We start from the raw sequence: 144,179 nt of genomic DNA on the forward strand, positions 1-144,179 counted from the left end.
CCCCCTCCGTGCCTTTCTCATTTCTGCCCCTCTATGTCTCTCTCATTACCCCCTCCATGTTGCTCTCATTGCCCATCAATGTCTCTCTCATTACCCCATCCATGTCTCTCTCATTGCCCCTCCATGTCTCTCTTATTACACCCTCCATGATTCTCTCATTGCCCCCTCTATGTCTCTCTCATTGTAGCCCACTCTGTGTCTTTCTCAATGCAGCCCCCTCCATGTCTCTCATCAACCACTCCGTGTCTTTCTCAATGCAGCCCACTAAATACCTTTCTCATTACAGCCCCCTCCATGTCTCGCTCATCATCCCCTCCATGTCTCTCTCATTACCCCCTCCATGTCTCTCTCATTACGCCCTCCATGTCTCTCTCATCTCCCCTCCATGTCTTTCTCATAGCAGCCCCCTCCATTTTTTTCTCATTGCAGCCTCCTCAATGTTTCTCTCATCCCCCCTCCATGTTTTTCTCATTGCAGCCCCCTCCATGTCTCTCTCATCATCCCTCCATGACTTTCTTATTGCAGCCCCTTCCATGTCTCTCTTATCCCCACTTCCATGTCTTTCTCAATGCAGACCCCTCCATGTCTCTCTCATCACTCACTCCATGTCTTTCTCATTGCCCCCTGCATGTCTCTCTCATCACCTCCTCCATGTCTTTCTCATTGCATCCCCTCTATGATTTCTTATTGCAGCCTTCTCCATACCTCACTCATTACAGCCCCCTCCGTGTCTCTCTCATTACAGCCCCCTCCGTGTCTCTCTCATTGCAGCCCCCTCCATGTTTCTCTCATCACCCCCTCCATGTCTCTCTCATCTCCCCTCCATGTCTCTCTCATCATCCACTCCATGTCTCTCTCATTACCCCCTCCATGTCTCTCTCATCTCCCCTCCATGTCTCTCTCATCATCCACTCCATGTTTCTCTCATCACCACCTCCATTTCTTTCTAATTGCAGCCCCCTCTCTCTCATCACCCTCTCCACGTCTTTCTCATTGCAGCTCTCTCCATGTCTCTCTCTTTGCAGCCCCTTCCATGTCTCTTTCATAACAGCCCCCTCCGTGTCTCTCTCATTGCAGACCACTCCATGCCTTTCTTGTTGCAACCCTCTTCGTGGCTCTCTCATTGCAGTCCTGACCGTGCCTCTCTCATTGCAGCCCACTCCATGCTTCTCTCATTGCAGCCCCTTTTGTGTCCCTCTCATTGCAGCCCCTTCTGTGTCTCTCTCATTGCAGCCCTCTCCATGCCTTTCTCATTGCAGCCCACTCCATGCCTCTCTTATTGCAGTCCTGACCGTGCCTCTCCTATTGCAGCCCACTCCATGCTTCTCTCATTGCAGCCCACTCCATGCTTCTCTCATTGCAGCCCCCTCCGTGTCTCTCTCATTGCAGCCCACTCCATGCCTTTCTCATTGCAGCCCCCTCAGTGCCTCTCTGATTGCAACCCCTTCCGTGTCTCTCTCATTGCAGTCCTGACCGTGCCTCTCTCATTGCAGCCTACTCCATGTCTCTCTCATTGCAGCCCCCTCAGTGCCTCTCTGATTGCAACCCCTTCCGTGTCTCTCTCATTGCAGCCCCCTCCATGCCTCTCTCATTGCAGCCCCCTCAGTGCCTCTCTGATTGCAACCCCTCCGTGTCTCTCTCATTGCAGCCCCCTCAGTGCCTCTCTGATTGCAACCCCTCCGTGTCTCTCTCATTGCAGCCCCCTCCATGCCTCTCTCATTGCAGCCCCGGCCGTGCCTCTCTTATTGCAGCCTACTCCATGCCTCTCTTATTGCAGCCCCCTCCTTGTCTCTCTCATTGCAGCCTACTCCATGCCTCTCTTATTGCAGCCCCCTCCTTGTCTCTCTCATTGCAGCCTACTCCATGCCTCTCTTATTGCAGCCTACTCCATGCCTCTCTTATTGCAGCCCCCTCCTTGTCTCTCTCATTGCAGCCCCCTCCTTGTCTTTCTCATTGCAGCCCCCTCCGTGTCTCTCTCATTGCAGCCTACTTCATGCCTTTCTCATTGGAGCCTACTCCATTCCTCTCCAATTGCAGCCATGACCGTGCCTCTCTCATTACAGCCAACTCCATGCCTCTCTCATTGCAGCCTTGATCATGTATCTCTCATTGCAGCCTTCTCCGAGCCTTTCTCATTGCATCCCCCCTATATGTCTCATTGCAGCCCCTCTATAGGTCTCATTGCAGCCCCACTCCCTATAGGTCTCATTGCAGCCCCCCTATAGGTCGCACTGCAGCACCACAACCTATATGTCTCATTGCAGGACCCCTTATATGTCTCATTGAAGCCTCACCTTATAGATCTGATTATGCCCCCCATAGGTCTCATTGCAGCCCTCCATATAGGTCTCATTGCAGCCCCCCCACTAATAGGTCTTATTGCAGCCCCCTCTTATAGGTCTCATTGGTTCCTCCCTATAGGTCTCATTGTAGCCTCCCCTCCCCACCATAGGTCTTATTGTAGCCTCACCTCCCCACCATAGGTCTCATTGTAGCCTCACCTCCCCAACATAGGTCTCATTGTAGTCTCCCCCTAGCCAACGTAGGTCTCATTGTAGCCTCCCCTCCCCAACATAGGTCTCATTGTAGTCTCCCCCTAGCCAACGTAGATCTCATTGTAGCCTCACCTCCCCAACATAGGTCTCATTGTAGTCTCCCCCTAGCCAACGTAGGTCTCATTGTAGCCTCCCCTCTCCACCATAGATCTCATTGTAGCCTCCCCTTCCCCTCAGAGGTCTCATTGCAGCCTCCCTCATCCCCATATGTCTCATTGATGCTTCCCCTCCCCCACCATAGGTCTCATCATAGTTTCCCCTCCCCCACCCATAGGTTTCATTGTAGCCTCCCCCCACGGGTCTCACTGTGGGGGAAGGCCTCATTCACATAGCTTGCTTCACTGACCTTTTGTTGTGGGTGCCTATGCCATCCTCCCCTGTGCACTCCTTGCTGCTCACACAGTTATTAGTCTCATACATTTTTAAATGCATGAAGCTAATCTCTCTGTACAGACTCCTCTCAGTGCTGTCTGAGCGCTCCGAGGAGTCAGTACAAAAAAAATTAGCCCCATGCATTTAAAAATATATGAGACTACTAACTGTCTCCAGCAAAGAGAGGGGGCCCGGGTCACATACCCCCAATGCCCCCGCTCCCCCCATTAATCTCGCTCTGTGTACACGCGTGACCAAGCAAGGGCCCATATTTACAGTTCCATTTGGTAGAGAAAGTATTCTCTATTTATATAATAAACATGTATAAATGGTTTAATGACCTACAGAAATTGCTGAGAGACTTTGTTTATAGGGGAAAGAGGCCCCGTTTCAAACATGACATTTTATATCAATGTAAACACATATGGGGACTCCAACTTCCACACTTCCCCTCATACCATAATGCGGTGATGCTGGGAAGGATCCTGGAGTGGTCAAATGCTAATAGTGAGAAGCAGTGGATCGTTATTGAAGGATCATACCTTCCTTCCTCACCTCTATTTACTCCATGGTTAAGCAAACTACCTATCATCAGACACCCCATAATTGGTCCTACCATTTTAGTATGGTCCAGACTTCGGATCCTTCCACACCTCTCCTCTATTATTTCACCACTGACCCCCTTATTTGATAATCCTCTTTTCCCCCCAGGCGTACAAACTGGCCCCTTTAAGACATGGGTGCGTGCTGGGATTACACGTGTCGGCCAGCTGTTAAACTTCCGGGATTGGAGATTTGGAGATACCTCCAGATCAAGCACTTCCTGACCTCGGGATTACCTCGTAATGATATAACTAGAGCCCTCACAGCATTTGAAACATGGTATCTAGCAGATGACTGTCTTAGCCACCTGCTCTCCAAAATCTACAAACTACTTATAGAAAACCTTTTTAGCTCCTTACCCAAATTCACCACTGCTTGGCAGCAAGATCTGGGAGAGCAGGTCCGTGAAGCAGACTGGTTAGCCATTTTTGAGACCACACATGCTTGTTCTGCTAGTGTCTCTATAATAGAAACTAATTACAAGGTTCTAACAAGATGGTATAGGTGCCCAGCCCAACTAGCAAACTTTTGCCAGGGTGTTCCTGACTCCTGTTGGAGATGCCAGAATGCCCGGGGCACTACTATGCATATCTGGTGGGATTGTGAGATACTCAGACCTTTCTGGTCCAAGGTCATAGAGGTCTCTGCTGAAATATTAGGAGATGATGTTCCTGATAGTCCCGCCTTCTGGCTTCTCAACAAGATTGACGTTCCAATTTCCAGGTTTAAAAAAAACATTTTACGTTATCTGATTTCGGCTGCGAAAGCAGTGATTCCAACCCATTGGAGATCTCCTAACCCCCCAACCATCCGGGAGTGGTTCTAGAGATTGGAGTTTTAAAGAGTTATGGATGAGCTTTTACTTTCATCTGCTGATAAAGTTACTGAATATTACTCCATGTGGAGCCCATGGCTCGAATTCCAGGACTCCGATAAATTTAATCATTTAAACAAACCAGTTCTCTCACCTACTCTCCTTGCTAGGACTTGAATTGTTTATTTACATAATCTGTACTAGGAAACATTGCCCCCCCCCCTTACCTATCCCCGTCTCTGTCTTTTCCTTTTTCTCTCTTCCTTCTTCTTCTATTATAACATTTATTTGAATGTGTTATTACGACATTTTGTATTAATGAGGTGGTTTTGTTACCCATATATCTGTTCTTGTGAATCTCTGTTGAAACTGCCTTAAAAACTTCAATAAAGATAAATATTATAATAAACATGTTTTCCTTCACTTTCCTCTGTTATTGTCATCCTGGTGAAATAGCACCCCCCCCCCCCCCCCCGCTTCACCAGCAGGGGCTACGGCCAGCGATATTTATCCACCCTTTAATAAATATACCTCTTAGTATTGTCCTTATGTAATGCTGTGAAGGTAGAGCTACACTCCTGATATTACTTGATTTTTCATAAATATTTATTCAAGTTGAAACACCCCATGTATTAGCAATTAGCACTATGTCCTATAACTTGATAGTAAAATGTACAAGTGGATTTAAATAATGTTGTTTATTATTTATATTTTTTATAGTTCTTTTAGATACAAGTAAACATTCTCATTTGCCAACATAACACAACTTAAGTTAATTACTGGAAATACATAGATATTTTTTATATAAAGCCATTTTTCACTTCACTCGCCAAAACATAAAATATTCAGTACCTTCAGTGGCACAGTGTAAAGTATGTACAAGTGTAAAGCTGGCCACAAACGCTGCTGTATCGCAATGACTATTGGGCAGGTGGTCAGATTATATTCTCTGTACCTGACATAATTGCAAGAGTGTATCTAACAAAGAAAACAAGATAGGGAGGGGTACTGTTTACCGAAATAACTATATGGGTCTATTAGGTGCATTATGAGGAAAGAAAAAGTCCAGTGAGCACAACATTGACCCCAATGTGTTTACTTGTAGTGAATAGAACAGACAGCCTCCAAAACTGCAGCCATGCCACAAACGCTCTTTACAGCAGCTGCAAATACAGGTGAGTATAGGGTCATTGGAACCAATGTGTTCTATTCTCATACCCATTTACATGCTTTTACTGGCATTACAAAATTCTAATAAAAGCATTATCTTTGAGGCCAGTGGGTAAGGAGCCTAAAAATGGACATTAATATTTACATAGGGTTGTGGAAATATGCCTGCAGATTAGTGCTAGTAAGAGAAAATTGGAAACAAGGGACTTTAGGAGATTCTGCTACTGATAAACTGAAGTTGCTCAGGTCTAGTCACATGACAGTTGTTCGAAGTTGCTCTGCTCAGGTCATGTCACATTGACAATTTTAGAATGCTGTCGTTTTATACTTTGCCAGTAATAACTTCTAACATTATACAGGGCAAAATACGCTCCACCACTCATCAAAGTGCAAGCCACACACCCAATTCAAGCAGATCCTGCCCTATTCCACCCAATCGCACCCCGTCTACATCCTTTATCTGCCTGCCCCTTTCAAGGTCTGCAAAGCTTGCGTAACAATAATTAAAAAATATATATTTTTGGGGGATTTTTTAAGACTGTGATATATTTATAAACGTACCTGATTGGGTTAGGAATGAAATGGCAAAAGTTAAAATGTCGACAATCATAATGTCTACATGTTCAAAATCTATATCCCACCTCATTAATTGGAAACACATAGAAAAAATAGATGCAGCAGGACTGTGTAAGGCTATGAACACACCAGTGTTTTCATCATCATCATCATCATCATCATCATCATCATTTATTTATTTATAATAATGGTTATACCTATTTAGGTCTGAGAGCAATAAACTTAAAATTAGTTAAACATGTTTTCATTATTTACACCTATGCTACATTCAGTATTGGACTAGGTAGTGGAATATTTAATTCATTCCTTTGCATAAAAAGTCTTTCCAGGGTAGTACTTTTGAATGTATGCTGATTAAGAAGCCTGCAAGCCATTGATAAAGGTGAGCCGGGGGTCTGTTCTTCTCAGACTGCTGTCACTTTCTCTTATATATGGAAGATGTGCCAAATGCAGGTCCGACATTCCATGTTCTGTAACCTGCATTAAAAGAAGAATGTTTAAGTTTAGCTGCTCCACCCACTTATTAGCTCTTTTACATTTAAAAATAAAATAAAAACTTATTATACACATCAGCTGACTAACAATCTATCATGGAGTGAATAATAAAACATTGATAACTTTGAATAAATTGTGAGCCTCAGATATATTAAACACACTCTGGGCCTGAGTCACTGAGGAGAGCAAGGCAAGAAAGGAGTACATTTGATCCTGGACAATCCACGTTACAAAGCAAGGGGTGCAAATTAGTTTTCAATTTTGAACATAAGTTAAATACTGTCTGTTTTTTCATGTAGCACATAAATATGTGATAGCTTATTTGTACACTGAAATTTAAAGTTGATATTTGTGTGCTACATGAAAAAACGCAGTATTTGCATCCCTTGCATTGTAACATGGTTTTGTCCAAGAGACTACTTACTCAATGTTTTACTTAACTTTCCTTAATGAATCAGGCCCTTTATTTTTACACTGAAACTTAGGGCTAGATTTACTAAACTGCGGGTTTGAAAAAGTGGAGATGTTGCCTATAGCAACCAATCAGATTCCAGCTGTCATTTATTTAGTGCACTCCACAAAATGACAGCTAGAATCTGATTGGTTGCTATAGGCAACATCTACACTTTTTCAAACCCACAGTTTAGTAAATATACTCTTTAAAGGTTATCTAGGACATGCCCTACCCCAACTATAAAGCTGTCCCACGTTTTACATTTACCTCCCCCTCCAATGCAACATGGTTTTGCCAAGGTGCAAAGTTACTCCTTTTTTGCTTTGCTTTAATTAATGACTCAGGCCCTTTATGTGATTCATCATGAAAACTTTGATAGGCTTTAGTTAAGTTGTTTCTGTTTATCTCCCATAAACCTAATTAAACTGCAAACTGCTTGGTGAAGTGAACTATTCCTTACGCTTCATCTAAGTCTGCCAAAGCACGGATTTATTTCCCTGTAATATACATTACTCCTTCTACTAAATTTCTGCATATTTGTACAATGCTGCATTCCCACTGGTGCCATATAAGTAATCTTATACAAATATACGTATCAATTTATAATAGTGTGTCTAAATGTCATATGTGTTTTTATCACAATTAAGGGATTTGGCTCTGCAATACCTAATTTCATAACAGCTAATTGTTTAACACACACCTGGGTCTTGTTTTGTAAAGGTTCCAATATATTTTACAGTGATGAATTGTTCTCTATGTGATGCAGTAAATTCCACAAACGGTTATTTAAATTCCTAACACCATTGCTGCTGTATCAACGTTTTCCATCAGGTGTTTGTGCTACTAAATTAAGATTATAACATAGAGGGATTCTTTAACTTCACCAATGATATTTATATCCAGCTCATATAAATCGTCTACTCAATTCTAGTTTTTAAACATATAACAATATTTTTTTGCACTGTGTCCCAAAAGCATTATTTACATATGGCAAAATATGTTCAGTTTTACAGAATTAAAGTTCTTTACTTAAGCCGAAAATGGAAAATTAACTACGACGTCACAAATGTTTTATAAAGCATGACAAAATGTGTAATTTGTGACACATTGTTATTAAGGTACTGTTAGCTGTAAAAGACCTGCCATAGCACACAATGCTAATCTAATAATCCAGCGTGGAAAATATACAATGTATCTGTATTCAATATTCAATATATTCTATATAGAGTGGAAAGGAAGCACATTACCTGGTGAAAATGTGTAACCCTTGAGCTGTATGGAGATGCCAGGCTGCAGTCGGTGACTGGGGTATGTCTTTTGTGATATACTGCTGATGGATTTGGTTCTCCTTCCATTTGTGCAACTTTATGTTGTGTGGGAGAAATCCTCAGGTTCTCACACTGATGGGGTAATTCATGGACGAGGAGACTTTGCGACTGCTGCTGGTTGTGTTGATAGCGTCTACATGTTATTTCTTGGTATCCCTCAGGCATCTTTAGATATGCAGCATTCGCATCTTGTTGAGAATCTCTTCTCTGACTCAAGGTCCCTTCATTATTGGCAAGTAACTGTGACAAATAGGAAATGTAGCTTATGGTCAGTCTCAAAGTTTCGATTTTGGTTAGGTTACGTCCTGCTGGCACAAGTGAGGGTGGCAGGTATCTTCTCAGGTTATGAAGAGCTTTGGATAGGTTCCTCATTCTCATCTTCTCCCGCTCACTGGCGTTGTGTCTTTGAGGGCCAATCATTTTGCACCTTGTTCTGGTGGATGTCAGAGGTGACTTTTCGGTCTGATGACAAGCCATGGGATCTTGTAGGTAACTGGGAAAAATGCTGTTGTGCATGGATGGATGAGAGTAGGTGGGAGACAGACTGTAGGACTCAGCAGATGCTGGAGACTGTGAGCATGATGAAGGACAGACCCACTCAGGGAGAAAAGAGCAGTTTTGTGGCATCATGTATAGTAGTTTAGCCTAGGTATGTCTTTCTCCAGAGCCCTGTGCTTATCTGACAGCCAGTCCAAATAATGAAAGCACGGAGCTTCCCTTGGTTTATATACTGAGACCAGAGGTGTAAAGAGACTTCTTCCCAGGACTAGAGATGTGTCAAAATCATCAGCCTTTTGAATGGGTCAGATGCAGGGGGTCTCTGGGAAAGTGAGCCCCATTTGCAAATGTGTGAATTTTGTCTCCTTATGTCTCTAATTGATGCTACAGTGAACTCCTTATGTGTGGTGGGAACCATTATTATATATATGACAACTGCTAACTTTCTTACTTCATGTGTCTGTATCAGACCACTGTCAGATGCTCCCACTATATGAAGACTCTAAGATATATAGAGATAAATAGAGATACTAGTATACACTGCAGCTAGTCATTTATTACATTGTACTTTATGGATGCTTTTACTATACACTTTTAAGACTATGCAGTTTTTTGTTGGACAGTTTGCCATAATATCATTATAAATATGTTAATTACTAATGCAAGTTTAATTTTTTCTGCTCTACATACTGGTAAACATAGGAATATACAAATTATAATGTGAATATAAGTAGGGCAGGAATAAGTCTTGAAAAATAAGCAGGTTACAAATTATTATTATATTATGAAAGAGGCACCAACTTTATTAATGGTAGTTTAAAAATGTGTTTAGAGGAACATATACATTAAAAGTATAAACATCATATGTGTGAACAAGAATTTCTAAACTCTATGAGTGAAAAAATATATATTAGTTATTATATGATTACTTAATATTTTACTAGAGAGCAGAATCCAACAAGAAGTAAGTGAAATAAAAGACAGCACTTTTATGATCAGAATTAACGTATGTAATATGAAATGTTTGAAATAAAATACAGTATATCACCAAAACTAAAATAATAGTGGAGCTCATTTAGAGTTGGACAAATGTTTTATTTTGTATAAGATAAGATAGACACTGTTGTACTGCACATGCACACCAAAAATGTGTGTGCCCATATAGGCCTGAGTCATTTAGGAACGTATCTCGGTTTTTTTGTGCGTATCGTATGCAGTTCCCTTCTGCACATGCCCAGAACAAGGACACTCTGCCGTCAACGGAAGCAAGTCCGCTGCGTATACCAATGTAAATGACACTTACTACAGTCAACGATTTTGGGGAGTGAACGGGGTGGAGAAGGGGCGTGTGCCCGTAGTGAATGCACAAGGTCGGCGTGCCAAACTCAAGCGAATGCAGCTACGTTGAAATGAAGCTCTGCGTATCTGACAGTGCCTTGTTTCTCTGCCCTATCTCTTTCACCAGCTAAGGGTGTAGTTTAAGTCCTTAGTCAGTATTGAGTGCATGCTACAAATGTGTCCGCAATCAGGATTAACTGTATAAATTTATCTTATGTACAGTAGACATGAAGGAAGGCCTAATAAATGTTTTTCAAAGGATATTTTTTTATCCTACATCCATAGTGAACACCACAAGTATCTTGAGATCCGTTCCTTGCTGACTCAGGGAGTATGCAGAGCTGATTTACATGCTGTTGAGAACAAATACACGATGCGCTCAGTATTCGTGCCTTAATGACTCAGGCCCATAGTTTTCTGCGCACCAATGACTTGTGTCTACTTATGGCTAGAGAGGGGGAGTGGGGAAGGACGAGTACAATAGGGGCGTGTTCACGTAAATGCGATTCAATTAGGTATAGATGCAGAAGCAGACAACACCTGTCAGGAGGAGTATCTGCTGCAGGTACTGGAAGGCTGATGCAAATATATGTAATGATGATGACAATTGGCAGCATTATCTAGCTGTTTCTAATTCTGTATGTATTAATTCAGTATTAATTAGTGTTGCAGCTATATTATTATTATATGAAGTTGTGACATATCAGCAGAGAAGAATATTGCTATTAGATTTTTAAAGGGGAAAACATCAGATGTTTTTATTTAATTTAATTTCACTTATTGTCATTTATTTTCACTTAATTTCATTTATATTTGTATTTGTGTAGGTGTTTTTTTTAATTAAATTTTTTATGGAACTTTTACTAATATCTATTGAAACATCTTGTGTATGTGACAATTGTGTACAACGAGGGTAATGCAGCCACAGCTCTATGTTATCTCAGTGCTTCTACTATGCTATCCCCATGCTATTGTGGGATCTAAGCACATACACTTGCTGCATCTGACATACACATTCCATACGCAGGGCCACCCTAACTACTTTATGGGCCCCCGGGCAATGCAGTGCACCGGGCCCCTAAAAAAAATAAAATTATATATATATATATATATATATATATATATATATATATAGAAATGGTGTGTGTGTGTGTGTAAAAAAAATATATATGTATGTAAAAAAAAAGTGATTATATATATAATCACTTTTTTTAATATATATATATATATAGGTGCCCCCTTAACTTACCTTAAGTCCGATCCCCTTCTCTTCTTTTTTCCGCGCCGCTGAGTCTCTTCTGCGCTGTTCCGTGCTGTGCTCGCAGTGAATGCTGGGTGTGACATCATGCCCAGCATTCACTGCGAGCACAGCACGGAGGAGTTGTTCAGGGAGGGAGCCGGATCGCCACTGACGTGACTGCAAGGTAAGTATTTTCATTTTTGGGGTTTTTTCAGGATTTTTTTTACAGCGCTGCCTCGGACGGGCCCCCGGGCACCTGCCCATTGTGCCCAATTGAAGAGATGGCCCTGTCCATACACCTGATAGCCTGGCGCAAATGCTACAGGTTTTATCCTGGACGTATCTTGAGATGCAGTATCTCAAGACGCGTCAAGGGCTAAATATGCTTTATTTATTGTGTGTACCAGTATAGTAACTGCAACTAAAGTCAGTGGACCTCACACACTCAGTGCTGCAAGTATGATATAAAGAAGACATATAGAACACCATAATGAAGACTTGCTGCATTGTCCAACAAACTTGGTGAGATCTTATTGCTGTTTATTGCAAAATACGTACAGAGTCCATGGTAGTTTTAATCTGCAATTGACTAAGGTAGTGCATTCAATATGATTCTACCTACAGTGTTGTACCTTGGCAGACTAGAAACCTTGTGATATGACATCACCATGCAGGTTTCTGGTACTAAAAAGCAAAAAACCTTTCAGCAAAATAACAGTGCTACAACTGTGGAGGGTACCAATGCAATGGTAACGGCATCAATCAATGAAGCTCTACATCCCAGAAGTATTGAACTAGTATAAATGAGCCACTTAACCTGTTGTATGCCTTGCTGTCTTCAGTTAGTTCTCAGGAAGAAGACTGGTGTATAATATGTGTGTGCTGACAGGTATTCAATTCTCCGATTGTGCTTTGCCAGGGAGTCATTTTTCCTGTTCATTTACCAATTGAAATAAGATTATTCCCATATGTGAAATGTAATGATTTACAGTGACAAGCAAGAGTTCTATCCTTCTATAAATACATGATGACGTCATCTTACAAACACTCCCAGAAGTATTTTCAGTTTTAAATGATCTCAGCACTGTCAGTCAGGTCTTATTGTTACTCTGTTGTGGCACAGTGCCCGCAGTCTTGTGCAGTGACCATAGGTCAGTTCTTTGTTACTGTCTGTGGCCCAGTGCCCGCAGTCTTGTGCAGTGACCATAGGTCAGTTCTTTGTTACTGTCTGTGGCACAGTGCCAGCAGTCTTGTGCAGTGACCATAGGTCAGTTCTTTGTTACTGTATGTGGAACAATTCCCGCAGTCCTGTGCAGTGGCCATAGGTCAGTTCTTTGTTACTGTCTGTGGTACAGTGCCCGCAGTCTTGTGCAGTGACCATAGGTCAGTTCTTTGTTACTGTTTGTGGCACAGTGCCCGCAGTCTTGTGCAGTGACCATAGGTCAGTTCTTTGTTACTGTATGTGGCACAATTCCCGCAGTCCTGTGCAGTGGCCATAGATCAGTTCTTTGTTACTGTTTGTGGCACAGTGACCCCAGTCCTTTGCAGTGACCATAGGTCAGTTCTTTGTTACTGTATGTGGCACAGTGCCCATAGTCCTGTGCAGTGGCCATAGGTCAGTTCTTTGTTACTGTATCTGGCACAGTGCCCGTAGTCCTGTGCAGTGACCATAGGTCAGCTCTTTGTTACTGTATGTAGAAAACTCTAGGGACTTGAGCTGTCCAGCACATCAGGCCCAAATGCACCTTCTAGGACCAGCACTGAGTTTTACCCCTCTTCAACTATTTGGAGTTTTGTGGCAGATGGAAACAGTCAAAGAAGAGGGAGAGACTCAAGACACTATTGATTACAATGGGTAACAAGCATCACCTCCTGGACACTCCTTCCTGTGCAGGTATGAGTTTGGAATTGCACAATGTGTCAGGCAATGGGATGAGCATTGTGGTGGGCAATGAGGTGTGCATTGTGACCAACAATAAAGTTGTACAATGGAGCTGTCCAATGAGTCCCTTAACAGACAGTTGGACTGAGCTGGTTTAATCATGGGAGAACTACTGGTAAAATTGTGGCCTCCCATGCTAGTGCTTTCAACCTTCTGATGTCACAGAGGTGGTGGCCAGGCTCCATAAACCCATCAACCTCCAGAAGATGGAGATTTAATAATAGTAGGTGTCATTTAAATATACTTTGCTTTAGACAGTAACGAAACCAACAATTAATGATAGAAAGGGGGTTTTACTTCCACAATATACTTTTGGGGCAATTTTGCACATTTTACAAAAAAAAAAAAACCAAATAAAGACAACCACAAAGGTTTACTATTTAATGCTACATTATATATATATATATATATATATATATATATATATATATATATATATATATATATATGAATGTGTTGCAAACACTGAAGCCATTTTGCTTAAACTTACCCTTAAAATCAGCTTCTGTTTTGTGTAGGTAAAAAATCATACAGACATGGTCCAAATAAATACATTTACAAAGCTTCTATAGGAAAGCTCAAAGAGGTATATATGACAATAAAGGAGAAATAGTTATAAGAGGGTAGAAGAGAAGGAGATAATGGATGGGGTGAGGCAGACGTGTATGAATGAATGTGGAGATCAGGCCAGGAATGATTGGGGGAGTAGATTGGTGGAGGACTAAGAAATAAGTCCTAGAGGCATGTATGAGTCTAGCAGAAAAGGTTGTGAATTAAATGCTTTTATATAAAGCACACAACTCTTCATATTCTTAAAATAATTATTTTTCCATTGTTCGACCATGTTTTGGGCAACATAACGTAAACAAAGACCTGACAGCTGAGTGACTGGATCATTGTTCAATTTAGATGTGAACCAGCTATTCTTTACTGAAGCTGGGGATTGCAGCCTGTTAGTATAGCGGAGGATGACCGCGCACACAGGTGAATAGCAGCAATCCTTCAACTGCATTTTCCTCCATGTCTGATATTGAGTTTATCAATTTCATTAGTGTAATTTTTGGAAATTGTGGTTATCTCTGGGCCACACATGGTGAAATAAGGGGCCAACTGCTCGGTATCAGCTGCAATATATGGTCAGCTTTACATGTGATTCTAGTCTCCACTGCAATTAGTTCAGATGCATCATCATCATTTATTTATATAGCGCCACTAATTCCGAAGCGCTGTACAGAGAACTCACTCACATCAGTCCCTACCCCATTGGAGCTTACAGTCTAAATTTCCTGACAGACAGACAGAAACACAGACTAGGGTTAATTTTGATAACTGCCAATTAACCTACCAGTATGTTTTTTTGGATTGTGGGAGGAAACCAGAGCACCCAGAGGAAACTAATGCAAACACGGGGAGAACATACAAATTCTACACAGATAAGGCTGTGGTCGGGAATCGAACTCATGACCCCAGTGCTGTGAGGCAGATATGCTAACCACTTAGCCACCATGCTGAATAATTGCACTGCCTCTATTGTCAGTATACATCTTAACTATAGTTGTAATAGAACCAATCAGTAGATTTACTGACTGCTTCATTATGGCACATAAACAGCGATTTTGTGTGTATAATCCACCCAATTACATTGCGCATGCCCAGAACCGGATTATACGCTACAGAACGCAGCCACATTCAATTCGTCTTTGAGCGCAAAGGACAATTACTACGGGCTATGATTTCAGGGAGGGAACGGGGAGGGACTGGGTGTACGCCCATAGTCAACATACAGTAACGGCGTGCCAAGCTCAAACGCAAGCAGCAGCGTCCAATTCCAGCTCTGGGCATCTCTCAGGTACTTGTTTTTCAGTCTTATCACTTGTTCCAGGTACAGGTCTAGTCTAAGTGTTGATTACTAGTGATGATGGCTGTGTATGCTAGGACAGGTGTGTATTTTACGTACAGTAGACATTCATAACATCCTAAAAAATGTATTTCATGGAAAATAAAATTAAAAAGGACACTTTTCTGTAATGCTTTATCATTTTATCCTCTGTATTTTATGTAGAGATGAGCGGGCTCGGATTCCGCTAATCCAAGCCCACCCGAACAGTGCGGATCCGAACGGGATCCGAGCACTGTTCGGATATTTCCGGCGGGCAAAATAATGAAAACGAGGCTCTGTCGTCCAAGTCTCGCGTCGAATCTCGCGAGGGGTGGGAGGGAGGGCCCAGAACAATTCCATCTTGTACCTCTTTTTTCAGCATTATGTGCTCAAGCTACCTCGGTGCAACCTTTTGGCCTAAAAACAATATTGTGAGGTGTTCAGAATAGACTGGAAATTAGTGGAAATGATTGTTATTGAATGTTATTGAGGTTAATAATAGCGTAGGAGTGAAAAAAAAAAAACACAAAACTGGTTTTTAGCACTTTTCATGTTTTTTTCAAAATAAATCCGTCAGGTGTTTTGCGAAACAAATCCGAACCCAAAACCTCAAGCAAATCCGAATCCAAAACACAAAACACGAGACACCAAAAGTGGCCGGTGCACATCCCTAATTTTATGTACTACTTGCTTTGCACAGCAACAATGAGAAGTTTGGATTAACATAATTTTTAATGATTACATGCTCTGCTTTTCAAATTACCAATCTTTGCAAACAGCATGAATACGATCTCCTTTGATTTCAATTAAAATGAAGTAACAAATAACTACAAATACAGCTATGTTCAACACTTTGTGCCAATGCACTTGCTTTTGCACATTTAAATTAACATTCCACCTTGCAGAAGAATTGCCCATTCTCTCTGAGGGATCTTTGCCTTGTGCACAGTGCTTCCCCCCTGTATATCAGATGCAAAGAATTGCCTACTTTATCTGTTTATATACCACATTAAATTGAAGTTTTCCTGATTTTATCCAAAGAACTGCACCTTTATCTTCCCTTAAGGAATGAATTAACTCTGTAATAAAAGAGACTTATTTTATCTCAAATAATAAAAATTTAATTTTAAATACTGAACACATTAATATGTCAGCACTATACTAAATGTGGGGCACATCTCTTAGGATTAGGAGGTGCAAAGGATAGCCCATTAGACTTAGTAGTTAATACCACTTCCTAGCTAGCAGTTAAGGTTTGCAATAGTGTACAAAGTGGGGATAGGTGGTAATCTTTTTCACGATTACCACTAATCCAACATCGACAAGCCCTCCAAAATCCAAATTTCTGTGAAACTGATGTGAAAATAAACAGACTTACCTTGAAGCCGATGCTAGAGATCTCTGATTGGATCACCATGCTGACAGCAAGTTATTCCGATTGGAGAAGTGTTCAGCACTGCAGCTTGATGTCATCGCGACGTCTGTCAATACAAATTTAAAGCTGCAATGTGGGGACCCATAAGGTTAAGTGTTTAAACATTTAACCCGACATTGCATTGTACATTTGTATTGACAGACGTCGCGATGACATCAAGCTGCAGTGCCGAACACTTCTCCAATCGGGATAATTTGCTGTCAGCATGGCCATCCAATTGGAGATCTCCAGTGTCTGGTTTAAGGTAAGTCTGTTTATTTTCACAACGGTTTTGCAGAAATTCGGATTTTCCTTGGAGGGCTTGTCGATGTCGGATTTTTCCTCATCGATCAAGCGTACCCAACCCGTGGGGAACTTATGGTCTCGATCCTCCCAACATCAAGAGAAATCCCAAAAGCCACCAATCTCCCTCCAAAGCCATGTGCAGGTGCAAATCTGTAAGTACAGGCTAATGTGTAGGGACAAAAGTAGACATGTGATGTCATGACAGTCATGTCGTCATAAATGACCCCAAATATTTTTCCATTATCCGTGTAATTTATACAAGAAAGGCACACTGTCCCATATACAATGTCCCTCTTTATATTGCAAATATAAAACACAGACCTGGCATTATATCATGTGTGTCAGTATTAAGAAGGTAACAGTTAGTGAAATAAATACATTCTAATGCACTTTTGTGCAGGCTATGAGGCAGTAAGTATGGGGACATTATAAAGAGAGAGTATTATTAGTTTTGACATTTCACACTTACATTATTCCAAAACATTGAATTGTTAAATTTTGTCAGCAGTATAAATACAGAAATGATGACGTATATGCAGTTTGTGAGAACAAAAAAAAAATGTTGTCCAGCACTTTAAAGCAAACACTATGTTAAAGTGATATAAATCACTATGTGCCAGTATATACATAAATAGGAGAATTGTGTGCACAATATAGCTGGGATAAGCTCACCTGTCAACGTCAGGGCATCTCCTGTAGGTGAGTCCCTCCCTAGCCAGTGTAGCAACATGTGTACTCAGGGTGTCACAATTAAAACCTTCCCTGAGCCTCCAATTTTTAAAGCATGGAGCACTTGAAGGGAGTGGTCCAACTCCCAAAAAAACAAATTAGACTTTCTGAACAAGAAATATACAGTTTGGCACAACACCAATTACATTGACCACAATTTTCCTGTGAATCGTACAAAACAATATTGGCATTGGTGAGTCCAGTGGGGGATCCAGGGGGGGGGGGGGCGATCGGGGCAGCCTTAGATGTTAGAAAGGGGGATGGGCCTAAATTGCCCCCCTTAAATCGCCCCGGGTACAATAGTTTTCTAGATCCGCCCCTGGGTGAGTCTCATCAATGATGCCTTCGCAACCTAAAAGTGCCCTTAGGTGCAGAGAGGTGAAAGAATCTACAGAATTGCATTGTAACAAAAAGTGGAAACATCTCCTCAATGTCCAGCTTCCTGTCACGTTAGTACCTGACTTTTCAATAAAATAAAATAAATGTTTTTGTCTCTTAAAATACTGCTCAGCTTAGCCTCATTTATGGCTTAAATTAGTGATGAAACTTTGAAAATATCATTACTGTCTTTATTGAATGTCACATTTTTGTGTGTGTTAAGATATGTGCAACTTAAAACACAATGTAAATATGCAGCCGGATCAACATATGTCTGAGCGTATATTTTATGAGTAAAGATACGACGGTCATCATCCCTGTCTTGTTAACTAAAGAATAATAACATTAAAAATAAATTATTTCTCCCACCCAGAAATTAGGTAACTAGCACCAGTAGTACTCGGCTGGTTATAAAGCTAAGGAACAACGAGGTTTGGTTCCCCTTCCTAAAACAGTAACTATGAACGGGCTATGCCAAGCTGAGCTGGTGACACTATGGAAGGGAGACCCAGGGTGCCCCGTCATAATTTAAATCCAGCCGAGCCTGGTCAACACGGGGCGATTCCCCAGAAGAATTGAGCTTGCAAAATACAGTGTTGAATAACCCTGGGGCTCTTTCTGGCTTCCTTGAGCGATACTGGGGAATACTGTATTGTCCATAAATGATTAAATACTGTTGTGGAACTATAAGTTCCAGCAATCCATGGCAGCCTTAGTTATAAAAGCACCAGCATGCCCAAACAGTAAATGGCCGCATAGTTCCACAGCAGTACATAGTCATTTTTGGTCTATACACAATTAGCCTGACACCCACAATCCAAGGAATGCCAGGAAGATCCTGTGTGCGTGGTCTAACCATTTTCGTGGCCAATTTTCACTGTGGAAATATACATACCTCGGCGGGAATCTGGGAGACTTGCACCAATTGAAGCTGTTTTTGCGCTGTTCAGTGGACTTTTAGCTCTTTGTAAATGACTTTCACTAATTCTAAGCACACACAACCACATGTCCTAAGGCCATATATTTTTTATCATGTCCTTAATTCACTCAAGATGGTAATTATGTGGGAAGTGAAAACTGTGAAACTTCTTTGCATATGAGTGTAGGGAAGTACTAACACCAGGACACTTGTATATATTCACTAATGAGCACTTCAAAAGGTACAATATTTTGTATAGTAAGTAGCAGCATGATTTCTTTAATGTACAGACCACTGTGCGAAACACATACTGTATGTACTTATTTATTTATTATACTTGGAAATAATGGGAGGAACTTATATTGCTAGTCTGGCCACGTCTGGCAGCGTAAACGATGTAGGCAGGTTTATTACTGATTCAGTTAGAATGTTTTTTTTTTCTTCTGTGAATGCAGGAAATAAGAAATACACAAAGAACAATGATACAGACATAGATCACTAGTGCTAGGTGAGGAGGAGGTATACATTTCCTGTACTGGTAGGAGATGGAGTTTGATGACATCATTGGCAGCAATTAACTTGACCTAAACAATTTGTATTAAAGTTGCAAAAGGGTTTAACTTAACAGTGCTCTTAACTTTTTATAAAACAAAATAAGACTGGAATTGTTCTGGAACTTCAAAATGCACATTGTTCACTGAGAACTATGGCCACACTGTTCTCATTATACCTGCTTACAGTGTGATTACTACATGTTTTATAATTAGACTATTACTAATGCTGTATAGCATGTTCTACCTATACTAATAAAACAGTGCGGCCAAGTGGCCATGTTATCATAAAAATGGAGAGTTTATCAGTGGGATATCTTTCCATCAAATAATCTGTTAGATATGACAGTCCTTTCGATTTCCATAGCCATGAAAGCAACTCCTTATATATGCTTTATATATATAGATATCTATCTGGCATGCAGACGTTAGTTAGACATGGCTGCACCTTAGACCAGCTCTGTATCCCACCTCCCACATAATAATCATCTCATATATTGTTTGTGAAAGTAGTGGGACCGTGTACAAGAACCGTCACCACTACAAGGATGGTTTTTATATTACAGGTCTACTGGAATATCATATATTGGAGGCTGATAATGCATCTGACTTACAGTACAGTACACACCTCTTAAGCTGGGTACACACTACAGGATTTTCATCCAATAAATCAGCCGACATCCTACAGTTTGGTCAGATATCGTGTGAGTGTGTATAGTGACACGATGATGTAAAGTCGTCCCAAAGTGCTGATCATCAATTCATTTGGTTGGTCGTACTGGTTAATATTTCAATCACCTAACGATCATGTAGTGTGTATGCATTCATGCTGACGATCCCCATAGAGCTTACAGAGTCGGTCTCTTTTCAGCCGATGCTAGCAATGAATGTCAGAGTGAATAAATGTAGAGAGTGATGTAGAAGGAATAATTCATTTGTTCGTTCTGAGACAGAATATTTCGTTTCAGAGTCCCAGATGCTAACGAAATTCGTTAGGACATGTGGATAGCTATAACAAGGTGGTTTTAATCAGTGTGACAATGTGACAGTAGTGAATGAATGAATATTGTGCTGTCATTCTCCGGACTAGAGGACCAGATGAAGGACAAGATGAAGAGCACAGATCTGAAGGTAAATCGTGTCAGTGTGTATGCATGAATCGCCAGACTGATCGGACCTTCAGTCGTAGGGACAATCATTTGAGATAACACATTGGTTGGAAAAATTCTTCAGTGTGTACCCAGCTTTAGATTGTGAACTTATCTGGGCAAGGCCGTCTTTACTCTCATGTCATTGTATGTTATTTCTATATTGATCCCATCGATGTACAGCGCTATGTAATATGTTGGCGCTTTATAAAAAAAAAAGAGTAAGAATAAGAATATTAAATACACAGTGCCTGTTACTGGACTATCTAATTTAGTATAAATTATAATTATTTTAGTTCATCTGTATTCATTGGCTGACATTGTAGAATTTGATTGCTTCTAAGGATCAGGGGTGATTTCAGGGTATTCATTAAGAGCCCTTCCCCAGTTACAGGCACATTAGTTGTATTGTGCAATGACCTGGTTCCATTCATATCAGAAGTGCACCCCAGTGAATATACATACCTGTGTGCTTGTCACATCTAAATATATTAGAAAACCTGTCAAGTTCCCAGTCTAACACCTAAGAACTAATAGAGACCAGGGCACTGACAGGGAGACTCATAAAATGTCAGAATCCTGGCACTTGTCCAAATACAAGGTGGGAAATCTTCACACTAACAGAGGCATCTGAAAAGGTCAAGGGGCAGCGAAGAGCCATTAGACTTGGGAAAGCAATGTTAAAGGGTTCAACACTGGAGGAGAGGTCATGACATGCAGTTACGTGGCACCCATCATGTGCACACGGTAGAGGTGGCCATTTTATCGGTTGAGCCAATATACATGATATCATAATTAACTTTGTGCTAATAACTGAGGAAGTTGACTTCCAACCCATCAAAGGAAGGATTACAATCTTATAATTAAAACGGTTTGATATAAAATATATATTTATGTAAATAAAATAGTGAAAAGATGGCACAGTACACAATGTTACCAATAATTTACTAAATAACATATCTGAAAATGTAGGTTGAAGCGTCAATGGTCTAGCGTACATAGCAACACAAATAAAATACGTTTGAAACCTTACATTTTTGCAGGATGAGTTTACATTTGTTTGGTCAATCACAGTTTTTAATTTCCATGTTAATACTTTGGTTACAATGCACAAAGAGGGGGAACATCTTTTGGCAGAAGTCTACTATATTATGTCTCATCAGATTAGGAAGCAACAAAGAGGCTGAGATAAAGTACAAAACTGGTTTATGCGTTTAATACTTCACATAACAGCAGTGACTAACACACTCATATACAGCATCTAATGACAAACGAGGTTGGTGTACTTTACTAGAACATCATTACAATATATAATGCTTATTTGGGGTTCATCTAACTTTTACCTGGTGGCAGCTATATTTCAAATTCTTCACTTAAAACACCTTAATGTCGGTTAAATCTTGTGTTTTCAAGTGCTCACTCCATGTACATGACCTACAACAACACATAATGACAAATGTTCCAGGGTATAGGAGAAAACTTTTGTAAATGATTGGGATCAGACGCACGGAGGATTTGTCAGGGGGGGTTTCCTCCGCCCCCGGAAAAAAAATAATAATCTAGAGACCTCCCGCGCATGCGCGGCAGCGCCGTTTCGGCTGCACTGTAGTATACAGCAGCCGCGGCGCTGTCAAAGAAGCGTCCGCGGCGGTGCTGTATACAATACAGCACCGCCGCGGACGCTTCTTAGACAGCGCCGCGGCTGCTGTATACTACAGTAAGGCACTTGTAGGGCACTTTTTAGTGGAGGGGGGGGGGTTTCTGGAGACCCAGAAACCCCCCCTGCGTGCGCCACTGGGGGTGGCCCCCTATATGAATATGCCATGTATAGACATAGGGCAGCATGTTGGCAGCATGGTGGCTAAGTGGTTAACACTTCTGCCTTACAGCACTGGGGTCATGAGTTTGATTCCCAACCATGGCCTTATCTGTGAGAAGTTTGTATGTTCTCCCTGTGTTTGCGTGGGTTTCCTCCAGGTGCTCCGGTTTCCTCCCACACTCCAAACATACTGGTAGGTTAATTGGCTGCTAACAATTCCCGCGCTGTGGAATTAGTGGCGCTATATAAATAAATGGTGATGATGATGATAGACATTGCTAGTGGCTGAGCAGCACCCACACAACTGGCTTCTATGTTTTGAACAGGGGTCAGACAGAGCCCGGGGGACCGATGCCCCCGTTCCCCCGTCCCAGCCCGCCCCTGGCCAGACACCACCAATTCATGCTGAATATTACACTTTGTGAGAACATGATATAATTACTGGTCAAAAAAGTTAAGTTCACCTGTGCACGGTTAAGGTAATCCACAAACCATGACCTGTCAGTGGTACTTAGATTGCAGGATTTTTAAGCTAAAGTCACCCGCCATCTATGGTCTGTTTTCATTATATACTTTGTTGACTTCTCCTTTTAAAATACAATTATTAATTTATAAAGCCAACTTCTTCTGCAGTGCCGTACAAAGTTGTCAACACATACAGAGCATTATTATGTACATGACACACAAGTGATGTTAAGATATCTGTATAAATTCCTGTAAATAATATCTGTATAAACAGTGAGTTCTGATGTCATTGCTTATTACTGTTGCATCCTGATATCACCATGTTACTGCTCATTAGTAGAACCTCTGTATTATGAGAAATAATCTATCCCCTGCTGTAAATTATTAGAAGTCACTCGGCCTACATCCTTGTGCTTTTACAGAAGAATTCCTCTGTGACCTGTAATATCTATATAAATTACAGTAGATAGTAAATTATCCCAAATATACTTAAATCATGTAAAATAAAATATTAGTGCTATGAGATGCTGTGAGATAATGCAGATCATCATTTAACAAGGACATATGGCATTTTGAACTCTTGATCTAATCTATAATGTAATGCTTCTTTAAGAGAAGGGGCCTGATTCATTAAGGATCTTAACTTAAGAAACTTCTTATTTCAGTCTCCTGGACAAAACCATGTTACAATGCAAAGGGTGCAAATTAGTATTCTGTTTTGCACATAAGTTAAATACCGACTGTTTTTTCATGTAGCACACAAATACTTGATAGCTTATTTGTACACTGAAATTTAAAGTTGATATTTGTGTGCTACATGAAAAAACAGACAGTATTTAACTTATGTGCAAAACAGAATACTAATTTGATTTTGCACCCCTTGCATTGTAACATGGTTTTGTCCAGGAGACTGAAATAAGAAGTTTCTTAAGTTATTATCCTTAATGAATCAGGCCCAAGATCTTCAAATATTGATGTTACCATAATGAAGAGTCCCCACCCAGGCCACATTCTGGAAAAGTAGTTTAGAATGAACTGAGTTCTGTTTAATGTAGCGATTCCCAAGTTAACACCTCAGGCTGCCAGGAGGACAGGTTTTTAGGCACTTGTGTCAACATGAGTGCGAGGTGTGAAGTGGTCACACTTCTAAACAGTCAGAGGGCACCCAAGTAAATGCAGCAGTGGGACAGGTTTGGGAAAGCGAGTAGGCTTGGAGGGAAATAGTTTACAGAGCAGCCCAAGTGACCTGACCTTATACTGACACATCACTGGTACAATGTCCAGAATCTGTCCCATACTCATGGCATTGTGAAGAAAGCCAGTGATGCAAATATATCCAAAACAAAAGATATTTTATTTAACCACAAAATATTATGTTCAATTATATTGTATATGTTTTTAGAATATTTTAATGTCAATTATTGGCAAATAAATTTAATAACCGAGTCACCAAGTATGTCTGTGACAGAATAAAAAGCAAAAGGTCAAAGGCCGATTTATACAAGTCAGTGAACGCTGACATTACTTCTAATATCCTAATAATTAGTGTTACTAACAATAATACTAATACTGTGTTAGTATTGGCTATATTGCTTTGTTATAACACATTGCTTAACCCCACTGCTGCTGAGGCTCTTCTCACCCTTGTCCTGAGCACTCTTGAGCTTATCACACAATCATCATCCTCATCATCAACATTTATTTATATAGCGTGAGCAAATTCTGTAGCGCTTTTAAATCGGGTACAAACATTAATAAGACAATACTGAGTAATACAGACAGACAGAGGTAAGAGAACCATGCTCGCAAGCTTACAGTCTATGGGCATGAGCACATGAGACAGATGTGTTCCAGGTAATTATCTGTAAACTAGAAATGGATTACATCATATTACCATACCTCCCAACTATCCCGAATTAAGGCTGGACACTCATAAATGAAGGAAGGTACCTTCATTAAACTACCAAAACACCCTGAAATTTGAGAGCCTCCCGGGGCTACTGGGCATAGGCAAGTATGTCCTTTTCTGATCCATTTCCACATTTTGGGTGATAACCGACTTCGCTCTACAGTTACAATTCATGGACAAGAAAGCATTTTTAATGGCAAATCTTGGCCACAGTGCCGTAACTAGACATTTTAGTGTCCTGGGCGAGACAGGGCACCTGGCGCCCCCCATCTAAGTGGGAGTGGCATTTGACAAGTGGGTGTGGCCAACCTATTGTGTGGGTGTGGCTAGCACTTTACTGAAAGAATTATGTTACACATATTTGCAAATGAATGATTATATATATATATATATATATATATATATATATATATATACACACACATACATACAGTGGTGTGATTGAAATAAATTAGAAACCGGCTCTCTGCCCTAATGACCATTTAAAGTATGTAAAAAATATATAGCAAAAGGTATTCAAATATTTTATGCACTTAATACTCAAATAAGAACGTGTCTGTCTGTGTGTTAAGGAATTTAGACTGAAACTGATGTAAAATAAGAAAGTGACGTGTAGTATAGGCAAATATACATATATAGCTCCCATACCATGACAGTTTGTAATAGGGCTTTGGCTTGCACTTGGCAACTAGTAACTAATTAATATTTTTTCTGCCTTCTACCAATGCTATTCGATCGAGAGAGAGAGAGAGAGAGAGAGAGAGAGAATAATGTCTGAGGTAAAAGGTCATTGTAAAGTCCTTGAGCAGTAATGATGTTAACTACCAGGATATGTTGTTATGTAGACTTTGTTGTGGAAAATGACACAGTAATTCCCAATTATGTCCAACCAAAAAGTCTCTTTCTCTAGGTAATCTTAGTGTGTTGAAAATTACATTTATTAGCTCAGGAATAATAATAAAAAGGACCATTTCCTGTAAACAAGGAGAGAGAGATAGAGAGAGAGAGAGATTTTAACTTACATGAGCGTGCTTCTGCTCTTAAGTTCCGCAGTGGAACGCATTGCGTTTCACTGACAGGAAATTCGGCATTTGCGTTCCAAATGCTGAACTTCCTGTCAGTCGAGCGCACATGCATTCTACTGCGGAACTTAATGGCAGAAGAACCAAGCTCTTGTAAATTAATGTTAATCTCTCTCTCTGTCTTCAGCCCTTAAGCGGAACTTAACTTAACCACACTTAACTGCATGGATGCAGGTAGCGGGCGGCTGCTGCGCCCCCTTGGCCTTGCGCCCTGGGCGACGGCACCGCCCGCACCACCCTCATTACGGCCCTGCTTGGCTATTCTGGCCATATATCAAGCTTTAGCAATTTTTCCAGTGGATAATTAGCAGGTGGAAGCACTACAAGGCAATTCAGGCATGCTTACACTAATTTCAGTCCATAAATTGCAGAATTAGGTGACTCTTCATCCTCTTTTTCACGTTGTTAAAATAAAAGTTTGCATCATTCCAATGACAATAGATTGGATTGTAAATTGATTTTCTTTTTTCCTGGGAAAGAGTTCCGGTGACAGTTTCAATACTGCGCACATTACTACACACTGACGCAATTTTCTCTGACATCTTTATCTTGCGGTATGAATGACTGAAGAGGTTGTGTAAACATTCTTTTTACTTTAACACAATTTGCCCATGTTCTGCTTGTAGTGTTTTAAAAAATAAGTTAATATGACCACAAATTTTCCTGTATATTTCTACACATAAACAGTTAATGGTGTTAATGGCAAGTAGTGTTTATCTCAATTCAATGGATTTAAACAGAAACTTTGGTTGATGTCATAGTGTATTTCCTTGATAGTAGTGCCCTTATATAGCTATATAGCTAATTATGCTAATACGTATAGACACAAAAGTGTTTTGAGCCAGTAGGTGGGTTTAAAAAAAAAATACATCTGATGAGATTATAATAACTGACCACCCAAGATTCAGGTTTTTCCTGATGGGATAAAGTGGGGCGCAGCAACACCGTGTTGGGGCCTGCCTAGAAATTTAAAAGCCCTTGGCTGTCTCCAACCTCTCTGTCATCCTGCCACACCAGTGACAGCTGCACATGGCACCCAGTTTGGCAGTAACCAGGACATACCTCCCGACAGCCCCATGTAGTTGGGACAACGCCCTAAATGTGTGGGACAATCCCTTTAAATTGGGACTGTCCCACCAGAAGCTAGACAGTTGGGAGGTATGCAATAATTTGCCTATGTATTTTTACACAGCTATGTATCACATGGAGTGTATATCAGTCTGGGCTACTAATAGTCACAGAGAGCTTCCATAGGGGTTTTCCCAGAGTCCTCCCTTTAATTGGGCGAGTAAGCGCCTGGACAGTGCACTGCACTGCTGTCATTTATTATACTGCATACACCACTTTCAAGTAAAGATCACTCTTTGAAAGCGACTTACTCAACGGGATGCAGCACTAGTGAAGACCTGTAAATGTAGTGTAAAGAGTTTATGGGTGCTGGAGTGATCAGGGCTACCATCAGGGGGGTACAGGGAGTACAGCAGTATGAGGCCCAACAGCAGAGTGGAGCCCCACCAGCCTTGGGCCCAAACAAATTTATTAGGGGAGGGGCCTCCACAGTGAACTAACGGAGGTAGCGGGCGCCATTTCTAGGCAGCAGCTGCTCCTGAGAAGTGAGAGGTGGTGTGGGGAGAGACCTCTGCGTGTAATTAAGAATGCGGCAGCGGGCTCCCTTCTAGGCAGCATGTCTGCCTCCACTCCCAAGATGTAGGAGCCCCACAGCTGTTGCCATTTGCTCCAGTCCAACCCTGGGATGGGGTTGACTGGAGACAGTGGGGGGGAAGTGCCTGGTACATTTGCACTTGGCCCTGCACTTTCTGGTGGCAGCCCTGGGAGTGATCAACTAATGTATGAAAGTTCACACTACAACTATCAAAATGCAACAGAAAGCTTGCTTTGATTGGTTCAGAGTCACTAATAGGAGCATGTGGATTAATATTCTGCATTGTCAGGCCATGAAGGAGGTGGAGTTACCCCCTTAGTCAGTGCTGTAGCGGGTTCAACCGCCAGGCAAAGTGGCAAAATGATAAGGTCAGCCATTTAATCAATAGATTGTCAATTATTTTATACAACCTGTGGGATGGGTAGGTCTGCCATATAATTAATGGGAGAACAGGGCTGCAATATAACCAGTTGGGAGGAGCCTTGTTATATTTTCGGTGCAGGGGTATAGTCAGAGCTGCTAAATAATATTTGGGGGGGGGATTTACTGGTATATATTCTATAAGTTATAACGTAGCTATATAGTCAGAGGGGCACAGTGCTGCTATATAATCAATATGGGAGTCACGCACAGGCTGCTTTCCCTGGGCCCTGCTTTGCTTTAGGAACGCAGGGCCCCTAGTGCACACCCCTAGTGCAATCTATCAACAATTCATCGGCGCTACGGATACTTTGTGGCGCCCTATAAATAAAAATTAATAATAATAATAATAACAATAAATGTCCGAGGGGCTGTAAACTTTTAAAAGGTTACAGAAGTGACATTGGTTGATGCTTGCTAGTCGGCATCCCTAACTTCCATGCATTGTGATTGCCTGGATACTCCAGTGAGCATCATCCATTCAGCATTTTTTTGACCAATTCAAAAATTAATTAGCTAAGGGATAACCTTTGAAATTCAACCAAATTTCAGAATGGCCATAAATTGTTGGCTCATCTCATCACAGTAGGCTTCTAGACACAAATTAACATATGACACAGCTTACAATATACAACCACATACACTGCAAACAACACTTACAATAATCTTATAGATGTATCAGGTGTGTGAAATTTAGATGCTAGACAGACACTATTTGAAGCCAGAAAGGAAATATATCTATACACATCTATATGTGTATATGTATATGTACCATTGAAAACGAGGTGAGAAATAGATAACTAGGTACAAAAGAGTGACTTAAAGTAAGGTTTAAATGACATTTTGCAGCATGCATATTGATTTACATAGGCAACTGATGCGGATAAAAGCATATCTACTGCTCAGATAGTGTATCACACTACTGGAGATATAGAATGACTATTGATATATACTGTATATATTTAGGAAAGGGAACTGGCAGATTGTTCTGCTTTTGTCAGGGCAACTCTGGAAATAATTCATAAATTGTTCACTGTGCACTGCCATATTTCTGTGAGAGTCCACCCATGCCATATCAATGGGATCAATGACTGTAGCAAAGTGTGCCAGGGCAGACTTCTTTTTACCTCCTATACCTCTATACAGATCACTTTAAAACAAAGACAGTCGAGCGATTATAATTCAATATAATTCAATTTGCTCTTAGAAAATTAACTCTTATAGACATAACAATTTTTTATGGGACCTAGTCATTTCTGGTCAGGCCCTCGAATAGTGAAAGATTATTACTTGAAAAATCTATAAATTCTCTGAAATTCATTTTACACAGTGGCTTATATGAAATGTAATAGCCTGGTTTAATGGTAAGAAAATCAGTGATGTATCCACTACTTATTGAGAGATATTCTTGATGTTATCAGCTGCACCCAAGGCAAGAAGACTTGAACACTTTGCAAACTATAAAAAAAAACTGTAGCTTCCTTGAAATATGGTCCTCCTGAGTATGCATTTCAGCTAATATACTGTAGTCAATGTGTAGATTAGATACAAACGGCAAATCATCTTTGTAGTATAGTGGCATAGCAATCAACGGGATTGCGCAACGGCTGTGTTTAGTCTACTGATAAACTCACCATGCATAAATATCCCACTGATGTGGTTATCTGCCTGGGTATTAAGTCAGACTGTGTAGTGCAGACTATCCTGGTGACTGGGGATCTCTTACAGCCTTGGCATAATAGCCAAGGTGTCAGTGGGAATTTGCACCAGGATGCCAATACACAATTACATAGGCACTGTGTGATTCAGAAGTTAGGGAGGATCTGGAAATGAACTAAAGGACACTAATGAACAGCAGTTATCTGTGAAATGAGCTGCTAATAACTTTCATTCCTGTCAGTCTGTGACTTGCAATGTTTGAAATGCAAGCATCTCACTGTGATCTCTTGTAATCTTGTATGTTATGTCCCAACCTCTCTCTAATCTGCCTGGACTCCTCTCTCTTAGAAAGACAGAGATAAGTGGATCCTGTCTGGGAAGAATCCTGTTACTTGGAAGACTGCATGTGTTAACTGGTGTTGCTTAACCACGTTACCATAATAGAGATATGTAATGTAGACCGGCAGTGAAGAGGTTAATGTACATTACATGGTGAAGAAGAGAAAAATAAATGAAGACAAATACAACCTCTAGATGATAATTGAGCTGATGAGAATAATATTTTGAAGCCCTCATGTTTTACTCCTTGTTAAAGAATTTGTCACCAAAGGAGCCAATTTGGTCACCTTTTGGTCTGCATAGTGTGGGAATATCCCGGTTCACTGTGAACCCTTCATACAGCAGCTGTAAATGGAGTGTGTGCTTTCCCAGTACCCTGTGATGGACAATGACATAACCAATTAGAAATTATGTTTATAACATCACTGTCCTCTAAGCATTTTGTTCAATAATGGTACTTATGTTCCATAAATGATAAAATGCTAACTGGATTACTGTTTTCCTTTTTCATTAACTATAAAATATATTACATTGCTTATCATTTTTAGCGTTTAAATATATTTTGCACAATGCCCAGCTTTTCTTTTTACTTGTATTATTTACACTATCTCTATTTGTAAAATAAATGTAAAAATGCATCATGGATTTCTGTTCCTACAGGGATATAACACTTGATTAAATCTTTTGTCACTACTACCAGTTCTTAGGGATACTATTTTCATTTTATTGTGAAAAATATATATATATATATATTGTCCACCAGTATGTCCACCAGTATGTCCATAGATAACCTGCTAGACACCTTTCATGCATGTAATGAATGAACACAGTATCACCGTGCCCATAACAAAATTTGGGACAGGGCACGCCAATGTTGTACCATCATCCTGAGGTACCTGCGCTGCTTTCACTTCACTGTGCAGAAACTGAGGGACCAGAGAGGTTTCTCCCCAGTATTATTCTTCTTAGCAAAATGAAAGCGGAGCGGGGTCCTCAGATGGGTGACCCTGGCAATGCCATTAGCGCTGGTTCCAACGCTGTGTGTCACATATAAACATAGAGAAAGTCCACCCCATTCATAAATCTGTCGATCACTTTATGCAACCAACATTTTGAAGTGACCTGGGAGGTTATGATGACACCCAAGGAAGGTAACTGAGGCAGCTGTATCACATGTCTGGTGGTGGTGGGGGGGGGGGGGGGCAAAATATATGGAGATCATTTACAAGATCCTAATATTCATGCTGGAAAAACAATTTAGTAGTGTTTCTTTTGTTGGCACATTTAATAATTAGTCACAATTTTGTGCTTTTTTCCAGCGCACGTTACTCACATACAAATGTTTATAGTACTTTGTATAGGATGTAGGTACCATTTAATTTTTCACCTCCGGCAGTAGAGAGCACCCCAGTGAGGGATTGCTGAGTGACCGCATCCTTTAGAAGCTGCCATACTGTTAACAAGCAAATAAGTGGAGGAGAAACGAGGCAGGGTGGGGTCGGAAGAGCAAGACTGAGAGAACTGGCAGGAAAATATTTGGAGTAACCCATTATTGTACTACTTACTAGCTGGCGCCATGCCCCATTGCTCTAATGGTATCTTGAGTAACACTGTAAATAGATAATAACATCCCAGCTTTAGTTGCACATAGCATACACTAAATGATGTATTTGTGGAGTCAGCCTTCATTTACTACCTGTGGACTTTAAGACCATGAGTTATATTTACTAAACTGTGGGTTTGAAAAAGTGGAGATGTTGCCTATAGGAACCAATCAGATTTTAGCTGTCATTTTGTAGAATGTACTAAATAACTAGAACCTAATTGGTTGCTATAGGCAACATCTCCATCTCCATCTCCATCCCAAAACTGCAGTTTAGTAAATATACCCCCATGAGAGTTACATTTTCCTTAGGAACCACAACGCTTCACAGCTCCACGGGTAACAAGGACACTACATATAATTAATACTGGGTTTAGTGGTAAGCTCATTGCTATGTTTCATCCATCGCCTTCTCTGCTATGACCAGGTAAAAGAGGTGTGAATACCATTTAGTGCAATGTCTCACTAACATTCTGATCAATGTGGACAAATCCACTGCAGTGTAGAGATAAATAAAGGTTTTTAAAAAGTGTTAATAAAATTAACTCACCCTTCTTATTATCATTCAAATATAACTGGAGTCTAATGGCTAATTTATTATGAACCCGCTGTGGATTGAAGCATGCAGGACCCACCAGGAAATCTAGTTCCAGGAGTCTAGTACAGACATAAAATTAGCAAATATGTCATTACGTTTACATAATTAAAATGCACATTATCACGTCTACTGAAGGTCATGAGAAACAAAGAGAAAATCAAGTCACATCAACTTTCTGTTCTGCATGTTATAAAGGTCCCCTACGGTTTGTGACCAACCAGTGACTCTTCTGATAAAATAAATGGTCAGTCTGAGTCCATCCACGGACATCGCAGGTACTATATAGACAAGGTGATATAATGTGTGCAAATCTAGCAAAGACTCTGCTCAAGCTTAGTCGAATGAGATTTCAATGGTAATGCCACATATATTAATGTGCATTATGACCATCTACTGCAAAGAATCTGTGCATTGAGAAGTGGTCATCATTATTGCCATCATCTCGTTCCAGGTACAATTGAAGGCTTCATGGGTAATTACTACTTTGCCAGTTGTGAAAATGTGCTCTTCACTTAATTAAATAATCTATATATCTGTTATAGAGTGTCAATTTAAATGCCATTATTAGCACAATAATTTACCTGAATAGAAATATGTATAATATTTCCCATTTTCCAATGCATCCAAAACCATTTTTATGGTTTAACGTATCTGGTTTGCTCCGTACAGTCAATAGCTCTTGTTTAGTAAACTATTGAAAACATAAGGTTTGATACCTCAATTGTATAGCAGTGCATTCAATATAAAACACATACCATGTGAATTCAAAAAATATATGTACAACTTTACAAACAAATCTGTTTCTCAAATATTGTGCACCCATCAGTATAGTCTACACTACAGGGGCTAATTCTAACAGTTTTGAAATGAGGGATAACTACATACAAACACAAGAGTGTATATCCCACCATGTTACTCAATTATACTTGGGAGAGAACTTTCTAACATTTCTCAGAGAAATCCTTCAATCTATATAAGTATATTTCAAAATACTCAGACAGGCTGAATTACATTTCATTGCTGCAGGGGTGAAATCGCTCACTTTGCTTCTCCACTGAGTCTTCTTCCCAGAGACCCCCTGCCTTGTTTTTCTCTACCCCATGAAGCTTTGATGTGTTGATGATGGTGGTGAAGGTGACAATTCACACCTCTGCAAACTGGATAAAGACAGAGGCAGTCAGGCTCTGTTCATCATTACACAAGCACTGTGTGAGGAAAGCAAGGCATGGAAAGCTCATCTGTACTTCATCACAAGGACTGCAACATGCACCAGAGCTGTACCACTTTGTACCAATGCGGCTACCTCAGCTCTGAGGGATACAGCAGTCTTTCTCCTGCATCTTCCATTGACTCCTGCGGTCTTTCACCTCCATGTACCCATTACACAACATCTCAGGAGGCCTATGGTAATATTTCTTCAACTTGTCCTCAGAAGATAGACTTGAAAGCTCAGCCTAAGAACCCGTCAGAAAAAAAAAGCAAAAAGATGAAGGGGAAGCTGCCGTATGGTCAACGGCAAAGTGCAAGTGAGAGAGAGAAGATGAGGATGAGGAACCTTTCCAAAGCTCTGCAGAACCTCAGAAGATATCTCCCACCTTCAGTGGCTCCAGCAGACAAGACCTTAACCAAAATTGAAACTCTGCAGTTGACAATACGCTACATCTCACATCTGTCTGCCCAGCTGGGACTTAGTGAAGAAGTCTTGAAGGAAAGAAGAGTAGCTGCAATGCAAAGGACTGACAGATGCCCACAAGCCCTTCACTTTTCAGTGGACATGGATAACCCATTTTGCTCAGAGGTTCTAGAAGAAAATATTATACCTTCTGCAGCATCGACAGAGGTCATACCTGCAATAAGACCTATATCTGTTGAATGTGCGTTGCAAAATATGCATACAAGCTACCAGGAGCAATATGAGTTGCCTTATTTCTCAGAGGTACAAGTGACCCCTCTACAGCATCAGTATCCAACGACAAGCACAGTATTGTCCCACCTAACTAATGAGTATAATGTCACAGGTCACCAGCAAATGGTAAGTGTCTCTTTAGGTATACTTCAATATACTGATAATAACATGTTATTTTACCCTAATATTGAAATGTGAGCCATGTTCTGTAATGTTTGTTCTCAGTATATTAACGTAATATATTCTGTGCATGAACTTATTGTAAATAGCTGCAGGCTCGATAGAAGTGAAAGTTAACCAAGTATATATAATGTATTGTGTAACATGACTGTTGAGCTACAACTCCAAATGTAATTGTTCAACCATACCTGAAATTTACTGACAGTTTACAGCTGGTTTGGAGTCACAGTCTACTATGCTGTAAAAAGCAGATAGTAGCATGAAAGTATAGTGCAGGCATGGCCAACCTGTGGCTCTCCAGGTTTTGAAACTACAAGTCCCAGCATGCCCTGACAGCTATCAGTTGGTTATCTACTGGAAAGGCATGCTAGGGCCTGTAGTCTCACAACAATGGAGCGCCACAGGTTGACCAGGCCCTGTATAGTTAAAGTAAAATTTCCAGTCCAATGTTGGTATACTTTATAGAAGTGTAATAAAATTATTAATTTATTCTTAATATTAACTTGAATGTTAAAATGTTTTTTTTGTCAGATCACATGTGAAGAGTATACAACTCTGGTGGAGATGTGGAGGAAAGGACAATCTCATGCCTGAACGTGAAGGAACCATCCAACGCTCACCAAAGCCAACTCTATTAACTTATTGTGTTTATATTATGTATATAGATATAATTTTATATGGATCAATATTCTTATGTCTTTTGATTGTCAGTATGGCATATGCAAATCTTTAAAAGCATATATTTATTTATTAAATATCCGTATTCTCTAAATCATAATTTGTTTCATTGGAAAATATTTTAGGACAACTTGTTCCATAAAGAAGGGTTATTCATCCTGTTGCAGTCACACCTTTAAGAGGAGCATATTAGTATAAAACAGATAGAGGATATACTAGAGACATAAGAATAACATATTGCTACACAGTTATATACATAAAGGGGTACTTGGTAAATATTTATAGACATAAAGGGGCTCTTAGTAAATATTTATAGACATAAATAGGGTACTTGGTAAATATTTATATAGACATAATGGGGTACTTGGTAAATATAGACAAAAGGTAGTAAGAAGTAAATCTTACTTGATAAAAAAGGCATTTGATAAACGTTTACATGCATAAAGGGACACTTTGTAATGATTTACAGACATAAAGAGATACATAAAATGTCCAGTATTCAGTAAACATTTACAGAAATAAAAGGGTACTTGGTAAAAAAAAAAAACCTGAGTAAAACCATGCACAAGGTTGTACAGTATTAATGACATCACAAAGTATCCTATTACATGACGGCCTTGTCACACTAATGTACCTACAAGGGGGGAGGGGGGTTAAATGTATCAAGCTGCGAGCTTCCGGCGGATTTGAAAAGTGGAGATGTTGCCTATAGCAACCAATCAGATTCTAGCTGTCATATTGTAGAATGCACTACATAAATGATAACTTGAATCTGATTAGTTGCTATGGGCAAAACCTCCACCTTTCTCTTTTAAAAGGTTTAGCAAATCTACCCATAAATGTCTATTTAGCATTTCAGAGAAAAATAACTTTATTCCCATTGAAAAATACACTATAAGTATTTGGACGCTTGACCATTACACCAACAGGGACTGCAATGACATTGTTTTCAAATACATATACTTTAATACATCTCCACTTTTCCACTGCCGGAAACTCGCAGCTTCTTACCTTTAGTCCAAGGTCTGGTTTGCATACACACTTTAGAAATACTATAGAGGTTTTTATTCATGTAGTTATTCATTCAAACTGCACTCATTATGAACAATTATTATTCTCTGATGCATTTTGTTTGGGTAAATGGACGATGTAACAAAAGTACAGATAGTCACGGAATTAGTGAGCATTTTAAAGTGCTTTTAAATATTCATATAGGTGTATTAATGCCTAAATTAATAGAAACATTAACAAAATGGTCTTAAAGCGATCTTGTCAATCAAAAAAAGTGATTTCATTTACACATATTTTGCATAAAACTACTTACTGGAGACAGCCATGTGAGGTAGTGTGTAAACTTTCAAGAACAAGTTAGTCGCAACAGGTAAACTTTCATAAGCAAACCGTGTGGGGGGGGGGGGGGGGGTTCCTAGTTCCTGTAAACCCCCCTCCAAGCCTGGGGCACTGTATAATTGAGGTGGCTGGACCCTGCCCCCGCTTCACACGGCTCTGCTTGAAAAGGGAGAGCTGTGTGCACCTAATAGTAGTCCACGCAGCATTGCCCATGTATACTATGAGGATAGAAAGAGTTGGAGAGCAGCCAAGCACTGTCTAAAATTATAGCTACGCCCCCATGCATGCTGGTCACGCCCACTGGCGGCATGGTGTGGAAATCCCCCTCTACAAATCCTGCGTTTGCCCCTGACTTTACGGTAATTTCTACTGATTTTCCCTCTCATAAAAGGCAAAAGAGCTCTTAAGTGGCTTATGATGTCTCATCATTGTGATTCATTCTGAATCAGCACATTTTAACCGGCACAATTTTATGTTACTCTATCTGTACCCAAGAAGGGTTACAGTACTAGCATATTTAGCTTGGTGAATGAAATCAGGGGTTCAAAACCATACCTGAATGCCATTGTCTGAAGGTCACCAGCACTGATGGCTTATCCCTTTATTTCCACCAGGTATGCTGCTTTCATTTTGGAATTAAAAGTCTGTTTTTAAATTAAGTTGTTATAGTTAGGTTTTGAATAACTGCACAGGACTAAACCACACATCAACAAAAACCAATACTGTAAGACTAAAGCCTAACTTAAAACCAAACAAAAACATAGTAAAAGTAGCCTGAAAATGTTTATTTATAGTAATTTTAAGGATAGATGATAACTTAACTTATATAGTTACATTATCCCCTACCCAACGTACAAAAACTAAGCTATATTACTTATTCCTATTAAAAATAATATAACATACTATAAAATGCAATAATTTGTTGACAACCTTGCTACATACCACACACCATTTGCCCTCACTCACACATGATACAGACGATAAACATTAGCCTAACGATATATTCTAGGACAGCAATTTCAAACCAGTGTGTCACAGTGCTAGGCTGTAGGTGTCACAGCAATTTGCAACTGAAGTTTTAGAAAAGACATTTTAAATATAGAAATAGAATCTTATGTTCACCCAAATTAAATCGTTCATGTTAACCCTATGCTTTGGACACATTGAACTGTTGGCATCTATCAAGAGCACCCTAGACCATGAGAAGTCAAGTCCTGACTTATTAGAAGCTCTGGAATTTAAAATTCATCTGTCGGCCATGGCAGGAGACCAAGGGGCTCAGGCATGCACTTCATTTGGCAAACTGGCCCAGCTGTAAGTTAACTTATTGCTCAGGGCCAGTATCAACAGGGACTTTTGCCATTCTGCTACTTTAACTTGAAATATTTTATTTGAGCAAAAATCTCTATTGAAGCTATGTAAGTGGTTAATAAACAAAGCATAGTTTAAATAAAGATTGAAATAAATTGCTAAGAGTTGCATTTGAATATCATATCACTCAACTATTTCAGTTTTATTCCTAATGTTTTTAAACACTGATGGTTCATGAAAATAGTGCATTCACAACATGGACAAAATTGGAAACCAGTGATTTCAGATAACAGTATAGGTTGTCCCAAATCACCACTGATATTTTATAATAATCCAATTTGTATATACTCAGCCTGTCACCCTGGCAGGGTCAAATCATGTATGTCTGGCTTTACTATGAAACCCCATTTTTTTATTTAAGTACTCTGAAGCTCCCTCCTCCATCCCTCATATCCAATTTTGGAAACATTGTACTATTACCAAGAGGAGTAAAAATTATATAATCCAAAATAAAATCCTAACTTATGTAAAAAGCAAAAAGTTTACAGACAACTTTACAATTCATGCTATTGTTATCAAATGGCAATTAGGAAGCCAAGGCTTGTACCTGTAAGTGTAGCCGGATACAGAGTGAGGTAAAGTCGGTGCCTGGAGGTGTGTGACTATACTGGTGTGACAGCAACTATGTAGAGTAGAGAATTGAGAAAAACAGACTGACAATCACACAATGTAATATATATTATAAGTGATATGTACTGGTAAATAAAGATGGAAAATGTAAACAACCTGCCTCACCAATTTCATCCAATGATATAGCCTGTTGTCCATTAATTTAATCATTGGTAACTGTACACTGCATGTTTTTTTTTTTTTTGAAGCCCGAGGTGTGTGACTCTAAATCACCCAGAGCAGTGCAAACTGTGTTGGGGGCTTGGGACTATGGAGCCTTCCTAAAAGGCCCCAGAGGGGGTAAAAAGGAGATTGATGGGCCCCCCTTCGTGGAAGCTAGGTAGAGCCCCTTTACATACCCTACCTCCGGAGCCAAAGGGCCCCTTAGGAGGAAAGGGTCTTCAGGACAACCTACGGCACAAGGTTCTGGCCGTCTTCTTTATCCTGTGGTTGGCCAAAACTTCCCCCAGGGGACTAGTTCTTCAGCTCCCCCGAGAAGGAGGGAGCCTCAGAAGACTTGGGGAGAGAGACTCACCCATAAGGGTCTATAACCAAACCCCTACAAAAACGTGACCAAAATTAAGACAATAATCAAAGAAGTGAAAAAAAAGCTCATAGTGCTAAGTGTAATAAATACATTTTAACAAGTGCCATAAGGCCCCAGCCTTTCAGTCAGAAATATAAAAATTATGCTTGCACCCGGCCAAACTGTACACCATATATACCATACTTGCCGGCTTTTACATAGTGAAGTCCGGGAGATCCTGAACAGGGAACGTGGTTGGTGGGCCCACTCAATTGTCATTTTGGCCCCGCCCCCTGGACAGAACCGTCATTTTGTTGCAGGGGCGGGGTCAAAATTACAGGATTCACTGCGAATCGTGTCATTTTGGCTAGCAAATTGCAGTATGCGGGAGACTTGCCTGCTCTCCCAGGAGTCCGGGAGACCTACCCAAATTTTGGGAGTCTCCTGGACATTCCTGGAGAGTTGGCAACTATGCGCTACACCAGCAGCATTTGCTACTAAACTTACATTTTAATGGGAACCTGTTTGTTAATATCTGATGGACAGAAGCAAAGGGGCGGGCTGGGCCGGGGGGGATCGGCCCCCCAGGCCGCTCAGTCTCACCCATACTTACCAACTTTGAATAGTTGGTTTCCGGGAGCCTGTCATGGGAGTTGGGCGTGACGGGGGCGGGGCTCCAAAATGTGTGTCATTTTGTACCCACCCCTGTGACGTCATGACGCAAAACGCGTCATTTGTCAGTGGGGGGCGGGGCGTTTGGGAGCTAATTCTGCCCACTTCACTAGGAAGTGAGGCACTTCCTAGTGAAGTGGGCAGAATTCGGGAGATTGCCACACTCACCCGGGAGTCCGGGAGACTCTCGCAAAATGCGGGTGTCTCCCGGACATTCCGGGAGAGTTGGCAAGTATGGTCTCACCGCTGTCACATGAAACGCGGGCTGAAATCTGCCAGCCCACTTCTGCAGAAGCATGAGTTGAGAGAGACTGAGCTACAGCCGGCTGGTTAAGCTAGACTGTGGAAGGAAATAAGGATAACATACCACAGGCAAAAAGGGGTTAAATATGTTATCAATTAGGTGTGATGACGAAATAATGCATTTATCCTGTTTCTTGCATATTATCAACCAGGGCCGTAACTAGGGCTGTGCGACAGGGGCGACCGCCCAGGGCGCAACGCTGAAGGGGGGCGCGATTTAGGAATATTTTAGGTTAATTTGGTTAAAATTGAGGGCTAGGGGGGCGGCATTTGTCTTTCTCGCCCAGGGCACTAGAATTCTAAGTTACGGCTCTGTTATCAACCCATCTAATTTATCGACCTCATACTGTGTGAGTGGGTCTGGGCTTTGAGCTAATTCATACATAATTACAGTGCAGAATAATTAGTTAACATGTCTGCAGCATTCAGCAATTGGCTTGAAGGCAGCTAAGTAAGTGTAATGAATCATTGCTTTTCCAAGTACTGACTGCAAGTAAAGAAAAAATAAGGGCTCCAGTTGCCAACGATTTAAAATAGTTTCTTTCAGGAACACATTGCTGCTGAGCCAATGCATGGCAGCATGTCTGTCTAGATGGACGTTTGAGAACTACAAGCATCACCATGTCTGTCTACCAAGTGGCATTATAATATTATGTTTCCATTTTAAATATGCCTCTTCAGTAAATATAAACTAGGAAAATAAGGATAGGTAAGAAATACTTCTAAGAAGTAGAAAATGCTTTTATTGAGCAGTTAGCAGTGTAACACAAGCGTCCATGGACACATCTCTAAAACTGGGAATGTTAAGTAGTATTGAAAAACAAGTGTAATTATATTCGCATTATTTCAAAAGGTTTTGGCCACTACTGGCAATGCTGTGTGTTACCACCAGATGGCACCAGACCATTGTACATTCTAGTGCTATTGTAATGACACATTGTTGGCCTGATGGGAGAGTTATCATGTTGCACGTCTGTGCCAGTATGAAATAAACGCTACAGTGACTACACATGAATCTGTCCTTCACCCCTCCTCTATGGGGTTGCTATGGGGACGCTCCCTCCTTGGCCAGGGTTTAACTTGTTGCTGTGGTAACACCGCAGTCTCCCCCTCCTGATTTCCCCCTAAAGAGATTCACAGCTCTCGCGGTATCTCCCCTCAGCTCCGGACACCGGCCGCACAAAGGACCGGACACTGGGGAGGGGGAGGTAGCACCGTGAGTATGCAGCCCTGCACTCCTTCCCAATACCGAGCTACTATTTCCCTGTAGTAATGTGCAGCGCCCTCACGTCCCTTATCACCGAGGACCGCCCCTGTGTCAGCGAGCACCGTCCTGTATTCCAGCAAGCACCCTGCTTTATCCCAAAGAGTACGCTTCTGTATCACAGCGAGCACCCTCCTTTATCCAAAAGAGCATCCTCCTGTATTCCAGCGAGCACCATCCTTCATCCAAAAGAGCATCCTCCTGTATCCCAAAGAGTACCCTCCTGTATACCAGCGAGCACTCTCCTGTATCTAGTGAGCATCCTCTTTTATCCCAAAGAGCACCCTCCTGTATCCCAGCGAGCACTCTCCTGTATCTAGTGAGCATCCTCTTTTATCCCAGCGAGCACCCTCCTGTATACCAGCGAGCACTCTCCTGTATCTAGTGAGCATCCTCTTTTATCCCAAAGAGCGTCCTCCTGTATCCCAGCGAGCACCCTCCTGTATCCCAGCGAGCACCCTCCTTTATCCCAGCATGTACCCTCCTGTATCTCAGCAAGCACCCAGCATACACCATCCTGTATCCCAGCAAGCATCATGTATCCCAAAGAGTACCCTCCTGTATCACAGCGAGCATAATGTATCCCAGCAAGCACCCTGCTTTATCCCAAAGAGTACCCTCCTGTATCACAGCGAGCACCCTCCTGAATACCAGCGAGCACCCTCCTTTATCCCAGCGAGCCCTATATCCCAGTGAGCACCCTCCTGTATCTCAGCAAGCACCCAGCATACACCATCCTGTATCCCAGCGAGCACCCTCCTTTATCCCAGCGAGCACCCTCCTTTATCCCAGCGAGCACCTTCCTGTATCCCATCGAGCACCTTCCTGTATCCCAGCGAGCACCTTCCTGTATCCCAGCGAGCACCCTACTGTATACCAGTGAGCACCCTCCTTTATCCTAGCGAGCCCTGTATCCCAGCGAGCACCCTCCTGTATTCCAGAGAGCAACCTCCTTTATCCCAGCGAGCACCCTCCTTTATCCCATCATGCACCCTCCTTTATCCCAGCGAGCCCCCTTCTTTATCCCATCATGCACCCTCCTGTATCCCAGAGAGCAACCTCCTTTATCCCAGCGAGCACCCTCCTTTATCCCATCATGCACCCTCCTTTATCCCAGTGAGCACCCTCCTATATCCCAGCATGCACCCTCCTGTATCCCAGCGAGCGGCCTCTTTTATCCCAGCGACCACTCTCCTATATCCCAGCGAGCACCCTCCTATATCCCATCGAGCACCCTCCTGTATCCCAGAATGCACCCTCCTGTATCCCAGCGAGCACCCTCCTGTATCCCAGAGAGCACCCTCCTGCATCCCAGCGAGCACCCTTCTTTATATCAGCAAGCACCCGCCTTTATCCCATCATGCACCCTCCTTTATCCCAGCGAGCACCCTCCTTTATCCCAGCGAGCACCCAGCATACACCCTTCTGTAACCCAGTGAGCACCCTCCTGTATCTCAGCAAGCACCCAGCATACACCCTCCTGTATCCCAGCATGCACCCTCCTGTATCCCAGCATGCACCCTCCTGTATCCCAGCATGCACCCTCCTTTATCCCAGCGAACACCCTCCTTTTATCCCATCGAGCACCCTCCTGTATCCCAGCGAGCACCCTCCTGTATCCCAGCGAGCACCCTCCTGTATCCCAGAGAGCACCCTCCTGCATCCCAGCGAGCACCCTCCTTTATATCAGCGAGCACCCTCCTTTATCCCATCATGCACCCTCCTTTATCCCAGCGAGCACCCTCCTTTATCCCAGCGAGCACCCTCCTGTATCCCAGCATGCACCCTCCTGTATCCCAGCGAGCGCCCTCCTTTATCCCAGCGAGCACCCTCCTGTATTCCAGCGAGCACCCTCCTGTATCCCAGCATGCACCCTCCTGTATCCCAGCATGCACCCTCCTGTATCCCAGCGAGCACCCTCCTTTATCCCAGCGAGCACCCTCCTGTATCGCAGCGAGCACCCTCCTGTATCCCAGCGAGCACCCTCCTGTATCCCAGAGAGCACCCTCCTGCATCCCAGCGAGCATCCTCCTTTATATCAGCGAGCACCCTCCTTTATCCCAGCCCCCCTGCTTCATTATCCTGCAATTTGTCCCTGGTTCTGTCACCTCTCATGAACAAAGCTTTCTTCATGTCTGTGCCCCATTGTCTCCCCTTATCATTACTAACATAGCAGTGTTGAACCCTTTAAAAAGCAACAACACTTTGAAATTAGCCGTTAAAAATGCAGAAAAATATCTAGTTAAAACACAATTTCATATTTGTGACATCCGGTTATTTGTGACCACTTTATCATGCACCTGTGCACAATTATGAAGTATCCTCCATATCATCTGTACTCTGTAATGTGAAAGGTGCTTTATTTTATCCTCCTTTCAATGTACCCCATGCTGGGACTTTCTGTTTCATAACTGGAGAACCACAGATTGCCAACCTCTAAATGTATCCTCTGTACCTATCCCATTGTAAGGCATAATAACAACACAATTCCACTTTACTTCTGTGCTACATTTGTACAATGACTGGTTTCCAGTCACTCATCTGGAACGCCTCGCTCTACTGCTTTCTCTTTCCATGGTGTTTATGTTTGTTAATTATTTCTAGGGATAATCTGTGCAGTTCTCACATTAGAACAATGGCAACACCAGCAGCCGTAAACCCCAGCGGTAAGTTCATATCATTCATTTGTTGCAATACTACAATTTGCTGTAATGTTGCATTATAACAACCTACATATTTCCATGGACATATAACTATGTATTGTTTGTGGGTGGCGAATATTATTGCCGATTAATATGTTTACAGTGTTCTTTAGTAAACTAATACTGTAATAGTACAGCATTCCCAACATAGGATGAATATCAAGTTACTTGTTTATTATTTTAAGACCCTTTTGATAAAGCAATATATTTGATAACAAACAATCTCAAGTCAACATTTAAACACATTAAAAATCAACGCCATGGGTCAGATTTGCTAGCATGAAAACCACATACGTGTAAATAATATGGTTACATATGGTGAAATGTATGCATTCTACCTCAGTGCTCTCCAGGGTGTTTATTCAATGAGCTCCTCATATATTGCAAATTGTTATGAGAAGAATCTAAAAACATCACATAAATTGGTTTGTTAAGCACTAAATAGGATGGCTGCACTGGTAAGGTGTATTGCTTTAATAAATTAGAGGATTTGCTGCCTGTCTAAAATAAGTTAACAAAACCCCATACATACATACATACATACCAATATACATACATGCAATATTCTGTTTATATTAGATAAGTAAAAAAATAAAGGCTATATAAAGTCAGGAAACTGTGCTGTACTTGCTTTTGAAGTTATAATATATACCTTATAGACCTCAACAACATAGCTCTATTTCAAACCTGGAAAAAAGAATTTGATGTCAAGTGAAGAATGTTTCCACCATACATATTTTCTGGGTCGTCTGCACATGTAGTTGCAAATGTATTTGGAGGAGTGTTCCTGAATACCGTCACATGCATGTGCAAATTGACAATGTGTTTGAATTTCTGCACATAAAGAAACATAGCAGGACTGCACTGTGCATGGTAAATGACCCTTACCGGTGTATACTGGCTATAGCAGACTTTTTTTAATCTCCTTTACAAATTTGCATATCTTTTGTAAAAAACCCAAAACAAACTAGACACCAAAAAGAAAGTATCTCTTGTTTGCATATATTTGCTCTCAGTATGTAAAGTACACTATCCTCCACATAGATTTATGAATATGCAAAATTACTCTCCTGCAGTGTTTGTGTTATTTTGTGATGTCTGTAGCCTATGGTCCTGCAAATGTCCATGTGTGTCTGGGAAGCTCATGCATCTGTGAAGGTGAAACATTTAGGGGTAAATGTATCAAACTGAGAGTTTTCTGGCGGGTTTGAAAAACCAATCAGATTCTAGCTATCATTTATTTAGTCCATTCTACAAAATGACAGTTAGAATCTGATTGGTTGCTATAGGCAACATCTCCACTTTTCAAACTCGCCGAAAAACTCTCAGCTTGATACATTTACCCCCTAGTGTCTTCTGATAGATTAGCTCATTACTAGCTAAATGTGGCTAAATGTACTTCACAAAAATTAGATTTCTTTCTGTGGGAAATTTGATGTAAACAAGATTGAAAGGGGCATATTCAATTGTCAGACCTTTTTTTTGCACGTGGCACCATGCAGATTTCATGTGGATACACAATCTCGCAAATATAGACGCACCTCCACTTAATATGGGCTGTTCTCAAAACTGGAATGTGGGTGTGTCCCTAGGTATGCACTGTGTGGACAAACAGGCGCTTTAGCAGAATACCTGATGTGTGGCTTGTATGTGTATTTTGTGGTTAGTATAGTACCCTTATTGTCATGGCAGCTCCAAATCAGCTGGAGCTGTTGAAGTAATCTAATTCAATATAAAATATCCCTTTATCACAGATTTAAATAGATGCCTCAAACACAGCTTTAAAATGAGCATTTTTGGAATTTTAGTTCCACTTTAAAGCTGCACTATCACCTACACGTTATATTTTACTAACCCCCGCCAGCCGGATCCCCAGGGTTTGCTTCATTCAGCCATTTTTGCCAGGACGGTTCGCTTCTGTAACACATTGCGGCCTGTGATTGGTCCTCCTGCTCACACCCTTACCCCCTTGGTTTTGGACCGGGGCTGTGAAAAGAACCAGAGGAGCCCCGGGGATAACAGCTGTGCGGGGCAGCCTGCAAATATTTTGCCTAGCTGTGCGGGGCAGCCCGCAGCACTGAGGATGGGGATGGAGGGAGGAGGTCAGTAAAGTGTAACATGTAGATGGTAATGCAGCTTTAAGTAAAATATTTTGTCATGTAGCAGTACTAGAAGTTACCATAACAATTCAGGTGGACAATTTGAAACATTCTTATAGCAGTGATAGTAACAGGCCGAAAAACTAGGTTTCTTTGAGCAATTTAGCTACTTCGGTTTTTCACAGGCTAACTCACTTCCCATTCCTAACTTTAGCGGTAGCTACACATTCAGTATCATATAGTATCACACATAGGGCTCCATTATTGCAGATAGCCAATATGGGCAGCACGGTGGCTTAGTGGTTAGCACTTCTGCCTCACAGCACTGGGGTCATGAGTTCAATTCCCGACCATGGCCTTATCTGTGTGGAGTTTGTATGTTCTCCTCGTGTTTGCGTGGATTTCGTCCGGGTGCTCCGGTTTCCTCCCACACTCCAAAAACATACTGGTAGGTTAATTGGCTGCTAACAAAATTGACCCTAGTGTATGTTAGGGAGTTTAGTCTGTAAGTCCCAATGGGGCAGGGACTGATGTGAGTGAGTTCTTTGTACAGCGCTGCGGAATGATTTTAGAATGATAGTCACCATTTTAACAAACAGTTCTTTGAGTAGAATCCCCGACATCCTTCACTTCGGATGTACAGCACAAGGCCATGCACCCCTGGTCGAATTGTTAGTAAGGGTATGAGCTATACTTTACTAAAAGCTTTTAACAGTTGTGACTGCTATAGGCCAGATATCAGCTGTTTGGGGAATATTGTATGTTTGTGTAGTCTTTCCTTTTTATATTGGATAACCCTACACCCCTACACGGAATGTGGTACATTTTCCAACAATGGGAATGTCGGCAGTTATCCTGCAAACATGAAAATGTCACTGTATAAGCGCCGGACCCGCCGGCATTGCTCTTATAATGTCGGTGTTGGAATTGTCGACAATCACACTGGCGAGATTTTGAAGCTGTCCCCAGGATAGAAGTGGCATTTAGTCTGACGACATTTCCATTGTCGACACTGCGTAGCCAACCCGCGTACACTTATGCGTGTGGCTATGGATACTAGCATACATTTCAACAAAGTTATTTTGAGATGTTCAAGCTCCTACTCTGACTTATATCTTTAGTGCACTTCACTTCACATCGCCCCAGTCCTTATCTTCTTTGTGGCATTAGATGCATGGCCCTTGGCCTTGTCTGTTCATGCTCAGAACTCCGTACACCTGGCATGATGGAGACCCTAAAGGTTAGGGAAACATGGGAGGTAGATGAGGTGGAGACTTGTATATTATAAAAACCCGTACATTGAGTCCTAAGCGATGTAGTGCTGAACACGCATGTTGAATTCCTTTCTTTCAGCCTGACTTCCAAACGATCTGTGAGCACTTTGGTCACACATTTCTGGGTCAATATTTGCACAGATCTACGTACAACCACATGACAGTGAAAAGCTGGCTGCATATGGTCTACTAGGATTCATACACTGGTTTGGTTCTCCATCTAGTTAGACCAGGGGGTAAATGTATCAAGTTAAGAGTTTTCTGGCGGGTTTGAAAAACCAATCAGATTCTAGATATCATTTATTTAGTACATTATACAAAATGACAGCTAGAATCTGATTGGTTGCTATAGGCAACATCTCCACTTTTCAAACCCGCCGGAAAACTCTCAGCTTGATACATTTACCCCCAGATGCTTTTGGTCCAATTTTTGTCATTTAGAATTGGGCAGGACTCTGTACAATGGTTGCTTATTCTGTTAAAAACAGCCAAGCTAGCTAATCAAATCTGCACATTGGAGGCCAGCATAGTCAGGGCAGCAGCAATATCAAACATCTCAAACGTTTTTACAGACACTGTATTGAGATGTCCCTGAGTGTCAGGCTTTTAAGTGTGTCCTGAAGCAAGCGACTAGTGGTCTTGGTGTACTCGTTTCCACTACATCATACGTAAATCAGTGATTTGATGATTCTGAACAATTTAGTTTTAATGTGACTTTCATGTCATGCTGTACTGCTCACAGGGTCGGGTCAGTGTACTGGATGTAGTTGTATCTTTTGAATTCCTATGTATCAAGCATGAAGCAATCTGTTCCCATGTCCCACTTGTTTGATTGAAGAACTGCTAGAGGCGGATAGTGTGGGATTGCTGTAGAAACTGTGCTTCGTGCAGGCAGCTGAATCACGGTCACGCTGAACAGAGGTAGATTGGGATGTTTTCTTGTTCTGAGCTGAATACAAATTCTTGCCCCCTCCTCCATCTCAGCCATTACTGGCAGATTTCTTGCATACTGATGATGCTCCGTTCTCAGTGCAACATTCTCTACTAGAAGGAAACACCATCAGCCCTATTTTATTCATATTATTGGAGGTAAAAGTTTTAGAGTGATTGTTTGCCTACCGTCCGCCTCGCCTAGTTTTGCTTTTAATTGCAACCTTTTTTGCTGTTATTGTGAAATAGCTCCTCTCAGTCTTTGTCTGCCTGTGGTGCTCATCAATGGAAGCTGATCAATCTCTGCTTGACTCTAACAGAAGGATTGTGCCTTCCAACAGTATCGCTAATTCATTTCTGTAATAGAGGAGCGTCTTCTGTGATGGATAAATGTTTTAACATTTCAGCAGATTCTCGTTCTCTGCTTGGACTTGTTTGTGCCCCTCTGGCTTCACCAATAAGCCTGTCATGTACCTGTTCTTGTGGCAGCTCAGAGAGTTCATGACAGCTGTGATTCCTGCAAGACAGTCGTTAGGAGTGATCTGAGCATCTCGCTCAACGGCGAGATGGTGTTAGGTTAAGAGCCGGCTGGTTTATGGACAGGGTCATCGCGGAATAATTGTGCCATGTAGGAAATTAGAAATATAATAACATTTATCTGCTTACTGTATCTAAACATAAATTGTTAATGGAAATTAAATAGACTAATGGATGGGTTGGATAAAGGAGGAAGAACACTGATTTACATGTTAGATATTGTGATATTTGTAGGCAATGTGAAATATATGTGATGTTACAATTGATTCTTCTTTTGTTGGATGATTTGCTGTTGACGAGGGTGATGATAATGGTAAACTTGTTTTTAATTCGTAGAAATGACCACAGACATCCCAGGACCAGTGACCTTACCAGGGGCTGCTATGGCGGCAGGGCAGGTGAGGATGACAGGCCCTATGCCGTCACGAGGAGGAAAACGACGGTCAGGGTAAGTTGATTTCAGACTCAAGCCTGTGTAGACTGACGGCTAGTTCGGAGGAGCATTAAACACCGATAAACGGTACCATCCTGCGGATATGACCTTTAAGCCTGGTATGCATGGTACTTTCTGGGGCTCAGTAGAATAAAGGTCTAACATTCAGCCTACCTGTGGCAATTTAATAAAGGCATTACCAATGTGCATATTTCTACTTGAATATGAATAGGGTTCCCCTAATTATGAAACAGAAGCTGAGCTACCCATGTTGCCTGAAGTTTACTCATATACCACAGCTCTTGCACCCCTTTGAACACCAGCTTCAGTAAAGTAGTTAACAGATCCTGTTTCTACAAATTCTCGTACTCTATATGCATTAGGAGTCTCAATTATTACAGTTACAGAGTTATAGAGGCGAAAAGAAGGATTGTCCTGGAAAACCAGAACACGTGAGAGCCCTAATCATACTGTTAGTAGCCCCACATGTAAGCCTGGCTTACGTACAAACCAAGGCTAACGTAAAGATCACCCCTACTTTTTTTATCCATCAAAAAAGAAGTAAAAGGAACGGATGTTTTTAAGTTCCCAACCAAACACTTTACTTCAACATCCGTTATCTCTTCTAAAGCATTTCATGCATAAAAGTACTTAGATGTATATTGCACAATTAAACCCTTATTATGGCTTCTACTTTTTAAATTAAAAAAACTTCCTTTAGCATGAAGCTACCAAGTTTATAAAAGGCACTCGTGTTCATGCGGCTCTAGGGTAGTGTATGTTGTTCCTAACTGGATTGGCTCTGGCTCTTATCCAATCAGAAGCTGGATTCACTATGTACATGTTGGGGCAGTTTCATATTGGGACGGAACTGTGTGTCATGTGCATCTGTGTGCATTTTATGGGTATTACAGTACATAAAACACATGAAGTGCGAGCAAAAATAAGCAATTTTAGTGCCCTAACATCACGCTGAGTCCCATTTCAAAAGGCTCCAACGGGACTTCTGCTGAAGTGAATCTCACAATTTTCAGGCCCAGAACTAACTTTCCTGTTCTAGCTGTCAATATGGCAATGTGTGGACACAGTCTCTGCCCTGGTGGGAATTACCTCACCAAGCACAGGGGGCAGAGTGAGGAGTCTATTTACTAAACTGCAGGTTTGAAATAGTGGAGATGTTGCCTATAGCAACCAATCAGATTCTAGTTATCATTTATTTAGTGCATCCTACAAAATGACAGCTAGAATCTGATTGGTTATTTAGTAAATATACCCCCATGTCTTTTGTGGGCCCATGTATGCTGTGGTTTTCAGCCAAGTAGATCTAAGATGACCTGCTAGGCAGTCACAATTGCAGTGCGCATGGGCATTTGTATCTGCGACCTTGCTGCTCTGCTATGGCCAAACTGAAATCCTTAACGTCCTAGTGACCATACCAGAACCATTTGCTTTAGCTGCCTACTGTTTTCAGCAGGTTTTTTGGTGACAAGATACCTGACACAGCATTGGCTGCAATTGCTCTCCAAAATCGAAGCCGCAGATTACGTTTACTAAAGAAGCCGCAGGCATATGTAAAGCTGCAAGGTCGGCACCAGTATCGTATGTGCCCAGAATACGCCAGGAATATGTCTCATACACTTACGCCCATGTTTATAACCATTTGTTGGTTTTGCAAATATGTATTCTCTATTAGGCAGCAATAAAACTTCAAACACCTCTCTAACACTTGAGAAACAACTCCCATGTATGTTGCTTAAACACAAAAGCATAATATAGAGCATCATAATAATACAAATGCACATGCAACTAAGAAAGAACCTATCAGCGTCAGCAGAGCATTTGCATACAGCCAATCACAAGTCGTACTTTTGCTGGTAATTGTCATTATCGTCATCCGCTATTTGCATCTGTTTTTTGCACCTGCGCTCGATGGGAGCATTATGCACTGACTAACAGTTACTTTATAGGATTTGCTGGGTACAGTGGATTGAATCCCAGAGTCATGACTTTGTCATCTTGAACATGTTACTTTTTTTTCTTTGTCTTAGGTGCCAAAAGTAAATTGTAAGCTCTGTAGGTCAAAAGAAAATATTTGTATAGTGCTGCATAACATTTCAGTTATTAAGAACCTGTATTAAAGGGGCTGCATTTGCAGTGGAACTAGAAGTCACAGAGCAGAGTCTGAATTGCAGCTGTAGTCACAGGTTTTCTACTTACACTATAGCTAATAATATAAGCGAATGTGACTTGGAATAAATCATATTCTCATGTTGTTGGAGAAAAGTTTTCCCTGGCTTTGTACATGACACAAACATTGTTTTCACAATATTTTCCATTAGATATTGAAAAGTGCTATTGTCAATATAAGGCATATATAGTCCTCACTGACTGCAAATTCTTAACAATTAAATTGAGATTGCTGAAATTACAGTTCATTTATTGGTCTGTGTAATGTGGAGGTGTTACCGCTAGAGGTCACCATCCTACCACAAAGTCTCCATAAAATGTACTGGCGGTCTGTCGTGTCTTGGCTTCAGTATTCTTAGCTGTAAAACACCATAAGATTTCACTTAGCTCCTCCAGATGTTCTGTAATATCATAGGAATCAATTAATTTGCCATCAACATTATTTTATTTAGAACGAAAACACAAACTTACTTGCCATGGTGATGGGGTGAGAGGCAGAAGTTTGATTGTTCCCCAGACCTTTTTTTAAAAAAAACAAAACATGAGAATGATTGCTGAGAAGAGGGAGGGACTTACTTGTATATTGAAATTGGTGTTGTATATGGCACTGTTGTGGTTGTCCAACAGTTTCATTGGCTCATTCAAGCACCACACAGCGCACTTTCCCAGAAGGCTTCAAGCCTAAAGAAGCATCCATAATAGTATGATGAGGTGTAAATGGTTTCTGTTACATCAAACACAAAGGCACATTCCCAGCCAAAATATTTTATTCATGTCACTAGTGGCTGTTACTCTAGACCTGGATCATGACTGAAGCTAATCATAACATGCATTTTACTACAGAGAAAGATCAGACTTTATCCTTCTGTCCCCACAATTATTCTGCAGGAAGACATGGCCGACATTCCTGTTGCAGTATATTCCTGCTCACATTGACATGTGAGGGGATACTTCTGTACCATGGCCACTGACTTGTCCCAGTCCAAATGTGAACACTCCTCCCCAGGTTTTATGCACATGATGGACATTAACTATTTGTGGCATAACTTTTCTCCATATACTTAGCAGGACACATGCAAAACCTTTTATTCAGTTATGCAAAGTTGCATATTATGTATTATGGGCAGCAATGTGGCACAGCGGTTAGCATCGCTGCCTCACTATGTTGGGATCATAAGTTTGATTCCAACCAGGGTCCTCTCTGTGTGGAGTTTGTATGTTCTCCCTGTGTTTGCGTGGCTTTCCTCTTGGTTCTCCAGTTTCATCCCACGGCCTGAAAACATACTGGTAGGTTAGTGGGCCATTAAGTGTGTGTGATAGGGGAATGTAAGCTCTAATTGGGCAGAGACTGATGTGAATGATTACATGTTCTCTGTACAGCGCTCCGTAATATGATTGGTGCTAAATAAATAAAGTAATCAGAATATTAATCCATTCATTTATCATGGTAAAAACAGAACTAATAATTATATATCAACTATTCCATTTTGTTTGTGAGCATAACATGACCAGGGTCAGTAAGTCTTTATTAAATGATACATCACAAATTGACTTTAATATCAATATTATTATCCTATGCTTATTCATTTCATATTGTTAATTACATAATGTAGTCCTCAGATCTAGAAAGTCCCATGTCTAATCAGAAAGATGGGGAGAGGACCAGTGGTGGTTCTTGGCTTGGGCTGAACACACCTAAAAAAAACAGATGCCAATCCGGTAGGTAGTGTACAAGATTAACTTATCACATGTAAGAACAGACAGACCCGTCTTTGTATCTTACAATGAGGGAGGAACAAAGTAGGATCATCCGGTGTGTTACACAAAGAAACACATCGCCTCGCTGGTGGTTGCTGAGTAGGATGTGAGCTGTCAAACACTTTTCTACCTTTAAAAGATTCATTGGGGAATTAATATTTCTCCTCCCTTCCGTGTGAGTGAAGAATTGTCCGGTTATCAGTGAGAAGAGAGGCGTGTGTTTGTTTAAAACCAGCCCATGTCTCACATCTCCTCTTTGTTTCCTGTTTCCTGGACCAGGATGGTGGGAAAGTCATACCTCAGGCATACTAATCATCTTGTGTTTCTACAGATGTATTCCCTGTCCCTGTTCATCAGCCAAATGTCCACAGATCTAAGAGTCCTGCAGTGCTGTGTTCTACTACACCACTATTTCACTTTCTAATACAGTATAGCAAATTCAGTGTCAGCTGCTATACTTTATAGCTGATTTAAACATTTCATAGATCTTTATGATTTTAACTACACTGTTTACCTTTGTGATGACAGATGCATTCAATTGTAACTTTCATTACAAAATCAATCCAGCAAATCATCTATAATATATCAGAGTAAGTCGCACATAAATGCAGCAATGTGATTTCCTATCTGGGACTGTGCAAGTGACAAGGGGACATCCAGTGCAATTAGAGGAAAGATGGTTTATTTTGACTTCTTCTGGATCAACACCGTTCTAATTGTGAAGGTTGAACTGCATTGACTTGTGTCCTTTTTCCAGTGTCGCTAACTATATAACTATGTTACTGCGATTATCATGACAGTAATAGGAACTGAAGAGGATACTGGGAAATGAGTTCTTAACCGCAATCATTGTCTTAGCTGAGATCCATCTATATAGCCTTACTCTTGGGAGAATTTGTTTTTGAATTTCATTTTCCATCTGTTAAGCTGTCCAGCTCACACACCTCTTATTTGTAATAGAATGGAATTTGATGATGAAGACGGAGAGGGACCAAGCAAATTTTCAAGGTCAGTGATTACTGAAATCTCGCTGCCTTTATGTGACACTGCAGAAGTCGCAGGTTGTCTAACGTCCTCTTCTGCCCTCTATAGGTATGACTGAAAGTTGCAGGGTCTGAACGTTACAGTAGCTGATGCCCGGCACTCATCCATTCAGCGGGGTTGTGTTCCCTGCTGAGAGAGCTGGTTGTTTGTTTCCAGATTGGAAGATGACAAAGGTCTACTGGAAAGTTACCAGCTATGCAGGTAGGGCAAACAGATTGTGCTTAGATTGACAGGACGTGTTACCCCACAGGATACTAGCAAACAATCTCATTTTCAACTTCAACTTCCATGCGTTATATCAGCACATACCTATCATTTGCATCACTGTATAAATGTAATTGTGCCTGCTAGACATTGCGCAGATAGGAGAATGTATTGTTGGATAGCTGCACAGGATGCAGACTCATATGTACAATAATTAGTTAAAGGGGTTGTACAACTTTGTACATTTTTTTGATAAAAACATTTATGGAGAGACAAAGAAAGTCAGTACAAACAGGTAGAACACAGCTGACAACATGACCCATTCTACCTGTACAAAATACTCTGCTTCCCAAATGTTCCACTTATTTTCCTATTGCAGTTACCTGTACTGAATAATTAATAGGTAAGATGGGTGTTTCTAAACATCAATTTCTTCAGCCCAGGTAACTGCAATAAGAAAATAAGTGGGAAATCCGGGAACAGAGTATTTTGAAAAAAATGTCATATTCAGGAATTATAGTGATTGAAAGATTTGTTTTCTAAGTATTCTAATACTGTTTTTTGGTATTTTAGAAAGAGATATAGCAGACATAAATATATATATATATTACTTAAACACCAAAAACCAGCTAGTTATATACACATTGCACACATTTTAGAGTACCCAGCAGTGGTATAATCTGGGGTTTTACAAGTCCTGAAGGAGAGCCTGTTCCTACTTGTGTGTTACAGAAAGTGGGATTTGCCATGCCAAATAGTGGTTGAGGTTAAATTGAGGGTGAGGAAAGTATGATAATGAATATTATTCACAACAGTGACTTACAAACAGGAATTGTGGTTATATTGTTGTCACTACATAAAAAAGAACCAGGGCTGGCTTAACAGAATTAGCGATTGTCGTAATCTTACTCTGGTGTCCCTGGCAGCCAAAAATGTACCACAACTTTACCGTAGCCACATTTCACCACTCACATGTTCTAGTGCTTAATATATTATCTGATGTTATGCATTAGTATGCTAATCTTGCCAGTGCATATATTATACATGTAGATGTACACAATAGATATACTGTTCATTTGCTGACACATCTAAATATCCTGTTTGTACACCAGCTGCCCATATTTTACAGTGCTGCTCCTACTAGACTAAGCATGACGACAAGTAAATGGCTGCGCTCTCTGGAGGTCTTTAAAGGCACACAAATACAGCACGGCTGCTTGGTGGCGTTGTGCTGCTCAGTTGGCGCAAGTGTCCCTAGATTTCTGCCAAAGCAGAATGAATTTGTGGAGCAAGATGACAGCATTTACTGAAATGAGATAAAGGGGTGGAGAGGGCAGATTTGCAGGGAATATTCATGCTGTTTGGAGAACACAGCTATTTCCACTCTGAAAAAGGATTCCAATTGTGCAGCAGCTCAGAGCTGTCAGAGATCAGGGGGTATATTTACTAAACTGCGGGTTGGAAAAAGTAGAGATATTGCCTGTAGCAACCAATCAGATTATAGCTGTCATTTCAAGGCACTCTTTGCCAATATACAGAAAAGATTTAAACATACAAAGCTATTACATGTAATAAAGACAGCCCCGATGTCCCCTCACTCTAATGTAAAATGTAAGCCATCTATGAGGCTAAACTGAGCCATAGTTTAGCTGAAACTGAAACATATTATTTAATGGAAGGAGCTGGATGTGACATTTTGCACATTGATCCTCTTCAGATCTATCCGCCTCTCCATAAACCTAGATGCTCTCCTAATTTGTGGAGGCGAGTTCCTGAAACCAGAGAATACGCATGTATATTCACTAGGAGGGCCATCCAGACGGAGCTGTGCAAAACAAAATCCTCTGTGATGTGCATTCCCTGTGCTTTGTAAATGAGGTCCTTTACCTAAAAACAAGGTAGCATATGACAACAGAAGAATATATATGTGGACAGAGAAGAAGAGAGGCTGGAAAGGAGCTGTAGTATGTAGAAAAGTACAAAGTAGGAGTGGAGACATGACTTATGATGTCACAACTTACTTCACTCCGCCCCAATTCCAGGATCTTGTTCTGATTGGATGCAGAATGCATCAAGCAAAGCAATAGAAGCAGTCTGTAGCTCTGATGTATGTGCCAGAGGTAAAGGGATTCTCTTTCTGCTATTGTTGTTTGAAAAGCTTATGAAATTAAAAGGAAGCACATTTTCGTTGCTGCCCTAAACACACGAGTGCAAGTGCCGATAAGAAAAATACGGCACAGAGTACATCGTGCAGGTCTTACTAGCATGTGTTATACAAAGTTCTACAACCCCTTTACCTAGTTCTTAAGATTGATCAATTTAGGTCTGTGCAAAGGGAATTAGATGTTCTTGTATTAGCATTGCAATTTATAGTTTTATATATATATTTTTATACTGCACTTGAATCTCTGTCTCTCATGTAATATACATGATTGTGTGCGTGAAGCCTAGATAACAGGTTTTGGGGTGTACTGCTCTGGCTTGCCATGTAGGAGTTAGATTCCAAGCTTGTCATCATTCATTACTCTGCAGCTCTCCCAGCCGCTTACAGCGTTCATGTCCCTCCCTGAATTCCGCTGTCAGAAACTCATTTAACATACTGGTGATCTGCAGGTCTTTTCACCTCTACAGAACTGAGGAGGGATATTCTGCAGAACTGTGTCATCCTTAAAGAGGAAGATCACCTAAACTTTTACTTTTAATTTTAAAAATATTATTTTGGGGCCCATTTAAAGTTGCACACATTTGCGCCCTAAACTTATGCATGCAAAAAAAAATAAAAAAGTGCATTTATGTGCATAGGTGCAGACGGACGCATGTCAAGATGCGCCCAGTGGTAAAACATCAGTATTTGTGCCAAACTATGTCAGGCCAGGAAATAGGGAAACTTAAGCCCCACAATAGCATAGAGAGTAGTGAATGCTAAAGTCACATTACCCTATTTGTACTCAATATAATAATTTAATAATGCGTCATATACACAAGAGAGAATATTGTCTGAACACTTATTAATGAATGCAAAAGATGAATTTTCAATATAAAATGTTATTAAATACAAACAGAAATACAAAGTGCATTCCATTAAATACAAACATCTGTTGTTTTTCCATTTGGAAATCAAATAGGAATGTTCTTTCCTGCTGTAGTACAAATAGAGATGATATAATATAGCTGCAAGCTAATGAATTAAGTACTGTCAGATGGGTCAGTCTGCAATCAGCCAATCGTAAGTGACTAGGTAGTGATGCTGATAGTCATCATCATCATTAAAGTTGATGCCCTTTAAAAGGCTCATCCCCATGTCTAATTGTGTTGCAAGTATGTGAACATATCCTTAATGTAGTCTGCTTATGTGTGATCGCCCCTGCCAGCCCCCCTTCCATCCCCCCAGGCATAGGGTGAAACAAGTCAAAGATGAATATAAGATATATGTGCACACATTTTGGTGCGCATGCGCAGTACATAAATGCATAGCGTGCATAAAATAACAGACATGTCAACTTCTAAGTGAGTCCCTTTATTACAACCCTTAGCTCTTCGCTTAATTTGCATTTTGCAAACTTTGAATATCATATCAGCCCGACACTTCAGGTTCGTTCCATATTCTAGTGACAACCGCTTATCCGATTCATGTAAGCGAGCTCAGTTGTCAGTAATACACCTCCTTCCCTACACGTCACCAGTGATTGGCATGACATGCTTTGCTGGAGATGTGACCTCTCTTCAGCACGCTTAGTGCTGTGTGCTACCGCTTCCCAGAGCGATGACATCATGCCGATCCCGCTGGTTCAGGACGTGTGCGGGAACTCCTGTAAGGCCAAAGGCATCCTGGTAGATTTTTTTTTTACCCAGGGCTACCTAGAGCAGCACTGGGTAAAATAATTTTTATACACATGATATATATGCAGTAGTTGAAACACCTACCGGCTAGAAGATCTGGAGGATAGCGGTTCCTGGGGCAACAGATGTAAACCCTACACTACAGAAAAAGGTATTTATATGCTGCTAAGTTTAAACAAGGTAAGCACCAGCATTGGTTTACCTATTGGCATTTTATTTGTGGAATTTGGATTGATGCAATTTCTCCTTTAATGTGTAAAATAAGGTGGCTGCTTTTCTGCACTGATGGATTGTTAGTGTTGACATTCTCCAGCTGTGTATACACTGCACTCTCCTACACACTGCACCAAACCAGCCTTCACCCACAGCCATGAGCTCACTGCTGTCACAAAGACCACCTCTTGGCTTCAGTCATTGTCAGGGCACAGGTCTGACGGCAGTGTGGGAAGAGGACAATATGTACTAATAGACATTCACCTGCTGGCTTATATGACCAGTGTCAGCAAGAGAGTTTGTGTGCACCAATATAAATATTTCTCTAATCAAAATCTTTGCAAAACCAAACATTTGCTATGTCTCCCCTGCCGTGATAGAAGAAAATAAAAAGAAAACATGTTGCACAATAGGTAAACAAAGTAAAGTACAGTAAAGTAAACAACATGCAAGTCTTGGAGAATGAACAAGTTGAGCTTAATTGCTCTAGCATTGATGCTAGGACTATATAGATGTATCTTGGTAGCCAACGACAGGTTATGTGTTTTTTTATGAAATAAATGTTTGCTTGATCTAGCGTCATTATATGTGTCCTATTTCTTTGATGTCTCTATTTGTGCTATCGTTAACACTGCACGTTCCTGTTCATGAAGAGCTCAGTTAGTTGCTTGTCCCAGTGCTGCTTCTTTCCTGTCTCTCTCTCATTTGGTCAAGACAGCATCTCACCTAAATGGTACAAGGCAGGACTGAGCTAGCGGTAAAGGCCAGGTTTGTCTCTTTGCCCCATTTTTGCCCCAGTTTGGCTGAACTGATGTCATAAAGAAGATAATTGAAGCAGTAGAGGAGATACACCGCACCAGAAGAGTATTGGTCTGAGATGAACCCTTAGATGTGTATTATTGAATTATTTATTTTGTATACCTTATGAACTTGGTTGGTCTCTAAGTAGTATGTCGTTACCGTAAATCAAAGAAAGAAGAAAAGTACTGTTATTAGAGGCACTCCTTGGGTGCTAGTATGGGCATCTTGTTCAGGAGCTCATTGGTGAATCCATATGTAGACATAATAAAATGTAACTTTTATTGCATGTCAATGAAATTGTTTGAAAAAAGCGAAATATTAAAATATTTTAAAGTGAGTTGAGTGAGTAGGAGGTGATCAGGCTGCAGCATGTAATTGTGCCATTTAATTCCATTTTTAGAGTATCATATCCTTGAGTTAAATTAAATAATCAAATAATCAGGACAGTGTTTATTAGTAGGACTCTTCGTGAAATACCTTCATTGTTATATGCTTATATATTTATCCAATTAGTTAAATTATATATTATATTTGGATTTTAACCAAAATAATCAGTGGATGTATATATTTACTGTAGTGATTTCTGTTTAAAGACTATATATATAATCCAAATATAATATATAATTTAACTCAGAAGTTACAAGGTACTATAAGCCTGTGTGGTGTACTAATTGGAGGTATTTCACTAACAGCCCAACTAATAAACTCTGTCCTGGTTATTTGATTATTTAATTGTATTCAGAAATATGATACTCCAAAAACGGTACAGTTACATGCTACAGCCTGATTATCATCTACTCACTCAATTCATTTTAAAATATTTTAATATTTCGCCTTTTTTTTTTTTTTTTAATTATTTGATTGACATGTAATAAAAGTTACGTTTTATTCTATCTTTTGTGTTTGTGGATTCACAAATCAGCTCCTGAAAAAGATGCCCTTACTAATGCCCAAGAAGTGCCTCTTATAATACTAGTGCTTTTCTACTTTCTTTGGTTTTGTTATAAAGAAGACAACAGTTTAATATGAAGTTACATCAGCAAAGAAAATATTTTTTTTTACAATGCAAGTACTTTAGGAAACCATTTTCAATGTCTCTTGAATGATTGTTTCTCTTAAAGATTCCGTGAGTGCGGTACATCAGCACCGAGCAACTAGTGTGTTTGTGTGTCACACTAAGTTAGACGGGGCACACTGACATACAATGCATCATGCTGACATGTATGGCACTCAGGAATGTCTGTTACACATGATAAAAACAGTCACCAGTGTTTTTTCAGCTGACAAGCCAAAACGTGTTAATCCAGATATTTCACTAAAGATTGAATAGGAAATTAAAAATGAAATTTTATTTTTTTTAATTTGGTCTTGGTGGCTCCGCGATCTGGGAAACTTTGCCATTATTTCAATAAACAACTCAGAAATGTAATAATGATTGCACAGATGCTGTTTGCAACCAATGGGGCATATAGTTGCTTCCATTGCATTGGTTTCCAGGACTCCTGGAAGCAAAAGGATTTAAAAAAAAAAAATACAATTCTGCACAGCGACAGTGCATTGACCTTTTACCTTCCAGTGAAGTTATAAGTTAAGTTTGATTTACACACATCTGTATATTTACTGCTGGAGGGTCCTGCAGTTTAATACACTTGCAGCCCAGCAGCAAATTCCATAAAATAAACAAGCATTCCTACCATTTGAAACAAACCCTAAAAAAGAAAAAGCTAATCAGACGTTGGAGTGGTATATGACCAAGCAAAGGAGAACCAAATCTTTAACAAGACCCGATGCCATTGAAAAAGTATGGAAAGTAATTTGGAAGCTGAACAGACACTGACAAAGACTCTTGTGTGCACACACCATCTCCAGCCTCACACACGTGTGTTCGTTGGGTTGCGGGGACCGTGTCCCTGGACGGCTCTGCTTGGTGCTGATTCTTATACTCTTCCGTTTTTTTCTCCTGCTCTGATTCTGCTTTCAGAGAGAATCACAGTGAAATTGAAAGACGTCGGAGGAATAAGATGACACAATACATCACAGAGCTGTCCGACATGGTTCCCACCTGCAGTGCCCTCGCACGCAAACCTGACAAGCTCACCATCCTGCGCATGGCTGTGTCCCACATGAAATCCATGAGAGGGACAGGAAATAAATCCACGGACGGAGCTTATAAACCCTCCTTCTTAACAGAACAGGTGCTGCTGCTCTGAAAGCCATCAGAACTATGTGCACTCTCCAGTCAGCCTTAGTAATCTGCAGGGCCTATTGTCTAGAGTGAATAAGAACTCGGATTCTGGAGGAGATGAGTGTTCTAAAGTCAGAACTAGAGCAAGAAAGAGGTGTCTCACAAACACATGATTTAATTACCCTGAATGGTGGAGGTGAGGGAAAGTGGTACATGTGTAATAAAACCCCACTTTAATCTCAATAAAACATGCCTTATTGCAACGTGGCCAGTTATAAAGCACTGTAGCAGTATACCATACAGTTATATTTTACCAATGTTATAATTGGTTTAAAATGTCCCAATAGTGGATTGGCTATCACATAATTCATAAACATTTAGCAGCGTTTTCTGAATTAGAAAATGTTTTTCACCTGCTATATACACTTAGATTGGTGGATTACAGCCATTGTTTTCAGTTAAGTTATATCTCATACACATTTCTCTGTGTGTCTGATACAAGTAGCATATATTTTAGAACCCAATACATAGATAGGGAAGTGAATATTAACAGCGTGAAGCTTTTACACTATAGCTTTTCTACATTGTGAATACATTTTATAAGGACTTATATGTAGGCTAACGTCTTATTTAGGTTTTGGCCATTCAGTAATATAAAACTAAATTCTGGTTACAAATTGAAGAACACTACTATGGCCCTTACTTCTCTTGTTTTCTTCTGACCAGGAGTTGAAGCATCTTATACTGGAAGCTGCGGATGGATTTCTGTTTGTTGTGGCAGCAGAGACTGGCCGAGTGATCTACGTGTCAGACTCGGTCACTCCTGTACTGAACCAGTCCCAATCAGAATGGTTTGGGAGTACGCTATATGAGCAGACACACCCCGATGACATTGAGAAGCTCAGGGAGCAGCTCTGCACTTCAGAGAACTCTATGACAGGTATGTCCTATGTTCTATTAGAATGTAAGTATAATGGCTGATGTGACAGTAACAATCACTACAAATGAAATATTGGTTTTGTAGCCACAAGCATTTATACCCCCTGGTGATCAGTGATATATTTTGGTCAAAATAAGGGAGTGCCATCCAAGGTCAAAATCTACATTCCCAACATCCACGTTACAGACACATGTTCATGGATTGTATCCAATTGTATCAGTTATATTGATAGAACGAACACCAGTTCCCTGTGGAAATGAGGGCCACATAAAGGCTTGGACAGCCCCTTTAAATGCTGACAAACTTAGCACATTTATCCTAACTGTTTTGCAATTATATTTATGTTTTTAATTAATTGATGACACTAAAGAAGATGTTTAAGGGAGATATGATCACAGTGTAATAATGTATTCATTGGGGGGGGGGGGGGGGGTCAATTCCCCCCAGAATACCTCATGGTAAGTGTATTACTGTTAATATGGTAAATTTAACCCAGCTTTCTGAGCTGCGAGCAAAAAGCCAGTGTTGAAATTACCGTATTAACAGTAATTATGAGCACTAGTACCGTAATATCGGTAACAGTGTGAGGCCGCGTTTCTTTTTACAGTAACGCGGCCAGTTGAATTCCCCCCCATTGAATATTCCCCCCATGGAATGTACCAACCTGGCCTCTGTAGGGCACCCCTTGCGATTGAAAGAAATGAGATTTAACTTGAAAATGTAATCTCCATCTCTGTAAAAGATTTTTATTTATAGTAAAAGAAATGAAACTGGATGCATTCATACAGGGCCTGGTACTGACAGACATTGTTGTTTATTCATGTCACCTGAATGACATCTATGTGCATAGGTAAAATGTAAGTGCACTTGCCCATACTGAGGCATGACACTAGCACTGAACATGTTATGAGTTCCTATGTCTTTTTTAACCAACCTATGTAAGCATTTAACTATAATATGTATCAGTCATTACACAAGAGTGTCCACATTCTATAATTTACCTCCGTTATGCTTAAAGAATGTGAGGGAAGAAGGGAGTAAGTCAACACTAATCAAATTGCTATAGTAACTATATGTAATCTCTAAGGAGCCAACGCATCTACACTTCAAGCGATTTCTTCTATAAAATTTCCTTAGTATTACATGTCAAATACACCTCTAATGACACAACACGCTGACCACAGCACAGACAATCTTGTTCCTCAGTGGTTTACAGCCTTTTAAGTACACTTAAACCATGTATTTGTGGCTATGGATAGTCTTTTGTATTCTGATTTGGGTACATGCAAGGCCTTGAATACAAATATTTTGCTGTCGTAGTGTATCGATTATCTTTTACATCTAGCAGTTCTTTGAATTATATAGCAAACGTCCTGCCATGATATGGATCCTAAGTGCCGTGCCAACATATAAAAATAACTGACCCACCTTATTTCTTAATCCATTTTCCAGGTTTTATTACGGCTGCAATTCATTAAAAAGTGTTTTAGAAATTGTTTGGGAGTGCGCTGTCAGGGCCGGCTGAGGGGTAATGCCAATGAGGCAATAGACATAAATGGATATATAGGTAGTTTTTCAAGTACTATGCTTAAAATGTTTATTCTTAGTCACAGGGCCATTTAAAAGAAGTATAATCTTCATCTGGAGAACTTTCAGCTCGAGTTCTAGTGTGTGACCAAGCACCTGTAGGCTTTTTATCCTGCAAGTATATGGGCTAGACCATTAATCTATGGGCACGTATGAGTATGTTGCACAGCACAGTCTCCCCACAGCTTGCTCCAAAAAAGCCCCACAGTGCTCGGCGGGGCTCCGGCAACACACAGTTCCTGACAGTTCACAACAGTCTAGGTTTAAAGTTTCACGGTTTCTTCCTGCAGTTTGTTATGGCAGATGTTGTGCTGGATTTAGTTCTGCTGCTCTGAAGAGTACAATATTTATTCGCCCTGCCTTGTTTTGCTTCTCTATTTGATGGTACTTGAAAAATGTTTAAAGTTCAGCAACTTTTCCTTGGCTTTGTTTTATTTTAGTTGTAATATTTCCGAGTGCTCGAATAGAAAAAAAAAAAAGGGTCCATTAAAAGTTTATTTTTCTTTCTTAACATGTTGCAGGAACATTCCTCAATTCTCCTGGAAGGGCTGGGTGAAATTCCTTATCAGCTGGATGTTCTGTCAGTGCAGTAGTATTTCTCTTTATATGCCTGGCGTCTTTCTTCTGTAAATGGCGCTATCTCAATATCTCAGTCTCATATGTAGCCCTTAGCACCTCTCCCTTTCCATCTTATAGACACCCGTGATCATTACTCTTGTGCCTAGTGATTGTGGCTGATACTCTAATCTAGATCATCTCAATCCTACTTAATACACTCTGTCCCTTGCTCTTTATATTTTATTTGCTTTCTCCCTTAGTTACTATATCTCTTAGCTAATCCGTATGTCTATCTTGTGTTCTGGCTCATGGTCTCTCTGTCGCTCTATATTTGTGCTTTAAGTATTTATCTCTCCTGCAATGTGGGACTCTTTTGTGTTTTTGTTCTCTGTGTCGCTCTTGGGTCTTGTGATTGCAGAAGTTATCTCTGCTCTTCTCTCTGTGGTTTTCTGGTGTCCTAATGGTTTTCTTCTCTCCGTCACATTGGTGTCTATCGCGTGCTCTATGCAGTTATCTCTCCTCTCTTGCTCTCTCTTCTGCTCTTTGTGGGTCTTATGCTTTAGCTCTCTTGTTCTCTGTGTCACTCTTAATATCTGTCTTGTGTGCTTTTATCTCTTTCCTGCTGGCTGTATTCCTCTCTCCTGCTCTCTGTGACACTTATATTCTTTATTATGTTTTTGCTCAGTTGTTCTCAGTGTCAGTCTAGTTGCCCATCTTGTGTTTTCTATAGTTATCTCATTCCTGTTGTTTGAAGTTCTCTCAATGTTCTATGTCTCTGTGTTCTCTGTGTCCCTTTTGGTTTCTACATCACTCTTTCTGCAGCCTCTGTGACTCCCAACCTTGTGCTCTGGAGCTATCTGGGCTGTCCTGTCTGGGTTTTATGGGCCTTATTCTACTGCCCTTTGGGATTCTAAGATGTTATATTGTGTTCTCTTGCTTACCCAGCTCTCTGTCCTTCTTTTTCTTGACCTCTGCTGTCCTTTAGGTCTTTCTCTCTTTTTCCCTTAGATTAGCTCTCTCCTCTGCTCTCCTCTGTTTTCTCTTGCTATCTGCAATTCTACCGTATGATCTCTGATATTCTGTCTTCTTCTCTGTCTCACTTGTGTTTTTAAAGTCTTTTCTTATTTTAATCTATCTTTTGTGCTATGTATCTTTGTTGGGGTTTTTTTGTTTCTCTTTCCTTTTTTATCTGTCCCTTTGTCTCATCATCATCATGTAACTCTATATCATCCTTATTATCTCCTTCTTCTTGCCTTTCCCCTCATTTATTCACAGTAGCTTTCCTCTGAAGAATTAATTGTGGGCGCTGCATAACAGATGTGTCCTTTATGTATATAATTCTAGAATTCCGCTGCCTGTGGTATTTGTACAATTATTAACCCTTTTCCATGTTTTCCTTTTATTTTGTTTTAGTGAGTTGGTTTAGCAAATTTCCATGTCTTCTACCCCCCTCTCCTTCCCTGTTCCCTCATATTAATCCTTTCCCTTCCCTCTCATCTCCTGGAATAATGACATGCGTCTTGGCAGTGCCAGACTGTATGTGTTTAGCGGTGAGGCTCTTCCTCTGCTCATTTTCTGGCAGAGAATCAAACACCTGCACTGCCCCACTAGCCGCCCGTTTCCTTGTTGTTTTCCTGTGCTGTCGTCTGGCTTTTTCCTTTTAGGTTAAGTTAAGGTTTGTAGTTTTACTTGTGTAGTGGCACAGTTTCAGTTATTTAGAATGTTTTTTATCTTCAGCTTGGGGGACTCATAAAAATAGAAAGCTTTAGCTAATCACAGCTGCTGCCCCACATATTATTTCTGTCCCAATGCTGTTAGAGTAATCATCCTTGTTAACAAGAACCGCCGTGTGATTTACGGTACATTAAGTTGCAGAGCAGTGGTGAGCGTGATATTGAACTCTGGACGGCCACTTTTAGATCTCTACTCGGCTGCTTTTCTTTTGGAAAGTGGTCTTATTTTCCTGAGCGTTCAGTCCCTGATTGCAGTGCCAGGTTTATAAATAATACAAGTCACTCGTTGCTGAGAATACCTTTTTATGGATCAGTATAGCCCAATTCACTTATTGCATGCAGAAACAAAGTAATAACAGTACTGAAAAGGTATTTTGGGTTCAGGAGTTTATATTTAACCCGTAAACACCTGCCACCTGTACATTTACACAGCAATTGGACATTACCGCCTGCTAACATTGATAAATGTCTGCTGAAAGTGGTGGCTTTATAGGGATATAGCTATAAGTAACAGCCTCGAATTCCAGTGTTGTGCCCAAGAGACATTATTTGTCACAAGAATGTTTTATACAATGTTCTTCTACTTCGGTATTTCTGTATTGGTAAAAGAAAATCCTGTGATGTCACAATAGGGATTTCCCTTAGTGTAAGGAAGTTCAGAGAGCTATAGGGGAGTTCTGTCTTAGATAACCCCTGCTCGTCATTACTCATAGATTCAATGGGACCTGCCAAGTGAGCTGCTCTTAGATCCAGATCACCCTGAACCTACCAGTGCTGGCAATATGGGAGACCAGAGACAGATTCCCCTGGTTATCCACTTGCCAACCGCACACTAGCAATTCAGCTGAAGAGGGGAAGGCCTGGGGCGGGGGGCCATTATGTATATCAGGACCCGGGTGGATCCAACAACAGAGCATAGCAAGTATATAAGCGTTTGGGTTTTATTTTAACACTTTGTGCTCCACTTAAAAAAAGAGTTTTGAGTGGAGCTCTTCTTTAAGGGTATAAGTCCTTAGGGTCTACTTTGTAAATATAACCTATATCCTATTTCCGATCTCTTTAGTTGAGTGTATCTAGCAATTACTTTTCCTGCTGCGATTCCATGTTCGTTGGGCCAGGCATATGTCCATTGCCTGTCTATGCCTGGCCTCTACCTGCATGTCACAAACCCAACATAGTGGTGTTTGAACTGATAAGCGCAAATAGCTTTTAAACCACTCACATTGGACCAGTGTGTGGCAGGAGGGCCGGGCATAGACACAGGGCTGCCTAGCAAACAATTAGAAGTAGTAATAAGGTTTTATTTGCAAAATCAATTTTTGGGGGGGGGCTATTTTATACATATAGCCATCATAAAATCCACAGAAAACATTCTCAGCAGAGTGAGCAGATTCATTTTTGGGGTTACTTTAATGGGGATCATACAAACTTTGAGAAGCATCATGGAAAAATGTATTGATATTTAGTGTAAAAATATTTTATCCCAAAGAACCCAATGCAAAATTCACAAAGTACAGTAGTTAATCATGATTCACTGTATGATTGACACACAGCATAACTATAAAACATTGTCTGGTCCAGAAGGTATAAAGCACTAACAGTGTATTTTGAAGGTACGTCAGAAGAACAGCACTGCAGGAAAACATGTTTGTTAATGGAAAGGATTTTACTTCCATGAAAATCCGTTTCCCTTCCCTACAATTGACATCTTATTCTTCCCAGTACAGCTGTTTTCTGGGAGTTGTAGTTCATCTGGAGAGCCACGGGTTGTATAAGCCTGCCATATAAAATTAAGTGCTGTTCATGTGTTGCAGATCATCCAGGGCCCTAGGCGTTGCTCTTGTTGTGGCCCCCTTCATTATTGAGTATACTGACATGTGTCAGAGAGGAGAAAGCAGCAGCTGGGCCGGCGGTTTAGTCTGCTTGACCACATGCAGGGTAAAATGCTCATGTTCTGACAAACTGAGGAAATCTACCAGACTCCCTGAATTAGTCACACGCCGACTGCGCTTATTATAATCCACGTCTGAGTAGCATGTTACAGATGCGGTACACTGTTTAGTGGCTCACTTTTGCATATCACAGATTGTGACATGTGTCATCGTGTAGGACAATGGTTCCCAAACTGTGTGCATAGGCTCCCTGGGATGCCTTGGAGATCTCACAGGGGTGTCTTGGCCAGGGCCAATGGTAAGCAAGGCGGGGGACTACTTGGTAATTATTTTGGCTTAAGGGTGCCTTGAAAATTTTTTAGAGACCCTAAGGGTGCCTTGAACTGAAAAAGTTTGGAATCCACTGGAGTAGGACCATTGTTCTTCAAATTATGTGTCGTTTTGATCTCTGTGATGGGTGAGCCAAATGCTGAAATCAACGCTGCTCTATATGGATATGACTGAAACAGGAGTGCAGGATTTAAAGCTCTCAACACGAGTGACTAGCAGGCTGGGGACAGCATTCCAATGTTTTTTGTGCACCTACAAATTTTCTTTTGTCTGAAAAAGTTTTTTTTTTTAGCAAGATGAGGTCCACAATGCTACAGCTATAATATTGATGTGCCAGGCGTCTCTAAACTAATCGCTACAGCATTAGCTGCCAACATTTTACAATAATGTCCAGGGACACTTTGCTGCTCCAACGGTGCATGTAAGCAGGTCTTTACTACATTTCATTATAATTCATTGCATTTTAGTTGATTATTTTCAATAAAAGATAAGAAAATAAGAACATATGGTAAGAATTGCATTGAACATGCAGAAAACGAGGACTTGTATTTGGAACTAAGACATTATCAACTCATAAGGGACATCTCAGGAACATATCTTTCAAATCTGTCCCTAGAAATTAGGGGCTGCTCTGCTACTGCATGTTCATTTACAAGCTTCAAAAAAGACTTTTATCCATAGATAGTATAAATAGCTGTTAATAGGTATGAATTGCAATTATGTATATTCAAGTGCATATTTAGGACCTCATTTACAGTCGGACGGAAAGTCAGTGTAAGAAGTGTAGGAGTGGGAGTGTGCCGCAGCTTGGTAGGGTATTACGAGTGGCATGCAACCCTAGTCGCATCCCACTGGTAATACCCTATCGAGCTGTGAGCAGTTCCTGCAGCTAGCTAACACTTGCGCCACCTAACTCCTGCCGCACAGCTTTAGCCCTGTTTTGACATGTGTTGTGTCTGCGCCTCACTGCGACTAGGATGTATTTACATGGTCACGTCTTCACAATTCCGCGTTCCGCCCGTTCTCTCGTAGTGATCCGCAAGCTGTCGCAAGTGTTAATTGCGTCCAAGATGCAGGTGGATATGGTGCTTGCTGCACATGCACGATAGTGTTTTTTTGTTCGATGCGCCTAAAACAGACTTTGCGTCCGACTCTAAATGAGGTCTTTAGTGTGCAACTCTCTTTTAAGGTTTACCTGTACTGCAAAAGCCTAATTGCAATGTTCATTTATTAATACACATACCATTATTTAGAAACATTGGGCCTGAGTCATTAAGGAGAGCAAACCCAAAAAAAAGGAGTAAGTTTGCTCCAGGACAAACCAAGTTACAATGCAAGGGGTGCAAATTAGTTTATTATTTTGCACATAAGTTAAATAGTGGCTGTTTTTTCATGTTGCACACAAATACTTAAAAGCTTTATTTTTACACTGAAATTTGATATAGGACATACCCTACCCCAGCTATAAATCTGACCCAAAATTTAAATATACCTCCCCCTCCAATGCAACATGGTTTTACCCATGTGTAAAGTTCATCCTTTTTTATGATTTGCTCTCCTTAATGACTCAGGCCCATCAGCTATACCATTGTGCCTCCCAGTCTCTGTCATAAATGTTTTAGACATTATTCAAATTAGCTGTAGGTTTGGCCGAAGTTCCTATCACACTGAGCTCATGTGATCATTCAGAGCCAATGTGCTGCAGGCTGGCAGTTTGTTGCTGTCATTGGATGATTCTCAGGCACACTGTGAGCATGCTCCTGCAAGCACATGAACTGTTACTACTCCTTCATATTCATGAATATTCATAGCTGCCCCGGAGATAGCTAACTTCATGCTGGCCTGTGAAATGGTAAACATATGATAATCTATACAGCTGGAGGACTCAGTAAATGCAAACATATGTTTAGTTTAGTTCTATTAGTTCAGATATCTGCCTAATTTGCAGCTGTGTATAATTAACAGGTACTCTTTTTATTATTATTTTTATTATTATTATTATTATTATTAATAACCTTTATTATACAGCACCAACATATTACATAGTGCTTTACAGAGAATGTTTAATCATTCATATCAGTCTTTTTAAAAGAAAACACCCTGCACTAGATGTTTTGCACATTAATAGATAAGAGTGAATATGGGTGTTAATGAATATTAAAATGTACAGCTCTGAATCATATATAATGCATAATGCACTATCCACTCTGTCCTTTTCATGCGTGTGTGTGCATGGTGTAGACGTAAGCCATATAATTGTATCACAAGGAACAGAAATCAAGGCTAGTATAAAATGATTGAGGGAAAGATAGAGACATCCAGATATTGTATCCTGCAGCAATCAGGCTGATCCATGACTTGAGCTGCTGATTACAGGTTACAGTTTTCACATTCCAATAGCCTGTACAATATATCTTCTCTATGGTGCAGAATTGTGTTAGGAAACAGGTCCCTAGAAACATAAGCTATTATTGGCTGTCCACTGATATCCCATAATCTGACACAGGTGTCTGGACTGTGCTAGACACATGTGTTCCCCTAACCAGCACTGTACATAACAGGAAAAATGTGGAAAGGGCGCACTTGAGCCACATGTCACAAGTCATAGTTTTATAACTACTTCATAATTAATTCACAAAACATGTAGCTAATATCATATGTTTTTCAGCTACTGAAAGTCCAAAAGAATGCAGATGTGTCTGAACCCCGGCCAGATAGAATAGCCATAGGAATGCAGTAACAGCACAGTGACACTGCGCATGATATGATTTATACCAAAGTGTAAGCAGAGCAATACACAGAATTAATATGTGGTCTTCTGCTATAACAGATGCAGGTATGTGGATACTATTCCTAGCATTCCCATTCTTATAAGGCTGGAAATAAGTAGGGTCCCCAATGGCAGAATTGATGGAGAGGCAGATTGCTAAAGGTTGTCTGATTTCAATAGAATCAGAGACATCTGCAGGAGAGTATTGTAACAGACAACCACCCCCTAGTGACCTTGCTGAATCCGTCTGTCCATATTTATTAATTATTAATTTTTTATTTAGCGCTACCGCATTTTGAGAATATTTAATCATCCACATCAGTCCCTGTCCCATCGGAGCTTTGCTGACTAAATGAGGGGCTCAATAACCTGGACAGTCTGACTTACAGCATAACATGGTACATTTACCAGTCTGTGGAGGTAAAATACACCTTGCTATGAGATCATATACACAGGTTTGTAGATAAATGTCTGCAAATGTACAAAACAAGTTACTAAGGTATGCTCCCACTTTTTATTATTTGATTCATTTATTTTTCTAAATATTGCTCGGTTTATAAAATGTACCACTTTTAGTCCTACAAATGTGTTTTAGCAGGTGTGCGCAGAAAGTGCTAAACCATGGACAGTATTGTCTAGCGTCTGGATCCCACATCGCTGACAACATGAAAACAAACCTCTTGAGGAGAGGATAAATGCTCTGCAACCCCCCACTAAACAGCGATTTCCCCTGTAAATGTGTTTTTTTCTCCATTGAATATGATTGAAATAATCTTGTCCCGCCAAACGAAATCTTGTTTTTGTAATGTTAGTGCAAAACTCAGTGCATCCATGTGTCTGTCCCACACTCAGCAGGAGATGCATCGTTCTGTAAGCCTCTTCCATCACAAGATACAAACTGTTGCCCCATCTCAGATGCTGACACTATCACACACTAAATCTATACGCGTTGCATAAACTTGGGACATTTGTGCAAAGATCAGCACAAATAGCTTAACAGTGCGGGAGGAAATGAATGTGTCCTGCTGACTGCATGTAGCGACCTGTAACAGAACAATGTACCTCTCTGAATCTGGCATGTAACCTCAGTAACACTATCTCAGGCTCTTCACAGCAAATTACATAAAGGAAAGGTGGATCAGGACAATGATATTTTCCTTACCACCCTTTGCAGGACTGTAGGCAACGGATAATGGCGGGGTTTATGTAATATGACAGTTTTAACGACTTGGACTAAAGTTGATGACACCAATGTGCGTATTTTATGTCTGGAACAGAAGACAGACAAATAAAGGCATAGAGAATAACATGGACAGATTTATTGGATGTCAGATAATGTGAGGAACATCCAACAATTTATGTATACTACTAGGAAATTGCTTACAGAATGGCCAAATGTCTTTATGAAAAGTAAATGACCAAATCTAAAGACAGATATATACCCAAATTATAAGTAGCACGTAATTGTCTGTTTATTGTGCTGTAAATAAACCATTAAGACACAGATTTATATGCTTAGTGTTGTGTTCTGCTGGTATATAGAAGTTATTTGATAGTTACATGTAAACGCTAAAAATTTTTTTTATTGGAATCTGACTTCCAAACATGTATTTATAACATATGTGATTTCTCCCATGTCAAGCTTTGACACATACATGTTAATAAGCACTTGCTCTCAAAATCAGGAATAACTTTAAATATGCGCTTCAATCTTCTCATCGTAATTTTGTACATTGTATGTCCACAAGGTGAAATCTCATTTTATCAACTCCAACATTTCATTCAAGGCAACATCTTCCTACACTAATTCCTGCACTGCACCATAAAATAGACACGTAATGTCACATTGCTTTGTCCCTTTGTAAATTGCCCCCCTTTGATGTTTTTACGTTTAAGGGGAGATACACCAAATTTAAAGCAGGCTACATACATTAGGTGACAAGATGACAGATATTTGTCATTTTTTAAGATATCGTTCCCATGTAAAAACTTGCTATAGGAAATATGGGTATCATTTTGTTAAAATGTTAATTTAATAAGAACTGAAAAGGATTAAACAAATCAATTGTGTTTTTTTGATCTTAGGGCGGATTTTGGATTTGAAGACTGGTACAGTGAAGAAAGAGGGCCAGCAGTCGTCTATGCGAATGTGTATGGGATCCCGGCGTTCATTCATTTGCCGGATGAGGTAATGTCCGTGTTAATGTGCTAATAATTTAAAATGCTATGTTCTACCTTCATGTAAAGTATTAGTATCAGACATGTACATATATATATATATATACCCGTGTGTGTGTGTGTGTGTATATATATATATATATATATATATATATATACATATATATAAATACTGACATGCTGTCTCCTAGGTCGCATTTTTCTGTCTACTCTTTGTATACTAAATGAGCCAGTGTGTTTTACTGTAGGTGTGGTAATGCCCAATTGGATCACCTACCTCTTAACAGAATTAGCACAATGCGAAAGAGATACAGGTAAGAAGCTTTAATCAGTTGATCGCGTATCGCGTATGACTTTTTCCTGTTTTCTCTATGTTTCCGCTTGTTCTTATTTGTAGTTATTCTCTATAGTGCTCGCCAGCACAGTTTCCCTTTCTCGGTTCAGAGCACTCTGCTGTCTCTTTCAGGAATGGCCTTGGACCGGTGAAAGAAGGAGAGGCGCAGTATTCTGTAGTTCACTGTACAGGATACATTAAGGCATGGCCTCCAGCAGGTAAGAAAGGTGTGTGAAGTGAGAACAAAGAGTCATGTCAGTCCAGCTGGGACCTTCAGGCAGATCTGGAATTCAGAAACATGGAAGTTAGTGATCCTAGGCACAAGCCAAGTGTCTGCCAAATTAAATCTTTTTTTTTTGTTCTCTGCCTACTCAAAGTAATTAATCAATGTTCTCTAACAGAAGCTGAAATTCTCACTTACATGGCATTTGTTTTCTACTGTTATATTTTTATTATTTTATTAGTAGTAGTAATATTATTATGATAATATTTCTATTAGTAGTGTGTATATAGCACCAACATTATTCAATGAATTTCACTGTCAGTGATTTTTTCAGTTAGTACATTTCACAAGCGGTATTCCTGTGAGTATTACTGGACAGACTGCCTATCTTTTTGGGAGAGATTAATTTATTGAGTATCTGGTGGAATGAGGTAGTGAGGTAGGGAAATGTATTAGCTGGGTGCAGTAAAACAAAAGCTTTGTATAGACGGATGACAGGTGCATTGAGGATTGAGGAGCAACCTTAATAATATAGTGTATTAAAATAATATACACTGTATAGACAAAAGTATTTATACGCTGGACCATTACGCCAACAGGGACTGTAATGACATTGTATTCAAATACATATACTTTAATATAGAGTTGGACCCCCTTTTCCAGCAAGGACAGCTTCCACTCTTCTTAGAAGGCTTTTCACAAGATGTTGGAGTGTTTCTGTGGGAATTTGTGCCGATTCATTCTGTAGAGCATTTATGAAGTCAGGCACTGATGTTCGACGTGAACAGGTATATGAAATGGGCACAGCAGGAAATAGGCAAAACTGACTGAGGTGTCTGCTAGGATTCGGCAGCTAGAATATAGGAGAGTCCAGTTCCCAGTAAACAGATAAAAATAAAAATAAAATTCAGCGCTCAAATCATAGATCTATTGTATGATTGTGTTAGATGTAGTGTGACTATCAAAGATGTGGCTATTGTAGGTAAAATAAAATATATTTATTGTACATACTAAACAAATGCAGTCACAGGGTACCCTTGCTACACATGCAAAAGAACATAACCATATAATCCTAAATCAAGGCCCGTGAGTAAATAGATATGGTCCTTATATAGTCTAAGTGGGAAGAAATCTCTGATCCAGTTCCAATCAATGGAGTGTGGTCAATAAAGAGGAGTCAATAGAAAGGAGTCCTTAAGTGAACAAAGTCTCAAATACTTGCGCTTGCTGTTCCTCTGGTGGGTAGCAATGGTTTGCGGTCAAGGACAGCGTTCTAAGGAGTGTAGGGCAACTTGTTGCTGGTGCCGCTGGAGTATTATCGCGCTGGTGTACATTCCAGCTTGGAGCGAAAGTGGCTAGTTTCTGATGTGGATGTGATTGTACGATGCGTTTCATCACATGGTAGTGACTTTCTCAAGGCTTGTGCTGTACTGATGTTGGACGAGAAGGCCTTGCTCGCAATTTCCGTTTCAGTTCATCCCAAAGGTGTTCAATGAGGTTGAGGTCAGGGCTCTGTGCGGGCCAGTCAAGTTCTCCCACAACAAACTCATCAAGCCTCGGCTTGATACTCGGCCAGTATTCTCGTGCTTTGCCAGGGGAACCGCTCAGTAGCACAGTACGTCTTTGAATTTCGTACTCTCTGAGCTAGTTTGGAACAACGATGCTCTTGTTGCTGCCTTTTGGCAAGGTCTGTCTGACCGGGTGAAGGATGTACTGGCTTCTCACGAGCTTCCCTCTACTTTAGATGCAATTATTTCTCTATGCAAAAGGGTAGATCTACGCTTCCGGGAGAAGTCCGCTGAGAAAGATCAATCCCGTCGACCCTCCTTTAGGCTAGACCCTCGCTTCCAGTCACCCTCACCACCTGAAAAGCCTATGAAAATTGTGAGAGCTCGTTTGACTCTTGAGGAACGAGAGAGGAAACCCAGAAATAATCTCTGTATCTACTGTGCAGAACCCGGCCAGTTCTTAAACTCCTGTCCGAAAAGGTCGTGAAACGCCAAGTCCTAATCTGCTCTGGGGAGGTCAGGTTGGGATTATCTAAATGCTCCTTCACTTCAACTGTTTGTTCCATTCCAGTTTGTATACGGTATGTCTCTACAGAGTATCACTCTTATGCCTTATTGGATTCAGGTGCTGCCAGGAAATTTCATTTCTCAATCTTTAATTTCACAGTGGTCTCTGTCCTCGCTTCCTTTGGAGAACTCAGTCGTCATCTCCGCCATCGATGGTTCCCAGCTTCCTGGAAGTGTGATCCGTCTTCAAACTAAGTCTCTCACTCTCCAGGTTGGAGCCCTCCATTCGGAACAAATATCCCTTTTGGTGCTACCCCAAGCTACTACACCTGTCATCCTGGGGCTTCCTTGGCTTTGTTTACATTCTTCACAGGTGGAATGAACACTTCTGATATCATAGCCTGGGGTTCCCGCTGCCTAACCTTGGTAAGACCGCTGCAGATCCATTCTGCATCTACAGTTGTGGCCTCTTCAACTTTACCCTCTCACTATCTAGCATTCTCTGATGTATTTGACAAGGGCCGAGCTGAACTCTTACCTCCCCATGATTATCGTGGGCTAAATGCTGTTACAATTAAAAATCATTATCCCGATCATCACTGTGGTATTTGACCGCATCAAGGGAGCTAAGATCTTTTATAAACTGGACCTTCATGGGGCCTATAATCTCATAAGCATCCAGGCTGGAGATGAATGGAAGACCGCATTCAACACCCGCAACAGGCATTACGAATATCTCGTTATGCCTTTTGGTCTTTGTAATACTCCAGCTGTGTTCCAAAGCTTCGTCAGTGAGATCTTCAGGGACCTCCTCTATTCTTGTGTTGTGGTCTATCTTGATGATATCCTTATTTTCTCTCAAGATATTGGTTCATATCGGGTACATGTCTCTGAAGTACTGTCCAGGCTCCGGGAAAATCAACTTTATTGTAAACTGGAGAAATGTTCCTTCGAGACCACTTCTATGCCTTTCCTAGGTTACATCATCTCAGGATCTGGTCTTCTTATGGATCCAGAAAAGGTCCAAGGCATTCTAAATTGGCCATGTCCATCCCTCCTCAAAGCTATCCAATGCTTCCTGGGCTTCTCAAGTTATTACAGACAGTACATCATAAACTATTCTAGTATTATTGCCCCTATTATAGCACTCACCCAAAAAGGAGCTGATAGCAGGGTCTGGCAAGTAGAGGGGCAAGAGGACTTTTCATTCCTTAAGCAAGCCTTTTCTTCTGCTCCTATCCTTAGGCAACCAGAGCTATCCAAGCCTTTCTACCTTTAAGTGGATGCCTTCGCAGTGGGCGTAGGTGCTGTACTCTCCCAAAAATCATTATCCAACAAACTCCTACCCTGTGCCTTCTTCTCACCCAAGTTTTTACCAGCTGAAAGAAACTATACCATAGGTGATAAAGAACTATTGACGATGAAGCTGGCTCTCTCTGAATGGCACTATCTCCTGGAGGGAGCTCAACACCATCTTCACAGATCACAAGAACCTTTTATATCTCCAAATGGCCCATTGCCTCAATCCCCCACAGGCCCGCTGGTCACTCTTCTTCTCTCGCTTTAACCTCCATGTGACTTACAAGCCTGGTCATTTAAACAAAAAAGCGGATGCTCTTTCCCGGGCCTTCAACTCCAGCCAGGATTTCAATCCACCTTTATGCCGTTCTATCTTGGACCCCAAGTGCCTACTTGTGCTCTCTCTGTTCTCTACTCCTCCTCCTGGGAAGACATTCTTCCCTGCCTCTCTTCGGAAGAAACTTCTGCAATGATATCATATCTCCAGGTTTACTGGATACGCAGGATTCCTCAACCTATGAGGTCATTTCTCGAAATTATTGGTGGCCCTCCCTTCGGTCAGATGTCAAAGAATTTATGGCTGCCTGCAACACCTGCACTCAACACAAATCTTCCCGTCTGACTCCTATGGGTCCACTATTACCTATTTCAGTACCGTCCAAATCCTGGACACACATCAGCATGGACTTTGTCACTGATCTTCCTTCCAGTAGAGGATTTAACACCATTTGGGTCGTGATGGATCATATAAAAAATGGCTCATTTCATTCCCCTGGTGGGTCTCCCTTCCTCCTCAGTGTTAGCATAACACTTCTTTTAAGAAGTATTCCGACTCCATGGCTGTCCTCAAGAGATTGTTTCCGATAGAGGGGTTCAATTTACTTCCAAATTTTGGTGTGCGTTATGCAAAAGTTTCTGCATTCAACTTAATTGCTCCTCTGCATACCATCCACAGACTAAGGTTCAAACGGAGAGCGTAAATCAAGATCTTGAAACCTTTCTTAGGATATTTTCTTCTTCCAACCAAGACACCTGGGCCGAATTCACTCACAACAACTTATTCCATGAAGCTACCTCTTCTACACCATTCAGTATTGTTAATGGGTTACATCCTACGCTTCCCAAATTCTCTGAACTCCCACCCACCCATGTTCCTGCTGTTGAGGATCTTCTACGAGATTTTTCTGTATTTGGTCCCGAGTTGTTACCTGTCTCACGAAATCCTCTAACCGCTACAAAATCTTCGTGGACCGAAGACGACGGGCAGTTCCTGCACTCAAAGTAGTAGTAGTAGTAGTAGGCTCTCCACCCGGACCATCCGTCTCAAGGTTCCTTCAATGAAGTTTGCTCCCCGGTTCATCGGACCTTATAAAATTCTACAGGCTATCAACCCTGTCTCCTATAAGTTACAGCTTCTTGCCTCTCTCCATGTTTCCAAATATTTTCACATCTCTGTTCTCGAGCCGTTGATCATCAATAGATTTTGCACTCCTGCATCTTCTTGCTTGTTACCAAAATTTTCACAACAGGAGGAGTTTGAAATTACATAAATTTTGGATTCAAAGTCATCCAGAGGAGTGGTCAAGTATCTGGTGGATTGGAGGGGCTTCGGTCCTGAGGAACGCTTCTGATATTCATGCTCCTGCTCTTCTATGAAAATTCCATGCCAAGTTTACACGTAAAACCATCTCTAAGGGCTAGATTTACTAAGCTGCGGGTTTGAAAAAGTGGAAATTGTCTCCTAAAGCAACCAATCCGATTCTAGCTGTCATTTTGTAGAAAGTACTAAATAAATGAAAGCTAGAATCTGATTGGTTGCTATAGGCAACATCCCCACTTTTTCAAACCCGCAGCTTAGTTAATCTAGCCCTAAGTGTCCAGTGAGCACTTTTAAAAGTGGGGGTACTGTCACATGCCGGACCCACAAGCAGGTACCAGTGGTCTTACCTGTTCCCGGCAGGCAGAATCCACGGCGCTTGCATCTTCCTGATGGCAGGCGCCATCTTGCTATGCGCAGACCTGTTCTTCCATTTAAGACCTCCTACCCGTTCCATGTTGGTTCAAATCCACTGGAGGGATATTTAAAGCACCTTACCTAGCTGTCAGGTGCCTGTTCTTTTTGCTAATTTTTCTGCAAGTGTTAGAACCTGGCTCACTCTTTCTCTGCTACTGGAATTCGCAGACTACTTATTGGACTTCCACACTGTTCCAGTGACTCCGCTTTTTATTCTGAGTTACCTCCTAGTGTGCAGCTACAGTTCAGTATCTCCTGTCCGCAGACTACTTATTGGACTTCCACGCTGTTCCAGTGACTCCGCCACCTGCTATTCTCTCTGTTACTTCTCTCCTAAACAGGTCTGTCTGGTACTCTCCTAAGGGATTGCGACTTGCGAAACAGGGGCTGCAAAGACCATACCTCTTTGCGGGGCTCCTGGCGAAGACCACCTGTTCTGTTAGACTCCGCACCCTTAGGTTGAGTTGTGCCAAATCAGGCAGATCCAGGGGATCCTAAGATCACTTTCAAAATCAATGACAAATACATTGGCAGATATGCAGATACTCCCTTTAATGCTCTATTACACATTTACGAAGGGGTAGATTTATGAAACTTTCCAGAAAGGAAAAATGGAGATGTTACACATAGCAGCCAATCAGATTTTAGGAAGCATTTATCTAGTATTTTCTAGAAAATGGTAGATAGAATCTGATTGGTTGCTATGGGCAACATTTCCACTTTTCCTTTTTAGGTTTGATAAATCTACACTTGAGAATCATTTGTGCGAACTCGTTGACAAATATATCACGATGTCGCCCTATTGTGTATAAGAAGATGTGCCTTTATTGTCATGACTTTTGAATAAAATGAATGAGGCTCCAGTAAGCATTCATTTTAGGAGAATACTAGAAATATTGTAATTTATTAAGGGTGTGGCTCAAAAGGAAGTGGGACTTTCAAGTGACATTTTTTATTTTTGCTGGCATTTGCTTCCCCTTTTGGGCCTGCAATCATTCAAATGGTCCCGAAAAGTAATTGCGCAAAGCCACATCACAAAAGAGAAAAGGGGGCATGCACCTATGTATGTGCACAGTGGTGAATATGCACATTTGCTGAAAGTAGCTATAACATTATCACATGCTCCCGTGTCAGGAGTACATGTACCTTCTGTATTAAAGAATGCAGAGAAGATATTACTCTAGGTTTGTTAGCATTCACTAGAATCGAGAAAACAGTATAAGAGCATCATATTTAAATGCATTTGATTTTTTTTTACAAAAGGTTTAAGGGTTAGTATTGGAGGTGGTGGCGTATTTGGCAGATCAGAATGCTCTGTTTCAAATAAAAATGTGACTTTTTTTCTGAAAATCAGTCCAGTAGTTGGGATTCTCACAGGAAAATGCAAGTTGCTGGATGTGTCTGCCAAACTCTGTCAAACGGGCATCTCAGCTTTCCCTCCTAACTAGTGTCGTGTATTAGGAGCCCAGGACGTCTGTAAATGTAAACGGGCCTGACTTGAAAACAGCAATCCATTTTAAACCTTATACAACCATAGGGGCCTGTAACACATTCTGAGGAATGAATTTATATTCCTGGATTGTTTATATTCTATTATTCTTCTCTGATGTTTGAATTATTACAGTATACAAACGGATCAACACGCTCCTTCATTTTCTGCAGGTTTTTCCAATCCCTCTGTTTATTGACTTGTCACAGAACCACATGTTCCATTGTTCGCTGGCAAGGAAATCTAAGTGCTCCAGTATCACTCAGACAGAACCTTACGTTCAGTGCACATTAACATCTAGACATGTAGTGCATGCGATGAATATTGTGCAGAAACAGCCTGTGATATGTAGAATGTAGAGTTTTACAAAAGCTAGCTCTTTGTTTTAACAAATGAAAGTCTCCCCCCACTCCATGTAATATAGATACTAGTATATTGTCCCAGAGATTTGCTATTTTACAGCCAAGACAAATAAGCAAACAGATTTTCTGGTTGTGCCTTTCTATGAGCGACCAAGTTAGTGTTGCCCCTCAATAACCTGTGGAAATTCCTTAGTGGTGGCGTATGCTGTTTTGTCCTGTGGGAATGACGGTTTTGCTCTGAAATCCTATATATAGCATTGTTTAGCCTGCAGCCAGCAGCCCCTTCTTTAATATATGGCAGGTGGGAATTCAACGATCCAGCACACGCAAAGGATCACTTATTCAACATTGTTTTTGTGTTAAGATCGGAAAGAGCCCACTAATGTGAGCTCATATGGAGTGAGACCCCCTGACCGAGGAGGCTCAGCTTTATCATGAAGAAATGTCAAAATTGTAGAATGGAAACATTCCGGCTAAGTGTAAGCAAATTAAATTCCTGAATGTCAAGGGCAGAAGTCATTTGCTGATTTTCCTCTTACGCAATAAATCATCATTGTATTTTTATTATTTTCTCCATTCATATTCATTACTTGTACTGTGTATTAGAGAAATGGCTGCTATCCACCATAGGGACATGTCTGTATAGTGGTTAATAATTGTAGAGCAGACATGTAATGCTTGGGAATTTGCATATTAAACGTATCCTTTGGACAGAGTCCATTAGCATCATGGTTTTATAGCCACAATTCTTGACCTCTGTATAAAGTACTGTATTTTAACGTCGTCAAGACCGAAAGGGCTGTAGATCTCTACGACCAGACCCATTTTCATGGTTTTGTGCTGTTTTTTCTTGGGATTGTATAAGCTCCCTGATGTATCCAAGCCAATTTTAGACTTTGGGGTTTTTTTCAGGACATACAGGAGTTACTTTGTTAACACACTGAAATGGTTAACTTGTTATTTTATGCCGATTAGCTAGGGAACAACACACAAAATATACTTTTCCTTGCTATGGTTGCTTTTACATACTTAGAGCAATCCCATAAATTCAACTGAGGCATGCATGTTTCTAATCGTTTGTCTAATATTTTATGGGGAAACAAAATATTTGCAATTTTAATGAAAGATTTAGGAGTATATGATGCAGGGGAGGGCTGGTAAATTATCGCCTGGGGGGCAAGATTCGACTCAGCAGCCTATTGGGAACATTCTAAAGGAAAAAAAATTCAGATGGCCCAGTGCCCAGCCCAAGGTAGCCCCCTATGGGGCCGGCCCCTGATATGATAGCAGAAACACGATTATAGCGTTTGTAAAACTATACATTATATTAAATATTTTAAAATATTTATCACATTTTTAACTATTGCAGACCCTTAGGATTCATTAAAAATTGAAATCGGTCTTCCCCATTTTTATCACTATTAGACCCAATGCAAACTGCATCTATTGTTTTCTACAACAGCAGTTGCTTCATTTCAGTATCTTTAATTATGTTACCATAGCTCTGGTAGTAATTGTCAGGGAGACCCACCTCTGCCAGCTCCCTGATCTGATAACTTAATAAATAATCAAAACAGTCAAACAATATATCACCTCTGTTTTGTCAGCAAACCGTTCCTGACTACCTATACCTGTCACAAACTGTACTCTGCACACTCGTGACTTAGAAGTTTACTGTAAGGGAACACACAGGATTCCAGCAATTCAATCTTGCACTCACCTATCCCTAAGATTACAGATCTAACTGGTACCTTCCCTAACACAGGCACATACTTCCACACCTCCCATCTGCCACCATCTACGTATAAGGCCTGTGGAACGCTTATGACTTAATTACCCAATTGCACACACTGTGCGCTCTGATAGGTAAAAGAGATAACACTTCCCACACTGGTATTTAAAGGGTTAACAAAGTCAAACAATCAACCACTTCTAAACAGGCAGTGAATTAATTTAGAGCAATAAGGACAGCACTTATTAAATTTTAGATTTAATATACAAAAAAGTACAATGCTGCAGGTTATATCAAATAAATTAATAAAAGATGGCATAACATAAGCAAAACATGTAAAATAAAAGGGAGAACTTTCAGAGTATAAACGTACATACGACTTGTATAATCTGCACCAAGCGAAATTGGCTCGGAAAATAGGCAGTTTATTAATGTTGATTGATTTCCCAAAAGTCTGACAATAATCTTGTAAGTGGTCTTCTCTTTTAAAAACAAATTTTCCACCTTTCCCCTCCTACTTCGATGTGGTCTCTAGGGGAGACCTGTGACACAGTTTTACAACCACAATTTACACTTTCCCTGTTTAATCCCCAATGCTAAAATGTAACATATCTTTTTTGGGGAGTGCCACATAGACCCAATTTTAACATTATTAAATCCAGTACAAATTTACCAATCTAATGATACCAAACAGAGTTAGGTCAAGTGTATTAGTTGAACTGATACTCATTTCCTCTTATTCCATTTGTCGCAGACAGCATGATTCGACGTATGGTATGCCCTTCTTTATCCTATTTATTAATATGTGTTTGATCACTAATTATATTTATTGTAAATGGTATATTGGAAATTGAATTATAGTTGCCTAGATAAAATATAGCAAACCATCATGTGGTCAGTTCCTTAAAGTTTCTTCAGGTGCCAAAAACCACACCAGTACCAGGACATAGCTCACCACATGAGGTCTCAGAAGCTGTTCATTTCTCCCTAAGTGTGACAATGTTATCTTGTAGTCCTTGGTTCTGCAGAGCCACAGAATAAACACAGGCTAATATTTCTGGCCTCACATTTTACATATTGAGTTAGGTCATTACGCTGTGAGAGTAGGCTTTGCTTTGAAATCATTTGCATTACTCTTTACCCTTTAGCTTACTAAATGTATTAATTTGATATACAGGAGTTATAATGCAGTCCCTTATGACTATTCACCACAGTTATCTTATGAGTTAATCCTTATAACTGTAATTCCTCCCTTTTCACTGCAGTAATGATTAGTGATTACAGGCCTGCCTATCAGTAGAAAATCACTGGGTCGTTCCGCCACTCTGGTGGTTCAGCATTGTATGAATATCTTTTGCATTGAACGCTGTTTGTGCAGCTCATGTATCCTGGAATCTAACAATACTTCGGCAGTCATTTTAGCCACAGTCAGCAGGTGGTGGGTCATGCAGGAGCATGTACCTCCCATCCATACAATAACGCCGTTTAAATGTCAGTCTGTCATTTGGCACAGCCAAATATGTTGTTTAAAAACATTATTTTGCATTAAAGGTTTAAATGACCTGTAAATGGAAACAGAAGGGAATCCAATATGAAAAGGTAACTTGTAACATTCACAAGTGTATATGTTAAAGTTCCTATTCTGTTATAGAATATAAAAGTTTTCATAGTGGCACTAGCTGTTGTCTCTCGTTAGTGTCCATTTAACCTTTCAGTGGCTTCCTGTTATGTTCTTCAATGGGATTACAGATATGAAGTCTTGTATGCATACAAAAATATGACAATTCCATCTTATTGGAAATAGCTTCCTGTAGTAAATAATTAATTTAGAGTTGCATATAAGTACATTAGTGTGACATAAAAATGCTTCATGACGCACTGCACTTGGAGAGTGCGCCATGAAGCATTAACATGCAGGTGTCATACAATACAGGGGTGCAGACGGAAAGTAAGCACCCCCCTGAGCAGTGTCTTACTTAGGGTTGCAGTGGTCCTTAAATATATCAGAGACATAAAATTTGTTCAGACATTAACTGGGTGCAAGTTTGGGAGCTGATGATGATTGTTGCATCTTTGGCCCAGATGCATCAATATATATGCTAGATTTCAGGTTGCATAGATAGTGAGATGCATGCCACTCAATATATACATGTGGAAACATAAGTGTGTAGATACACCTTTCCTCAAACACAAATGGAACGTCTTTACATTCAACTCTAAGTCAGGCTGCTGTGCAGTGTCGGAACTACCATTGGTGCGGCAGATGCAGTGCATGGGGGCCCTTGGAGATAATGGGGCCTGCTGCATGACAGATGCAGAGGGTCGGGGGCCCGGTTCCATCCTCTCAGCCTCTGCGCACTGTGGCCCACAGCTCGGTAGTTCCACCTCTGCTGCCATTTGTGTTTCCCACTATCCCCTGTGATCTCCTTGTAAATATAGATAATTGCTGTGTTATGATAGTGACTCTTGAGTGATGAAAATGCAGACCCAGATTTGTGGAAAGACCACATAGGTCCTACCCGTGGGAATTTAAGGTGTAGTGTGCCCCTCCCATTCTGACCACATAGGGGCAGAATGGGAGGGGCACACTACACCTTAATTTCCTACGGGTAGTTTGTAATACAATGTAATTATTATTTTATATGAAACAGTGCCAAAAATGCTTAACTATTTTTAGGTACTGGTAGGGTATATACATATTTCTTGTCCATAGATAGGTACAGATAACTAGTAAAACCAGTGTGGCTCTCAGGGTGAGGTCAGCAGAAGCAGCCTGTGTAAACTTGTATTTACATACATTTATTTGTAGGAGTGGTTGAAGGTGCAGATGAACAAATATGTTGAAGAAACTGGTTTGAATCTGGATGTCAGCTTGTTTAGACCTTGGAGAAGTCACTGTGTCTCCCATTCATTAAAAACTAAACTTTAAACTTAATTGGGTAGAAAATGCGCCTGATTAATTTTGTATTCGGCGCTGTGTAAAATTGGAAGCCCTATATAAAAATGAGTATGTGATAAAAAAGTATGTGATAACTTAGAACCTATTACCTACGCATTACAGGGTTTTGTTACAGTAAGGTGGGCTCAGGCTAGTGCCCCAGCTATGACCAGGTATTTGGGCCAGATAGATGCAGCTAGGTGAAGTTGATGATGACTTTCAGCGCATATTATCAAACTTCCCAGCCAACCCTTTTCTGGAAAAGCCTTTATTAGAAACCAGATCTTTCTCTCGTGCAGCCGTTCCTCAATTTTTAAATATGTCCTTTCATATTGTGTTCATCTGAGTGCTACAATAACCATACATAGCTGGCACTCATGCCGAGCTGCGTGCGCCAGGCCGAAAGCTGCAGATTTTCCGTTGTGTTAAATCCCAGATTCCGAGCAGTGGCTGTTCCTGCCAAGACTTTCGCTTCGTGGCTGCTTTTTAAACGTCCTGGATTTATTCGGCAGTAGCTTGAAGAAAGTCCCATAAAAGGAAAGCGTAATTGAAATCACATCTGGCATACACAACAAAGCCATGACTGGCAAATTAAACTCATGTTAACCATTTGTTTGTCTTAGGGCCTGTCACTTTGTATCACACTGACATGAACACAAAGGCTGTTCCCAAGTGTGCCGCATACTATGCGTAGCATTATTTTCTCTGAACCCCATGCTGTGAAAGAGCTGAAATTCACCATAGGGTTTTGAAGTGGTATAGGTGAAATTTTTAAAAAGGTGAATTTTGGGGGCAAAACCCCCATTTGTGCAGTAGATGGAACAAAGAGTGCATGGACTATGAAAGAGGGATTTGTTCTGGTTTAGGTTATCTACAGCTTACCCGTCACATTGTTTCCTTGATATGGTCAAGAGCTTTAGCAGCACTAATTTCATCGCTAGGTATGCTTTATGTCTGGGTATTATGTCTGGGTAACTCTGTATGTGGTGCTGTTACTTGATGATGTAAAAGAATGTGTTAGCTGTAGAATAAGACTGGGTAACACTTTCTATTGCTGATTCAACTCCCGCTATAAAGATGATTACCGAGAGCATCAGTCATGTCTCACCCCAAACATTGCATTTCAGCTTTAGCTGTGTGTCTGTAGCTTTCTGTTTAATCCATCAGCATCAGACAACCTGAAGTGGATTATAAAATGTAGTTTATAGTTCACCGGGTGAAGCATTTTTTTATCACTAGACCCCTGTAGTTTCTACAGCTTGAACCATTTGGTTACAATAAGACAAAATTGAAAAAGGAGCACTAATTTGTTATAGATAGGGCTGACATTCTTCTGGCATATACAACAGCCCCAGCACTCATCTATTTAAATATCTCATTCAGGAAGAGCTGGGTTGTCTCTTAAAGATGCAAAAATAGTGCCCTAGTGGAATGGGATATTTATAGAATTATGTGTTTGGCTAACATCAGTTGTACATTAAATGTGTCTGCAGAGAATATCACATATTTTGTATAGCACTTAAAATTTCATATGTGCGTCTTTATGTTGCTCTCACATATGATGTGAGAGCTCTCTATGTAATGTACCAAACCTTACAAAGAAAAAATTACCTTTGTCTTCATATATACTGAGTGACATTGATAAAGTTTGTACAGTACGTGGAAGCTGACACCTAGAACCGCTAATTGAATACTGCGTATAGCACAGGAGACAAGGTGTATTATGAAGCCATATGTAGCGTTGCGGTCTACTACATGATGACACTGTGCTAGCTTTTGCAATCAATGAGGTCACTGTAAATTCCCCATACCTAGTAAGCCCACAGATGTGCGTAGTGAAACTGCCACATGGGATGTTCTTATTGTTTAGGACAGTCGAGCCTTAAGCCTTTTTCTTAAACAAGATGGGCTCTGGTTGACTCAGTCTTGTGCCATATCCACATAACTGGGAACCTTGTGAAATGAGCTTGGAAAATGCTGAAACCAACTCCGCAGAAGAAAAGCCGCATTTTTTCCAAATTCATAACAGGAAGTTTGGATGGCTTCAAGCAGTGCAGAATTGCCTGTGATAAAAATACCTCTAATGAGACACAAATGTGCTCCATCGCCTCTGATTTGCTACTAGTAAACAACATTCTTCAGCTGTGTGTCTGCAGAACAGGGGGAACCAGGGACAGCAAGTTTTTATATATCCACAAAAGAGCTTGTATTAACTCTTACAATCTTTTACACTGACGCATTAGAGGTTGTAGTCATTCCCTTTTACCATGACACACTGACTTACAATAAAATCTCATTTGCATATAAGTTAACAACTGTTTCCACAAGAAAGCAGCTTAGTATTCAGTTACTGTAACGTAAATGCTTCTCATAATGTCTAAGCTTGATGCTAAAAATACATCTGAGTAACCGTGGGCGGCTATGAGTATATACATATGCAGTACACACATACATTTTTTTGTAAGTTAATTTTAGAAAGTTAGCAATAATTACCCGCAACTACGTTATTTGCACACAAGCACGTCATCTACAGAGCAGTAGTGCACAATGCCATGTTTATGAGACATTCAGCAATGTTTTAGTACAAAGTAATGCTTTTGGTATAACTTTTGGAGTGAAGTTGTACCTATATATATATATTTTTTAAGTGGTAACTCACATGCTACTGAAATATATACTATAGTCATATATGCATCTTATTTGTTACAGGAATAACTATCCCTGAAGAAGAGGCTGATGTGAGCCAGGGGAGCAAATACTGCCTTGTTGCTATTGGTAGACTGCAGGTGAGAATGCAGTGATTGTTGTCACTTGTTACCCAGTCAAATGAAGGTTCAAAAACAAGACAAGCTTAGGTTTTGTATAAAGCCAAGGGGGAACATCCCACTGACCCTTAGTAGTCATCATCATCAACAACATTATTTATGTAGCGCCAGCAGATTCCATAGTGCTTGTAGTCGCCTTCTTTACTATGTGCACCTCTAAGGCTTCTCTCACCTGTGCTTCTGCATTGCAGGTGCACTTGTATTTGTTTTGTTTGTTTTTATATATCTTGTAGTAAACACATTTACCGAGAATTGAGAACATTTTAACATATCTGTGGCAGAATGGGAACTTAGGTGGGAGCTTCTCACCCGGAGATTTCGTCCACGTATTACACTGGCTAATCAGAGGCAGTAATCTGCAAAGTACATCTGCAAAGTAATTGATGGCATCAATGGAGCTAGTACTTGTCACAACACACTTCTCTTCTCCCCTTACAAGGTGTAAATTACTTTGATGTTAATCCCTGCCTCCGTAAGTTCCCACCTATGTGCATTGTGCCCCATAAAACCAAATATGCTCCATTTGTTTGGTACGTGCATGTTGAGAACAGGCACCGATACTTTCCTGAATTTGCAATAGAAGTTAATAATCCCACTCGCTTCCTCTGTTTCTGAAACATATTATTTTCCTTTTACAGCATTCAACCTCATAAAACATTATTATTATCCTTTATAAAGAGCTGACATATTACACATGGCTATGCATTAATAAAACATGTTCCCGTTCACAATTACAGAAGTGGTTGAAGTCTTAATAAACACTTCTCAGTACACCAATTCTCATTGTCTGGAGCCATACTGAGGATAGCCATTATTTTTCTTTGGTCTAAAAATAAGAGAAGTGATCATTTATTTTGAAATATAGTATAGGTCCTATACTATAGGATGCCCAACAGTAAATAGAGAACTTACTGGGAGATCATCTCTCAAAACTGAACACATACTTACAGGTGTGACTATGGATCAGTCACTAACATAGCACAGGTGGCAGTAAATGTTTGGTTGCTATGGGTTACTGCAACTGATCTATTTTTTTTTTTTATTTTGTGACTTAATAGGGTTCAGCCAATTGCTACACAAATATTATGTTATTCCCCATTTTCATTTTGATGCTGCCTGATAATCATTTGCATCTTTTATACAGCTGCTGAGACAACAAACGTTATAACTACGTTTAGGCTCATTATTTCTTTTCTTAAACACATTTATGCATAAACAAATCAGTTCCACTGAAATTATTAATTATTAATCATATATCGATTTCCATGGACACGTCATTGAAAATCATAAAAAATGATGTCCCTTTTTCTGGTATATTTCTGGTATAAGTCAAAGAACATGGACTTAGCGGTAGCCATCTTGAATCAGGTGTGCATCTGTGTCTCTATCCATGGTATCTAGTATTACTTGTTTCTTATATCCCAGCACTTTGGAGATTTATAGTCTAATAAGCTTACATTAATATATGTGCAATTGTAATAACATGATTGTGTTAATGACCCAGTATTATCCAGCTGACCAGGCTGTCAGTAGTTTCTTTTATGGCGTAACATTTTTCTCTGAATCTGTCTCTTCATGCATGCTGCACTACTGTCATGCATCCATCCATTCCATGCTCACATACATTATGCCACACTTTGCAGCGAACTTAGTTGCGTAAACTTGTCATCTCTTCACCAAGCACTTATGTCCAGGTCTCCATTGTTCTTATGCCATTTTTGCCCACCCTGACTAGTACAAACATAAAAGTTTTCCACTGCAGTCAGTCAGTCTCTCAATGCCCCTTCATTTCTCACACACATGCACTAATCCAAGAGCAAGTTTTCCATATTACTTCTGTAGCTCAATATAAATAACGGGATAAAGTATAATGCCGTCTTTTTCAGGTCACAAGTTCTCCGGGGAGCCTGGATATGAATGGAATGTCTCTTCCCACTGAGTTCTTATCACGACACAGCACAGATGGAGTCATCACATTTGTAGACCCTCGGTGCATCAGCGTGATTGGGTATCAACCACAGGTTAGTGGTGTGACCAGTCTGGTATATGTCTGAGATTGAAAAAGCAGATTTATTTTGTGGGTGAGGGTTCATTCTAGTGTTATGACTTGTTTTAGTTTGGCCTCGGTTTACTGCTTTTTACTTTGTCTATTTACCGTTTCATGGTCTGTGCCTTTGATCAGGCCTGGTGTGTTTTTATTGCCTTGACTTGGTTGTTCCAGCATTAAAGTGGCCTAGATCGTTGTTGACATTTCTCCTAAATGTTTAAGACTACAAATACAGATTAAAGATACAGAGTTGCTGTGTACTTGTAGAATACTAAACAGTTCCTTGTCTGTCTAGGACCTCCTCGGAAAGGACATTATTGAGTTCTGCCACCCTGAAGACCAGAGTCATCTTCGAGAAAGTTTTCAGCAGGTACGTATCAGTAATGTACCAGAAGAAAAATCTGATCACCTACACCTATTGTGGGATTTATGTTCTGAGCAATTACATGTCACAGATTCATTTACGTTGTATTAGTACTAACTAAGCATCTGAAGCAGATCACACCCACCCCCGATAACACATGACCAATGGATGTGCACATAATTGAGTACAATCATTTCCTGTTTACAGTATAGACTCACATGCATCAAAGCTCAGCATAAGCACAAATGAGGATGTACTGTAGACTCAGATATAATGCAGAGATGTATTGAGGGATGCAAATGAATTGTCAGATAATCATTGTCATGGTAACAACCATAATGGGATTTTCAGGAGAGTCAGATAGAGGAGCTACCACTGACCATGGTGCAGGAGTGATGCCGGGAAGCACTTGTTATGTTTCCTGGACATTACATAGGAACCAGCAGCATGCCACCAAGATTATACCAGGATGTAACTGGTGAACTGCGGTACAGTGCTCAGTGTGTACATTTACACACCGGTATGCCAAATGGTTAGTTAAGCAAGAGTAATTCTTTCTGTTACACTACATATAGCACTTTGCGTTCAACTTGGAAGAAAAATCTTATTGAATTGATACTCCCCCAAAAGCAGATTATTTGCTTATGAGCTGCTTCTATTATACACACTCTGATCACCTATGCCCACGTGTATTATGTACCCCCATGCCCAGTAATATTGGGTAGTGACCCCGCCAATGACCAGGCAAAGTGTATACATTATTCAGAATTCTTCCGGAACTCATACTGAATAGCCATACTATAGTCCTCGTGTCCAGCTATAATAACTAACCACTACAGTGTTCATTTTTATACATATACACATGTATGCTATATAATAAAGCCCCCAAACTCCATTCATATATCCCTGTTTGTCCACTCAAGTAATCTAGACCCCGTATTAACCTATTTATTATAGTCAAGCAATGTCATGATATATAACCCTGTGTATTTACCCAGATGAAATACCCCCATGTTCATCCATGCATTTATATAGTTTAAGCAATATCCAGACACATTTCCTCATCACCACACATAGGAGGGAATTCAATTCCCCCCAGATTAACGCAGCGTTAATCCTACTATCGTTATTAAGGTAAATTTAACCCGGCTTTCTGCTCGCAGCTCCCTGAGCTGCAAGCAAAAAGCCAGCATTGAAACTACCATAATAACGGTATTTAAGCAAATAATTACCGTAATAACGGTAATAGTGTGCAGAGCACATTACTTTTTACAGTAACGCGACCAATTGAATTTCCCCCATATTGTTTTGCCCGTCCTCATATCCACCTTACATTCAGCCTCCCAATGATCAAATACATATCTCTTACACATTCATTCAAGAAACAGAATGGATGGACAATACAAAGACAATGACACATATATTTATCCACCTGCCTTACACTGAAGATGTTCTCCTCGGCTTCTCCATTTCTCCTTCCTAAGCAGTTTCATCACTTCCTGATTTTAGCTCACAGTCTGGGCCCTCAAAGCTGCATGTTCTTGTAGGAATCACTTGCGGCCCACTATACACTATAGTATTGTTGTCTAAAGCATGACAGCCAGGTACTAATTGAGCATGATATATACAACCAAATCTCTTATTCATTCTATCACCATCTCTGATTTTGACTACTGCAAGCTCCTCCTATCTGGAATACCCCTCACTTGTCTTTCTCTAGTGCAATCCGTCCAACATCCGCCACACCCCTCTACAAATCCCAATACTGACTCCCCATATCATGACTTCTTCTCTGGTAACTTACTCTCACTCATGCCTACACGACTTCTCCTATAGAATTCCTGACCACACTACTCTACATGTTCAAATCTTTGAAAACTCAATACTATCTTATAATATCCACTCCCAGTCACAATCACTTCTCTTGTCTCAGCTTTGCCCTTTTTCCATTCCCATTTCCCATGAGCAGGGCCTTTTTTAACCTTTGTATCCATGTTTGTATTTACTTTGCTACCTTGTGTGGCCCTGTTTTATGTAAGCCTGTCTGGCACTGCTGAGCTCTGAGGAACCTGACAAGTCAACAACAATAAAGATAATAATAATGCATTTTGCACTAAATTGCTGTAATGGTCTGCTGACCACTTTGGCCTCATACAACTACAAATGGGCATTCTTAAGGGGCTTGACCAGCCCATCAGTATATTAGCTAGATGACCATTCTGGCCCTGTGGCTCACAGGCATTGGAACCTACTGGGGATACCCCCACTCTCCTGCTTGTATCTTTAAACCCACTAGGTAAAGTAATTTTCTTAGGACTTCTTCTTCTTGTAAATAAGGCCAGTTATTAAACAGCATGTGTACAGTTTGATTGGGCACGCTGGACACTGTGGTAGTCTTGGTAGATTCATCGGCTAATCAGTCACTAATAAATAATACATCTCACAATGAATCCAATTTAATCTATGTCTCTGTTAATTACACAAATTAACCAAGTTTTTCTCACACTAGGTGGTGAAGCTGAAAGGACAGGTGTTGTCAGTGATGTACCGGTTTCACACTAAGACTCGGGACTGGATGCTACTTCGTACAAGCAGCTTCACCTTCCAGAACCCATACTCTGATGAGATTGAATACATTATCTGTACAAATACCAATGTGAAGTAAGTAACTGGTACACGAGCCAGACAGACCCTAGCTCCTTTATTTAGGTGTATTGGAGAACCCAGAGTGGGCTACTTCCACAAACATAAAGGCAAGGTAAAGCATGATCTCTCCTTGTAATATACCTCTTATTGTAAAATATAAGGATATTAGAAGTCACCATGCAGTTCTGTCACCATTCAAAGACATAAGGCCACAAGCCAAATAGCTACACAGCTCATGGACATCTGAGGGAACTTCTAATAATGTAATAATTGACAGTAGGGGCTGCATTATTCAGTATAATCTACAAGTAGAATACATCAGAACTCACCTTTTGTACAAATGTTATTTACAGGAGTTTTTACCAAATAGAAACATCACTTGGGTTATATATTTCATATATCCATATATTTTATAAATTGAAAATAATCCACATTGCAACTATTATTTAAACATGCAGAATTAATGTGTTTTTAAATAAAATAAATAATACATAAGTTACAAAAAAAATTCACCTGGCTGAGTGCTCCTATTCATTTGTAGGCAAACCAGAAACTAAGCTAAGATTTCAGGCTACAGAAACATTGTCCATGCCCCAATAATGGCTCTGCTTCTTGGTTTGTCAACAAATAAGTGCAATATATACATATATTACGCCATATGACCTATACACAGATAGAATACTGTAAACATATGTAAAGATGGAGCAGAATGTCAGTGGATTGAATTAATTAGAGAATATGTGCTATTTTGTGATAGATCCTTGATGGCTTATAACTAATAGCATTGTAATACATATTACATATATAGTTATGCTGTTGACAACACTTCAGCAGGAAGATATTGTACAGAATGACAAATATTAGACAATGATTTATTTTGAAGGATTTCAGGTTTGTATAGCGACTCTGGTAAACCCAGTCGACTTTCTAGTACTTGCCAGTTAGATCTGATACATGTATTGTCACTTTAGAGTCTCCTGGTGCCCAGGTTATCACACCCATTAAGATCTATGCCTACAACTGCACTGTATGATATTTAATATTGCAAAGGGAACAACTAGGGGAGCAGCGCTGCTTATATCTGCATGTCAGATAAGCCATAGCCTACAGTATTTCTGCAGCTGTTTCTACGTTCCCAGGCAGGTCCAGCAGCAGCAGGCCGAGCTGGAGGTTCATCCAAGGGACAGCTTGTCCTCCTATGACCTGTCACAGGTGCGTATCTCACCCATCCCATGTTCTTGCTGTGTGCTCAGCCTGTGGTCACTGAGACGCTTGTGTGTCATTACAGGTGCCTGTCACAAACCTTGCAGGGAATGTGCACGAGGGGGGGAAGTCCGTGGTCGATAAGCCTGATCCCATATTTTCCCAGGACCGAGACCCACGTTTTGCCGAGATGTTTGCAGGAATCACAGCCTGTAAGTTGTAAATATTATCCCTCACGACCTGCCACAACATGTATCCCAGTTAGAGGCGATAGCTTGTAAAAACACCAGCATTGGGCAGCCAGCCGGTTTGTGTGCTGTGAAGACATTTTCCTGCAGCCTTGACACCTCATACCTAGAGAGCTATCAATGTTCATCTTTTGTATCTTAACCCTAATAGAGTCAGTCTGCTCACTTTCAACAGTCTATTGCATCGTACAGGGGATTAAATGATCTTAGATATCTAGCAGGTTCAGTTCAGGACAGGTCAGCGCACAGAGCTGAGTTCATGGGCCCCAGGGATCCTGGTTAAGTGTGTTTTTAATAAGCATTTAGGTATGTTTGTAAATGCAAGGAGAGGGTCAAATGCATAGTCTTCATGTAGAAGGAATGTAATGTTAACATATCCAAGGTGCCTTCTGCTAGTCTGCCTGTCGCCATCAGTACATAGTTACAGGGGTAAGAAGGGCTCGTGTCTCTATTGGAATTAGGGGGAACATCTGTAAGACATCCAAGGTCATGTCAATTGTGTATGTGTTGTTTGTGAGGCTAAATATATTGTTGAATGTGGATTTAATAGTTTAGGGTAAGGGAGTTGATTTATTTCAATGGAATTTCTGTGTGTTAGTGATTTCACTTAAATGTCTAGTGTGATTATGATATCTGTATAAATCTGCTGTGAAAGATTTGAGTCCTGCTTCTTCTTACCATGGGATAAGTGCATCTACATAACACATAGGAATTGTGTTATTCTTTTAGTATCTTTATGCTTTTCTATTTTTTTACTTCCTTCTTTCTCCCCTTTTAGCTGAGAAGAAAATGTTATCGGCATCCGGCAGCGGGACTCAGCAGTTGTACTCAACAGGCAGCCCCTTCCAGCCAGGACACAGTGGCAAGTCCTTCAGGTACTAAGTTACCCTATTACCCGTACTGTCTTGAATGAAGGGACTGCTAATAGTACTCTAATTTAAACTAGGGAGTATGTATTCCTTTCTCAATATACAAGTTCCTCCCAATGAGTACTGAAGTGATTACATCACTACTTGCGCATATATATATGTGTGTGTGTATATAAAATGCTGCAAAGTAAGAATGCTTTCAAAAATAGAAGTGTTGACAGTTTATTTTTATCAATTAACAAAATGCAAAGTGAAAGAACAGAAGAGAAATCTAAGTTAAATCACTATTTGGTGTGACCACCCTTTGCCTGTAAACCAGCATCAATGCATCAATTCTTCTAGGTACACTTGCACACAGTTTTTGAAGGAATTTGTCACGGAGGTTGTTCTAAACATCTTGGAGAACTGACCACAGATCTTCTATGGTTGTAGGCTTGTACAAATCCTTCTGTCTCTTCATGTGAACCCAGACAGACTCGATGATGTTGAGATCAGGGCTCTGTGGGGGCCATATCATCACTTCCAGGACTCCTTGTTCTTCTTTATGCTGAAGATAGTCCTTAGTGACATTGGCTGTATGTTTGGAGTTGTTGTCCTGCTGCAGAATAAAGTTGAAGGCAATTAAACGCCTCCCTAATGGTATTGCATAATGGATAAATACCTGCCTGAATTTCTCAGCATTGAGGACACCATTAATCCTGAACAAATCCCCAAATCCATTTGCTGAAATACTGCCTCAAACTTGCAAGGAACCTCCACCATGCTTCACTGTTGTCTGCAGACACTCATTATTGTACTGCTCTCCTGCCCTTCGTCGAACAAACTGTCTTCTGTTACAGCCAAATATTTAATATTTTGACTCAACGTCATCATCATCACTAATTCCGCAGCGCTGTACAAAGAACTCACATCAGTCCCTGCCCCATAGGAGCTTACAGTCTAAATTCCCTAACATACAGACCGCATGAAAGTAAGGTCAATTTAATAGCAGCCAATTAACCTACTAGTATAGTTGCCTTGTTTTCCACGTTAAAGGTATGGCTTTTTGGCTGCAATTCTTCCATGATGACCACATCTGGTCAGATTTCTCCGAACAGTAGAATGGTGTACCTGGGGACCACTGTTTTTTTCCAGTTCTGAGCTGATGTCACTGCAGGACATATGTGTCTTTCATCTGATGCACTAAGACTTCTTGCCTGACAACTGCATCTATGGTCCTCAATGTTGTCTGTTTCTTTGTGCTTCTTCAAAAGAGCTTGAAGAGCACATTTTGAAACCCCAGTCTGGTTTAAAAGACACCTTGCTGATGCAGTATAACTGCCCTGAGTCTTGTTGCTGTGCTCAGTCTTGTCATGGTGTATGACCTTTGACATGAAACCGTCTTCCACAACCTCACCTTTCCAGCAGACTTTGGCTGTTCCTCACCCAGTTTTAAGCCTCGTACACAGCTCTTTCTGTTTCAGTTAATAACTGTGTCTCAACCTACATATGAAAATGATGATCATTATCACCTGTTTGCAGAGGCGGGCTGGCCCGGGGGGCAGGGGGGCCGCTGGGTTAGACGCCTATTAGGGCCGGGGGGTAGGCCGGCCGGCCGCCCCCCCGGATGCAAAAAACAGTTTCTCCCCCCGCGGCCGCATCCGATGTCATCAGATGCGGCCGCATCAATGACGCGGCCGCATCCCCTGTAATATGATGCGGCCGCCGGTGTGCCCCCCGGCCATCCCTCTCCCAGCCTGCGCCTGCCTGTTTGGTATGATTGGTTAATCATACACCTGCCTATAATTCTGCAAAATCCCTGACTAGAAGAATTGATGCTGTTTTGAAGGCAAAGGGTGGTTACACCAAATATTGATTTGCTTTAGATCTCTCTTCTGTTCATTCACTTTGCATTTTTGTTAATTGATAAAAATAAACTATTACCACTTCTATTTTTGAAAGCATTCTTACTTTGCAGCATTTTTTCTACACCTGCCTAAAACTTTTGCACAGTGTTGTGTATATATAATATTAAATATAGCTTTACCTTTTATGCTTTTCTTGACTGTCCCTAGTACAGGAGAATATGTATATTTACAGACTTTGAGCAAGTTTAGTATTTTTCTTGCTTTCTATTATTTTTAGCTCTTCGATCCTGATCATGGAAACAATGACATGATAGCATATCACACACTCAGCTTGTATGGTCAGAGTTGTTAGAACCATCTGAACAGGCCCCAGACAAGGTCACCAGAATGTAGAACCCTTGAAAATGAATGCTTTACAATGACTGATTCTGTGCAATTTGGCTTTCTACATGCATGGCTGAATTGGCATCAGATCCATTCACCTGGTGGTCAGATTGAAAAAATGAATTGGCAGATGTGAGACCAGCTTTAGTAGCATCTAAACCCTGCACCAGTATTATAATGATGTAGTCATCTCTTAAAGGCACTTTGACAATATTTTAAAGCTGTATGATTTATCTAATGTAGATATAAATAAATGTGTTTACATAAAAACCCCCTGTATATATAAATGTGTATATATAAATGCTTCCTGTAACTTATGTGTCAGCGCCAGCTACAAACGTCAGTTAGACTGTCCATTGAAAGCATCACTAGTGTTCTTTCCAGCTAAGACCTTTCCTATATGTGTGTCCCCACCTAAATCTGCACCTCTCCCCTTTCATACCGCACGTAGAGTACTTAACTTACTTAACAAATGTTAGGAAATGGAAGAGGACACAAAACAACTATATCCAAAGATACAACATAAAAACATAAACAGTCAATATTTTTTAAATCTACTTTTCTGCACACGAGTAAATAGAGAATGAAAAACATTGAGGCTAGAGTCCCTTTAGTATTTCCATAACACAGATACAGTTTAAAAAACAAATATAGGGTTATTTAACATTTCACATATGTATTAGTCACTGCTAAAATATTTGTGGGTATTTCCAAAGGATTGGCACATTGCAAAATTACATATCTAATTCAGAACCGCAAGCCAGCATTTTTTGCATATAGAGCAGACTTAGATCCATACACCAATCTAAATGAATAAACCTTTGCCCTTTTTATATAGACCCCTAGCATATTTTGTACTGCAAAATACGGCCAAAGCAATTTCCTTTTATTGCATTGAACATTTGTAGGTGTCCTCAATTGAACTGCTTGTATAAACCCCATTAATGTACTAATCTGTGACTGTAATGGGACAGCAATCTCTTAACACCCTGATGTGGACATTCCTGGGACCATGACTTGACAAAAGAGGGGAACAATGTCCTCTGTTCTCCACTATATGATTCGCTATTTGTTATTCCAGCTCTTCAGTAGTTCATGTGACCGGAGTTAATGAGATCCAGTCTCCGACAGGCACAGGGCAGAACTTGACCCAGATATCACGTCAGATTAATGCTGGACAAGTTTGGACAGGAAGCCGACCTCCTTTTCAAGGACAGGTACATTCACCACCAGACATCAATGTATTCTTAGTCACAGTGTGTGCTGAAAGTTGGATGCACTATGCTGGATTGTCCCTAAGGCGCAATGTTTGTGTTAATTTCACAGCAAATTACTTCACAGTCTGGTAAATCTCAAACTTCTCCATTTGGTATTGGAACAAGTCACACGTATACATCCGATCCATCCACTTACAGTCCGTTATCTAGCCCGGCCACATCATCTCCCAGTGGAAATGCCTACTCTGGCTTAGGAGGACGGAACGCGGCATTCAGTAAGTCTACATTCCTATTGCTTATGGTCACAGTATTAACCTCTGTGATGCAGCGAGTGAAATACTCCTAGATTTGTCTTGTGTTGTTTAATACACGTGATGGGAAAATGACCTATATTTCTGCACACCACTGTTTTTTACATTGCCATTGTGAGTCATGGAGGACACTGTCTTTATCTACATACTATTCTCATAACAATCCCTACAAATGTGCAATAACCACATGTCTATTTACCAAAAGAGTCTCTCTCTGTTACGTCTCCTAAAGTTGACCATAGATACCTCAATTTTGACAGCTAATTTATACCGCTTTCATACTCCCGCCCCGGCAATATCCCGGGTTTTTCAAGCCGGGTTTTTGCCAGGGCTCGGAGCGTCCCAGCTCAGAAACACCATTCATACTGCACCTCGGACCTAGGAATTTCCCGGGTTGACCCCATTCATACTGCACAAGTCTGTGCCCTGGCAATTTATGGGAGTCATCACCAGAGCAGTTTTCATTGGCTGAAAAATGGTGATGTCATCCACCATTTCTCCTAAATTCCTTCTCGAATCTTCCATGGGCTCCCACCTATGACATCATCCTCCAGAGACAGGCAGACAGCCAATCAGCTTGTTTTCTGTGCAACCCGGGTTAAAAACCCGGGTTGCACCATTCATAGTGCAGGCAACCCGGGTCCGAACCGGGAATTACCCCTCGATAAATCCCGGGTTGAAGACCCGGGTTTTTAGACCCGGGATTTTTGACTTCATACTGCACCAAGACCCGGGTCGTTTGAGCTCGCCCCGGCAAAAACCCGGGATTTTGGTGCAGTATGAATGGGGCATTAATAAGCCACAAACTGCAGCGTGTATGCTCCCAATAAGACAATACTGATAAACTTTATGATCAGGAGCTATCAGTTGGGATGGATGGTAAATGCAGTTAGACGATGACTGCATCAGCCCAGATATGCAGCCATTTGTCTGACCTCAGTAATGGTGCAGTGTCACATCCAACTATGGCACTGGAGTGTCAGATGAGCAGATCTTTCAGATTCTATATGAATGCGTATAGCCGACCATGACAAAGATCCGACCAGCTGGTGTTCAGGCCTGACAGATAAGCCAGGCTATGTCTGACTCCCTACTGTTTTGCACTGTACTCTGCTTTTAACTTAATGTCTAATTTAATGTCATCAACACTTAACCATATAGCTTCACCTTTTGTCCATGTCAATGTTTTCTTTTTTTTTACTTAAATGGAAAGACCATGGAATACAACATAATTTAATGTGTGCCCTTGGTCTTCCATTATGACTATACTATCTCTTTCCTCAGAACGATGGCATCTTGTTTACTTGCACAGATTTATAGGATAATGCAGGGTTTCCCAAACCCAGTCCTCGGGGCTCCCCAACAGTGCCGGTTTTCTGGATCACATGTGACATAATTAGGACCACCTGTGGATCTGTTACAATGTGTCAGTCAGTAATGAATACACCTGTGCTCCAGCAAGGAGTTAGGGAAACCCTGCACTGTTAGGGAGCCCTGAGGACTGGGTTTGGGGAACCCTGGGATAATGGAATGTTACAAGACATATCTACCTAACTCGTCATCTTCTCCACCTGCCGTTGTCTCCTGACTTCAAAACGCTCCTCAGTCTTCTCTTATCTCTTCACTTTGATTGTACTTGTTTTCTCGTGTTAAAAGAGAAGACTCCCATTTTAAAATCATTTTCAGTCCTCCTCAAACTGCTTAGGGAACTCTGCTTTGGTTGGAAGAAATGTACTTCATATAAATGGATAATTAGTGCAACCAAACCAGATGCAGAGCTCTCTGTGCCACAACTGGGCTGCAGCCTTTTACTATGCTGCCAGTTTGGCAGATACCTTGGCCCTCTGTACAAGAATATATTACAGCTTTATTGGGAATGTAGATAAAAATCAGACCATAAGCTATGTGTGAGCCCTCATTATTATTAACTAACATTGTTCAAATTGTATGCACAGCCCTATACGTTGCTTGTGGTCACACAGACTTCAATAGGCTGCCAGATACATACACCGTCATTCTAATATACCCCCTCTGTATTCTCTCCTCTATGTTCAGCTGAAACAGGGCAGAGCAGTGGTCAGTTCCAGGGCCGGGCATCGGAAGTGTGGTCTCAGTGGCAGAGTCAGCATCATAACCAACAGAGCAACGAGCAGCATGGTCACCAGCAGCCAGGCCAAGCAGAAGTCTTCCAGGTACCTAGTGTCTGTGTGGTCAGGGGGTGGGGTTTTCTAATATTTTTATGGAGAGATAGGTACAACAAAGAGAAGCACATCATACACCACAGCCAGTTTGTGTGGACAATGCATAAAGCCTCAAAGCATATTTCATTTCTCAGTAGATAAAATAGAGTGCATGTTATATATCTATTTATTACAATCTAGGCATCGAGTGTCAGACGCATGTAAAACCTACAGAGGCGATGAGGGAACAATGAAGGAGCCTGTGGCCCTTCTCACACTCCCAAGTACCGGTGCCAGTTTAGCTGCATTAATACAGTTTTATATGTGAAGGCAGTGGTTGCGTGACAGGCTGAACCAAAGACTGAGATTGGATACGGTAATCATAGCTTTGCTAGCACAGAAGTTGAATATAGTTATACCCATATGTTCTCACATAATGTAAAATGTCAAAATAACTTCCAGGTGCACTGCGCGGTGACATTTGAGGCCAACTGCAAAACTGGCACATGTTGCTATGGGCTACATCGCTTGTGTGCAAAATTATATGTACACCAATTTACAGAAATGTCAAGTTACAAGACTGGCATATTTATTATATATGTCCCACCCTTGTATCTTCAGTAAAAAATAAGCATGTGATTGGCGTCCGTGGGGAAAGGTTCAGATACCGGACACAGGGGATAATTTCTTTAAAGCACAATTAATGTGCAGGTATATTTGTGTGTAGGGAGAATGTTGTGGTGTTAGGACTGGATAACATATAAAGAGATGCAAATGGTAAGTATCTGAATGAAAGTGATGTATATGGAGTCCTATATATAGCCTCTGTTTCCCCAGGACATGCTTCCTATGTCCGGAGACCCCACCCAAGGTACTGGCAACTACAACATTGAAGACTTTGCAGACCTTGGGATGTTCCCACCGTTTTCTGAATAATACCTTGGAAGAGCAATCATCCTCTATGCCACTTATGTCCAGCAGTGGAGGAGAGAGACAGCATCTCTGCACTTTTACCTGCTCCATCACAATGGTCAGCCTTTGCAGTGTCTATCTGCCCATTCAACCACCTCTCACATGCTGGAAGGGTTCATGTAAACTCATTGTAACTTAATTGCCTCAAGCAAGAATCGGTGGTATCTTTATTTTACAGACTGTCTTTCTGACAGCACAAAGTAAACATATCATGGAAAATAGATTGTGATCAACTGATATATTGTTATGTAAAATGGCACTGTGACCGCTTCAATGATTTACTATCTTATAACTGGAAGACATTCTTGAGAAGAATATGGAGAGTGGCTCTCACAGTATAACTGAATCCTCGTTCAATGTACATGAATCATTTTTCAAACTCGCCAGTATCTTGGACATGAGTCCTTCGCTTGGATTTGATATAATCTGATGTCTTATTCCCTCTCCAGTAATTTCCTGGGTATGTCCATAATCTGATAAAGTGAATTTGACAGTCTTCATGTGGCTTTGAACTGACCAATAACACGGTTACTTATCTGTCAAGCTGTTATGTTAATGTGAAACATATATATTGTGTATTTTGTACTACTGAATGTTCTGTACTATTACTCATTGCATAGTCTTACTATGCATTATTTTGCTAATGTCATTTCATTAAAGGTTGACACGGGCTGTGTGTGTTTTTGATATTACTATTTTTTATATGTGGCAGGTTTGTGTCCATTGATTCGGCAACTGACTGATTTGGGTAACAATGCAAGAGTCAACTAATAGATGTTGGTCATTTATTACAGTGATTGATGAAGTTTGGCGGAAACTTTATTAAAGTATCTATGTCTAGCAGAGATTGTTCATAGCAACCAATCAGAACATTGCTTTCATTATGCCTGAAAAACTGTTTCTCAGCTAAACAAATGCAGACTCTGTTCTATAATATTATAATCAATGTACATTCCTGATTCATGTCACACGCAATACATTTGGTTAACTGAAAAACTTGGCGGTCTTGCAGCCATAAGGGTAGTGTTACACTGGGGTTTTCAGCACCAGGCACATATCAGCCAGCAGATACAAAGCTTATCTGCGATAGCGTGACGGGAAGCTGGAGTTTCCACTGCCTGCTACGCAGTTCTTGCGATTGTTACAATAGATGCAGAAAACACCAGGGACCACTACGTTTATTGCAAAAATCTGTTTGGTTACTATATTTTTTTTTAATATGGAACAACTGCAGTGTTTTATTTTAGTTTTGCAGATATATTCAGTTATACGCCAATGCCCCATTTCTAAGCATTACCAAAACATTTTAAAAAAAAAGCGGACGAGTCCACACTACAAGGAAGGGGTTAACAGCCAGAGTTATGATTCACTCCTCTGAAGTATACAAGGAATGTGCATATTGCTTAATTCCACTGTTTATTTTTGGCCTGACTAAGCAGTTTTAAGATAGATACATATACAGCATGTCAACAGCTAATAATATGCAAGTGCCTTGTACTAACCATAGTATAAATAACATAGACATGTAAAAAAACAAAAACAAATACAATTAAGCGCAAGAAGAATTTATATATGTCACAGAATGGTCCAGTACAAGATAGATATACAGATATATATATAATCATCATCATTTATTTATATAGCGCCACTAATTCCACGGTGCTGTACAGAAAACTCACTCACATCAGTCCCTGCCCCATTGGGGCTTGCAGTCTAAATTCCCTAACACACACACACAGACAGACACACAGACTAGGGTCAATTTGTTAGCAGCCAATTAACCTACCAGTATGTTTTTTTGGGAGTGTGGGAGGAAACCGGAGCACCCAGAGGAAACCCACTTAACACGGGGAGAACATACAAACTCCACACAGATAAGGCCATTATCGGGAATTTAACTCATGACCCCAGTACTATAAGGCAGAGGTGCTATATATATATATAAAAGAACAAGAGAATATACATATACTACTTTTCCGGATAGACCCAATCGGTAGCTGCATATGTTCCATACCAGCTGTGTAAATATGTACAAAGAATTAGTCATTACATGAACACAAGAGCTTGCAGCCCATAAGATGAGTCCTTCTTCCTCTCAGCAAGGATTGTTTTTGGGTTCCTGAACCCTCCCAGAGAGAATTTGGAACATTCACTGGTATAACAACTGATTTTGTTTTCCTACCCATGTATGATAAATGGCACACTCAGCACTGAGGAAAACTTAAACAATGTGACTGTGTCAACTCTTATTCGGAGACCTCCGAGGAAATACTATACGATCTCGCAATGGACAGTCCACTAAACTGAGTCATTTGTGTGTTTTTCTGAAACGTCTATTAATGAAACCTATTGTTCCATTTTATATTACAGTACATACTTTCCAATTCCTGCTGCTATTATTCTAACCTACAGATAGACTGTTTTCAAATGAAACCCTATTCTCTTTAAGAGATATCCACTATAGACCCAATTGTACACTTGTTAGAGAGGTGGTTTCCTGTGTAATAAATGTGTCGCTCTGAGGTGAAAAGTGCAATTTTCCTGCAACTTAAAAGAAAAAAAGTGATAATTTTTCCCCAGCAATATTAAATTAATAAATCATTTATACATTAAAAAAAAAAAAAATACTGCAAAAAGTATACACCAGATTATAAATGATGTAAACCTGAATAGTGGGAACCGTATTGGATAAAGGATAACATTATATTTAAAGTTAAATAAGTTTAAATTTATTGAGTCTATAAAGATGGTGGAAAGCAAAAACATAAAATTAGATGTATATAGCAAGTTCATATTCCATTTTATTGTAAGTACCATGGTAGGTGCCTTTGGCATTAATGCTAATGAGACCATTAGGAAAGGCAGGATTACATTTAAGTGGCTCTCCTACTCTCCCAGTGCCCCTTGTATAGATTGCCTTGTCTCCAGAAGCATACATGTTAGTAATACTCATTGCTCAGTAAGAAAATCCATATTTTTCACCCCAGGTATTAGTTATGTACATGGGGTGATGTTAATTACATCTTAAACATTTTCCTGCTGAACAGATTCATAACAGTCTGGCCATTAAGTTTATTATGCTCCTTGTTGAACATTTAAAACAATATGTTGCAATGTGCTGGATAATAAAACAGAATGTTCCATTCACAAAATTGGTCTCTTCGTTAGTATGACATGCACAATAGTCTAACAGCAGTCAAACGTTACAAATGAATTCACTACTTCACAATTGTGGATATATGATGTTTAATGCATTGAATTACTTTTGCTGGAGTTTGGCCATAATGACTCCATTAGTGGGATCTGGGGAATTTACTTGTAAAGCAAATTGGAGAAGTCAGTCAGAAAAGTGCAACACCAAAAATGTAACTTGCTTTGTATTGATATTTGCTGCACAGACCTGACAATATCAGTAGTGCAGATTAAAGTACATCAGTCGTCCACAGTGCCGGCATTTATTTTGTCTGCTGAAGATACTGATATTCATGAGAGTGCAGCAAAACAATTCACCAGGAACTAGTGGCATCACTTATATGAGGTACTTTGTGATGCATTATCTGTAGGGCCTCAGTCACATGTCTAAAATACAGAGATTTAACCTAACTCCATGTTTTATAAATGCACAGGAAGTATGTGTGAATGGGTTGGCGTGCATATATAATGCTATAGGCACATTTATTAAATTCGGATTGGTAAGTGCCCAAATCTTGGCTTTACAAACGTGTCTTAAAAAAGGTTTACATTATATTGCATTATTTATTTTATAAGGCATACAACTTGGGAATGTTTGCCTGTCATAACTTATGCAAATGTTTGACAACACACACATTTACAAAATATGCATTTTTATGCACATGCGAAAGTGTCTACTGATTTGTGAATACTAAACATAATTACAACCAGAGCTTATTTAATGCTTATATTACCTGATTAACAAAATAAACAGAACATTTGCTATGATTTTCTTTCTATTCACTAAAATCCAAAGATATGGAACATTTGTAATCTCTTAATCCGTTTTCCAACACCATGAAATATTACACTAGTAATACTATTGTAAAGCGTTTCCTTTGAGATACCCACAAGCTGAGCACATTGGATTGTCTCATTACGCCTGTTAAATGCAACCAGCCAGATGTGCTTTCTTTCAGTGCCTGTTACTGAGTACAATACGGTCATTAAATTAAAGATCTTTTCCAGTGCCAGTGTTAAACTAAACCAAGATGGGCACTTAACATTTTCCACATCAATTTTAAAGGAAGACTCAATTACATTTTTTCACATTTAGATTAGATTTTATGAATAGTGCTGACTTTTCCATTGTTTAAAAGTTTTACATAAGTTAGTTTAAATCAATGATGAGCAACCTGACTTACTATAAGGACTACATGTGCACCCCGCCAACCTTCAAAGACCGTGACCATTAACGTCAAGAATTAAAAAACGGCAACAAAACTACCTAATCACTTATCCCCACATCACTCATCCCAAAATGCCCCCACAAGCCAACCACTTGCTCCAAAACTCCTCCACATTCCACTCAGACACGCCACATACACCTCAGCGCACAGGGGAAGAAGGTTGAGCACGTGGTACAGTTCACTCCCTCCGCCTCCTCCCATTGGATGTGCTGCGTGACCTCCCGGCTGTATACAGAGGAGGAAGCCAGCTACTCCCTTTAAGTCTTATGTTCTGCTTTATTTATCTGGTGCTCACTTTTGCCCTCACCAAAGTAACCAATGATTTCCTTTTTCGCTAAGTCAAAGGGCCATTTCTCCCTTCTCATACCGCCAGACCTCTCCGCTACTTTCAACACTGTTGCTTAACATGGAAATATGAATACTTAATGTATACAGATTGGATGGTAAACTGGCTATTTTACAGTTAGTGTAGGATGCTTAAAAGTTAATCATAGCTTACAGTATATTGACAAATGATGTTGTTGTACTTTTATTCCAATATTACTCAATGCTTATGCTTAAATATGCTCTATGGTATTGTTATCTTTAAATTAGCTAGAAAAGTACTCCACCTTAATTATGAAGAAACACAAAGTTGTGGTTTAGGCCTACATGATGGAAACAAGATGCAAGATGGAGGTTGGGTGGGCCCATAGTAACAGTGATATGATTGGTTTAAGCCTGTAATGACACCTTTATCTACAGGGTGTTCTTGTGGTTTTAATCTATAACATGTAAGTAAATGTAACTGATAACACCATTGTCCTTAATGTTTTAATGGTCTGTATCATACGTACAAAATAAAGTGAGAATATTCTTCATCCTTCAATTTTACCATAACATCACTCACTCCAGTTTCCTTGACACCCTTCACTCCTTTGGCCTTTGTGAAGCTGTCCTGCCTGGTTAGGCTCCTATGTCTCTGGTCGCTCCTTCAGTGTCTCTACTTCCGACTATCGCCCCCTCTACTTGCTCTCTCTATTGATTTTCCCCAAGGCTCTGATCTTGGTCCTCTACTCCTCTCTATCTACATCTCCCCTCCCAGAGAGTTATATGCTCCTTCGACCTCCACAACTGATTGTCCTGCAATATGGAATTATTATTATTATTATCGTTTATTTGTAAGGCGCCACATGGTTTCCGCAGCGCCGTACACAGTACAAACAGTAGACCATACAGGGCAAAACAGTACAGAACATTAAACATAAAATACCAATACTTCGTAAACTCCGGGCAGGCAAATACAGTAGAGACGGAGTGGAAGAACAGGTATGGAGACAGGAGGAAAGAGGGCCCTGCTCATACGAGCTTACATCTGTTGCACTCTTTAAATTATTATTTATTTATAGATAAATGATGATTATAGTCTATAGTTATCCAGGCAAACAGAAGGTATGGATGCAAGGTTTGATCAACCAATAGGCAGATCAGGCTGCAGCCTGGAGCGGCTGGATCCTGGGGGAGGGGGGAACGGGGGGGTGTTTTGCAGCGCTGAATGAATTACATTTCCCCGAACACACCATTTTTTATTTATTATTATATTGGTGGCGGAGGCTGGCTGGCATCATCGGGGTCCGCCCCTGGTCTAAAGTGGCAGCCTGACAGCAAATGTAACTGCTGTCAGCTGCTTGTCAGTGCAGCCGCGGTTCTGGTTTCGCGAGATTACTACAGCTCGTGGGACCAGAGTAAGAACCGTCCGCAGCCACACTGACAGGCAGCTGACAACAGTTGCATTTGCTGTCAGGCTGTCTGCCCTGTCCCCGGTCAACATGAAGAGGAAGAGACAGGAGCAGCGCTTGATCAAGGAGAAGAAGGTAAGTGACAGGTGCTGGGTCACATTAAATGACAGTGGGAGGAGGTGATAAAATATCTGAAGGGAATTAAAAATTGCAGAAGTAGGCTTTAAAAATGTCTAAAGGGGGCTATAATAATGTCTAAAGGGGCCTATAAAAATGACACAAGGGGGCTATAAAAATGTCATAAGGGGGCTGTACAAAAAGGCAGAAGGGGGCTGTATTAATGACAAAAGGGGACTATATAAATGACAGAAGGGGCCTGTAAAAAGTTCTGACAGGACTGCAAAAATGTCAGAAAGGTGATGTATGGGCTGTAGGGGGCAATTTAAAGAAGAGAGCAGCTTTGCGGGGGAGGGGGGCATGTTCTCTGTATTGTGTGGCGGATATAAAGGATGTTCTCTGTATTGTGTGGCGGTTACATGGATACTCTCTGTTTTCTCAGTGGCCACTAGAATGCTTAATAGTAGTCAGATGTGTCTGGTAGATGTTAGTATTTGATTATAGCTCTTTGACAACACAATTTCTGTCCATAATGGAGTGTTGTGTTTGAACTAAAGAGCCTTGTCATTCATGCTTTGTTAACATTTTGCATTATAATATCATATCTGCATAATAGAACCCCAACTTTCCAGAAGCCAGCTAGATAATAACAACGCTGCAAGTACAAGCAAGAGAGAACAACAGGTAATCACAGCTGCAAGAAAGGTAAAAGTAAGAGAATTTGAATCCTGGAGAATACTCCTGAATGTTCATACTCAGAAGTATTCCTATACACCTGAATATTCCTCAGTGAGTCACAGATTTATGCCTTATATCAGGGGTGTCCAACCTTTTAGCTTCCCTGGGCCACATTGGAAGACGACGAGTTGGTTTGGGCCGCACATAAAATACACTAACACTAACGATAGCTGATCATCGAAAAAACCATAGAAAAACATAGTTAACATATTAAACTTACTTGGAAATGAAGTTAGTAAGAGTTAGGAAACCTGTTGCAGAATCATGATTAAAGCAGTAGTCCCATTACCAGCTACAATTTAACTTACCTGCATCTGCCCCTTAGTGGGGTTCGGGGAATTAAATGCCAAAAACTTTTTTTTTCCTCTCTTTCTGCACCCATGAATCATTTTTTTTATTGACCAGTTTGAAATGGTCACCGATATAGGTAGCATGAGGAGGACTAATAGAAATCTACAGAGATTTAAAGATAGGGTGGCGGGAAAAATGGCTCATGGAGCAGCCTCCGATGAGGGTAACAGTGGGTGATATTTTCACCCTACTCAGCACTGCACATTTAAAATGGTTTAAAATATTAAAAATACAATTATCTCTTAATATTTACATTAGATACATACAGAGAACACAGCTAGTTCATAATTGCATGGTGCAGAAAGTCCAAATTCAGAGTAACAACAATAAGATACTGGATAATCTTTCACTGCTGCTGATAGTTCGCGCGGGTGACTCCTCTGTGCTGCGCTACGCAATGGATGTCGGGTGTGATGACGTCACCCCCGACATTCACTGCGAGTACCACACGGAGGAGGAGACCAGGGAGGGAGCCGGAGTGCCAGCTGACGTGACCGCAAGGTAAGTATTTTCTTTTTTTTTTTTGCAGGATTGTTTCAGCGCTGCCCCCTTGAAACAACCAAAACTCCTGCTGGGCCACATTTACAGGCATGCTGGGCCGCACACGGCCCGTGGGCCGTGGGTTGGACAACCATGCCTTATATGATAAGCTGAACCTTAACGTCAAGAATTAAAAAACGGCGACAAAACTACCTAATCACTTATCCCCACATCACTCATCCCAAAATGCCCCCACAAGCCAACCACTTGCTCCAAAACTCCTCCACATTCCACTCAGACACGCCACATACACCTCAGCACACAGGGGAAGAAGGTTGAGCACGTGGTACAGTTCACTCCCTCCGCCTCCTCCCATTGGATGTGCTGCGTGACCTCCCGGCTGTATACAGAGGAGGAAGCCAGCTACTCCCTTTAAGTCTTATGTTCTGCTTTATTTATCTGGTGCTCACTTTTGCCCTCACCAAAGTAACCAATGATTTCCTTTTTCGCTAAGTCAAAGGGCCATTTCTCCCTTCTCATACCGCCAGACCTCTCCGCTACTTTCAACACTGTTGCTTAACATGGAAATATGAATACTTAATGTATACAGATTGGATGGTAAACTGGCTATTTTACAGTTAGTGTAGGATGCTTAAAAGTTAATCATAGCTTACAGTATATTGACAAATGATGTTGTTGTACTTTTATTCCAATATTACTCAATGCTTATGCTTAAATATGCTCTATGGTATTGTTATCTTTAAATTAGCTAGAAAAGTACTCCACCTTAATTATGAAGAAACACAAAGTTGTGGTTTAGGCCTACATGATGGAAACAAGTTACAAGATGTAGTAACAGTGATATGATTGGTTTAAGGGTCTGTAATGACACCTTTATCTACAGGGTGTTCTTGTGGTTTTAATCTATAACATGTAAGTAGATGTAACTGATAACACCATTGTCCTTAATGTTTTAATGGTCTGTATCATACGTACAAAATAAAGTGAGAATATTCTTCATCCTTCAATTTTACCATAACATCACTCACTCCAGTTTCCTTGACACCCTTCACTCCTTTGGCCTTTGTGAAGCTGTCCTGCCTGGTTAGGCTCCTATGTCTCTGGTCGCTCCTTCAGTGTCTCTACTTCCGACTATCGCCCCCTCTACTTGCTCTCTCTATTGATTTTCCCCAAGGCTCTGATCTTGGTCCTCTACTCCTCTCTATCTACATCTCCCCTCCCAGAGAGTTATATGCTCCTTCGACCTCCACAACTGATTGTCCTGCAATATGGAATTATTATTATTATTATCGTTTATTTGTAAGGCGCCACATGGTTTCCGCAGCGCCGTACACAGTACAAACAGTAGACCATACAGGGCAAAACAGTACAGAACATTAAACATAAAATACCAATACTTCGTAAACTCCGGGCAGGCAAATACAGTAGAGACGGAGTGGAAGAACAGGTATGGAGACAGGAGGAAAGAGGGCCCTGCTCATACGAGCTTACATCTGTTGCACTCTTTAAATTATTATTTATTTATAGATAAATGATGATTATAGTCTATAGTTATCCAGGCAAACAGAAGGTATGGATGCAAGGTTTGATCAACCAATAGGCAGATCAGGCTGCAGCCTGGAGCGGCTGGATCCTGGGGGAGGGGGGAACGGGGGGGTGTTTTGCAGCGCTGAATGAATTACATTTCCCCGAACACACCATTTTTTATTTATTATTATATTGGTGGCGGAGGCTGGCTGGCATCATCGGGGTCCGCCCCTGGTCTAAAGTGGCAGCCTGACAGCAAATGTAACTGCTGTCAGCTGCTTGTCAGTGCAGCCGCGGTTCTGGTTTCGCGAGATTACTACAGCTCGTGGGACCAGAGTAAGAACCGTCCGCAGCCACACTGACAGGCAGCTGACAACAGTTGCATTTGCTGTCAGGCTGTCTGCCCTGTCCCCGGTCAACATGAAGAGGAAGAGACAGGAGCAGCGCTTGATCAAGGAGAAGAAGGTAAGTGACAGGTGCTGGGTCACATTAAATGACAGTGGGAGGAGGTGATAAAATATCTGAAGGGAATTAAAAATTGCAGAAGTAGGCTTTAAAAATGTCTAAAGGGGGCTATAATAATGTCTAAAGGGGCCTATAAAAATGACACAAGGGGGCTATAAAAATGTCATAAGGGGGCTGTACAAAAAGGCAGAAGGGGGCTGTATTAATGACAAAAGGGGACTATATAAATGACAGAAGGGGCCTGTAAAAAGTTCTGACAGGACTGCAAAAATGTCAGAAAGGTGATGTATGGGCTGTAGGGGGCAATTTAAAGAAGAGAGCAGCTTTGCGGGGGAGGGGGGGCATGTTCTCTGTATTGTGTGGCGGATATAAAGGATGTTCTCTGTATTGTGTGGTGGTTACATGGATACTCTCTGTTTTCTCAGTGGCCACTAGAATGCTTAATAGTAGTCAGATGTGTCTGGTAGATGTTAGTATTTGATTATAGCTCTTTGACAACACAATTTCTGTCCATAATGGAGTGTTGTGTTTGAACTAAAGAGCCTTGTCATTCATGCTTTGTTAACATTTTGCATTATAATATCATATCTGCATAATAGAACCCCAACTTTCCAGAAGCCAGCTAGATAATAACAACGCTGCAAGTACAAGCAAGAGAGAACAACAGGTAATCACAGCTGCAAGAAAGGTAAAAGTAAGAGAATTTGAATCCTGGAGAATACTCCTGAATGTTCATACTCAGAAGTATTCCTATACACCTGAATATTCCTCAGTGAGTCACAGATTTATGCCTTATATCAGGGGTGTCCAACCTTTTAGCTTCCCTGGGCCACATTGGAAGACGACGAGTTGGTTTGGGCCGCACATAAAATACACTAACACTAACGATAGCTGATCATCGAAAAAACCATAGAAAAACATAGTTAACATATTAAACTTACTTGGAAATGAAGTTAGTAAGAGTTAGGAAACCTGTTGCAGAATCATGATTAAAGCAGTAGTCCCATTACCAGCTACAATTTAACTTACCTGCATCTGCCCCTTAGTGGGGTTCGGGGAATTAAATGCCAAAAACTTTTTTTTTCCTCTCTTTCTGCACCCATGAATCATTTTTTTTATTGACCAGTTTGAAATGGTCACCGATATAGGTAGCATGAGGAGGACTAATAGAAATCTACAGAGATTTAAAGATAGGGTGGCGGGAAAAATGGCTCATGGAGCAGCCTCCGATGAGGGTAACAGTGGGTGATATTTTCACCCTACTCAGCACTGCACATTTAAAATGGTTTAAAATATTAAAAATACAATTATCTCTTAATATTTACATTAGATACATACAGAGAACACAGCTAGTTCATAATTGCATGGTGCAGAAAGTCCAAATTCAGAGTAACAACAATAAGATACTGGATAATCTTTCACTGCTGCTGATAGTTCGCACGGGTGACTCCTCTGTGCTGCGCTACGCAATGGATGTCGGGTGTGATGACGTCACCCCCGACATTCACTGCGAGTACCACACGGAGGAGGAGACCAGGGAGGGAGCCGGAGTGCCAGCTGACGTGACCGCAAGGTAAGTATTTTCTTTTTTTTTTTTTGCAGGATTGTTTCTTTCAGCGCTGCCCCCTTGAAACAACCAAAACTCCTGCTGGGCCACATTTACAGGCATGCTGGGCCGCACACGGCCCGTGGGCCGCGGGTTGGACAACCATGCCTTATATGATAAGCTGAACCTTAACGTCAAGAATTAAAAAACGGCGACAAAACTACCTAATCACTTATCCCCACATCACTCATCCCAAAATGCCCCCACAAGCCAACCACTTGCTCCAAAACTCCTCCACATTCCACTCAGACACGCCACATACAGCTCAGCGCACAGGGGAAGAAGGTTGAGCACGTGGTACAGTTCACTCCCTCCGCCTCCTCCCATTGGATGTGCTGCGTGACCTCCCGGCTGTATACAGAGGAGGAAGCCAGCTACTCCCTTTAAGTCTTATGTTCTGCTTTATTTATCTGGTGCTCACTTTTGCCCTCACCAAAGTAACCAATGATCTACTTTTCGCTAAGTCAAAGGGCCATTTCTCCCTTCTCATACCGCCAGACCTCTCCGCTACTTTCAACACTGTCGCTTAACATGGAAATATGAATACTTAATGTATACAGATTGGATGGTAAACTGGCTATTTTACAGTTAGTGTAGGATGCTTAAAAGTTAATCATAGCTTACAGTATATTGACAAATGATGTTGTTGTACTTTTATTCCAATATTACTCAATGCTTATGCTTTAATATGCTCTATGGTATTGTTATCTTTAAATTAGCTAGAAAAGTACTGCACCTTAATTATGAAGAAACACAAAGTTGTGGTTTAGGCCTACATGATGGAAACAAGTTACAAGATGTAGTAACAGTGATATGATTGGTTTAAGGGTCTGTAATGACACCTTTATCTACAGGGTGTTCTTGTGGTTTTAATCTATAACATGTAAGTAGATGTAACTGATAACACCATTGTCCTTAATGTTTTAATGGTCTGTATCATACATACAAAATAAAGTGAGAATATTCTTCATCCTTCAATTTTACCATAACATCACTCACTCCAGTTTCCTTGACACCCTTCACTCCTTTGGCCTTTGTGAAACTGTCCTGCCTGGTTAGGCTCCTATGTCTCTGGTCGCTCCTTCAGTGTCTCTACTTCCGACTATCGCCCCCTCTACTTGCTCTCTCTATTGATTTTCCCCAAGGCTCTGATCTTGGTCCTCTACTCCTCTCTATCTACATCTCCCCTCTCGGAGAGTTATATGCTCCTTCGACCTCCACAACTGATTGTCCTGCATTATGGAATCTGTTGCACTCTATAAATTATTATTATTTATTTATAAATAAATGATGATAATACTTTATAGTGATCAAGGCAAACAGAAGGTATGTGTTAGGAACCCCTCTAGCCGGTACAACACAACCCGGAGTCTGCTCTGCCAGTCAGGTGTTCACTGGAGCCCCTAGTGGTGGGGACAGACTTGGCTGCAGACTAGCAGAGGGTCGTGAAGTGCGTACCGACTAGGGGGAACCCAGGTAAGCGGAGTAGAGTCCGAGCAGAGGTCAAGGGCCGGCAGCAGATAGCAGATCCGATAAACAAGCCGGGGTCAGGGGTCACGAGCAGACAGGATGGTCGGTATACAAGCCAGAGATTAAGGTCACGAGAAACACAGGCAGGGTCCAAATCCAGGCAAGGGGTCATACACGGGTGGTCAATAGAGTTTTCCAAGAGACAGGAACAAGGCACAGAGCTGGTCAGCAGACTGGAACAGAAGCTATAACCGGCAATGAGGTAGCAGACCTCATTGCCTTAAGTAGTAAGCCCAGCCAATCAGAGCCTGGCTCTGATTATCCTCAGCCTTGCCCCTAGATTACTTAGGCAATAGGTGTTTGTCCTATAGTTGAGCGCATGCGCCCGGCTTCTCACCGCCGGAACGCAGCGCTGAAGCGTCTATGCGTTGCCCCGGCAACGGCCGGGACATGGGCAGAAGTGACGTCCTGGTCGCCATAGCAACGGCCGGGATGCAGGTAAGAGAGTCGCGGCGGCTGGGCACCGCCGCGGCTCGTAACTACCCCCCCTTGAGGAGGGGTCGAGGGACCCCGACATCCAGGCTTCTTTGGAAATTTTTTAAAGAAAACCTTCAACTGTTTAGGCACACATAGTCGTCTTCGCGGGACCCAGGATCGTTCCTCTAATCCACGATTTTTCCATTGTCCCAGGAAATGTACCTGCCCCTGCACTTTTTTGGAGTCAAGAACTTTCTGAACCAAAAATTTTTGTGGCGTGTTCCTATTTCCTACAGAAAGTCCTGTAGACTGGGATGGATTTGGGTATAATACTGGTTTGAGTAATGAACAATGAAACGTGTTGGGGATCTTTAGTGAGCCAGGAATCTTCAATCTAAAAGCAACTGGATTGATCTGTTTGGTGATCATGAACGGACCAATAAATTTAGGCCCCAATTTTTTACAAGGCTGTCTGAGCCTGAGGTTTCGAGTTGACAGCCACACTTTTTGGCCCACTTTGAATGAGCAGGTGGCACGGTGGCGATCGGAAAATTTTTTGGCCGACAATGAGGACTTTTTCAAAGAGGAGTGAACCTCCTTCCAAATTCTTTTCAGATCCGCAGCTGTGGAGCGAATCCCCGGAATACCAGCAGATTTGAGAGAATAGAGAGAATTAGATCTGGGTTGGAAACCGAAGTTACAGTAGAACGGGGAAGTTTGAGTGGATGAGTGAGATGAATTATTGTAGGCAAACTCTGCCCAGGGCAGCAACGAGGACCAATTATCATGGAATTCGGAGGTATAACATCGGAGGAACTGCTCAAGTGACTGATTAACCCTTTCAGTTTGCCCGTTAGACTGAGGGTGGTATGCAGATGATAGACTGATCCTAATTCCGAGAAGGGTACAGAAGGATCTCCAGAACTGCGCTATGAATTGTGACCCACGATCAGAGACAATATCGGAAGGAAGTCCATGGAGCCGGAAAATATGCTGTATGAAGAGAAGGGCCAGATCTCGAGCTGTAGGAAGCCTGGTTAATGGAATGAAATGTGCCATCTTACTGAAACGGTCTACCACAACCCAAATAGTATTGTGTCCTGTAGAAGGTGGCAAATCAACAATAAAGTCAATGGACAAATGTGTCCACGGTTTTGCAGGAATGGTCAATGGAAGCAATTGACCTACCGGGCGAGTCCTGGGGACTTTGTTTCTGGCACAAACCTCACATGAGAGGACATGACTTTTGACTTCAGCGGACAAGGATGGCCACCAGACCATACGGGAAAGAATTTCCAGCGTCTGATAAATTCCAGGGTGTCCAGCCGACCTACTATTATGCGCCTCTGCAAGAACCGCCCTCCTTAGATGGACTGGAACGAAGAGACGTTGCTCCAGAGTAGTATAAGGGGCTAACTTCTGGAACCTCTGAAGTGTGATACTTAAATCCTGGGTTAATCCAGCATGGATTATGGAAGGAGGAATAATAGGCTCTGGTTTTGAAACTGAAACGTGGTGTGCCAAGAAACTTCTGGACAGAGCATCTGCCCGGACATTTTTGGAACCTGGTCGATAGGTGATCAGGAAATTGAACCGGGTAAAGAATAACGACCAACGGGCCTGTCTGGGATTTAGACGTTTGGCCGATTGAATATATTGCAAGTTCTTGTGGTCGGTAATGACAGAGATCTGATGTGAAGCACATTCCAGCCAATGTCGCCACTCCTCGAAGGCCCATTTGATTGCCAATAATTCTCTATTCCCGACATCATAGTTGGCTTCTGCTGAGGAGAACTGACGGGAGAAATAGGCACATGGGTGTAGACGATTAGTATGAGGATCCTTCTGTGATAATATGGCACCAGCACCGACGTCAGAGGCGTCGACCTCATGAACAAATGTTTTAGCTGGATCCGGATGTCTAAGGACCTGAGCGGAGACAAAGGCTTTTTTCAGGTTTTCGAATGAGGCTACTGCTTGGGGGGACCAATTAGTTGGATCCATTCCTTTACGGGTTAGGGCGACAATGGGAGCCACGATGTCCGCAAAGCCATGAATGAACCTTCTATAATAGTTGGAGAAGCCCAGAAACCTCTGCACCGCCTTAAGGTTGTTTGGTTGCACCCAATCTAAAATAGCCTGAACCTTAGTTGGATCCATGGAGAATCCCTCAGAAGAGATTATGTAACCTAAAAAGGATACTTTCTGCACCTCGGACTCACACTTTTCCAGCTTGGCATAAAGGTGGTTCTCTCGCAATCTTCGTAGAACTTGTTTGACGTGATTCTGATGTATGGACAAAGATCTGGAATAGATGAGGATATCATCTAAATAGACGACCACGAAACAACCAAGGAAGTCCCGAAGAACCTCATTGATTAGGTCCTGAAATGCAGGTGCATTGCTAAGACCAAATGGCATGACCAAATACTCGTAATGGCCAGAGTGCGTATTGAATGCCGTCTTCCACTCATCTCCTTCTCTGATCCGGATGAGGTTATATGCACCTCGAAGATTGACTTTGGTGAAACAGTGGCACCTCTTAATTGGTCGAACAATACGGAGATGAGAGGAAGTGGATAGGTGTTTTTGACTGTGATGAGGTTCAATCCTCTGTAGTCAATACAGGGTCTTAGTCCTCCGTCTTTTTTAGACACAAATTTGGATGGCCTGATGAAGCCCTTTTCCAAATTCTCCTCAATATAATCTTGCATGGACTTGGTCTCGGGTCCCGAGAGAGAATACAGGCGTCCCTTGGGTAACTTGGAACCGGGTATGAGCTCGATGGCGCAGTCGAAGTCACGGTGAGGTGGTAACGTATCCGCAGCTTTCTTGGAAAACACATCCCAGAAGTCGTGGTATTGTGAGGGAAGTTGCTCCGGAATAGCCTGTACCATACGCAGTGGCAGCGTCAAGCAAGACTGTGAACAATACGAGCTCCACTGGACAATTTCTTCTTTCTCCCAATTCACAACAGGGTTGTGACGAGAAAGCCAAGGATGGCCCAGAACCAATGGAACCGATGGGCAGTCAATAAGGAGGAGCGTTATAGACTCTGAATGAAGCGCTCCGATGTTCAAATGTAATAGCGGAGTCTCCCATTCAATCTTGCCTCCAGGCAATGGATTCCCATCTAAGCCACAGACTGTAATAGCAGATTTGAGCCTTACAGGTGGAATCCCAGCGGAGCGGGCGAACCCGATATCAAGGAAATTGCCTGCAGCTCCACTATCAATGAAGGCCGACAGGGCCACGGAACTGGTACCAACAGTGACTTGTGCGGGGATCAGAACAGCATTCTTTTGGGAAACAACTTGCAGGCCTAAGTGGATCTTTCCCCAACATGCTTCTTTCTCAGGTTTATAAGGGCAAGAGCAGGAGAAATGGCCTTTCTTACCACAATAAAGGCATAGGCCTTGTGACCGTCTTCTGTCTCTTTCATCAGGAGAGAGGCGAAGCGCCCCTGACCGGGTAGGCTTCTCAACAGAAGAATCTGGAATAAATGCAGACAAACAAGAAGACGCCTCTTTCTCTGTCCTCCTCTCCTTGATCCTCCTGTCAATTTTAATGGTGAGTTGCATAAGGCTCTCCAGCAAAGTGGGTGAAGGATACTGCACAAGTGAATCCTTAATCTCCTCTGACAGTCCTAAGCGAAACTGGCTGCGTAACGCTGGATCATTCCATTCGCTGTCAGGCGTCCATCTGCGGAATTCAGCGCAGTATTCTTCTGCCAAACGCCGACCTTGCTTTAAGGCCCGTAGATGAGCCTCAGCCGAGGCAACTCGATCTGGATCATCGTAAAGGAGGCCCAGTGCATTAAAGAAAGCTTCCAACGATTGCACAATAGGACTCGAGTGTGGTAGGGTGAAAGCCCAGGACTGGGGGTCACCCTGCAGGAGGGAGATGACAATTCCAACTCTCTGCTGTTCTGAACCTGAAGACCGAGGCTTTAGCCGAAAGTAGAGTTTGCAGCTTTCTTTAAAATTCCGGAACAGGGCTCTATTTCCGGAGAATCGGTCCGGCAAATTTAACTTGGGTTCATCAACTGAACCAGAAATGGGCAGTGTAATCCTGGGGACCTCGACTGAGGAGGACAAACGCTGGGACAGTTCCCGGATCATCTGGTAGAGGGTCTCAACATGACCCGCCAGGGCTTGAAGAGGAGACGATTTGGTTCCGCTTTCTTCCATACCACTTCGTCTCCGGAACGTGAGGGCCGGTTATAATGTTAGGAACCCCTCTAGCCGGTACAACACAACCCAGAGTCTGCTCTGCCAGTCAGGTGTTCACTGGAGCCCCTAGTGGTGGGGACAGACTTGGCTGCAGACTAGCAGAGGGTCGTGAAGTGCGTATCGACTAGGGGGAACCCAGGTAAGCGGAGTGGAGTCCGAGCAGAGGTCAAGGGCCGGCAGCAGATAGCATATCCGATAAACAAGCCGGGGTCAGGGGTCACGAGCAGACAGGATGGTCGGTATACAAGCCAGAGATCAAGGTCACGAGAAACACAGGCAGGGTCCAAATGCAGGCAAGGGGTCATACACGGGTGGTCAATAGAGTTTTCCAAGAGACAGGAACAAGGCACAGAGCTGGTCAGCAGACTGGAACAGAAGCTATAACCGGCAATGAGGTAGCAGACCTCATTGCCTTAAGTAGTATGCCCAGCCAATCAGAGCCTGGCTCTGATTATCCTCAGCCTTGCCCCTAGATTACTTAGGCAATAGGTGTTTGTCCTATAGTTGAGCGCATGCGCCCGGCTTCTCACCGCCGGAACGCAGCGCTGAAGCGTCTATGCGTTGCCCCGGCAACGGCCGGGACATGGGCGGAAGTGACGTCCCGGTCGCCATAGCGACGGCCAGGATGCAGGTAAGAGAGTCGCGGCGGCTGGGCAATTTAAAGAAAAGAGCAGCTTTGTGGGGGGGGGCATGTTCTCTGTATTGTGTGGCTGATATAAGTGATGTTTAAAGTTCTCTGTATTGTGTGGCGGATATAAAGGATGTTCTCTGTATTGTGTGCGGTTACAGGGATGTTCTCTGTATTGTGTGGCGGTTACAGGTATGTTCTCTGCATTGTGTGGCGATTACAGGGATGTTCTCTGTATTGTGTGGCGGTTACAGGGATGTTCTCTGTATTGTGTGGCGGTTACAGGGATGTTCTCTGTATTGTGTGGCGGTTACAGGGATGTTCTTTGTATTGTGTGGCGGTTACAGGGATGTTCTCTGTATTGTGTGGCGGTTACAGGGATGTTCTCTGTATTGTGTGGCGGTTACAGGGATGTTCTCTGTATTGTGTGGCGGTTACAGGTATGTTCTCTGTATTGTGTGGCGGTTACAGGGATGTTCTCTGTATTGTGTGGCGGTTACAGGGATGTTCTCTGTGTTGTGTGGCGGTTACAGGGATGTTCTCTGTATTGTGTGGCGGTTACAGGGATGTTCTCTGTATTGTGAGGCGGTTACAGGAATGTTCTATGTATTGTGTGGCGGTTACAGGGATGTTCTCTGTATTGTGTGGCGGTTACAGGGATGTTCTCTGTATTGTGTGGCGGTTACAGGGATGTTCTTTGTATTGTGTGGCGGTTACAGGGATGTTCTCTGTATTGTGTGGCGGTTACAGGTATGTTCTCTGTATTGTGTGGCGGTTACAGGGATGTTCTCTGTATTGTGTGGCGGTTACAGGGATGTTCTCTGTGTTGTGTGGCGGTTACAGGGATGTTCTCTGTATTGTGTGGCGGTTACAGGGATGTTCTCTGTATTGTGTGGCGGTTACAGGAATGTTCTCTGTATTGTGTGGCGGTTACAGGGATGTTCTCTGTATTGTGTGGCGGTTACAGGGATGTTCTCTGTATTGTGTGGCGGTTACATGGATACTCTCAGTGGTCACTAGAATGCTTAATAGTAGTCAGATGGGTCTGGTAGATGTTAGTATTTGATTATAGCTCTTTGACAACACAATTTCTGGCCATAATGGAGTGTTGTGTTTGAACTAAAGAGCCTTGTCATTCAGGCTTTGTTAACATTTTGCATTATAATATCATTTCTGCATAATAGAACCCTAACTTTCCAGAAGCCAGCTAGATAACAACAACCCTGCAAGTACAAGCAAGAGAGAACAACAGGTAATCACAGCTGCAAGAAAGGTAAAAGTAAGAGAATTTGTATCCTGGAGAATACTCCTGAATGTCCTATACACCTGAATATTCCTCAGTGAGTCACAGATTTATGAATTTAAATATATTGCTCCCTATGTGCATTCATTGGTTGTTGTCAGGGCCAGATTAACCATAGGGCTAATGGCATCCAGGGGGCCCTTGAAAGTGCTCAGCAGCAGTATTGATCGGTCGGGGGCGGGGGCGCCCCCAGCCCGATCAGTGCTGCTGAGCACTTTCACTGCAGTACTTCCCCGGCGCGCTGTATTCTCCTTACTGAGGAGAATTTGTGAGTCTCACTTTCACGAGATCTCTTCAGTAAAGAGCGTCGGAGAAGGAGGTAAGTGCCGCCGGGGGGTGCGGTGCGGGCAGCTCTGATCACAAGGGGGGGGGCCTCACAGGGGAATGGAGGCCCCCTTAGCCCAGGGGCCTCCATTCCCTTAATCCGGCACTGGTTGTTGTACATGTGCAGAATGATATTTTGTTCGTTGCTGAATACGAGTGTAAACATTGGGGGTGGAGAGCGCTACTGGTGTATTAGCCTAGGGTGGCCAGAACCCTTTATCAGGCCCTGTATGCATGTTACAAAACATTAAGGTCAGTGGACGCAGCCTTTTTAAATGCATCATTTATTCAATAAACCCTGAGAATGAGCTGGGAAGTTTACATCTATATAGATGTTTATGTGCTGCTCCTTAGGAAAATGATAAGATCCTGTTCTTAATCAACTCATCCACTGGCTCACATCTATCAAATTACCTGGCTGAACTCACCAAAGATATGTTAAATCAATTTAGTAGATATCTTCGGTGAATATATATTGTGCGTTCCCCTACCTAAAATAAGACACTCACCAACAGGTAGTGTGTGGCACTTACAGGTGGGCAAGTGATATCATGTAATGTATCTCAGATAAAGTCCCTGATCTAATTTGTTGTATTCTTTTATTATCACTTATTTATATAGTACCACCATATTACTCAGCACTGTACATAGTATATGTACCTGGTGTATGACAAGTCATCAGCGAGAATTTACAACTGCCCTATAGCAGGTTTAAACAGGTACAGATGTGTGTTTGGTGCAGGTCTGCATGAGCTGCATTTGTGTGAACATGCCTTTTAACCGTCCCTCCCATCTCACCAGGCACAGTTGGGCATAAGTGCCAGTATCACGCAATCGCTGTCTGCATTTGTGCATATACATGCACCCATTTTCTGTGCATTGCACAGAGCAATTTCGTGCAAGTTATGCTACACAAACTGGGGTACGTCTCACTCCAGTCCCTGACCCACTGGAGCTGAGGTCTAAATTTTCTACCACATACAGACACACACACACATACACACACGCACACAGGTCCATTTTTGTCAGCTGCCAGTTATCCTATCTGTATGTTTTTGTACTGTGTGGGAGGAAGCCGAACACCCAGGGGTAACCCACACAAACACGGGGAAAACATACAAGTTCTCCACAGATTGAGCCCTGGTCCCCAGCGCTGTGTGGCAGCAATGCTAACCACTGTGTCTCCATTGTTCCATAATGTAGACCTAGTTGGTTTTTTCATTACAATTTAAAGGACATGCAAAACACAGTAGAAGCTGTACGCTATTAAGTTCCTAAGTTACAGAAGTCCCTAACAGACATTTGAGACAGTTAAGAAAATAAAAATAAAAGCAATCTAATAGACATAGCAAAATACGGCTTGCCAGTAAATCTGAATCATCATTCAGCATAATGAGCTGTTAAATCCAGTTAACCAAATGACCAATTTAGGTAAAATGAATCCAACAATTGACGTAATAACAGATGTATGAAAGAGAAGTGTATAGACAGGTGATGCACTTACATCAAAGTACTAAAACTGAGAGTGTGGGCCAGGGCACGATGAGCAGCTTCCCAGGGGCCCCATGGGCAAGGGGGCCCCATAGGCAGGGCTCGTAATAAGAATAAATAATCCTGCAAAAGAAAAAAACCTGCAAAAAAACCTTCAAGGGTCACTGAGCAAGTACATCTATCTATCTCTATCTATCTATATCTATCTGCACATATCTATATATCTATATCTATATCTAGGGGCCCCGGTGCACTGCTTTGCCCGGGGGCCCATAATGTTGTTAAGATGGCACTGGTGTGGGCATATATACTGGCACAAACATATGTATTCTCAGCGAGGACTCCTTCCAAAGCCTCCTGTCAGCTTTCTGAGATTTCCCCTTTATGGTTTCATAATATATGGTCAATTTTATGGGTGAGCTGAAAATGATAGTGTTGCCCATAACAACCAATCATATATTTGCTTTCATTTTCTAAACTGCACCGGAAGAATCAGTTAAAATCTGATTGGTTGCTATGGGCAATACCATCTCTTTACTCCTTTACACAAGTTTTCATAATTGCCCCCTATTAGCTTTTGTTTTCCTCATGTCATGTATTAAACGAGGCACATAACTTAATGTCTAATCATTTGTCTCTTTTAAATAGTTCTTAACTTTAAAAATAGGATTTGTTTTGTTCTATTTGTCATGTGTTTGTTTTGTGTATCACAAGATTGGATCAGATACAAGAAGAAGCTTTGTTCCTGGAATTCCATCCCAGCATTAGTCTGCAGTCAGTTACGGCACATGAATCGTGTTTAGATGAGCTTCTACTCTATCAAGTCAGCTAATAGCAATGGTCAGAATATGTGTCTGTGCAGTGTTAGTACACATTGTGCTCAGCAAGTTGTTTACCAGTATGAGGAGGTATTCTTGCTTGCATAAGACTGGGTATTTAAAGAACATTTAGCAATTCTTGTTTTCTGTTTTTAGAGCAAAATGTCTATGTGAGAATGCACACAACAATCATCAATCATCTCTGCAATACGACCTTTTGTTCTGTGTACACATCTACTGGAGGTAGCTGCACTATATTCCAGAGTTTATTGTACCCCAGCCATGGTTCTTTATGGGACTAAACTCTTTGGTGAGTCAATGTAGATTATAGGTTAGACAAAACTACTATGTTTAAGTTATGTATAGTGAGCATACCTCACACCAACATGAAGATTTACGATCGGTGCACCGCTAGACACTAATTGCTTGCTACAAATTTCAGAACTTTTATATTGTTTATGGTTATGATTAAGTATGCTGTTTAGCATGCGGCCCAGCACACCTGTAAATGTGGCCCAGAAGGAGTTTTGGTTGTGGCAAGGGGGCAGCACTGTTAATGGAAAAAAAAAATCCTGAAAAAAAAAGAAAAGAAAATCCTTACCTTGCGGTCACGCGGTCACGTCAGCTGGTACTCCGGCTCCCTCCCTTGTCTCCTCCTCCGTGCGGTGCTCGCAGTGAATGTCGGGCGTGATATCATCACGCCCAACATCCATTCTGGAGCGCAGCACAGAGGAGTCACCCGCGCTAGAAGAACAATCAGCAGTACAGAATTGGAGAAAAGAAGAGAAGAGGACAGGAGAACAAGCCGATTAAAAGGTAAGTTAAGGGCAATTTTTTTTTATTATTTCAAGGGACGCTGACCAGTGAATAAAATTCACCTGGTCCTGGAGCATCATGGACCTTATCTCCCTGCTACATACTTCTACTTGTAATACTAATGGGGCATTATATATTATTCTCTTTGGCCCATTATAAGTTGTTATCCCTTAACTAACATAGTGGTGTAATTAGCAAAACAGGTCACAATTTGGGGTCACAATGATGTATATGTCAGGTACCGCAGGCCTGGTCAGGGCACCCTGATATACAATGCCTGGCTTAAATGCACTTTATTGATATTGCATCGAAACAATACAAAAAGTGATTATAGTATAATAACTAGAGAGAATTTTTTGAACAGGGCGATTGAAAGGTAAGTATAGGGGGATTTGAAAAGAAAGTGATATATATATATATATATATATATATATATATATATATATATATATATATCACTTTCTTTTCAAATATATAGATATATATATATAGATATATATATATATATCACTTTTTTTCTCATATATATATGTTAACTATGTTTTCTATGGTTTTTTGGATGATCGGCTATTGTTATTGTCAGTGTATCTTATGTGCGGCCCAAACCAACTCGTCGTCTTCCAATGTGGCCCAGGGAAGCTAAAAGGTTGGACACCCCTGGCCTAAAGCATTTATCTTGACATGCTGCTTTAATCTGGAAACTCTTTGGTAAGTTAGCTCTCAATTTAAAAACACATATGTATGGCCCAAATATATGGGACTCTCATTGTTTAGAGTAGGACCACCCTATTAGCAAAAGCACCGTGGAGAGGCGGGTGGCTTCAACATACATTTGCAAATGTGTGCAACTAAGACTTTTTGCATTTTTTATCTACAGTAGAAATAGCAGATCTGTTGCTGCCTATAGCAGTGAGCTGGGGGATCTCTGTGTGTTTGTTCCTTTTAGGATAACCCCACCCTTTCACGCACCTGCTATAGCCTATAAATTGATTTGAGCAACTTCCATTTCTTTATTAATCTGAAAGACATCATGTAATCTTGGAAGACATCATGTCCCCGAAATATTCACACCCTACTATGGGACATGACACAGACATTATAGGTGACACCAAATGTCTCTAAATATTCACATTCAATGTCTTTTACGTAGCTTTATCCAAGCAACCCTGTGGGGATTAGTGTCATACAACAAGTTTACCTGTTAAGATCATATATGTCTACAAGTTAACCCGTGCATGATACTCATGCATTCTAGTCAAATCAAGCTACTTAAGGTGTTAAAAGGGTTCTTGTCATGCATTTGGGCCATAGCCCAGGCCTCAACCACCAACCACTCCCCTCTGTCACCCCCGGCAACCACCAACCACTCCCAACTGTCACTTCTCCTTCAAGAAATATATATATATTTTTTTTAAATCTTTATAAACACTTTTAACAATTAACAAATTAAATTAACAAATTAAAAACATCTTAGTATACCAAATTTCAGCCCTTTCTGAATTTTTTTTTTCCACACAGACTAAGAATTTAGTAGGTCAGTGTATAACTCCGCCCAGCAGGTGGCGCTGCAGCTTGGTTTTATTTTTTCCACACACACACACACACACACACACACACAGACAGACAGACTAACACACGCCACTAGACATTTATATTATAGATATACCTATAATTCAGATTTTAGTTTATTAACTCATGATTAGGCCCGAACAAAGACAACACTAATTTGAGTTGTACGTATATTCAGTTACATACAATTCAAAATAACCAGTATAAGTGCCTTAAATTGTGCCCAACTCTAAATGAAACCCATAAGGTACTTAGTGTGCCACACATATCACAGCTTGGTATTGAAAGAAACTACTAGACCATGGGAGCAGAGAGGCACATTATATCTCCTTTTATACCCATGTGTAGAAATCCTAAATTACTGGAGCTACTCCTGCTTCCTATTGGTGAGATCTGGTCCAAAGGGGGCATTAAATTCCTGGAGAAGTTATACTGACAGGGTAAGTTTCTGTCTTGATGTGCTCTTTCTATCTCACACATGTTTTTTGGTTTAGATATCTGCAAATGTAGAGGCAGATTTTATTGTGTTTCCGAAGGCCAGGTCCGCATTTTTTGCAATTTGTAAAAAAGTCTTATTGAGGAGCTGTATGAGGACTTGTGGGAGGAAGTGTCTTCGAATTTGTTATCCACAGTGATCAGTTTGAGTGGCCATTTGAAACAGATTAAATAGATCCATAGAATATATTATAAGCCTTGTAGGCTGAAGGCAATAGTTGTCATTCCCAGTGACATCTAGACATTAATAGGAAACTTCATTCACTTTGTTTGGAATTCTCCCCAGTAAGGGTCTTTTTGAATATGGGATATTATATGTATTAATATGGGATTCCTAAGGATTATCTCACTGGCGTTCTGCCTTTAAGAAACAGTGGAGGAAGTGGTACAAGATATGATAAAAACATATTAAGGTTACAATTTTTCTAGGCTACGAAGACTTTCTAATTTGGCTATGAGTGAACTTATGGTGAAATTTTGCTCATGTCGAGTTCCGCTGAGAGAAAGGACATTTTGCAGAGGTATGAAGTTCCAGCTACACAATATTTGAGTTTCAGCTTTGGTTTGACATTCCATGTTGCATTTGTAAATTTGCATGCCAAGGAATTTATGAAATGAATAGAGCTAGGACAGCGAATTCTTTCTGCTATGTGGTGGGATTGGGATATGATTTTAGATGGGGGTTTCCACGCCACCAGAATGGGCATGACCATCATGCAAGTGGCTATAATTTTAAACAGTGCTAGGCTGCTCTTCAACCCCCTCCAATCTTCTTCAAATAGATGGATTATGCACCTAACAGCAGTGCACGCACCTCCTCCTTCTCAAGTAGAGCAGTGTAAAGTGGGACATAACACTGTCTTTGCAGTCAGGACAAAGTCCTGACTGAGCAGGTCAGACACCCAAAATCAGGACTGCCCCACCAGAACCAGGACAGTTCCCAGACTGTCCTGCTCTCTCCTACCTGTTCTTGCAGGTGTTTGTGTCTTAAGCTCAGTTGCTGCTTGTCTGACTTATGGATTGTTGGGGCCCTGTTTGTAAAAAGTATAGGTGCATGAAATATGGAAAGCGAAGAAATGAGTGAACACTCTAAGCCTCCCTCACCCTAACCAGCACCGGCATTAAATAAAAGACACCCATGTTTAATATTTAGCCCTTCTTCTCTGCAACCTGCCGACATAACATTGATAGCATTCAATAGCATTTAATAATTAGGCCTATACTATTGGCAGAACCTTTGTGGGTGTCTGTAAAAGGTATCAGCAGTGTTGGGTACACATGCTTTACACTTAACCAAGCTAATGGTTTTATTATAGAACGTATAACAGATAATAATGGCTGTACTCACAGATGTTAATTTCAGTAATCAGGCAGTAATACAGATGGTATAAAGAGTATATGCAGGTTATAAACATTTGACACACTGCTCGTTTGTGTGGAATACTGTTGTGGACAAGCTCTGGTTTTCATACACATATATATAAGGAGGGCCTCAGGTCACTTTTATATTTGTTAGTACACAGAAAAGACACAGCTATTACCAAAGATACATCTCGGAAGGAACGGCGCGAAAGCTGAACTTCCGGTCCAAACTGTGCCCCACTTCCTGTCACCACTAGACCACCGGGGATAATACAATAAAAGGTAGGAGACGGAGCGTAGCATTCCCCATAAACCACCCTCCTCATCTACTGATGTCTCCGGTCATGGGGTTAGTCACACAACAGCATGTTATCAGTGATATATATTAACATTAATCAACTATATATTCCAGTATACATATCAACATGAACATACTTAAGTGTGATGTCAGTCCCTTTGTTAGCATCTCAGCGGCTTTATTCTCGCTTGCTATGTAACTTACACTGATGGACTTTCTCTCCACTAACTCACGTATAAAGTGATGTCTTCTGACAATGTGTTTTCATCGTCCATGGTGCTTTGTACTGGAGGACAAATCAAACACACTTGATGTTGATAGTCTCACTGTGACAAAGAAGACCAAGCTCGCACAAAGTCTCCTTTAGCCATTTCTATGAGTGCCATATACTCCACCTCGTTGGTGGATAGGGGGTTGCTTTCTGCTTGCTCAGCTGACGGCTGTGTAGGACCTTGTAGGATATTGATCTTTTCTCAAGATTCTATTAGCTGCGATCCAGTGTTGTTTCCCAGGACTGATCGCAAATTGACTCACACGGCTCACAGCATGTCTGATGTCAGGGCGAGTCCCAATACTTGCATGAATCAAGCTTCCAAGAGCGCTTTTGTAAGGGATTTGTTTCATCTCCTCTCTCTTCGCTGTTTGTTGGTGACATTTCTTTTGTCATTTTTGAGCTTTTATCTTTGAGAGTATCCGCTGGTTTTGCATCAGACATTCCATACTTTGTAAGTATTGCTTCATTCTATGTCTGTTGATCAACTGTAACAGTCCCTGTTTTCAGATTTTGCACAATCCTCATTCCTAACAATATATTTGCAGGGCCTAGATCTGAATTTTTGTTTTAACAGATGCTTTACACTGGTGATGTGTGTTTCTTGGTCCAGCTAGCAACAGATCATCTGCGTATACCACTATGATGAACGTTTCCTCTATAGAGTGATCAGTCTCTGACCTAATAAAGTCCATCTCTAGCATCACAGCATAGAGGTTTACATACCAGCAACGTATAGAGATTTCTTTAGGAAGCAGACTATTCCCTCTTGGAATACACCATCAATATAGCATTCAGGTGGCTCCATGTAAATCTCCTCAACTAACTTCCCATTTAGGAATGCTAAATCAAAATCAAAATCAAGCTGGTACAGTAATAGATCATGGAGTGTAGAAATGGCAATGACGAACCTTACGTTGCTGTAGCCAAGAAAATCTCTCCGTAGTCGATCCAGATTTTTGGGTGTATCCCTTGGCAACAAAGCGAACTTTATAGCGGCCAATGGTTCCATCCGTATTGACCTTTTTGTAAAAAACTCAACTTATTTTTGATCATTTACGGTTACTAGACCTGTCAACTACAGTCCATGTATGGTTGTCATCCAGAGCTGCCAGCTCTGCATCTATCGCGGACTTCCACTCTTCCCAGTCGCCACTTGATTTTGCTTCCTGAATGTTTTGTGGTTTACAGACGGCTATGTTAGCAAATTCCTCAGAATATTTCCTAGTGGGAATATCTCTGTTGCTCCTCACAGAACTCCTGCTTTCTGATTGGATATCCGCATTAACACTTTCAAGTTCAGACATGCTTTCTGTTGCCTGTATATCCAGTGCTGCAAACTTTTGCTGTGGTTGTTGTTCCACCATTCCGCTAAGAGGCGTGTTTCCACGAAACACCACATCTCTGGATTTTATGAGTCATTTGTTTGTAATGTCCCAAAGACTGTGCCCTTTACTCTCTTGGCAGTACCCAAGCATGATACACTCCACTGACTTTGGATTTAAATTTTGTCTCTTTTCTTTCGGTATATGTGCATACGCCTTACAGCCGAAGACACGGACATGACTGACACTTGGCTTTTCCTGGACCTCGCCTCCAGTGGTGTTTTGCCTTTTACAGCTACTGTGGGTGCACGGTTTTTAAGGTACACTGCAGTGGACACTGCTTACATCCAAAAACTTTTCTCCAAGCCTGCGCCATTTAGCATAGTCCGTGCTCTTTCAATAATTGTGCGGTTTGGTTGTTCACTCACACTACTTTGCTTTTGTGTGTAGGCGATTGTTAGTTGGTTGCAAAACAGATTGATACATACATATGGCGCTGCCTATACGCCCACTGTGTCCTGGAACGGACATGTACAAAGGTGCTCTCCAAGCAGATCTCTGAAACGTATAATCATATAACACAGAGACAATAATGGTGAAGTATGTTCAACACATCAGTTGTTAAAATACACACATTCCCTTAATGGTATACCCTCAGACCCGATCTTGATCCAAAATGGCACAAGGCAAGGTTGCCCCCTATCACCCCTTATATTCGCTCTGGTGATCGAACCCCTGGCTTCCCAGATTAGATCCAATCCCAACATTCAGGGGGTGCAGGTGGGTAACATCAACTCCAAAATTTCTCTTTTTGCGGATGACGTCCTCCTCTCTCTATCCCAACCAGCGATCTCCCTCCCCAATCTCTATGAAATTCTTCAAGCCTATGGGACCACCTCTGGTTATAAAATAAACTATGCAAAATCAGAAGCCAAGTTGCTGCATGTCTCCCCTCGGGAAACGGATCTCCTCCAGACGACCTTCAATTTTAAATGGCAAAAAAGAAAGATCAAATATTTGGGAGTTTTCCTCACCTCACGCTATGACCTCCTCTTTCCTGAAAACTTCCCTCCCCTTTTCGCTAAGATGCTCTCTGACCTGACCTCCTGGAAATGCCTCATTATCTCCAGGCTGGGCAGGATCATAGCAGTCAAAATGTCTATTATACCAAAATGGTTATATCTCTTTCAAACACTCCCGGTCGCAGTTCCTGCCTCCTTCCTTTCTAACATACAAAAATCCCTCATCCGTTTTGTTTGGAATCATAGACCCCCACGGATCTCAGCCAGCATTCTCAAAAGGCCAATCTCTTCTGGCGGCAGAGGTCTTCCCGATATTAAACTATATTACCTGGCCTCCCACTTTTCACAAATTGTTACCTCATATGCCCCCCCAGGCTCCACTTCCTGGCTCGATATAGAATCGGCTTATACTACCTTGCCCTATCTTACACCCTTATGGGGTCTCTCCCCTGCACATCGTCCTCCTGCATCTAAAATGCTCCCTACTATCAAGTTTGACATCAAGCTATGGGATTTTTACTCCTTTAAACTGAAGCTTACTACACAACTATCCCCCTTAACCCCCATTTGGCACAATCCTGTATTCCCTCCTGGACTCTCCGCCGCGAGAGCTCGTCTTTGGAATAAAGCTGGCCTTAAATTCCCGATAGACTTCTCCAAAGCAAACCACTGGCTCCCACTGGCGGAACTCCAGCGTCACTCCCCATCCCGCATACTTAGTCCGTTTGAGTTTTTCCAAATTAGTCATTTTTTGCGGCCCCTGCCACCTACTTATGTTTTGCGAGATCTAACCCCCTTTGAAGATCTTTGTAAAAATCACCCTAGCGACAGAGGCTTGATATCCCAACTTTATGGTATATTTATTGCTGCTGTCCTTCCTACTCCGAGGGCACATGAGGCTGATTGGGAAAAGGATCTAGGCCCCCCTCCGGACGATGAAGCATGGGATGACATGAGACTGGGGATAGCTAAAAGCTCCATATCCACCAAACTTAAAGAAACCTCTTATAAAATCTATTACCGTTGCTATTATACTCCTACTCGACTCCACAGCATGTTTCCCTCTTCTTCACCTTATTGTTGGAGGGGTTGTGGCCACAGGGGAACTATGCTCCATATATGGTGGACCTGCCCAATTATCTCCTCCTTCTGGGATGTGGTTTGTGGCATTCTAAACTCTCTATTTGAGGCTCCCGTTGCAAAGGACCCCTGGGTGTTTCTACTATGCTATCCTCCTCCAGAGCTTGACAAATTTTCCAAAAAACTAGCTTTACACATACTGACAGCGGCTAAATCCCTTATCGCCCTAAACTGGAAAAAAAGTCCCCTCCCTCTCTAACAGCCCTTAAAAAACAGATCTGGCATGTCGCAGCCATGGAACAGATTACCTATTACCTCCATGATAGAGGCCATGTTTTTAACCAGGTTTGGGCTCCTTGGCAGTTTGTGGAAAGCTCGCGTCCCCCTAACAATTAGCCCCGTGATAAGGACCCATGTGGGGTAAGTCCGGCTCCCTTATACGCTTTGCCCCCTTATCTTCTTGAGTCGTCTACACACTCTCCACCCCCTGAGCTCTTTCATATACCTGCTTTGTGGTCTCCCCCCCCCTCCTCTCTGACTCCCTTCCCCCCACTCCCACATTTCACACTTTCACTACAGTTATATACAATTTGATACCGCATATAAAATTGTAAAAAAGGTTGTCTCATTATAAGCTTCTATGTACATGTTGATTCAATTGTTCTGACTGTTTTTGTATGTCTGTTCAATAATAACAGTCTTATTCCCTGTATTTGCTTATATGACCAACCAAAATAAAGAATTAAAAAAAATAAAATACACACATTCCCATATAATTCCCGTGCTTGGATAACTCTAATATGCACCCGTGTCTTCACTCTTTGCGTGAACCCCAAAGGGTATGTGCTTACTAGAATGTGGATGATATCACGCCCAAATCGGATCAAGTAGTGTGGATTCAAATTCAGCAATCACATGGGTTCCTCGAGCTCAAAGAAATATAAAAACATTCTAGCGCATTATCATTTATTAAAACAGAGCCAAAAGACATGAGGACTCGTACCATAGAACAAAGTATATCAGCGTATGGTAAGTGAAACCTCAGTATCCTCACCGCGACCTCTCCGTCTGTTCACGTGTAGCGTCCTCAGTCCTGGTTCCAAGTAAATATAAAACCAGTAAGTATAAAACCAACGCGTTTCGACTCGTAGAAAAAGTCTTTATCAAGGTTATATTTCCCAGTCTGGTGTTCATCTTTTTATAGCCGTTTCCTGATCGTGATTCAGATCAAAGCGAGGCTTGAATCTTTCTCCGTGTGCAAGTTGTTCCGATGTTGATGTTACTCCCTGATCTAACCGTGGATACAATTTCCTATTCCTCTTAACCCTTACGGCTCAAGTGTCTAATCTAATACAAATTTCATCTACGCTACATAACCCATGTTCGTATAATTGTCTCCTCAATATGGGTCCACGGAGATAGATCTTGAACTCAGATGAAACATGAAATGGGAGAAAAAGATGATCCATAATCACAAAACTTATACAAAGAATGTTTTCTATACATATAGAGCACACAAATCCAACTCCCTGAGTTGCACCAAGTTTCAAAAAATAGCAATCAGACTTCTAAAATGGGAGAAATTTACATCTCCTCCTCCCATCCCCCTCCATCCTCCCTTTTCCCCTCACCTCCCCCCAACAACCAACTCTGGTGCTCCTTCTGTCCTACTTCAGGTGAAGAAGTTCGCTCACTTATTCTATCCTCTCCACCCTCTACCTGTCCTCTCGATCCTATCCCCTCTCGCCTCCTCCGCTCGCTCTCTCCTACTGCCTGCTCTTACCTAGCCCACCTCTTCAACCTATCACTCTCCTCTGGCGTAGTCCCCTCCTCATTTAAACACGCTCTCATCTCTCCCATCCTCAAAAAACCCAATCTTGACCCCAACTCTCCTGCTAACTATCGCCCTATCTCACTTCTCCCCTTTGCCTCTAAACTACTTGAGAGGATTGTCTGCAGCCGCCTCACCAGACACCTCTCGGACTATTCCCTCCTCGACCATCTCCAATCTGGTTTCCGCCCCCTGCACTCCACCGAAACTGCCCTGGCCAAAGTTACCAATGATCTTTTAGCCAAATCCAAGGGTCACTTCTCCCTACTCATGCTCCTCGACCTTTCTGCGGCCTTTGACACCGTAGACCACCCCCTCCTGCTACAAACCCTCCTCTCTCTTGGCTTATCTGGGTCTGTCCTCGCCTGGTTCACCTCATACCTCGCTAACCGCTCCTTCTCTGTATCCACGTCTGGCTCCTCCTCCACCCCCTCCCCTCTTCCTGTCGGAGTCCCTCAGGGCTCTGTTCTCGGCCCTCTACTCTTTTCACGCTATACCTCCTCCCTTGGTGCTCTCATCTCCTCCTTCGGTCTTCAGTATCACTTTTATGCCGATGACATCCAACTCTACACCTCCTCGCCTGATCTCTCCCCCACCCTCCTCTCTCGTGTATCCGACTGCCTCTCTGCCATCTCCTCCTGGATGTCCTCCCGCTTTCTCAAAATTAACATCTCTAAAACTGAACTCATTGTTTTTCCTCCCCCCAGGCTCCCCTCCCACCACGACCTCTCTATCACCGTCAACAGCACCACCATCTCTTCTGTCACCCAACTTCACTGCCTGGGCGTTACCTTCGACTCCTCTCTCTCTTTTGCACCCCACATTCAATCCCTCGCCCAAGCCTGTCGCTTCCAGCTTCGCAATGTTGCCCGCATCCGGCCCTTCCTCTCTCAGGATGCCACCAAAATCATCATCCACGCACTCATTATCTCCCGCCTCGATTATTGCAACCTCCTCCTCTCTGGCCTCCCCCTCTGCCACCTTGCCCCCCTCCGCTCTATTCTCAATGCGGCTGCAAGACTCATCTTCCTCTCTCGCCGCTCCTCCTCCGCATCCCCCCTCTGCCTTGCCCTTCACTGGCTCCTCATCCCCTACAGAATCCTTTTCAAACTCCTGACCACCACGTTCAAGGCTCTTTTCCAGTCCACTCCCCCCTATATCTCTAACCTCCTCTCCATTCACACTCCTGCCCGCTCCCTGCGCTCGGCCAATGACCGTCGCCTCTCCTCCACCCTGGTCACCTCTTCCCACTCCAGAAACCAGGACTTTTCCCGTGCAGCCCCCCTTCACTGGAACAACCTCCCTCGCTCCATCCGTCTCTCTCCCAATCTAAGCTCCTTCAAACGAGCACTTAAAACTCACCTCTTCCTTAAAGCCTACCATCCTTCCACCTAACCCATATTCCCCTCTCTCCTCCCGGCCCCTTCTCCCTCCCATATGCATCAACTGACTCCCTTTGTGCCTGAGTCTTGTTTACCCTCCCTTAGGATGTAAGCTCACTTGAGCAGGGCCCTCTTCCCTCCTGTATCCATACCTGTTCTTCTGCTCCGTCCTTACTGCATTAGCCTGCCTCGAGCCTCTGAAGTTTGGTATTTATTGTTTATTGTTCAGTAATGTCTTACCCTGTATAGTCTACTGTTTTGTACAGTGTACGGCGCTGCGGAACCCTTGTGGCGCCAAACAAATAAAGGATAATAATAATAATAATAATCTATAAGAAACATTTCAACTCAAATTCAGCGTTGTGTCCCTTGGGGGTAAGGGTGTCTAGGTCATATATCCATCTCATCTCTGATTTTGATAATCTAGAGAGGATGTCCTTGTTCTTCCAACATGCTTCGATTTTTTTGTAACCCCCAAAAACCTGTCACATGCTTTTCTGAACATGCATGATAAAGCTTGAAGTGTTGGGACAATGCATGTGTTTCTAGTCCCCTTCTTATATTGTAAAAATGTTCGTATAGACGTATTTTCAGGGGGCGAGTTGTCCTCCCTATAGAAACTTTGTTGCAACTGCATTTGATGGCATAGATTACATTGTTGGAATGGCAAGTAATAAATTGATCTATATGGATCTCTTTATTGTTCAGGACCAGAACTGTTGTTTTATTCTGTTCCATTTTGCAGGTTCTACATGCTACACATTCTGCACACCTATGAAACCCTTTGGTTCTAATAGATGTTCTCTTATCTTCCGGAAAATGGCTTCTAATCAATTTATCTTTCAGGCTGGGAGCCTTCCTGTATATGAAAATGGGTTTATCGGGGATCTTACTGCCTATTATTGCATCTTGTTTCAATAGATACCAGTATCTCTGAAATATCTTTTCTACCTGTTTATGCTTAGAGTTATACCCCGAAATGAAAGCCCATTCATATTTATTATCGGTCCTTTCTGTGATTTTAGTCTGGGGAACTAGAAGTTCCCCCCTTTTTTAAATCCTTTGCCACTTTTTCCGCATCTATTAAAGTTTCTTCCCTATATCCTTTTTGACTGAATTCCTGTCTCATCTCTTTTATTTGCTCATGAAAAACGTGGTCTTTGGAGCAATTATGTCTGACTCTTTTCATTTGGCTTAAAGGTATGTTTTCAAGCCAAAAACGATGATGATTGCTATTCCTATCAATGTAGCTATTGATATCTGTCGGTTTATGGTAGGTCTTTGTCTGTATGGTTGTACCCTCAACATAAACCGTAATATCAAGAAAATTTACACTCATTTTGCTCCATTGAAACATGAGTTCGATATTACGGTCATTATCATTCAAATGACTACAAAAAGCTTGTAAATCTGATTCTGACCCTCTCCACACGAAAAACACATCATCTATGTATCGGCGCCATGTCACCAGGTCCACCCCAAAGCCATGTCCTGACCACACGTATTCCTCTTCCCACTTGGTCATGAAGATGTTGGCATAGCTTGGGGCGAACCTAGTGCCCAATTCTTCTGTGAGTGATGTTAAAGACATAATCCATTTGACTGATTCTAGCCATATGCTGTGAACAATAATGGTGTATAAGGATTGTTAGTTGGTGCTGTATGCCAGATTTTCTCAGAAACTCAGCTAAAGTCTTGTTGTCATACTCTCTGCCATTGTCGGATGTCATGACTTTTCATTTTAGACCCGTTTGTGTCTCCACCAGGCTCTTGTGCTCTGCAATTTTGTTGACAACTTCACTCTTAGATTTAATGAAGTACATGTGTGTCATCCGTTTAGTGTCATCAATGAGTGTCATAAAAAATATCTGTAGCCACTGACCGATTTCACATTGGACCTCATATGTCTGTATTACTAGAGCTAGTGGTACTTCAGCTCTAGTTGTTGGAAAGGGACAAAGGGTTTGCTTACCCTTTACGCAGCTCTCACATGCCGGCTTCTCAGAACTGCTCATAGTGATCCCTGTCACCATCCCATCAACGAGTTTCTGGATATTGTAGTCTTCCAGACGACCCAGTCTCTTAATCCACAGCTCCATGGAATTGTTTGTTTCAAAAGCCGCCATTGCTCAACACTCCTCGGTGTCTAGGACATATAGTTGGTTACACCGGGTTGCTTTCGCAATTACAGTCCTTCTTTTGTTTTGCCCTCTGCAAATTTGACTTTGTAACTTTTTCTCTCCAGAATGCTTATAGCGATAAGGTTGGCTCCCAAATCTGGTACATACAGGACGTCTTGAATGTGTGTGATGACAGTCTCACATTTTATTCTTATTGTCCCCACGTTTGTGACAGTAACCCCTTTATAGATATGGGTTCAAATAATTTCAGAGAAGTGAACCATTCCTGACTGCAGCCGAAGTGTCTAGTGGTCCCCGATACCATATACCAGCAGTCTTTGTTATGACTGTCTGCAACATTTAATGCTGACTTGTTTGGGTTTAAATTAAAATATTATCAGGTGCTAGATACTTAGCCCAGAAGTAGATCTATTACACTTTTGTAGATTTACCACATGCAGCTGTAGTGGGAATCGTGCAAATCCCTAAAAACAAACAATCTAGAGAATTAAAAGAACAGCGCAAAAGCTGGCAAAATCCATAAGGTGTATTTCAAACACAATCTATAAAATATATATAAACATACTCTGGTATAGGGAAACAAAAAAATCCAATAAAAAAAGAAATGCATATAACTAACATGCAACAGTATTAATTTATTAATAATAGTAATTTATAAAAACCAATAACTAATAAATAAAACTCACAGAAAGGTATATACTAATCATAAATATAAATATAAAGGATTTCGGTAACACAGCAGAATAAAATGTTCATAAATTGATAAAAGCTGGTATAGAGTGTAATTGCTATAGAACCACATTTATTACTCCGTTTGTGTCAATCCTAACCCTGATTGGTTTGTCACGCTTCTTGTGTGCACCACTTGCACCTCTCAGTCTACATTCAGATGCCTTACTCTCCATTTTGTGACATACAAAGTGTACTTTGGCGTTTTGGACTTGGTACCTTTAGTGAGTAGGGCAGGACTTTCAGCATTTGTCTGGAGGGGAAATCGTTGTTGGAAATACAGCATCTTGGCCCTCAAAATTTCTCTTCTCAGCTTGGTATCATTAGACTCCAGGTAATTGATCTCTGGTGTTAGATTGTGCAGCACTGCCATCGCAGCTTCCTCATCATCCACCTGTGCTCCCACAGATGCCAATTGCTGAACTATTGACAACATTTTCTCTATATATTCGTCCATGTTCTCACAGGCCTGTTACTTTGTCCTGTACAATGTACGCCTCAAGTTTTTCCTTATCATTAGACGTTTGTCCTCATACGCTGTCTGCAGGGCGGCACACACGTCTTGTGCCGACACCTTTCTGGTGATGATAGAATATACATGCTGTTCTACAGCTAAGCCTATCGTTCCCATGGCTCTATCCACTTCATCAGCGTTTGGACTCACTCCTGGATCAATCGTGACTGTCACAACTTTTCTCCCTTTAACTGCATTTCCATGGCGAATTTCCATGTTGCATAATCCTGTGAGCCTGTCAGTTTTGCACAGCTCATAGTGGAACCTATGCCGTGCAATTTGTATCTGTGTATCAAATAAAGGACTTTTCTGAAAATTCATCTTCCTTTTATTTTTGTATATCTCTGCTACTGTTCTTCACGTTTAGGTGCTGTCTCCAAAGCAGGGTACTAGGCCCATAACCTATTGACATAACCTTTGTGGCTGTCTGCAAAAGGTGTCAGCAGCAGTGTATGGATGTTAAGCTACACATGCTTTAAACTTAACCAAGGTGTTGGTTTTATTGTAGAACGTATAACAGATGATAATGGCTGTACTCACAGATGTTAATGTCAGCAGTCAGGCAGTAATACTGATGGTATAAAGATTATATGCAGGTTATAAACATTTGACACACTGCTCGTTTGTGTGGAATACTGTTGTGGATAATGTCTGGTTTTCATACACATATATATGGTGAGCCCCTGTCACTTTTATATTTGTTAGGACACAGAAAATATGTATCTATTACTAAATTACCCCTCAGGGGTCTCAGAAAAAACTTGCGAAAGCTGAATTTAGAGTCCGCGCATGCGCAGTAGTGCTATGCGGATGGCCTGACTGTGCCCCACTTACTATACTACTAGACCACCCGTGATAATACAATAAAGATAGGAGATGAAGCATGGCGCTCCCCATCAACATATACCCCCCTATCAATAACCAATAATAAATTATTAGTATTCACATTAAATAAATAGATCTATATACCCCTATTTGCCCCAGTATAGAAATAGTATACACATTTAATAAAAAAAACTTATTTCCTCCCAACCAGCCCAGCATTTAAATAATTAATATTCACATTTAATAAATGGTCCTTCTTCTCTCCAAATTCAGACCCATGTTCAATTAACAGCCCCCAAAATACCCCAGCTTTAAATTAATAGTCACCCCACTGTCACGCACCGGACTCCCGCTGCCTCCCCGGGAGCCGGCGGGTGTACCCGCTAACTACAGAGGCCATCCCCACCAAGACCCGCTATTTCTTTTCACTTACCTGGTCCACGCTGCTGCAACTCTCCAGCGCTGTCTCTCCCCTTCTTCCGTTCAGCGCTCAGTGGTTCTGCGCATGCGCAGAACCGTCTAACTGCTTTATGTGTTCTCACTGCCCTCTATTGGCTGGTCAATTGGAACTGCACTATATATACTTCCTCTGACCAGAACTCAATGCTGGTTCTTTCAGTCAATCCCTGACTTTAAGATTGGAAACAGCTCCTGTGTCTTTGCTATTCCCTCAAGCTTCCAAGCTACGTCTCTCCGGGGAACTCACCTCCAGGTGACTACGCTGCTGCATTCCGGTAAAGCACTTCCAAGTGGCGACACTATCTTTTCCTGCTAACCAGCTCCCTAGTGACTACTCCGCTGAACGTCTCAGTTATATTCTCTCTCTCGAGTAACCACGCTGCCAACCTCCCGCCTAAACACCGCTATCAAGTGACAGCGCAGCTTCTACCTGATTCTACGCTCCGTCTGCTGTGTTCGCTGAGAACTTCTCCAGGGGACCGCGACCTGCAAGTGGAAGCCGCAAAAGCCCATATTCCCTTGCGGGAATCTCTGGTGAACACCTTTCACTTGTTAGACTCCGCGCCCCTCGCTGAAGTAACGTCAATCTCGGCTGAACTATCAGGATCCAGTTGAAGTCTCTCTGGTAACGTGACACTAAGAACCAGCCATGTCAGATCCTGATAGAGAACCTTCCGCCAAGGACATGCTTCAACACCTGGTTGGAAGAGTGGAGCGTCAGGATGCAGTTCAGATGCAACTTCTGCAAGGTTTGCAAACTCTTGCATCCCGTTTAGACGCCTTACAGGAGACCCCGCCTCAGCCGGCTGCTCAACCACAAGCAGTCGAAGTCCCTGCTGCAGCCGCTTCCTCTCTGCGTTTGCCTACACCCTCCAAATTTGATGGTGATCCTACCTCTTGCCGAGGCTTTTTAAATCAGTGCTCCATTCAATTTGAGTTATTACCTCAGAATTTTCCTACTCCCAGGTCAAAAGTCGCTTATATGGTCTCCCTCCTATCCGGGAAAGCCCTGGCATGGGCCTCGCCTCTTTGGGAACGTAATGACAATCTTCTCAATGATGTTTCCGCCTTCACTTCGGCATTCAGGAGGATTTTTGATGAGCCGGGACGAGTGACGTCCGCTGCTACTAGCATCCTAAGACTACGTCAAAATTCCCGTTCTGTGGCTCAATACGTTATTGAGTTTCAGACCCTAGCTTCCGAGCTCCAGTGGAACGATGAGGCTCTTGTTGCTGCCTTCTGGCAAGGGCTGTCAGATAAAATCAAGGATGCCCTCTCTTCTCAAGAATTGCCACCCACCTTGGATGCCCTAATTTCTCTCTGCAACCGGGTAGATCTTCGGCTTCGGGAAAGATCGTCCGAGAAAGACCTTCCTAGACGGTCTACCTTTCGTCTAGCTCCTCGTTTTCAACCACCTACGTCTACGGATGAGCCTATGCAATTGGGGCGCTCCCGTTTATCTCCGGATGAAAGAGAGAGAAGAATGAAGAATAAACTATGCCTATATTGTGGAGATCCTGGTCACCTCCTGGCTTCATGTACCCGGCGTTCGGGAAACGACAAACCCTAGCCTGCACTGGAGAGGTCAGTCTAGGGACTCTTACTTCCTCTCCAACTTCTTTTCCAGACCTAACGTGTTCTTTCCCTGTCACCTTACATTTGCTTTCAGGGCCCCAGTCGTCCAAGGCCTTGTTGGATTCTGGAGCAGCCGGGAACTTTATGTCACAATCTCTGGTTACTAGGCTAGCGCTGCCCACTGTTCCGCTGAAAAAGCCCTTGGCTACTACGGGCATTGACGGTTCCCGTCTCCCTAATGGAAGTATTCTTAAACGAACAAGACCCATCTCCATGCAAGTTGGGGCTCTCCACTGGGAAAAGATTTCCTTTCTCGTTCTTCCACTAACCATCAGCCCAATCATCCTAGGTCTACCTTGGCTTCATCTACATTCACCCCATCTGGATTGGCCTTCATCACAAATCATTGCGTGGGGTCCTGCCTGCCCTCGCCAATGCCTAACACCAGTCAAACCTCTCGGCTTCACACAGATTCCTTCAGAACCCACCACAGTTATGTTACCGCACCAGTATTCTTCCTTTTCGGATGTCTTCTCTAAAGCCTCCTCTGAGCGTCTACCACCCCATCGAGCTTGGGATTGCCCCATCGATCTCATTCCAGGGAAAACTCCTCCACGAGGTCGAGTCTATCCGCTCTCACTGCCCGAGACAGAGGCTACTACACTCTACATCAAGGAAAATCTGCAACGGGGTTTCATCAGACCTTCCTCCTCACCCGCCGGGGCCGGGTTTTTCTTTGTGAAAAAAAAAGATGGAGCTCTCCGTCCGTGTATCGACTACAGAGGCCTGAACTCCATCACTATTAAAAACCGCTATCCCATTCCATTAATCACCGAACTCTTCGATCGCATTAAAGGTGCGAGAATCTTCACTAAACTCGATCTACGCGGAGCTTACAACCTGATCCGGATTCGCTCTGGGGATGAGTGGAAGACGGCTTTTAACACACGGGACGGCCATTACGAATATCTAGTGATGCCGTTTGGCTTATGTAACGCCCCAGCCGTCTTCCAGGGGTTTGTGAATGAAATCTTTCGCGATCTGCTATATTCCAATGTCGTAGTATATCTGGATGACATCTTAATCTTCTCCAAAGATCTTCCCAATCATCGTTTACATGTGGCTGAAGTTCTTTCCAGATTACGTACCAACCATTTGTTCTGCAAATTGGAGAAATGCATATTTGAGGTTCCTAAGTTGCCTTTCCTGGGCTATTTGGTTTCTGGCTCCGGTCTACAAATGGACCCGGGGAAAGTTCATGCTATAATCAACTGGCCCCAACCAACTACACTCAAATCCATTCAACGTTTTTTGGGTTTCTCCAATTATTACAGGCGCTTTATTGCTGGTTACTCATCTGTGGTGGCACCTCTGACAGCTCTCACCCGAAAAGGGGCAAACCCGCAAAATTGGACCGCAGAAGCATTGGAAGCGTTCCAATTTCTCAAAAGAGCCTTTT

At 41.4% G+C, this 144,179-nt stretch overlaps 1 protein-coding gene across 3 annotated transcripts; it reads left to right on the top strand.

Annotated features, from left to right (window-relative positions):
• Window positions 1-40,938: 40,938 nt before the first annotated feature.
• Window positions 40,939-102,926, top strand: ARNT2 (aryl hydrocarbon receptor nuclear translocator 2). 3 transcript variants are annotated; one of them, XM_075207785.1, is made up of 20 exons: window positions 40,939-41,077; window positions 43,730-43,791; window positions 49,004-49,115; window positions 54,006-54,053; window positions 61,129-61,342; window positions 62,059-62,272; window positions 73,228-73,330; window positions 73,569-73,634; window positions 73,787-73,881; window positions 88,436-88,512; window positions 90,438-90,572; window positions 90,894-90,968; window positions 93,472-93,623; window positions 94,748-94,820; window positions 94,897-95,023; window positions 95,838-95,934; window positions 99,241-99,376; window positions 99,486-99,651; window positions 101,743-101,879; window positions 102,705-102,926. In XM_075207785.1, the coding sequence occupies exons 2-20, from the start codon at window positions 43,761-43,763 to the stop codon at window positions 102,801-102,803; spliced, it is 2,157 nt and encodes a 718-aa protein (XP_075063886.1). In that variant the 5' UTR covers window positions 40,939-41,077; window positions 43,730-43,760; the 3' UTR covers window positions 102,804-102,926. The 3 variants fall into 3 exon arrangements, with proteins under 3 accessions (XP_075063886.1, XP_075063887.1, XP_075063888.1); XM_075207786.1 differs by lacking the exons at window positions 40,939-41,077; window positions 43,730-43,791 and adding an exon at window positions 48,183-48,289; XM_075207787.1 differs by lacking the exons at window positions 40,939-41,077; window positions 43,730-43,791 and adding an exon at window positions 48,740-48,758.
• The last annotated feature ends 41,253 nt before the right edge of the window (window positions 102,927-144,179 follow it).

This window comes from Mixophyes fleayi, chromosome 4, assembly GCF_038048845.1.
Source record: "Mixophyes fleayi isolate aMixFle1 chromosome 4, aMixFle1.hap1, whole genome shotgun sequence".
Classification (NCBI taxonomy): Eukaryota; Metazoa; Chordata; class Amphibia; order Anura; family Limnodynastidae; genus Mixophyes; species Mixophyes fleayi.

Coding starts and splice junctions, on each gene's coding strand:
- ARNT2 (XM_075207785.1), top strand. CDS start 43,761: ATGGCAACACCAGCAGCCGTAAACCCCAGCG. Junction 54,054..61,128: donor GGACCAAGCAAATTTTCAAG/GTCAGTGATTAC, acceptor TTCTGCTTTCAG/AGAGAATCACAGTGAAATTG. Junction 99,377..99,485: donor GACCTCCTTTTCAAGGACAG/GTACATTCACCA, acceptor TTAATTTCACAG/CAAATTACTTCACAGTCTGG.